We start from the raw sequence: 140578 nt of genomic DNA, 5'->3' as shown, positions 1-140578 counted from the left end.
TTCACGAAGCAGCTGAGGGACATTTCTGCAACTGCGCTGAAAACATGGGGGCAGGTGGGAGCAGCAGCTCAGTCACTGAACCCCCTTTTTGTGTGCAGAGGTAGGGGGGTCCCAGCCAGGTTCAATCTCTGACACCTCCAGTTTTTCTTAAGGTTCTCTCAAGAACTCATTCTGTTAGAAAAGGTCTCTCTCTCTCTCTCTCTCTCTCTCTCTCTGTGTGTGTGTGTGTGTGTGTCCGTCTCTGAGACCCTGGAGAGTTTCTGCCATTCCGCAATGTCCGTTCAGGATGGTTTGGACTACAACTCCCATCAGTCTCCGCCAGAACAGCTGGGCTCCCACCAATGCTGACATGACACAGCTGTGCTGATGGAGGTCATAATTCAAAACATCTGGAGGACATCAGACTGGGGAGGGGGAGGGAGGCTTGCTTATTCATCCATTTAGGTGCATTTAAACATTGCTAGTTTAAATACTAGAAAATTATCTGGTAATAAGACTGTGGCCCCTGCACACAGCATGAAACCACTGTAAACAGCCATGGCTTCCCCGCACAGAATCCTGGGAACTGTAGTTTGCTACGGGTGCTGAGAGTTGTTCTCCCAGAGCTGCGATTCCTGGAGTTCCCTGGGAAGAGGGATTGACTGTTAAGCCACTCTGGGAATAGTAGTTCTGGGAGGGGAACAGGAGTCTCCTAACAGTTCTCAGCACCCTTAACAAACTACGGCCCAGGAATCTTGGGCAAAGCCATGGTTGTTTAAAGCAGTGATGCATTGTGCAGATGAGCCTGGGAGACAAGACCCCTTTTCAGGCATGATGAGTCATCCTGTTAGATAAGAGCAAGTGATTGGAAGAGCAGGCCATGCTCACTGGTCCCACCCCTGCTGTCATCATCATCAACAACAACAACAACTTTATTGCACTAGCCAAAGGCCATGGCTTCATTCACAAAGGGAACAAAGAGAGAAGCAACAATAATCATAAAAAATAAAAACATCAGGCACTGCAGATACAATGAACCACAATCACTTCTCCCAAAAATTATTTGTTGCATACGATAGAATAGCAAGGGGTTCTCAGGTAGAATGTGCCAGCTTAAATGTCCCAATCACCTTTGCAATTGACCGCTATTTTATCTACAGTGGTGCCTCGCAAGACAAAAAGAATCTGTTCCGCGAGTCTTTTCGTCTTGCGGTTTTTTCGTCTTGCGAAGCAAGCCCATTAGCGGATTAGCGCTATTAGCGCTATTGACAGTTTAAGGGCTAAAAACGGCTTTTTAAGGCTTAAGGGATTAGCGGTTTTGCTGCTAAAAAGCTTTTAGCAGCTTAGCGCTTCAGAAAAGGGGGTTTTGGAGCGAAAAAAAAATCACAAGAATTTTCATCAATTTTCGTCTTGTGAAGCAAGCCCATAGGGAAATTCGTCTTGCGAAGCGCCTCTGCAAACGGAAAACCCTTTCGTCTTGTGGGTTTTCCGTCTTGCGAGGCATTCGTCTTGCGGGGCACCACTGTAGTTCTTTTCTCCTGATCTTTTTAGCTGCCAACGCATATAGTGCTACTTTATGTTACGAAGTCATCAGTATCACTCAGCAGGCATTTCACCCTTTCCACCCTGTTCGAATGCTTTCCATTCGTGAGCAGGGGTTTTATATATCGGTCTCTTGGTTCTATGTATAGCGGGCATTGCAATAAATAGTGGTACAGGTCTTCCACGCAAGGTTGCCCACACAGACAAAGTCTTTCCTTGTCCTGTACTTTGCCATACCTACCATCCACCACCGCCGAGGGCATCAATTGGAATCGTAATTCTGTAAAAGCGATTCTTAGTACGGCAAGTGGGTGTTCTGTCAAATAACTAGCTTGGATGTGCTCTGTTTTGATAAGTGGGAACCATGGTGAACGTTTGCTAGAGGCAATCATAGTTAAATCCCTTTCTGCACCGGACCCGAAGAGACAATCTCTTAAGTGCCTCTTATCCATCTTCATGATCACCTGGAGATCTTGTAATGGATATTGGGTCAAGAGGCGTTGGATGCCATCCTTCCAACATTTGGTCTGCTCCAATTCTGTGTGGGCCATAAGTGGGGAATCTCTCCTCCAAGAGAGATTGAAGTCTTTCCACATAGTTTAAACACAGATAGTCAGTTCTAGCCCGTATTGTTGTCACGTCCGCTTCACTTTCCTGAGGAATTTGTTCTGCACTATTTCTAAGGCTTTGTTATCATTTGGATCCATGCCCCGTATCGCTACTCCATGAAGCATCTAGGAGACCACTTTACTGGCAAAGATTTTCAACACAGTTTCTAGTAACTGGCCACCCATCGTAAAATAGGATTTCATTAATGACCCCTGCTGTCATGTCAGCCCTCCACCATCTACAGGTGTGGAAGGTCTGGAGCAGGGAGCCAACTCTGGACAATTAGGGTCACCCCACAATTGGGAACCCTGCACAATCTGGGTTCTAGATGGCACCGGGAGCCACCACACAGCCCCAGGCTCCCTGTGGAAGCACCCAGGGGCCCCCATGGGTGGAAAGGGTGGGGTTGGATGATCAGAGCATGGCTAAGGGTTTGGAGCAAGTGAGGAGAATGCCCCCCCTTCCCCTCATGTGATCATAGATCGTAGAGCTGGAAGGGATCTCCAAGGGTCATCTAGTCCAGCCCCCTTTTCAATCACAGCTTAAGAATCACTGACAGATGGCTATCCAACCTCTCTTTAAAAAAACAAAACAATGAAGGAGAATCTACCAAATTCTGAGGGAACCCTAAGTGCAGGAGAGGATAGAGTGCCTGAAAAGGTTGATTGTTGTAGTCATATGAACCACTCCTTGCCTATGCAAATATACAAATTAGTGTGACTGGCATTTACATTTCCCCTTGGCTGACCTGAGCAGGAGCCAAGCCGGAACAAGCTCAATTGCCCTGAAACCAGAAGGTTTTCCTCGTTGTGCTATCAGATAAGGACTCAATAGTTACAATTAAACACGCTGAAGCGCTAAAGAGCTTTTTGGGACAGTGTTAAACAAAGTCAAGTTGCTTCCAGACCAAGTATATGCTGAGCATTCCTCTTTATTTGTCTGCAGGGAGCTTGGATGACACGTCAAAACGAGGCTTTCCCCAGACTTCCCAAGGCATTTGCAAAATTTGCAAAAGGTCTAATCTTTTGGGGAAGCAGGGTGGTAGACAGGGCAAGGAAAGCAAACCAACTATAACAGTGCGACATGAATTTGCCAGTACCATAATCAGTGTGGAGTAGTGGTTAGAGTGTCAGACCAGGACCTGGGAGACCAGGGTTCAAATCCCTACTCAGCCATGAAGGTCACTGGGTGACCTTGGGCCAGTCACTGCCTCCCAGCCTAAACTACTGTATTTTTCGCTATATAAGACGCACCAGACCATAAGACGCACCTAGTTTTTGGAGGAGGAAAACAATAAAAACATATTCTGAATCTCAGAAGCCAGAACAGCAAGAGGGATCTCTGCGCAGTGAAAGCAGCAATCCCTCTTGCTGTTCTGGCTTCTGGGATAGCTGCACAGCCTGCATTCGCTCCATAAGATGCACAAACATTTCCCCTTACTTTTTAGGAGGGGAAAAGTGCGTCATATATAGCGAAAAATACAGTACCTCACAGCGTTGTTGTGGAGATTAAATGAGGAAGAGGAGAATCATGTACCCCACCTTGAGCTTGTTGGAGAAAAGGTGGGATATAAATGCAAAGAATGCAATGCAATAATTCTGTTATACAAGTCTATGGTGCAACTGCAGTTTGAATGCTGTGTACAAGCTCTGGTCGCCTCAGCTCTGAAGGGATATTGGAAAAGGTTGAGAAAGGGCTGGGAAAATGATCAAGGGGATGGAGTGGCTCACGTATGAAGAGAGGTTGCAGCATTTATGACTTTTTAGCCTAGGGAAAAGGTGAGTACATGATGGAAGTTTCCAAGATGACGCATGCAGGCATGGCATGGAGGAAGTGGACAGAGAAAAGTTTTCTTCCCCCGCTCTCCTAACACTGGAACTTGTGGACACCCAGTGAAGCTGAAGGTTGGAAGCTTCTTCACACAGCACAGAGTTAAACTATGGAACTCAAGAAGAAGAAGAAGAAGAAGAAGAAGAAGAAGAAGAAGAAGAAGAAGAAGAAGAGTTTGGATTTGATATCCCGCCTTTCACTCCCCTTCAGGAGTCTCAAAGCGGCTAACAATCTCCTTTCCCTTCCTCCCCCACAACAAACCCTCTGTGAGGTGAGTGGGGCTGAGAGACTTCAAAGAAGTGTGACTGGCCCAAGGTCACCCAGCAGCTGCATGTGGAGGAGCGGAGACGCGAACCCGGTTCCCCAGATTAAGTGACTACTGCTCTTAACCACTATACCACACTGGCTCACTGAGACAGGAGGCACCAACATGGCTTTAAAAGAGGATTAGACAAATTCATGGAGGAAAGGGCTATTGATGGCTACTGGCAACACGGGCTAGTAGCGGGTGCATGCCTCTGAATACCAGTTGGTGGTAATCTCCAGTGAGTAGGGTGCTGTTGTCCTCCTGTCCTGCTTGCAGGCTTCCCATAGGCACTGTGAGATCAGAATCCTGGACTAGATGGACCACTGGCCGGAGCCAGCAGGCTTGTCTTATGTTCAGTAAGGGATTGAACCCCATCCGAAAATCACAACAACTCAAAGGCATCCTCTGGTCCTGCTTGCAGAGTTCCCCGAGGCATTTAGTTGGCCACTGTGAGAACCTAATGCTGGATTAGATCAGCCTTTGGCCTGATCCAGGAGCCAGGCTTTTCTCCTGTTCTTATTGTCCCTGTAATTCAGTGAAACAAATCCCCCAAAGAACTGGATTTGCTCTAGTGGCTATTAGTCAGTTACTAGATGGAACTTCCCTGCAGGAAGCAGTCTACCTCTGAGTAGTAGATGCTGGTAACAAAGAACAGAGGAAGCCTGCCAGTTTTTTCCTTGGTAGCAGCTCCTCATTACTGACCAGCAGGGTTGGTAACAAGATCATAGAATTATAGCTGGAAGGGACCACAAGGCTCATCTAGTCCAGTGCAGGAATCACTGCTGAACTATATGTTCTTAAGTGCAAATAGCCCAAAATAGGTCACGCAGCAGTGGTGTTGTGGATGCCTATTCTCTGTGCGTATAAGTTTCTGTTCACAGCAGTTCTCATTCCACAGAGAAGGCCTAGGAATTGGCTTCTATATCTGCAACTGCTTCCAGAGTTTAAGAGAGGAGGAAGGAGAACACTTTTGCTTTGCCTCTTCTGCCAGCAGAAGGTGGAAACTCAATTTTAAAAATCTGTCTAATTCCAAAGTTTATATGCTACTCACTAACAAAAGGCAGTCTCGAGTAAGTTGCTTGACTGCCCCTTCCAATTGCCCATCTTTTGATAAGCATGTCAAAAGGCTTCACAAACCTTATCTCTGTCATTTTACAACATCTAGGCAATAAGGAAGGCCAATACTATTATCTCTGTCTTACTAAAAGGAGTAGATAATTCTGAGTCCACAGCTCACTGCTGCAGCACCTGCCTTGCATGGGAAGGAACCCATCTCTGCCTGGGACTGGACTAATGATCCAACTAAGCATAAGGCAGTAATAGAGATGCTCGTTATCTGGGGCTGCCCTTGAAAACTTTCTGGAAGCTGCAGCCGGCTGCCAGGCTGTTGAAGGGGGCAGCAAGGTGAGGCCGTGTGTCCCTGCTCCCGAAAGCACTGCAGGGCCTGGGACCTTTAAGGTGCTGGCACTAGTGCATAAAACCCTAAAGAATTTGGGGCCCAAGTACTTAAAAGATGGTCTCTCCCATTACTGATTAGCCCTTAAGAAGCATAGAGTCATGGTGTTTTCAAGTTGGAAGGGGCCCCAAGAGTCATCTAGTCCAACCCCCTTCAGTGCAGGAATCACAGCTAAAGAATCCCTGAGATGAGGCCACCCAAATTCTGTTTAAAAACCTCCAGCAAAGGAGTGTTCACCACCTTTCTCCTCGCTGTGGTTGTATCAAGGGGAATTATTTGGGGGTGGGGCTGTAGTGGAGACCTGCAGCAGGGCTTCTCTGCAACAGCACTCCAATTTTGGGACACAAACCCCCCCCCCATGAAGTGCATCTGTTCACTATGTCACTAGCACTTAGATGTAGCCTGAAAGCGGAAGACACAAGATATACCCACTCTGGAAGAATGGCAGATGAAGGTGATGGACTATATGGAACTGGCAAAAATGACCGGCAGAATCTGAGACCAGGGAGAAGAGCTGGTGGAAAAAGACTGGAAGACATTTAAAGACTATTTACAGAAATATTATAAAATCAATGAATGTTAGAATGATGTTGGACTGAGGTTAAAGGGTTATTAGTAATAATGTGATGAAGGAGTATGGAAAAACGGAAGGTTAAAAAGATGATAAATTAAAGGTATAATATACTAAGATAAAGATAAAGATAAAGATAAGATAGAGGGAAGGGATTTGCTGACTAAACAATTGAACTGGAGTACAGAGAGGGGAGGTGTGGGGAAGTCTGGGAAACAAGCAAATGTAAGAAATACTATGAAAATTGAATTGTTTTTATTTGCTTTTTATTTTTGTATTTTTCTTTTTCTTTTTTTATGTGAAAATCTTAATAAAAATATTATTAAAAAAAATAGATGTAGCCTGAAAGCTTCCCTGTTGACCCCTGTGTCCAGTCCTGGGGGCGGGGGCGGGGTACTTTTAGCAGTTTGGAAACTGATGTGTATATGTGTATATATATATGAGTTTTTGTTTGTTTTGCATTTTGGTAATGTTTTTAATTATGTTGTATGATGCTGTATGTCTGCTCTGGGCTCTTTCAGGATCAGAATCAAGCTTGAATAAGGCACATTTTAATAGCTGAGCCAGCTGACTGGGCTCTGAAATAGACATAACTAGAACAATGAAGGCTATGAATGTGTTGTTGTTGTTGCTTTTTAACTGTGCCCCTACATTCACTTAGGTAATTCTATAGATGGTTCTTCTTTTGCAGATGTGTCAGATCAGCCTTGCCCAGCCTGGGACTCTCCAGACGTTTTGAACTACAACTCCCATCTCACCACTACAGTGTGCTGGCTAAGGGCCTTTGTTGGCTGCATTGCTCTTCCCATCCGTACCTAACATGCACACACATGCACAGCTGTGTCGCATACGCACCCTTGGCCAAGCCTTGATCTGCCATTCCGATTCTCTTGCCATCTCATGGGCATGTGGCAGGGGGGAGTGGGAAGGGGGGGTGTGCCTGACCCACGTGTGTGGACATGTGGCTGGTTCCCTAACTGGGTGCCCTCTAAAGCAGATCATCAGCTCTGGATCTCACATGACAGCTTATGCAGAGTCTCTCTCTCTCTCTCTCTCTCTCTCTCCTGGCTTAACCATCAGCAGAAGCAGACGGGGGGGGGGGGGGAGCAATGCCAACAGAAGAAAGAGAGAGCAAGCAGAAGCAGTGATGCTGCCTGGGTTTCTTGGCAACACCCCAGCTGAGTCCATTTGCCTTTCATTCACTCTGCTAAGTACGTGATCCCAGGCACACACACACACAAGCCTGGCGGCTTCCTCCTTGTGCTGCAACGGAATGGGCAGCGAAAAGAAAAGAGGTTTAAAGCAGCGGTGATGATGCACTGTTAATTCAGCCAGACGGAGGCTCTATAGACTGCCACCACTGCAAGCAGCAGGAACAGCAACACAGAAAATAAGGCTTTGTCCCAAAACGACCTCCCATAGAGGGCACAAGCATCAGACCAGCTGGGTAGCCTGTGGGTCTCAGCAGCTGAAGTGGCGCCGCTGAACCTCTGTGGCTATAGGGGCCTGCAAGGACCAGAGAGGCCCCTGGAGAAGGATATGGCGGTTATATGAAACAGTGTTCGGGACTTTTTAGTGTAGACAAAAAAGGCTAAGAGGCAACATAATAGAGGTGTATAAAATTCTGCATGGCCCGGAGAAAGTGGATAGGGAAAAGTGTTGCTCCCTGTATCTTAACACTAGAACTGGTGGTAATCCAATGATGCAGAATGCTGCAAGACTCAGGATGGATAAAAGGAAAGACTTCTTCCTGCAGCGCAGAATTAACCTAAGGAACTCACTTCTACAGGAGGCAGTGACAGCCACTTTTAAAGATGGCTTTGAAAGAGAGTTGGGCAAATTCACAGAGGAGAGAGGGCTCTTGATGGCTCCTAGCCCCAGTGGCTCTGTTCCGCCTGCACAATACTTCTAAGCATCAGTTGCTGGAAACGGCAGGAGAGGAGAGTGCTCTTGTGCACCAATCCTGCTTGTGTGTTTCCTACATGCACGTAGCTGGCCACGGTGAGAACAAGATGCTGGACGAGATGGGCCATTGGCTGATCCAGAAGGATCTTCTATGTTCTTATGGACTAGAGTAGGGCAGGGAAGTCAAGTCAAGTCAAGTCACCTCTATTGGCATCACGTAAGAACATTCAGAATACATTCAGAATAGATAGGCCAGTGCAATCTCATTGCCACCCCAACGGCACAGTCACCCGCCAAAGGGCAGAAGAGGCAAGCAGGGAAGTTAAACTATGCACTCAGTGGCATAGCGGGGGCCCCAGGGGGGGCTGTAGGCCTGGGTGCAGAACCTTGGGGAGCCACAAACCAGGCACCCCCTGCATGCGCCTGACATGCAACCGCCCAAAGAGCGCAGAGGGTGCCTTTCACCCTCCATGCTCCCCCCACTCCTGCCTGCCTGAAGAGTACCCTCTGTGCCCTGCCCCCACCCAGTGGCAGCAGCAGCATGGCCTGGGGTAACATGCTCCGGCTCCGCATGGGGGAGCGCATGCATGCGCCCGCCCCTGACGCCTGCAGACAGCGCTACTTCTCTGTATGCTCTGTGTGGAATACAGTCGTTCCTTGGGAGTTGAACAGAATCCATTCCAGAAGTTTGTTCAACTTCCAAAATGTTCAAAAACCAAAGTGCCGCTTCTTATTGGCTTCAGGAACCTCCTGCAGCCAATCGGAAGCCGTGGAAGCCCCGTTGAACATTTGGCTTCTAAAAATAGTTTGCAAACCGGAACAGTCACTTTCAGGGTTGCGACATTCAGGAGCCAAAATGTTCGGTGACCAAGCTGTTTGACTTCCAAGGTACGACTGTACTTTATTTTACCCTTCCTGAATCTTCCAATATCCAGCTTCACTAGATGTCCATGAGTTCTAGTGTTAAGAGAGAGGGAGAAAAGTTTTTATCTACTTTTTCCAAGCCATGGAAGTGTCCTTCCCAGATGGCATCCTTGGCCAGTTTTAAGCATGGATGCCTGAGGAGCGCAGGTCCCAGAATGACCACCTGCAGGCTGCTGGACCACAACTCTAAAACAACATGATAGTTTATGGGCATTTTAAACAGAACATTTGGACCTGGCAACCTCTTAACTAAACTTTTTATTGCAATTTAATCACTTTGTGGTAGTATATCAGCCAGTTTATCATAATCACTTTACGGGTGAGTGGAAGTCCTAATCTAATCAGCAAATGGGAAAAATTATGGCAACCTGTAATAAATGCAATAAATATTACTAATAAAATAATAACCTGAGCTTAGGATAAGCTTTGATTTTCCCTTTCAGAAGAAAAATGTTTGGAAGTCAAGGAAAGGAAGCTTGTGCAAGTCCAAGAGAAGCAACAGGGGCTCCCTTAAGCCTGGGTGGGCCAGGCGGTGTCTCCCTGGAGGGGCGGCTTAGAGCACTTCCAGGACACAAGGGCCTCTGTGCATCATCTGCCCAAACGGGACATGCCTAAAATGCTCCCCATTTTCCAGGCTGTACATGGAGGAATTGAGGCAACATTGGTAAGCTCATGCATTCTTAGCTGAGGTGAGATGAGAGATGAGCATTTGAAATGGGGGGGGGGGGACTAGGGCGGTTTTGGGTACCCTTTGAAAGAAGCAGAATAGCATCATCTGCCCCAACTTGAGGATTAGTGGCATGCAGACTGGGAACTCCTCTGTTGTACTTAAACTAAGGTTACCAGACATCCCCATTTCCCAGGGACAGCCCCCGGATTTGCAAACCAGTCCCCATACAAAATCCATTGAAGTAGAAAAGTGTCGCCGGATTCATTGACAATCTGGTAACTTTAATTTAACCAGCTCTCCAAGAAAAAGAAAAGATGGCCACCAAGATCAAGCAGCCTTGAAGAACACTTGCAATTCCAGGGAAGGGTGGCCTCTGGCAAGGCAAGTTTCGTCAAGCAGATGAGAGAGGGAAAAAGCAGCGGGAAGGCAGCTAAGCCCCGTGCCTGCCTGGCCACTGCCTGCTCCACAGTCTGCCTCCCGGCATGGCCTCATTTAGATCATGTCAGGGAAATGTGAGTTACACAAGGCACATGATGCTGTCTCAGAGCAACTGGAAAAGACGTCACAATGGAGGACCACCTACTTGAAGAACATAAGCAGCTCCTGCTGGATCAAGCTCTTCTATATCTCCTTTAGAAGACATCTGAAGGAAGCCCTGTCTAGGGAAGCTTTTTAATGTTTTATTATGGTTTTTATATATGTTGGAGTCCCAGAGTCCCATGGACTGCAAGAAAATCAAACTTATCCATTCTTAGGGAAATCAGCCCTGAGTGCTCACTGGAAGGACAGATCCTGAAGCTGAGGCTCCAAGACTTTGGCCACCTCGTGAGAAGAGAAGACTCCCTGGAAAAGACCCTGATGTTGGGAAAGATGGAGGGCACAAGGAGAAGGGGACGACAGAGGACAAGATGGTGGGACAGTGTTCTTGAAGCTACTAACATGAGTTTGACCAAACTGTGGGAGGCAGTGGAAGACAGGAGTGCCTGGCGTGCTCTGGTCCAGGGGGTCACGAAGAGGCGGACACAACTAAATGACTAAGCAACAACAACTTATATGCTGGAAGCCACCCAGAGTGGCTGGGGCAACCCAGTCAGGTGGGTGGGGTACAATATTATTACTATTATTATTATGAGGCCTGGCCAATGGCCCACCCAGCCCAGCATCCTGTTCTCACAGTGGCCATCCATATGCCTGTGGGAAGCCTGCAAACAGGACCCAAGCACAAGAGCAGCCTTCACCAGTTTCCAGCAACTGGTATTCAGAAGAATTCAGAAGCACTGCTCCTTCCAGCTGTGGAGGCAGAGCAGAGCCATCCTGGCTAGGAGCCATTGACAGCCCTGTCCTCCATGAATTTGACTAATCTTTTTTGGGGAAATGATATACAATGAATTGAAAAGGATGTTTAAAATAACCATTGTAAAAAATACCAGAAGCTTTTCTTTGGGGAATTATAAGGACAGAACTACCTAAATTGTACATAATTTTTTTATGTATGTGACTGCAGCAGCAAGAATGCTACTCATCCCAAAATGGAAAGAAGCAGAAGTCCCAGTAAAGGAAAAATGGATACAAAAACTTACAGAATGTACAGACACTTACTGGAAGAATAAGAAATCAAGATAACAAACTCTTTATAAAAGAATGGAAATGGTTTATTGAATATTTACAGATAAATTGCAAACAGATAAAAACATTGGCAGGATTATGGTAATAACCAGCAGTTTCATAAGAGTGTATATTTAAAGTAGATAATTAAATGAGCAAATTTAATGAATTTGGATATGCCGAAGATATTAATAAGGAACCGCAGAAAGAGGGAGAAGGAAGTCAAACTTTGCAATGTTAAAATGATTGTTAAACTAATGAAATGTATAAATTTGAAAACCTTTTTCAAAAATCTTCTTTTAGAGCCATCCAGGTTGGTGCCCCCCCGCGCCTCCTGTGGGAGGGAGTTCCATAGTTTAACAATGTGCTGCAGAAAGAAACCCTTTCTTTTAACTGTCCTGAATCTTCCACCATTCAGCTTTGTTGGATATCCACGAGTTCTAATGTTATGATGGAGAAAACCTTTCCTCTATCCACAATCTCCCTGCCATGCATTATTTTACCAACTTCTATCATTACTTGCCTTTTCTCTAAACTAAAAAGTCCCAAATGCTGCAACTGTTCCTCACAGGGGTGTTGCTCCACCTTCCAGATTATTTTGGTTGCCCTTTCCTGAAACTTTTCCAACTCTGCAATATCATTTTTGGAGTGAGGTGACTGTAATTGTGCACAATATTCCAGATGCAGTTGAGCCATGGAGTTGTATAAAGGCATCATGAGATCAGCAGGTTTATTTTTGATTCATTTATGGTCCTGATCCAGATGGAAGTGGAAAGTCCAAGCACAGCACCCTGGGTGGGTGGGGAGCAGCCAAAGAAGGAGGTCTGCTTCTGCAATGTTTGGGAAGAACAGGAAAAAGAGATGCAGGTGCCAAGCACACACACACCTTCCTCTGGGAAATTTTTGGTTTTTGTCACCTGTGTCACAAGAGTCCCTTTCTTGCTTCTGTTTGCTGCTTATGCCCCACAAACATGATGCACCAGGCAGTGCTGGCCCTACCATTAGGCAGACTGCGGCAGCCACCTCAGGCGGCAGATGCTGCAGAGTGGCCAGCAATGGGGAGGCATTTGAGCATATGGCCCTGATCTAGCCAGCATCTCTTGGGTGTAGCAGAGGATGCTGCCCCCTGTATGGCGTTGATGTGAGGAGCAACCTGGTTGGCTTCTGCACACTGAATGGGGAGATTGGGAATCTCTTGTCCTTTGCCACAGGCAGCAAAATGTATTGGGCTGGTCCTGGCACTGGGGGCCCACAGGCAACCTTCAGCTCAGTGCCCCAAAATCCAACTATTCTGGACAACAACCATACAAGAAATAAATAAAATAACCAAGCAAGTATTAGAAATCACCCAAGAATTGACCTTACTAAACATCTTCCAAGACAATAATGCCCACTTACACCACAAAGAACTCATAACCCACCTACTTTCAGCAGCCAGAAGCATCATAGCCAGACACTGGAGAGACCTGTCAGGAGTAAACATGGACCAATGATACCAAATAGTATGGGAAACAGCCTTATTAGAAAAATTAACCAATAAACTGAAACTGACACGGGGACAAATAGAAGAAGGCACCTTCACCCTGGTATGGCTCCCCTTTATCACGTACACAGCCCAACAAGACAACGACAAAAACCCACCAACAGCATACAAATCAATATGGCTAAACTGATCCAAAACACCCACCCACCCCACTCACACATGAAAACAAAGACCACCACAGCCAACCACAAATAAACAACCACACCCTGGGCCAACCCCAACCTCTCTCACCACCAAAGGAACACAAGTGAACAGCAAAGAACCTGCACAAGCAACGCTGACACCAAACCCCACATATAGTAAGTAAAATAGTTACACTGTCGCCCGACCCCACCCCCACCCATCTTTCCACCCCCTCCACCTCTTCCCCCTTTTCTTCCCAATGTCTCAACAAATGAAACTGATTTGTAAAAATGTTATATGGGGGGGGGGATATGAGAGAGACATTGCAAACACTTTTGTAAATCAGGAGAATCTTTAATAAAAAAATTGTGCTTCATGGGTAGACGAAGTGTAACCTGAGAGGTCATGGGGGCTGGGTTAAATGACCCTTTGGGTCCCCTCTAACACCACAGTTCTATGATTCTATATATACTTGCAAAATAAGGACACAGGCGAACCTGATAATGCCCTCTAAGGTTCGATATCCCTTCCTAGGGATTCTCAAGTGCAACATGTTCCAAAAGGCTGGTGCTATTTTATCTATTTGTTGAAGAGATTTGTATTCCTCCCTGCACAGGCTTCTCAAGGCAGCTTATGAGAATCCACAACAGCAGTAAAACAAATGCCAGTGCCAAAGTCAGCTTGGCGATTCCAACTCCAAACCCCAAGATGCAAAGCCCTAGCCTTGGATTCCAGGAGAAAGCAGGTCATTTCAGGGCAAGGTTGACCCCAGGGAAGAAGGGGAAGGGACGAAGCAGAGGAGCCAGTGGTTCTCAGCCCCGTCCGGCACCAAGAGCAAGAATGTCCGCTAAGGAAGCCTGGAGGCTTGCAAGCATCACAGGCACTTTCTGTCACAAAGCAGCCTGTCTCCAAAATGTTAAGACCTCCGCTTCCAAGAAACTTTCTAAAACAGAGGTTTTCTATTCTGGTTTTTATCTGCACTGGCTTAGAAAAAGAAGTGCTTATTTTTATTTTGTTTTATTCTTGATATTGTTATTGTTAAATTACTTTTCCAGGTTTTATGGGAAACGATTCATAAATGAATAATAAAATAACTAATGGGGAGGCTCCATCACCATCAACCAGAAAGTGACAAATGACCCTCCCACCTGGCTGTTTGGCTGGATTTTGCTTCCCAGCTAAAAACCTCCCCACAAAATGAGCCTCAAATTGCAGCAAACATCCAAGTACTTCCATTGCCTCTTTTCACAGCTGGCAACCCAGGGTTGGATGGCATGCAAAAGAAGCCTTGTGCTCCTTGTGGCCAGATGTGCTGCTTAAAAAAAAAAACTTTTTAAACTCCCCCCAAAGTGCATTTTCCAAGTGCAATCAGAGCAAAATTTGCATAATGGACAGCGTGCATAGTATGCAAATTAGGCTCCCGGGATTTGGGCAACCACCATTAGGCAACCCTCTGTATAAAAGATGTCAAGGCAATTATTTCCATTCTCTTTTTTTCCAACCTGCTCGATGCAAATCGTAAACGCTCTAGAAAGGTGGCACATACTTCTTGGAAATGATTTCATAATAGGAAGGGGTGTGCTAATCATGTAATGCAAGAGCAAACTTGCCCTCAGCTTGCTAGCAATGCTGCAGCAGCACCTGTGTTCTGAACTGTTGCCCAGCCTTGCCAAAAGGTGTCAATCACTGGATAATGACGGAAGGCCAGGTGGAGCTTCCTGCTGGATCTAATCACATCCTATTCCTGCTTCTCACCTCAAGCTTTGACTGGGCAATTTGGGAATTCTGGGGTGCGGTAACCATGGACTTCCCTGTGCTCTTTCTCCACCTCCAGTCAAGACACTTGAGCAACTGAATGTCTTGTACAAATCAGTCAAGCTCACAAGGAAATCTGCGCATTGCGACACTGACCTGCTTTCTGAAATAGGACAATGTTATCTGTGATGTATCACAAAGTTCTGTCAAATAGTTTTGTGGCGCCTTTAAGAAACAACTTTGTGCGGTGGGGATGTCCTTGAAGACAGTCAAGAGGTATGAATGGTGCAAAATGGTCAATGAGAGACAGTGTGGTGTAGTGGTTAGAGTGTCGGAAGAGGGCCTGGGAGACTTCAAATCCCCACTCAGGATAAAGCTCACTCGGCCACCTAGGGCCAGTTGCTGCTTCTCGGCCCAGCCTACCTCACAGGGTTGTTGTGAGAATTAAATGTGCCTCCTTGAGCTCCTTGGAGAAAAATAGTGGGATATAATTGCAATGAATATAGGGACGCGGGTGGCGCTGTGGGTAAAACCTCAGTGCCTAGGACTTGCCGATCACATGGTCAGCGGTTCGAATCCCCGCGGCGGGGTGAGCTCCTGTCGTTCGGACCCAGCGCCGGCCAACCTAGCAGTTTGAAAGCACCTCCGGGCGCAAGTAGATAAATAGGGACCGCTTACCAGCGGGAAGGTAAACGGCGTTCCGTGTCCTGCGCTGGCTCGCCAGATGCAGCTTGACACGCTGGCTACGTGACCCGGAAGTGTCTCCGGACAGCGCTGGCCCCCGGCCTCTTAAGTGAGATGGGCACACAACCCTAGAGTCGGACACGACTGGCCCGTACGGGCAGGGGTACCTTTACCTTTACCTTAATGGCAATGAATAAAATAAATAAATAAATAAATAAATAAAACTATTGACAGGCCAAACAGCACTAGAACAGCAGTCCTTAAACACTTGCAATGGTTGCCAGTTTGTCACTGGGCTCAATGCAAAGCTTTCACCTTGAACCCACGGTATCCTGCCTTGCCCTGCCTGCACTCTGAGGTCAACCAGGAAGGTCCCATTAGTGGAACTACCTTGGAGTGAGCTTTAGAGCTCTGGGACTTGCAAGAGACCCTTCTTGGCAATAGGCTTGGAACATCCCCACACCTCGCCTGGAGCTTTGGCTGGCACCTTCTTCTCCTTCTCTCAGGCCTATGGCTAATAACAGCATTTAAGGCTGCTTGGCATGCTCCCCCCCCCTCACAGAGTTACAGTTTCCAGCTGTGGTATGCAGTGAATTTTTTTGTAGGGGAATATTAGGGCCAGAGGTGCCAGTTTAGGAGATTGTGGATAAGGAAGTGAAAATATTGCATTGCGTGTGGGCTCTTTAAATTAAAAAAAAATCAGTTTTGATACACTTTTGACAGCTGACTTTTTCAAAGTGTAGAAGTTCCTTTGCGTCAGGGTATAATTCCTCCAGGCCCACAGAAAAGACTCTACGTGCTTTCCAGAAGTAAGTTCTCATGAGCAGAAGCCACTGAAATGAATGGGAGCTGTGCAAGATTCAGATCTCATGACTCCGGCTCCAAATCTTCCTGGCTTCCGAGATTTCACAACACTGCAACTTTTCTTTCATAGTAATAATAGGAAGGAACTTCTGTGGTTTAGAAAACCCAACCAGGACATTAGGGGTGCTGGACTCCGTGCTCGATACTGTCACACAATAGGTGACATGTTGCAATCTCCAGAATGGTTGGATATTCCCAGAGAGCCTTTATCCCAGGTTGGTCCTTCCCAGCGAGAACTGGAGGCTTATGACACCTTTATATCATTATATTATGTGTCTATTCATAATAGCAGGGATGGGCAACCTTTTTCTGTCAAGGGTTACATTCCTTTGTCTTCATTCCCTGTTTGGGGTCATGTTCCAGTTGTGGGTCAGGCCAGAGTCAAAACATAGGCGAGGCACCCTTTTTCTTGCTCCCTTTCCTCTATTCTCTCCCTCCCTCTCCTTTGGTCTCACTCTGCCACTCTTCCTCTGACCCAGTCCTCCCCCCTGCCCATGCCTCTCTGTCACTTAGGCTGAGAAACATTTGCAGCCCCTTTTCCTTCCCCATTTCCCCCACTAACTCAGTTTTAACTACAACCTCTCCCTGCTCCTTCGGACAACTTGTAGGTAGCTCTTCCTGAAAATTTGAAGAGTGTGACATTCTAGCTGCTGGAAAGAGCTGTTACAAATGGATTCTCTCTTATCAGATCCCAGTTGATGCAAAAGCCAAAGGCCAGCATGTGGAACCTTTGTGGCTGATGAGCCAGATCCTTATCACTCCCTGCTCTACCTTGGGCAGGTGGGCGGGGCCACCCAACTGTCATTAATATGATGCCATATGTCTGCAGGTGATTGATTGGCAGGTGGCTGTCCAACCCCTACTTTAAAACCTCCAAGGAAGGAGAGTCCGCTACCTCCCGAGGGAGACTGTTCCACTGTCAAACAGCTCTTACTGTCAGAAAGGTTCCCCCTGATGTTTAGTCGGAATCATAGAACTAGAGAGTTGGAAGGGCCCAAAATGTCATCTAGTCCAAACCCCTGCAATGCAGGAGTTTTCAATTTCACAGCACTTTCTCCAGTGGACAGTGGCGTAGCGTGGGGGGTGCAGGGGGTGCCGGCCGCACCGGGCGCAACATCTGGGGGGGCGCTCGCACTCGCAGCTCTCTGCTCCTACCTGGCTCCACGGGTTAGGGGTCGCAAATTACTTGCCTTGCCCCGGGTGCTGACAACCCACACTATGCCACTGCCAGTGGAGACAGGTCACACAAGGTCTAAATGGGAAGAAGCCACCAATTTGCAAACCATTTGCAGCCGGCCCCTGACTCACGTCTAACTCTATCACATCCCTATTGGGCAATCTGTTCTGACTAGCTGGTCAAAGTAACATTCTCCCTCCCCTTTCTCACTGAGCAAGATAAAAATGAATTGAATAATCTAGCAAATTACACTCTACAATCTTACATAATGATGATCCAGGAAGTCAATCCGATTGCAAGCACTCTGGGGGTGGGGAGGGAGAGAGAGAGCGCCTGGCTTGATCTGCTCAACTCGTGAAGCAGCAATTTCACTGCGAGTGATGTGAGTTTTGTGTATTAACTGCTTCGCTGTCCCAGATACCCAAAGATGGAATCAAATTCTAGCTCATTCATGGACCGACTGACTCAGTCAAGATAACGCTGTGCAGTTTCCACTCCCCACCTTTAGAATAGCAGCAAAAGACACCTGGCACAGACCTGGTTCACATTTTAAGGCGAATGCCCATTTTGACAACCAAATCTTACAGAAACTCTGTGGTTAATAAAAACCAAAGGCAGCCTTGTGTGAATGAGCCTAATGCAAGCAGTCAAGTTTCTTGCAAGCCTGGCTCTGCCAGCTGGGTGCATCAGCTCACTGCCTGTCGGGGGACGCCAGGACACGTGCCCCAGCTGATGACCTCAGGGTGCTCCAGGCAGCACGAGGAGCTGCATGCTGAAAACAAAGGCCAGAGAGGCTCGCTTTCCTGCTGGCACAGCATGGCTGTAGTTTGACTTTGCCCCAATTAGAACCTTCCGCTTAGACACGCGTCTCAAGGGCAAGAAAAACATGCATCCAGCAAAGGAAGGGAAAGGGAATTAATTGGTCACTCTGCAAGAAGAGGGAAAGGAAGGAGATGATCCAGGAGCCTGGGCTGGTGGTGTGAAGATTTCCCCATCATCACCTGATGCAGAAGATCCCCAAGTGCCGTTTTTGCTGCGATGCATTGTCAGAAGCTGGAGTCAGGAGTAGGTCAGCGGTGTCTGTGAAGTTGGCTCTTTATTCAAAGAAACCAAAACAGTGCAGGCTTAGTGATCACAGCCACTCTTCCCAGTAGATATTGCCCCAATAAGGAAGCAGTGAGGACTGAAGGTCTCCACCTTCCCACAGTTCTCTTAAGTTTCATCCTCCCCCCCCCCCCCAGTCCTTCCCAAGCAATCTGAGGCTCCATCGGCTTGTCTGTTTTTGCTCCTCCCTCTTCGTATCTCGTCTGGTTCTGGGAGAACAGGGGAGAGAAGAGCTGGTCACAACAGGAGGGGGAGACAGCCTGCATTATCTCTGCCTCCTGCCTCTGATTCTGGACTGCTCTCTGCCACAGCCTCTTCCTGCTCACTACACCCTGTTGCCTCTTCAAATTTTGACAGCGCTTCTCCCTCTGACCACTTATCATCATCCCACCACCAGTCTCCTGGCTCTGAGCCTTCTTCCCCAGGGGGTAACCTTGGGGGTTCCCTGGCTGGTGCCTCCCACCACTCCTCCGCATCCAGCTAGTCCATGACATGCATCAGCAAAAAGCCAGAGAAGGGGAGATGATGGGCTGGTGGAGAGGACCATTCAGCCTGGAGTTGCCAGCTGGAATCCCTGCCCAGGTCTTCTCCTTGCCCTGGTTGCACTGATAATGCACAGGCAGCCTAAGAACATCAGAAGAGCTCTTCTGGATCAGGCCAATGGCCCATCTAGTCCAGCATCCTGTTCTCATTCTTCATGGCCGCTGCACACTGGGTTGACATCGTCATTGAGCTATCCACATGACCTCAAGGTCTCATTCCAGATCTGTCATGGCCAATTCAGACTTCATGAGCATATCTCATAGAATTGTAGAGTTGGAAGGGACCCTGAGGATTATATTTGTTGTCAGCCTGTTGTTCCCACCGTGGGGAAGGGCCACAGCTTAGTGGCAGAGCATCTACTCTGCATGCAGAAGCTCCCAGGTTCATTCCCTGACATGGGCTGGGAGAGAACCCTGCCTGAAACCCTGGAGAAGCTGCAGACAATCACTGCAGACAATGCTGACCTAAATGGATCAATGGCTGGACTTAGTGTAAGTCCTATGTGCCGTGTGCAAGATCCAGTTGTTGTTTTTAATACTCTGCTTTTCCAAGGACGCCTTGTGAGGCACAAGAGGACGGCAGCATCAAGGGAGACTTGCCTGTGTGAAGGAGCCACTGTAGCTCACAGAAGGTACCTTCATGTCACCTCACAACCCACTGAACACAATCCTTTCCAAGGACACCTACTCACATGTTCCAGTTATACCAGCCCAGATCGCACATGTATGAGCTCTTCACTTGAACATCAGCAGCTGAGTACGTGGACCACAGAAAACATTGGAGATGAAATTTTAGTGTCACACAGGGAGACACGGCTGAAATTTGAGAAACCAAAGCATCTCTGACCAGCCACATAGATGTCTTATGACCGGCTGCACCTTTTTGCATGTACTGCTAAGCCCATCCTGGGCTTTGGGTTTATTTTGTTTTATCGCCTGATTGTCCTGTTTGTCTCATGTTGAATCACATTTTGTTAGTTTTGGTGCAGTTTCTGTTCTACCCTCCTAGTTTTGTAACATCTGCAGACTCAATGAGGGCTCTACCCCTTGATCAGTGGATCATCTCACAATCCTGCAGCTCCACACAGAAGCCAGGTTCAAGACTGCAGCACCATAAGAACCTCACCACACAAAACTTTTTACTCTTTAGGAAGTTTGAGGAAGCTGCCTTATACTGAGTCAGATCATGGGGTCCATCTAGATCAGTACAGTGGTACCTCGGGTTAAGAACTTAATTTGTTCCGGAGGTCCATTCTTAACCTGAAACTGTTCTTAACCTGAAGCACCACTTTAGCTAATGGGGCTTCCTGCTGCTGCTGCTGTGCCGCCGGAGCACGATTTCTGTTCTTATCCTGAAGCAAAGTTCTTAACCTGAAGCACTGTTTCCGGGTTAGCGGAGTCTGTAACCTGAAGCGTATGTAACCTGAAGGATATGTAACCCGAGGTACCACTGTACTGTCTACACTGACTGGCAGCAGCTGTCCAGGATTTCGGGTGGGAGTCTCTCTCAGTCCTGCCTGGATTGAGCCTGGGACCTTCTGCTTGCAAGGTTTTGGAGGCAGGATGGGATGGCTAAGTGAGACAATTATTTACGTTTGTTTGAAGCTTCTCTAGCCTGTCCTGGTTCTGCCACTGCTTGCATCCAAGGCAGCTTCAGAAATCATGTATATATTGTTTTAAATAGGCCATTTCCTTTGTCTTTCTCTGCCTCAACTGCAGCTGCTAATTTTTAGTGCTCAGTTTTGCAAAACAACAACAACCTGGAAAAATCCCTTGACATTCTAGAGTGTTTACTATCTCTTGACATTCCAGAGTGATTAATTCAGTCCCCTCTGGTTTTCCAGTCCTCACTGACTTCTTCAAGAGCTTCAAGAGCAACATTCCTCTAGGTGCCTCCAATAGGATATTGTTTCCTTTGCCTATTTACATTTCTTCAGCAGTGAGCCAAGAGAGCCGCTTGCTCTGCTCCTGCTTTGTTCAACCAAGCAGCCCTTCCACTTTCCTCCAGGGATCAAAGGAAAATATAGCCGCAAAATGTGTTGCAATCCATGGGGGGCAGGGGGGAGAGAGTAGCAACTGGGGATTCTTTAGCTGTAGTTCCTGCATTGCAGGGGGTTGGACTACATGACCCTTTGGGTACCTTCCAACTCTACGATTCTGAGATTCAAGATGCAGCTGCAAAATGCATTTATAGGCAACCATCCAATGAACCTGCTGGGGAAATGATGCGGGATGCTGGTGGTGGCGACTCGTGGACAGCGGGGAGTGGGGGGGAGGGGGCTTGAAAAGGAGTGGACAAATGCCTGCGGAAGATTACTAGCTCAAGAGTATCTGCCATGACAGCAAAGTGCAGCCTTTCCCAACCAGCTGCCCTCTGGATGTTCTGAAGTAGTGCAACTCCCATCAGCCGCAGCATCTCACAGCCCCGCTGACTGGGGCTGGTGGGAGATGTAAAATACCCAGAGGGCAACAGGCTGAGGAAGTCCGGCTAAGTGAAACCACCACAGCCAGCAGCAGTCTATCTCTGAGTACCAGTTGCTGGAGGGCAAATGGCAGGAGGGGCAGCCGTTGTCCCCATGCCCTTTGCCTGGGCTTTCCAGCAGCGCCTGGCTGACCCTCGGAAGCAAAAGGCTGGATCTGGTAGACACACCTTGATGTGATTTTCTTGCAATGGGAACCAGAAATCCTTCACTCCTGCAGTTTCAACATGACAGCAAGTGGATTCGTATTGGCAAATCTGTAGGAGACGGTTTTATCCATGGCTGTGGGCAAGAATGGCAAAATGGGGGCGCCATCTCTCTCCCAAAGGAAACATTCAGCATAATACATAATACTTTCCCGCCATATGTTGAACTTATTTTCTCCCTCCCTTAATTAATGGTAACCAAGAAACTACTTCCGGAACGATGTCCCTGAAGTAGAAGAACTAGTAATTAAGCCTGGAAAACATGAGATGGATGTGATGAGAAGTTGGTGATTATTTATTTATTTATTTATTTATTTATGTGTAGCCGTTTCCATACGACTTAAAGCAATTTACAGACATAACATACAAACAGCTGAAATAGCTTTAAAGAGAACATGAAATAACTGAGGGGTTTGAAAACAATACAAAATGTGCACCGAAGGCTGAGAAGAGACATTTTAATTTAACTGGATAAAAATGTCTTCCTTGGTTTCTGTAAAGTCCTGATAGTGTGTGCTTGGCATATCTCAGCAGGGGATGCTGTTCCACAAAAGAGGGGCCATCACATTGAAAGCCCTGCTCTGCATTCCTGTGGAGAAGGCAGAGATCGTTTGGGGGTTTTAAGCAGAAATTCTTCTGCAGAAAACAGTGGCCTCTTAGGTATAATTTTTATTTTTATTATTTATTGAATTTATATACCACCCTATACCTGGAGGTCTCAGGTATAGAAAGAATAACACGGTGAACATACTGATATATACATTTATATGTAGCCCATAAACAAAGAGATATAAAAGAAGAGAGTGCAAAAGGATATTGGTAGGAGAATCTACTTTTTCAGCCTCTATTAAGAAAGTGTCAAGAAGTTTGTGTAGGCAAAATCAGCCTTGAGCCAAACTGAGTGAAAGCAGACACTGAATTCTTCCAATTTAGGTATGCTTTTCCTCTGAGAATGTAACTTAATTTCTGAGCATGGGTAAAGCTTCTATATAAGCCTGTGCAACTGATAGTCCTGTGGACTCCCCAACAGCTGCTGTTATTCTGACCAAATAAAAAGCTGTTTTAAACATTGCAACTGGAGTGGGTAATTGAAGAAAATCCACAACAGCGTTTTCTCAAGCGATGCCAGCAGAAGGACCTTAGCTCATCAGGTTTGCATGAAGCAGTGGTGTAATGGGGAGGGCAGGGGGCAGTGGCCCCAGGTGCAAAATTACGAGACGGGCGCAACCAGGCTCCCTGCTGAGCTCCTGCTGCCTTCTGAAGCTGTGGGGAGGCAAGCCACACCTGGGCTGGGCCTTTGCGCTTTGGGGCTGGGGCGGTGCCTTCTTCTCCTCAGACACCCACATGTACGAGGGCTCACCCGGTCTGCGAGGTGGCAAGGATGGAAGTGGAGGGGTCTGGGGAGTGCTGGGCGCAGTGGCTGAGGCCCAGGCCAGGGAGGAGATTGCTTCTGTGGAGGGGGAGGGCAGCAGCACCACCCCCTCCAAGGAGGGAGGAAGAGGAAGGCGGAAAAGCGCCCAAGGGAGGAAGCCCCCTCCCAGTGCATGTCTCCCCCCAGCTGCCCTATCCACCAGGGAGCACAACACTTGTCCCGCCCCGGGTACTGCAACCCATGCTATGCCACTGGCATGCAGAAAGCCCCAGGTTCAATCGTAGGACTCAGAATGCCCTCTGCCTGAGACTCTGAGAAACTGCTGCCAGTCAGTGTAGACAATACTGAACTAGTTGGTCCAATTGTCTGACAGACTATATAAATCAGCTTCCAGTAGGGAAGAGTCCAGCTAGGAGTGCCCAGTGTCACAAGAACAGGACACTCCTCTGCTAACCTGCCTCCGTCCTCTCCAGACTCCAGTCCCACCCACCCACCCCCCGGACTAGTGGCCTTCTCCGTGCCCCAACTCCATCTCCCCCACCCCTGCTAGGAGCCTCCCCAGGGTCACCCAGGTCCAACTCCCTGAGCTCCTCAGGATCTGACCACCCTCATCATGACATCTCCTTGGGAACTGCGGCACCTGCCCATTTCTTTCTTTTCTTTAACAAGATATGAAGGGCGGACTTTGGTGACCTTTTGGGCAAAAAAAGGAAAGCTGATATTCAAAGAATGCCTGACCACCACCGCCATCTCAAAGCTCTTGGATAATGTTTTCACTTAAATGGCCCAGAGGAGGCTGAGTAGACCCTAATCTTTGCCCTTTACTTAATTCTTATCTAGAAGATAAGGCTCACCATTTTATGGCTGTACCCAGCACTTGACACAAACATAATTTCTTTGAAGGAGGAAACCCAAGGACAAGTAGGGGGGGGGCATTAAATCTTTGCTCTACCACAGGGGTCTGCAACCCGCGGCTCCGGAGCCGCATGTGGCTCTTTTACACCTTTGCCGCGGCTCCGGGGCGGATACTAGCGAGGGAAGGAGGTGCATTGTGCGCCCCGACACTCCCCACTGTGGCGGGCGCTGTACTGGCTGTGACGTCGCATGGGGGCGGTTCGTGCGTTAGTCACGCACCGTCCCGACGTCACCTTCCCGCCCGCTGTCAGATCGCGGCTCCGGAGATATATTTGTTTTAAATGTCGCAATGGTTTTGCGGCTCCCAGTTTTTTTTTCCTTCGGAAATGGGTCCAAGTGGCTCTTTTTGTCTTGAAGGTTGCAGACCCCTGCTCTACCATAACATCTGACAATGTGACCACCCACGTTCTATCTGTCGGGAAGAGCACCTGCTGTTCAGAACTGGCCACTACCCCACTGCAGTGGGCCAAGAGAGGGGAGGCCCTTTCCGGTTAAATATTAGGCAAGGAAGAACCAATGGAAGACCTCCTTCTGTCTTCAAAGCCTTTTAAATACAGTGGTATCTCGGGTTATGAACTTAATCCGTTCCGGAGGTCTGTTCTTAACCCGAAACCATTCTTAACCTGAGGTACCACTTTAGCTAATGGGGCCTCCCACTGCTGCTGCACAATTTCAGTTCTCATCCTGGGGCACAGTTCTCAACCCGAGGTACTACTTCCGGGATAGTGGAGTTTGTAATCCAAAGTGTTTGTAACCCGAGGTACCACTGTAGAGATGCCTATCCCAGGTTGCTTCTCTATCAGACTCGAGATTGTTTTTATAGGTTCTATTAACCATAGAATTGCAGAGTTGGAAGGTTCCCCAAAGGGTCATCGAGTGGAACCCTCTGCAGTGCAAGAACCAGGGATGAAGCCAGGAATTGGGGCGGGGGAGGGGCAGGAAACCCTCCTGTCACCATCCTCTGCCTGGCTCTCTCTAGCAGATTCGGAATGAAATGTCTCAACAACACTTGTTTTAAATTACTTTCTTTTGACTCCAATTGCTCAGAAAAATCTGTCAAAATCTTTCATAATTGGAAGACCAGGAAATTAAATAAAAAACTAAAACCAGGCAGTACCTTTCATGCAGTTAATGAGTATATTTTGCAAAATTACGAAGAATATGTCATTTCCCATCTTATTTTTAAAAAATCTAACCTAAAGGGTTGGGGGGGGGGGATTTGCTGAAAACCTTTCCAGCATTTCCTTCTCAAATTCCTCCTCTTTTCCAGTGCAGTTTTTCTGCACACACTCAGTAAGCAGAGCTCATGAAGATGCTCCCCTGTCATCATCAACCTTAGCCAGGTCTTCACTCTCCACAAGGCACTGAGTGACTGCTCTTCGGTACAAGTGTCGCATGGCTGAGCAAGAGAGACGAGCAGAGCCTTTTTCGTGGCAGGGGAAAAGATTTTCACCTCTTTTACTAGGTCTGCTATGTTCCTTATGATCATTCCTAAGTGACATCTGTCCCTATTGGAATTCATGTTGCCATTAATCACTTTGAGATGTTTCGTGGAAAGCAATTCATAACTTTTTAAAATGTATTTATTCCATTTATATCGCACGTCTCCCCTGGGAGCGCAAGGTCTCCCCTCTTCATTTTGTCCTCACAACGACCCTGTGAGGTAGGTTCAGCTGAGAGACGGTGCCTGGCCCCATCCCCTGAGCTTCAAGGCCCTGTGGAGATAAGTGAAGTCAATAAAAAAGTCCAGGCTGCAGCAGCAGCGGGGTTTGGGCGAAGCAGCAGGCTCCCCGCTTTCCCACTCCAAAGGATTGTAACTGTGTGAACTGCACACCTGAACTGAGCTAATATTTCTCCCTGTGCTGGGAAAATGTTCGCCCGCTGTTTTCTGGAGCTTGACCCTCTCTTAAAGGCGCAGGACAGGCTTCCTTCGAATCAGCTGGCAGGCCTGGCCAGGCACAATTGCCCTGCCCACAGTCCAATGCTAGGAGTGTGCCCAATGCTGGGCACACTCTGAGACAGAACAGGTTTCTCGTCCTTATAGGCTTAGAAGCGACGAGGCTTTTGTGCGGGGTGGGGCACAAATCCCCCTGCAGGACCATGTGCAGCGCAGAAAGGACCCCGTCAGCATCCGCTGCGCCCCCCCAGGGGGAAGAGGCGCGTGCAGGTCGGCATGGCTGAGAGATGCGATGAGCTGAGAGAATCGGCGAGGCGCGTTTGCCCAGAGATGTCCTACTCCGGCTGAAACAAAGGCAGTTATATAAGCCCTTGCAACAGTTAAGCACACTCCTAGCATGGGCAATGCGCTGCTGCCCCCTAAGGTGAAATCTGCTCAAAATGCAGCTGCTGCTGCAGCAGCAGCAGGCAGAAACCTGGCTGGGTCCACGATGTGGGGAGGCGCCTCAGAAGGACCCGGCAGGTGCCTCTTCTGCCGCTCTTGCTCAGGGAGAATCTCCGGGGGGGGGGCGTGCTTTCCCGGCCACCGAAACAGCATGCTGGGGCGCTCTCCCACTGCCCCTGGCAAAGGGCTCAGTGGGGGTGCAGCAGGCTGCCATTCAGCCAGCTAACCCTCCCAGTTGCCATCACCTCCACAGAGGGACAGGTCAGACTTTGCCCACCTAGTGCCCCCCCCAGATGTTGGGCTACAACATCTGGGGCTGACAGAAGTTGCAGCTGATTTTGAGGCAGCTCAGTGCATTCTAGCTCAGCTCACATCTATGGGTCGCAACAAAGGCTATATTGCGCCCCAGCAAGAGAAGCAACAAGAGGGGGCAAGGCCGGTGGGGGGCAAAGCTAGAAGTCTCCTGGGCCTTTAACAGAGAAAGCCTCAGGTGTGGTTATTCCCAACACAGGTTTTCAGTGATTTGGAAGCCTTCATTAGGGAAAGCAGGCAATCACCTGAGATATTCTGGACTGGGCTGAGGAAAAGAGGGAGCCAGGGGGCCTGCTGGTCTCTTCAAGTTTGTAAGTACAGGGTCCACTTCAGGGTTTCCGAATGCCTAGCAGTAGTGGTAAAGTACTTGTCAACTTCTCTTGAAGTGTGTAATAATAATAATAATAGTATTTTATTATTTGTACCCTGCCCATCAGGCTGGGTTTCCCCAGCCACTCTGCAGGCTAAGACTTCAGCAGCAGAGAAAGGAGGTGTTATAGTGTTTAGCCCTGGTAGTTAGAGAGAGACTGGCCCCATCTATGTGTTTATGTATTCTGTACCCTTTATTAAGCTCTTGCAAGAATGTGCAATTGTAATGAAAATTATTTAAAATGGAGCAACACCACAGGCCAGCCAAAGATTAAGATTGATAGAGAAGACCTTCCTGCAACTCTTGGGGGGGGGGGGTTAAGAGTGCCTTCCCAGTAGGACTCCCTCTCAAGAGGGGTGTGGGGTACTTTTTCTTTACAGCTTCCATTGGCTGCTCAAACTGCACCTTTTGAAAACTAAAGAATTGTAGTTTGGTGTTCTCCCTGTAATGTGTAGTTTGGAATTACTGTTTTTAGGGCTAGAATGTGGAATTTTGTTTAACTGTTTCAACTATATCGTATACCTGGGACTTTTCTGGGGTAGGGAAGGTATCAGTACAAGAAGAAACCAGCAGAGAAGCAGGCTGGATGTAAAAATCTGGGAAACTGAGAAAGTCTGTGGCACTGATGGGACACCCAAGTAGTAGTTTTCCTTCCTTCCTTCCTTCCTTCCTTCCTTATGATGGAACTCATGGGCATCTAGTGATGCTGATGGTTGGAAGATGCAGGACAGATAAAAGGAAGTCTTCCTTCACTCAGTGCACGGTTAAACTATGGAACAGGCACCCACAAGAGACAGTGATGGCCACCAACCTAAATGGCTTTAAAAGAAGATTAGTCAAATTCATGGAGGAGAGCTATTGATGGCTGCCAGCCACGATGTCTATGCTGTGCCTCCACAGTTCCTGTTGTTGACAGAAATGCTTCTGAACAACAGTGGAAGCCACAGGAGGGGAGGGTGGTCTTGCATTCAAATCCTGCCTGCTGGTTTCCCACAAGCATCTGGTGGGAAAGTCTTTATCAGGTGAAGCTGAGGGGCCACCACTGAGAAGCCTCATTCTGTGGTAGAAGTCGTGCAGGTGGGCAATCTAAGGGGAGACCCTCTTTGTAGATGGTGTTGCTTCACGTCTTTCAAACACCAGGGTGCCAATTCTGTGTGGCCCAAGCAGCACTATTGCCACTTGTCATGGCTAGGGCATGTTGAATTTTTCGACTTTCAAATCCTCAGAATGAGGGGTGCTAAAATGTTGGAACATGACTTGAGAACTCAAAAGATATTTTGATTAAATTAATATAATTTAGTTTTGCTTAGTAAATGAGTAAAATTACATAGAAATGATTAAAAATGATTGCAAATTATTTGCAGCTATATTCTATATTAATTTTATTTATTATTATTATTTAGTATTACCTGACATTTTCAGAATGTAAAATTATAATTATAATTCTTAGGTTTTCTGAAAGCAGTTGATGTGCTTCTTCATCAAACGTAGACTTACCAAGCTAAATGTTGCCCAATCACAAAAATTATAGCAGATTTGGATTCCTCACACCCCAAAGCATATTTTTAAGACCACACCTCATGCAGTTTGGAGACCCTGCACAATGAGGTCTGTTGAAGATCTTCATATGTGGGAAAGTGGTCCAAAGCTTTAAAGGTCAAGGCTACACTTTGCATAGAGCCCAGAAATGAACTGGGATCTGATGCAGTTGGCATAGTGTTGGTGCCATAGACTCATAATGCCCGGCCCCAACTTGACACCCTTGCAGGTGTCCTTTGGCCTAAAGTTCAGTTTCTGAACCATCTTAAAGAGCAGCCCCATGTACCCCACATTACAGCAGTCTAGCCAGAGTATGAATGACTGATGCCAGGCTACCTCTGTCCAGCTGGCATTAAAAGGAATTGGTTGCACATGGGCAATCTGTGCCGCCAGGAACATAGGTCAGTGGTTCCCAAAATGGATGATGCCGCCCCCTGGGGAGGATTACCGGGGGGGGGGGGGCGGTGATGCTAAGAGGCAAGGGGGCAGTGTGGGGGCGCTGGAGGTGTAAATGACTATGAGCCTTTGAAAAGCTGGTATTGTTGGGTCATGTTCATCACTTTTCTTGAATTAATTAAACTAAACAGTTTTAATTGGATTTTGAATAAATGTGCAATTAATTGTTACTCCTTTGAATGTTACTATGCTAATATCTTCCTTAGTGGGTCAGGAAAACCACTGTTCTTAATAATGCTTTTTATAGAGTATGGTGCACTGGGGGTGAGTCTGTGGAACCAAGGGGGCAGGGGCCCCCAGAGGTTTGAGAACTCCTGACATAAATGGTCCCAGGATGGACACACACACCAGATTCCAAACATGGGTGTGCAGCCCTGCCGATGAAACCTCAACGGGCAGTTTCCTCCCTATATGTTTGGAAGGGATTAGTTGGTGCCCTGTGTGAGCTCAATATATCAGTAAGTTTCCAACCAGTGTGCTGTGGCACCCTGGGGCGCCTTGAATGATGGCCAGGGGTGCCGTGGGCAACACTGGCCTCTGTCCCTCTTTCCTTCCCTCGCTCCTCTGATTCCCTCTTGCGTCTCTGCCTCCCAAAGGCTTGCAAAACTGTTCGTTGCAGCAGCCCTGGCTACAAGCTCCCCAGGTGAATGGTGACTCTGGGGCTGGCCAGGGGGTGCTTCCCAGGCCCCTGTGGGGCAGTGTGAGGAGGCACCTCTCTTTTGGATGGGGGTGGGAGTGGGGCGTGGGGAGCTGCTAAGAGGCCAAGGGGTGGCAGCAGCGACTGCCTCTCTCAAGGAGAGGAGGCGGAGGGAGCACTCCACAAGGGAAGGTGTTTGAAAAAGGGTGAGATGCTGCCAGCTCGGCAGGCATGGGGTGACATAACTGGGCTCCTGAGCCCCACAGGGGAGCTGCAGAAAGAATGTACTTGGTTAAGGGAGCCGTGGACCCAAAAACTTGAAAACCTCTGCACTGTATAAATACTGGAGGGTTGAGCAGCAGTCTGCTAGTGACACCTTCTGGAGCTTGCCATTCACTGCAGAAACAGGACCACTGAAAGGACCCTGCAGCCAAGTCAGAGCTCGTCCAGACTTCCTTTGGTGCCACCTTTCTAGGCTCAGGTCCAGCCTTTAAAGCTCCACGTTTGAGCATTCGGGGGGGGGGGTTGTCCCTGCACTTTGACCACTCAAACCTGTGTTTTTCTGCTGAATCAGAGCAAACGGCAATCAGGTTTTCCGTGGATTTCCATTAACTCAATTTAGGTGGTGAAATTCAGATTTTCCTGTGGAAAGCGCTGCCGCAACAACAGCAAAACTGCTTGGACATGAGGCTTTAAAGCCTGGACAGCACAGCGCAAAAGGAAGTCTGGATGAGCCCCCAGACTCTTATCCTGGAAGACACCAGGAGATCCATCTGGTCAGACCAGCCTCTGGCGCTGGTCAGCACTCAGGGGTCAGCAATGAGATGCATTTTAAATAAAAGGACACATTCTACTCATGTAAAAACACGCTGATTCCTGGACCGTCTGCATGCAGGATTTAGAAGGCGATTGGGCTGGATCCGGCCCTTGGGCCTTAGTTTGCCTACCCATGGACTAGCTGAATCCCTCTCCTAACACTCATCATCCCTGGAGCCTAATTGCAATGGGCGAAGATCTGCTTTCCTGGGCCTGCTGCAACCCTCACCAACCACAGCCAGCACAATGGGGGGGGGGGAGAACCCGCCCCCTCTGCCTAGTCTTTCCCCCTCCATTCTGACTGTTCATAGGCTTTCTTCTTCCTCTTCTGTCTGTCTTCTTCAGAGCAGAAAAATAATATGCAGCAGAGGTGTGGGTGTGGGACACCTACACATGTAAACATGGATGATTTATCTTTATTACTCTGCACTTGTTGGTTTGAACTGGTTTGGATTTAAACACTTGTTGAACTCATTAGCAAAAACAGAGCTAAGGGTTTTTTTTAAATAGCTTTAGTTGAGCTAAGTTCATTTTAATTAACTGAGAGAAGAGATAAGGCCAATCATTTCGTGCAGCTAACAAATACATTGGTTAGATGCCTCAGTGATGAAATTAAAAATGTTGGAGTGAATAAAGCAGCCTTATCTGACAAGTTGACGATAAGGGAAAGATGCATTTAAGAATTTATAATGTGTGCTATATTGCTTAGAGTGTAGGACTAGGGCCTGGGAGACCAAGATTCAAATCATCGGTAAGCAGCTCACTGGGTGACTTTGGGCCAGTCACTGCCTCTAGGCCCAACCTACCTCACAGGGTTGTTGTGAGGATTAAAGGAGGAGGGGGTGAAACATGTATATGCCACCTTGAGCTTCTTGGAGAAAAACATGGAATATAAATGCAATAAATGAATATATATATAAACAATATAGCTGGTCGCTAGGGGTGGAAGGGTCAAGTTTGGTTCTGTCAGAGTCTCTTTTTTCCAATCTTAAATTTGGTTCTCCACATTTCTGCAATTTCAGAGTTATCCCCCCCCCCCCACCGAAAAATAGCCCCCTGAAACTTCATCAGCATTTCAGTGCAAATTTGTCCTAGTCAGCACATGTTTGTATGCAGCTTTGCATACAAACTAATGCACATTTTTTTAAAAAGAAAATTTCCCCCTAATATATTCACATTTGGTTTGTTCTGACAAATATATTTGTATGCAGACTTTCCCCTAAATGTTTTCATAAATGTTTTTTTGGCTGGAGAACTGCATTGCAAAATGTGGAAAAGTGCAAATTCCAAAAGTTAGCTGTGTTTTGGTCCTCTTTTTTAAAAGTGTGGATTTAAACATTAAGTGCTGCAACTTTCTCCTCCATCCCAGGCTGGTCCCCCCTCCCTGAAATGTGGCAAGGTGGGTTTTACCTGCAGCTGGTGTCTCTCTTGCCATGACCAGGCTGCTCCTGATGCTCATCAGCTCTGCTTTGTCATATCCAGGGAGTGAGGATGGCGATGCAAGAAACCCGGCAGCTGCCTCAGCTTGCCCCGGCACCTTCCGCTATGATCCTGGGTGAGATGCTGAATGATCACTTTGGCCCCATGCCTGTCAAGGCCCCCATCACCCGAATGAGGAAGAAGTCCTCTGGTGTCTACCTTCCCACGGTGAACCAGGATCAGGTCCTGGGAAGGAGGCAAGCAGCGAACGCTAAAGAGAGAGAGAGGGTAAGCAGACACAGAGACTGAGGTTTGAGAGTGAGCCCTGTTGAACACACAGTAGAACTTAATTCCAAGGAGCTGTCCACTGTATGAAGCCACAAGAGTTTCTGACCTCCTAGTTACAGAATAATAGGATAGTAGAGTTGTGCCATCTAGTCCAGGCTCCTGCAATGCAAGAATCCTGCCCAAAGCTGTCCCCAGGTGGGCTCAAACCACCAACCTTCTGGTTAACACCGACCCATTGCACCACCGGCAGGAATCTCACCTAAAGCATCCATGACAGGTGGCCATCCAACCTCTGCTTAAAAACCACCAATGAAGGAGAGTCCACCGACCTTCCAAGGAGGTCCATTCCACTGTCAAAGAGCCTCAGAAAATTCTTCCTAACGTTTTGCCAGAATCTCCTTCCTTGCCATTTGAATCCATTGGTTCAGTCCTACTCTCTGGAGGAGGAAACAGGCTTGCCCCTCAGATATTTGAAGATGGCTCTCATAAATGAAAACACCTGCCAGTTTTATAGGGGCTGAATGAACTGGTGGAAGGAGGAGCCTGGGGAAGTGGGTGGGGGTTGACTCTGAAGGGAAACACCTGCCAGCTGACAGCCTTCCCAATCTGGCCTTCCAGAAGTCTTGGACTACAACTTCTATCAGCACCAGCCAGCCTGGTCATATGATGCTGCGGCTGATGGAAACATGTCAGTTCTGGCTGGGGCTCATGGGAGTTGTATTCCCAGACACCAGGAAAGCAGCCGGATGGGGGAAGGCTGTCCAGAACATTATGCTAAGAAAATCCTGGTCATGACAAGCATAAGGACATCTGCTAATGATTGCAAAATACTTCCTGCTCTCTAGTCTTTTCTTTAGTTTTGTTCAAGCAATTGGTGGGGTAACAATGTGAAACACACTTTATCCTCCGAGGTGGTCAAAGGCTGAGTCAGAGTTGGATGTGAATGTGCTGGTACAAGCAAATGCTAACGTTGACAAGTAAATGAGTGCAAAAACAGGTCATTTACTGATGGGTTTTTGGAGATGTGCAGGTGAATTTCAGGAATTATTGGATCCTGGGGGCAGATTTTCAATATTTACATGGTAAAAGCCATTCTTTAGTGTTAAATTGTGGAAATGAGGATGACATTGGGCTCAAAATGTGCCAGGAAATGAGGGAAGTGCCCAAATTTTCTGACTTTTCCCACTAGCCTCACCAAAGATTAAGAACTGCCGGTAAATGTCAACATTTGCCATACCCCAAATAGATGGTCATTGAAGCCTTGCAAGCTGTATGGAGTGGTCATTGCATTTTACAAGTTGATTCTTTAGGGCTTGGTAGGGAAAGAGATGCTCTTTTTCTGTACCCAGATGGCCATTCCTCAGTTGCCACCAGCCAACGCTTCCTGGAATATTTTTTCTTCTGGGGGAAGGACTGTTTCCTTCTGCCAATTCCTCCAGGAAAGCTGTCTTAGAGAGCATTCTTATCAGAAAATCAGCCATTGCTAACTGTTTACTCTAGATAGCTTGGGTATACTTTGAGGAGGTTAGTTCGGCAACCTGGTTGCATCAGACTTTGGCAGAAGGCAAATGGCAATAGTTTCTTGGGAGTTGAAGGGAGGCTGAAAGAGGCTCATAATGTCACACTCATTCCACTTCTGTCTCTGGCAGGTATTTGTGTTGTGTCAAAAATTAAAGACAAAACCAAGGCAAAATCTATTTAATTAAAGACAAAAACAGGGGGGGGGGGTGCGCGCACGCACAAAGAGTTGTTTTAAACTGTGTTTTAATTGTTGTAACTGTTCTGTGGCCTTAGAGTGAATAGCAGGTAATTAGAATAATAGAATTGTAGAGTTGGAGGGGATTCCAAGGGTCATCTAGTCCAGCCCCCCCTGCAATGCAGGAATCACAGCTAAATAATCCTAGACAGGTGGCCATCCAACCTCTATTTAAAAACATCAAATGGAGGCACCACCTTCCACTCTCAAACAGCTCTTACCACCAGAAAGTTATTCCTAATAATAACCATAGTAATGTGAAGTGATGCCTCTCCCAAACCACTTTCATCTCCCTTAAAAACTCTGCTGTCTTAAGTGTTGTTTGACACCCCCAAACCTGCAGCAATTACAGCAACAGCAACAGGATTATTAAGCATATGGCAAAACTGGAGTTTGAATCTCTGTCCCTCTGCCCTCAGGCCAAATCTTGAAAGTAAACAGGGGTGTCGATTGGGGGCCTCCAGATGCTTTTCAGGCTCCATCTCTCATCACCCCTGACGGTTGGCCAAGTTGGGTTGGTGCTGATGGAAGTCAGTCCAGCATCTGGAGAGCCACAGGTTAGCCACCCCAATATCATGTCCAATTAGCAGGCAGCCAAAGTGAAGAAAATGAGCCATAATTTGGTTTCACGAACAGGTTAGTAAAAAGGCACATCTGGAAGGACAGGTGATGGGAGGGAGGGGGAGCTCTTCCCAACTGCTCATCACAGGATGAGTGCAAAGGAAGGAAAAGTTTCTCCGGCTTGAAGGGCTCAGGAGACACTAATCTCTCGGCTTTAATTGCTTGCTTTTTAAAAAAAACAACCCCACACACAGATAAAGAACTTGAACAGTTGCTTTTCCAAGCTCAAAGCTCTCGTGCCACTGATTCCGAAGGACCGGAAGCCCAGCAAAGTTGATATGCTTAAAGCCACTGCTGAATACATTCGCCTGTTGCGCTCAGTTTTGGAAGAAACTGGAGGGTGTGAGGTAGGAGCAAAACTAACTTTGCAACCCCCCCACCCTTCCCGAACTTCCTGTGATCCTCATTTGAGGCCCTTCTTCGAGGGTCTGGAGGGTGGCAACACGAGAATACGCCTTTTCTGCATGTGACTCCCCATTTGTGGAATGCTCTCCCCAGGGAGACTCACCTGGCACCATCATTTTATATCTTTAGGCGCCAAGCGAAAACTCTTCCCTGTAACCCAGGCCTTTGGCCTTTAACTATCTGTGGCCTTTTAGAAATGGGTGAGGACGTTTCTTTCCCCCCCCCCCTTGGTTTTAATGTATCTGTGTGGGGTGGGCAGGTTTCCTTGGGCCAGGTAAAGCAACAAAGAACCCTGCCACACGGTGCGGTCTGCTGAAGAACCTCCTGAGTTTGTTGCAAAACCCTGTGCTGTGCATCCCCTGGAATGCACCTGTGGAGCTTGGGCCCTGCTCACTGGGACACCTGTGGCACGTGAACAGCAGCTGCTTCCAAGCGGGTTACTGCTACACTGTCCTTCCCTGGAAAGCTACAAGCAGAATTGCAACTGACTTCCCCCAATGTGGGGGGATTGATTTGGGGTGGTGGAGGGTACACATCACACTACCTTTTGCCTAAATAAGTGGGTAGGGAAGGTATCTCTCCCCCCCCCCCATCATTAATTTTTCCTTGAAATAAATAATTGAATTTGCACTAAAGCACTTATGAGGCAGTAGCAAACTTTAGCCATACCTGGAATTGTACAGCGAATACATTACATTCACTGTGTTTATTATTCATCTATTTAATACTTTAATATCCCACCTGAGTTCAAAGTGACAGAGATGGTTCTCATTTAATCCCTACCAGAAGCCAGTTAATGCTCTGCCCATGAAATCATGCCGGCTCTTTCCCAAGCACCCCTTTCTTTGCAATTTTTCGTATGTATGTGGTCATCCAAGCTGTCTCACTGCTGATCTGTTTTCCTTTCTGCTTCCACAAGCTGAAAGATCCAGCGGCTCCTGGTCCTTCTGGGCCCTCTTCAGTGCCAGCACCGCTAGAAAAGTGCTCACCAGCCAGTCCCAAGCCCCAGAGACCCAACAACTGCATCAAGATGGAAAATGGGATGGAAGTGGTGTGGGCAAGCCCAGTGGTGCAGAGCCCCATGTGGGCCTGGGAGGAAACACTTATTCCTACCTATGTGGGGATTTTGGAACTTCACACAACCGGATAGCAGGTAAGGTTTTCTCCAGGGCTTGGTTTTACCTTTTACCTTTTCAGTGGTTCCCAAAGTTCGGGATGCCGCCCTCTGTGGGGCTGTGGGATTTGGGGGGGGGGCACTAAGAGGCAAGGGGGCAGCAGGGGGCGCTGGAGATGTAAATAACTTTGAAAGGCTAGTACTGCTGGATCAATTGCACAAATTTTGTGGAACTGGCTAAGCTAAACGGTTTTAATTGGATTTTGAATAAATGTGCAATTAATTGTTACTGTTTCGACTTTTTTTGCGTTCAGCGCCTGCTAAAAACATTCTTCTTTAGGCAAACCTACCCAGATGCTTATAAATGCCAATGTGAATTTTAATCGGTTTTTGTATTTTAAGTTTTTGTATGCTTTAAAGTATTGTAATTTTTTCTTGGTTTTATCATTTTTTCCTTTTTGTAAACTGCTTTGAGGTTTGTTTGGTTGGTTGGTTGGTTGGTTGGTTGGTTTTTTGTTTGTTTGTTTGTTTTTACAAGCAAGTGGTGTATAAGTTTCATGAAATAAAACAAACAAATAAATAAGATAAATAGTAGCTCATGCCCTTACCCGGGTAATACTATGCCCCCCCCCCCGAGGCAGTAGTGCCCAATTTGGAAACAACTGGTTTAAGATTATACATTTTATGTTGCTATTTTATTACTATCCTTTACCTCCTGTTTTCATTTCATTCCAGTTTAATCCTTATCCTATTCTGCATGCTGCCTTCAGGATGCGGAATGGAAAATCGAGAGTGCAGGACTGGAATCAATCAGCAAAGATGCAGATGCACTTCCACACCTGCAAACAATTTGTCTTTCAGAGCCTCCTTTGGTGCAGATGGAGGATCAGCTCTTCAAGACGCAGCACTTACAGAAAGGAACCCAAACCTTTCTTGGGTTCTTGTTTGATGAGTTTTCATTTGTTATGTTTAAAATTAAATTAAATCTGCCACAATTATGACTCATGCTTTGCATCTTTGCAGTCTAGTCTTTGGACCAAAATTCGTTGTGGGGAGCAAAGAGCTTCACAGGGTAACTGAAAGCTTCCCCTAAATATGGGAGGGTGTTCTCAGTGGAACAGAGAAGCCAAAGCAGGGGGTTTTGTTTGTTTTTTGCTCCATGGACCTGATCCTTATTAGGAACAGCCTGGTGAGCTATTTGACAGCGGAACACACAGAAGGCAGTGGAGGTTTCTGAACCTCACTGGAAGTTTTTAAACAGATGTTGGATGACTGTTGTCTTCAGCTGAGATTCCTGCGTTGCAGGAGGTTCAACTAGATGACCCTTTGGGTCCCTTCCAATTGGGTCTACAATTCTATGATTCTAAGGTATGTACGTATGGCAATTTAAAGTGGATCCAATGAACCCCAGCCAGAGGTGTGTGTGTGTGTTTGCATCATCCTCATCTAAATGGCAGCCCATACTTTCTTTCCCATTTAGTTTACCTTTTCCTCGTTCTGCAGATGATGCGATAAGGGGAAATCGTGTTCCTGGGGCAAGCAGATTGGGTGGCCAGGTTTGGGGGGGGGGCTTTATGTGTGTTGGGAAGTTTTGCTGTGCGCCGTCTAGCTCCATGCCCTTCTCTTCCATTTTTGCATCACCTGAGCACAACCAAACCATTTTGTTTCCATCAGCCCCCAAAGAAAGTATGCGCCATGCTTACTCCTGGCACGTGCAGAGAAAGGCACATTTGCTGTAATTTATTTTTACTCTTAAAACAGCTGTTTTGTACAGAACTGCTCTTGTGCAAAACTGCAGTGGTCAAAAAGAAAAATGGCCTTTGCAGAAAAAGTGGGGAAAGAAAAGCAGTCTCCATGTTTTGTGTCCCTGGGTTGTGTATGCTTAGAATCAGGGAATTGTAGAGTTGGAAGAGACCCAAAGGGCCATTAGTCTAACCCCTTATGGGTGTGTGTGAAACGTACTGTTTATGCCCGTCTCCGCAGCAGCTGTTTGCACCAACATGGTGGCGGTGCTGCTTCTGCAGGAGCTCTCAATGTCAGCGGCTGCGAGGCACTTGGCAGGGAGAGAAGCAGCAGCCGTGGCCTCCACCAGTGGCTTCGGACCCAGGTCACTGAACACTTGCACATGGCGGCTGGCACAGGACCAAGCTCAAGACACGCAACTCATCACAGCTGATGAAAAATTGGACATTTCACCTTTAACAGGTGTACCAGAGGAGCATATCAAAACCGGAGAAGTTCACATTTTTGTTCCGGCCCGTGATGCCATACAAGCTGGTGTTAACAATACAAAAAATATGGAAGATAGAATTTGACACAAGGGAGTGCTGGGAAAAGAAGAAGAAGAAGAGTTTGGATTTGATATCCCGTCTTTCACTCCCTTTAAGGAGTCTCAAAGCGGCTAACATTCTCCTTTCCCTTCCTCCCCCACAACACCCTGTGAGGTGAGTGGGGCTGAGAGACTTCAAGGAAGTGTGACTGGCCCAAGGTCACCCAGCAGCTGCATGTGGAGGAGCGGAGACGCGAACCCGGTTCCCCAGATTACAAGACTACCACTCTCAACCACTACACCACACTGGCCCACTGATGGGCTGGGCATCTTCCACGGATCCTCTGTCCAATGTGTTAATGACCTTTTTACGAAAGAAGCTGCTATAGCCTTTGCTGGGGGGGGGGGGATGGCTGGAGCTATGATGTTCAAGAGCAGAGGATTCCAAAACCTAAATCCAAGTCTTATAGTGCAAACTTTTCTTGGAACAAAAGACCAAAGGTGTCCACAAAATAGGTTGGCATTGGCTGTCTCTGCGTCTGACTGTGAATAAAGTCAGCTGTGCTGTATTTATAGTCCATGTATAATACATCTCTTAAGCTCCGATCTGGGCCAGGGGGAGATTGGAGATGTGGAGGCCTTTAGCCTCAAAGGGACTTTGGAGCATGTCCTGAAACTTTTTTTGGACTTCAGTCCTGAATATGGAGCATGGGCAGACTTGTTGAGAATATTCCTTGAATTGTCAAGACGGAAACCCTTCGGGACCTACTCTTCGGAACCAAAGGAAGGAAACCAAGAACAAGCTCAGTAGAAGATAAAGGAAAGTGTAAGCATAATTTTGAAGAAGATCTGCAGAAGGGACAGGGAGAAGAGTTAAGAGCCTCCAGGTTGATGAGTCATATAGAACTGATAGAAAGAACTGACAGAATCTGAGACCAGGGAGAAGAGACTGTGGAAGAAGATTGAAAATATATATATATATAAATTTATTTAGAGAAATATTGTATAATTAATGAATGTTAGGAAATGGTGGAATGAAATTACATGACTTTAGTAGAAATATGATAAGGAATTAAGTATAAATAAATTTTAAGATTTTGATGGTAAGATAAGGTTAAAATAAACTAAGATAACTAAATGATAGAAAGCAGTGAAAGACGGAAAGGATTTGCTGATTTAATTAATAATTGGAATACAAAAATGGGAGGTGTGAGGAGGTCAAGGAAATAAGTTAATGAAAGATAAGGATAAAGATTGGAGGTGTTTTTAATTGCTTTTGTGTTTTTTGCGTTCTGATGTATTGTGCTTTTGTTTTTGCTTTTTTATTATGTAATTTTGTATTCTTCTTTTTTCTTTTCTTTTTTCTTTTTTGTGTAACTTCTAAATGTTTAATAAATATTATTTTTTAAAAAAATACATCTCTTAATCTCCTAATAAATTTGACCTTTAAAATTTTTTTTAAAAGTACTGTTTATGTTATTCTCCGGGCCACACTGTGGCTTTCTGTGTTGGGGGGGGGGCAGGGAAAGGGTCTGGAGATCAGAGACTCCCCTGCCTTGCCCTGTCATTCTTTGCCCTGGAGAAGGCTATCTAGGGTGAGCTGTTGGCTCTGAACTTGGCAGGGCTGGTGCGTCATATGAACATCATTTTAAATGCTGCACTGTGCAAAATCAGTAAATTGAAAAACGTGATTTCAAAAATGAAATTTAAAATTGTCTGTTTTCCCTTCCATGAAACATGCGTGAAGTTTTGGCATTGGTAAAAGTTTGTTGTTGCAATACTCTGTGAACAAAACCATTTAAGAGAAAGGGGGGAAACCAGGTGTGCCTGCACAGGTAAACTAATCCTTGCATACCTGTCCATAAAGGACGTCTAGTTCATGTAACTTCCAGAGGGCAAAGAAGTACTAACTGAGGGTGGGGGTGGGGGGGACAGACAACAACACATAGCATGGAGGCATCCCATCAAGCGCCACACACTAGTGTGGGAACATCAAGGCGGATTTCAATGGAAAGTCCTCAGAAGCAGAGAAATCAGAACTATGTGACACAGTTGTGCATTAGCCCCCTGGAGTGCGCACAGCCTCACACCCATACAGCAACAAGGGACACAACACACAGTGGGATAACAGACTGTCACAATTTGCATGTGGGATTCCATCACATACCAGCAAATTCAGGTTGCCCAATTAGCGCAGAGTTTTTTTGCCATTTTTTTCTGCTTCTTCCCCCTGCCCCAAAACTGTTTAAGGTCAAAAGCGATGGGGGAAACGCCTTTCTGCATATTACCTGTCCTGTAAGTGCAATAACCAGCAGTTGGTGCTTCTAGGAGGCTGGAGAAGAGACTCACCATCATTGTCTTCTCCGACAATTTGCCTTTTGCTGCTGTATCGGCCTCCTCTGGAGAAAGGATATGGGAGCCAGCTGAACCGCATTTAAGCCAGGCTCCTTGGAGAGCGGCAAGACCAGAAACTTCATCGTTGGTTAACTCTTGTTTTGCTCTGTGGTTATGTACTTAAGCCTGGATGATTTGGGGGTTTTGGGGGTGTGGGTGTAACGTTGAATTTATTCCGTGATTGCCAAATGGTTGATTTTTGTGATTTCTAAAATCACTGACTTGCTCTGTATTTTGATTATTTGCATTTCTGGTGCTCTGCATTGTGATGTTTTGCATGTTTGCTGTAAGCCGCTCTGGGCGCAGCTCATTGTGGAAAAGCGGCATCCATCCCCACAGCAGAAAAACCCCGAATGAATGCTCAATAGTCAGTGTCGTATAACCTCCCCGCGAACTCTAAGCGTACAATCCAGTTACTTACTTCCATCAAGGATCTCATCGGGCTGGGCGAGATCGTTTCACAAAAACGTGACCCCTGATCGGCAGAGGTGATCCTTGCCTCTTCGCTCTCCCGCAGCCCCGCGTCCGAGGCTCCCGTCTCGCGGGCCACAGAGTGGCGCCCTGCTCCTCCCGCGCCAGCGCCAGATGCGCGCTACATTTCAAAGGCAGCATCTTCCCACATGCGCAACGAGGTCTGTTGGTCGCCGCCGCCGCAGCGCACCGACTCAGACCGTTGGGTCCCTCGACCCCGCGCTGCCTACACGGACTGGCAGCGACGGCTCTCCGGGATCTTGGACGGGCGTTTCTCTCCCCGCCCTACCTGGGGAGCTTCGGGGTGCCAAGCAGGTGCCCTTCCCCTGTCGACTCCTGAGCAGCAGCCTATTCCTACTCCTAAGTAACGCCATTAAAACAAGTGCCGCGCAGCCAAATAAAGCCCCTCCTAAGGGAGGCCAGCTCCATCGCCGGTTTCTTCTTCTTCCTCCAGCCCCTTAAAGGAGAGGGGCGCATCCTTCCGGCCCACCCATCGGGGTCCCCCCACCCGGCTGGGGGGGGGGCTCCTGGTGGCAACGGCCCATTGCGTCACCGCTCCTCCCTGCAGCAGAAGAGGAGGCAGCGCGGCGGCTCGGTGGCCGAGGGACGCGGCGCCTCTGGCTGTGCGCGCAGCCGTCCGGAGGGGGGCGCTCGGGGCGCGGAGGGGAGCCGCCCTTTTGTCATCATCCGAAGCGGACGGGGCGAGGCGGGCAGGTTGCCTCCGGCGCCCGGTCCCTGGGTCTCGGGTCCCTTTTGGATGCTGCTGCTGCCGCCGCCGCCGCCTCCTCCCCCTGCCCGGCATCTTCCCCACCTCCCTGGGCGGATCTCTTTCTCCGCGGCGCGCAGAGCAGCGAAGGCGCCCAAGGAGACCGGGAGGAGGAGGCGCGAGGCGCGGCGAGGGACAGATCCGGAGATCGCAGGATGGGCTCCTCCGGTGGGCTCCTTTGACTGGAAGGAGGAGAAGGGACCGCGCTGCCGGGGAGGAAAGCCAATAACCGCCCCTGCAAGGAAGATGCGCTAAACGGGTAAGGAGGAGGAGGCAAACCTTTCGGATTTCATCCGCACCTTCGACGAGTCGGCTTTCCACTTTATTGTCTCTGCTTCTGTTGTTGTTGGTTTTTTAAAGAAATAGGTAAAACCTATTTGGCGTTGAATGTTTTGCACCAGTGAATCTGTGGGTCGAACGGTGCCCCCCACCTCACCCCATCTTGCAGCAAAAAGGAAAAACCCAATGTGCTGGCGTTTCTGCTGCTGCTGTTTTTCGTGGGCTGCTTGCTCCCTTCGCCAGCACGCGAGTGAATTCCGAAGAGCCCAGGCGGCGTTTCTTGAGCTGGAAGCGGAATATAGGTGGGGATGGGGGTGGAGGTTACTCTCTTGCACGGTTTGCATAAACCAGATTGGCCTGTTTTTGCAACAATTTTAAACCGACCGTGGCCAAAAGCCCTGTATGCTACAACACAGGAGCAGCCCATTGGACAGATTTGGCTGCTGGTTATCTTAAAGTGCGTGTGTGTGTGTGTGTGTGTGTGTGTACACAGGTGTATTATGGATACATTGATCCCTAAAAATGAAAACCTTCTGATCTGGCTTTACATGCCATGGAGATTCTCTGGTGTTTGATCTCTGGGGATTCCTCTGGTTTCCTAGGCAGCGGGTTCACACATAGATACTTGGCAACAGAGGTGGGTCTTAGCTCTGCACTTTGAAGTGACTGGAAAATGCTGGGAAGTGTCCCTGTGGCGGCTGATTCTCTGGGCCGGATCCAGGGTCCTCTTTGTGTCTGTGAGCTTCTCTTCCTCCACCTTGTGTGTGGTTAGGAAGGAGGGCGGGAGGGAGGACTCCTGAGCCACACTTAACCTGGGCTTGGCCTCGTCCCTGCTGAATATTCATCTCTTCCTTTTGTTTTCTCACTGTCAAAGCAAGCTCCTCATCGTGAGGGCTGCTGCAGCCATGGCTCACCCAGTCTCCTCTTCCAGGAGGTCTCATGAGTCACAGCCCCTGCGAAATAATCGGAACATGCTCAGTAGGTCTAAAGAGGAGAGAGTGTGTTGCAGCCCTGAGCTTCACTTTGAAAACAATCCTACTTCCCTTTCCAACTACCAGGTCTGTGGTTGCTCTAGGCGCTGCTGTTTGTCAACCAGGGCCATCCGTATTTTTATTTATTTATGCATTTATATCCCAACTTTTTCATCCAAAGTGCTCAAGGTGGCATATGTCGTTCTCCCCCTCCTCATTTAATCCCCACAACAACCCTGTGGGGCAGTGACTGGCCCCCAAGGTCACCCAGTGAGTAGGGATTTGAACCCTGGCCTCCCAAGTCTTAGTCTGACACTCGAACCACCAAGCTTCACTGGCTCTTGTCCGTGCTCAAACGACAGAATTCTGTGATGAGACCCCGTGGTTCCTCTTTCTGAATGCTTTGAGGTGGGGACATCCTTTCACCCCCTCCCTGTTTTCACGAGAATCTTTCCAACCTCTTTCAACCTCTGTGGCTTTGGGCCTGGAGGACGAGGAGTGTCTGCTTTGTTGACTCAAGCGACGATCTGCTGGTGGACCATGAATTACAGGGGAGCAGAGCGGGGTCCGGCTGTCCTCCTTAGCCACGGTTTTCAGAAGGTTGTGGGAGCAGCATGGTTTCACTCCAGTAGGAATGAGACACAGATTGGGGCCCACGGATTGCAAGAACGATACCCTATTCTTTCTCATCTTCCCTGTAATTTGAGCATTGATCCTTCTCTTGGTAGTTCACAGAACAACAGAAGCAAAATGGTAGGAAAGGGGAAGCCTCTGCCCCAAAGAGCTTACAAGCTAAGTACTGGGGCTAATGGGAGTTGCAGTCAAAAACGTCTGGTGGGCATGATGAGACATCAATAATGTAAAGCACTCATCCTGGCTGCCTGCCCAAAGAATCCTGGGAGCTAAGAGTGGTTAGGCGACACTTAGCAAACCATGCTTCCCAGGTTACTTTATGGGGGAAGCCATTTCTCTTAGGGCAAATTCACAACATGCATTTAAAGCACAGGACTTCTTGGACTGGGCGATATGTCGCTATATCATCCGATTTTCGGTGTCTGCTTCTGTGCAGACACGATTTCCGGTGCCGCAGAAACGAGTCCGCGCACTGCGCTGTGCCGGTTTAGTGCAGCATGCGGGGACTCGCTGAGCGGCTCATGGGCCAGTTAAATGACCCCCCCATGGGCTGCTTGTGGGCCATGGGCCTTAGGTTGCGGACCCCTGGTTTATGCTATGCAAATATAATGATGCAGGAAAAACCATGAAGCCACCAGTGCTTCTACATAGCTCCATCCTTATTTCAGACATCGCTGAAAACCAGATATGACTTCCCACAAAGTATCCTGGGAACTGTAGTTTGTTAAGAATGCTGGGAATTGTATGTTTATGAGGGGGGACTACAGTTCCCAGTGTTATTTGGGGGAAGTCATGTGCTTTAAATCTATGTTGGGGATGCTTTAAATCTAGGCTGTGGCTTTGACCAAAGTCTGCTAAATACCTCTTCAAGCATGTCAATGTTTTATCAGGCTAAATTACTGTGGGTGGGCCTGATTTCCTTCACAGGATGAAGGGAGTTAACCCTTTTCCTGCCTACTACCATCCCCCTTCTCCAGCTCTGTTTGTGGCAGGAGGGAAGCCTCTGCTGGTGTCAATGGGCTCACTCTGCCTCGACTAAGAGCAGCATTCGGGAGAAAGTGCTCCGTGCGGGTGTGGGATCAGAGGAAAGTGTCTACTGCCTCTCCCTGCATGCTGCAGACCCAACCCAAACATACAGTGGTACCTCTGGTTGTGAACTTAATTTGTTCCGGAGGTCTGTTCTTAACCTGAAACCGTTCTTAACCTGAGGTACCACTTTAGCTAATGGGGCCTCCCGCTGCCACCGCACCACCGCTGCACAATTTCTGTTCTCATCCTGAGGTAAAGTTCTTAACCTGAGGTACTACGTCTGGGTTAACGGAGTCTGTAACCCGAAGTGTTTGTAACCCAAGGTGTTTATAACCCGAGGTACCACTGTCGTGGGTTTGGAGTGGGAGCAAGGCACCTACAGCTGTTGCTTATAGTTGTAAAAAGAGACCCTGCCCTTGAACCATTAAGCATCATGTCACGTTTAGCTGCAAATTCTGACAGCGCAGGCAACTGTGAGTCAAAGGTAACCTGCAATGGAATGGGAGCCAATGCCATTGCATGCACTATCCCTGCGCCTGTCTGTCTCTGTTAGGCATGAGGACTAAAGGGTATGGGCAGCAACCCAGCGAGAAACGTTGGGTAGCTGGGTCTCTGGGTTTGACCTCAAGTGCCAGGTATGGGGAAGAGGGGGTAGAACATTGCATCACGCAAGGATGGCCATCCTGACTTGGCCCCAGACACACTGACCAGATGCTTGGAAGCTGTGGCTGGATGGCTGCGTAGACAGAGGTCCTTCGAAGACAGAGGTCCTCTGGCTGGGACAGGACGACATGGGGTTGGGGAGCCAACTCCCATCTCTTGCGGGGGCTCAATTAGTGCCACCAACTTCTGTCAAGAGCTTGGGTGTAAACTTCGACGCCTCCCTTTCCATAGAGGCGCAGGTTGCAGCCACAGCAAAGGTGGCATTTTTCCATCTCTGCGGTATCAAGTAGTTGGTCCCTTACCTTTCTCGCCCTGATCTGGCCACAGTGATCCATGCGACGGTCACCTCCAGGCTTGATTATTGTAACTCACTCTAAGCAGGGCTGCTCTTGAAGCTGACTCAGAAACTCCAGCGGGTGCAGAATGCAGCGGCGAGGCTCCTTACAGGGTCCTTGCCGCGGGATCACATTCACTGACTCCCGGTGGAGTACAGGGTCAGGTTTAAGGTGCTGGTTTTGACCTTTAAAGCCCTATGCGGCCTAGGACCCTCGTACCTACGGGACTGCCTCTCCTGGTATGCCCTACAGAGGACCTTAAGGTCCACAAATAACAACACTTTGGAGGTCCCAAGCCACAAGGTGGTTAGATTGGTTTCAACTAGGGCCAGGGCCTTTTCAGCACTGGCCCCGACATGGTGGAACACTCTGTCACAAGAGCCTAGGGCCCTGCGGGACTTGACATCTTTCTGCAGGGCCTGCAAGACAGAGCTGTTCTGCCTGGCCTTCGGTTTGGACTGAGTCTGACCTCAGTTTCCCTCCCCTTATGGTCTTGATTTATGGGCTACTATTAAAATGAGGCTGCATTTTAAATTGTATTTTAACCCGTATTTTAGTAAACTTATTTTTGTTTGTTTGCTTGTTTTATTGTAATTTTATTAGTGTTAGCCACCCTGAGCCCGGTTATGGCTAGGGAGGGTGGGGTATAAATTATTATTATTATTATTATTATTATTATTATTCATCCCTACTTTCTTAGTCAGAGGTGGATTTAGGGAAGCGCGGCCAGTTCGGTCGCACTGAGTGCGGATCCTCAGGGGCGCTGCAACTATGATGTGGAATGGAAGGCAAGAGGTGGGATGGTGCCAAATTTTAGTGTTGTACCACTGACTTCGTCTTCTTCTACTTGGTTTAATATTTCTCTTGAAATGGGCAAGAGCAGCCTACCCAATCTGGTGCCCTTCAGATATTTCTGGACCACAATTCCCATCATCCTGTGCAATGCTGGGGCTGATGGAAGCATGACAGTGCCGGCTGGAGCTGATGGGAGTTGCGGTCCAAGACATCGGGGTCGGGGCAGGTTAGTTCCATTTTGCATCAGGTGGTTGCTTAGACCATTTCCTCCTTTTATCTCCTTCCCCTTGTCACTTCTCCCTGAATAAATTGTGTGCCCGTCTTTGGAAGCTCTTCCTAATTGCAGACACATCTCCTTGCTCTTGTAGGCTTTATGTTCCAACGCTCTACGTGGCTTAGAAAAAGCTACATCTCTGTTTCCATGGTTATGTTTGGTGTTAAATTCTGCCTCATCCAAGGATGCAGCAGACCGTTTCCAGAATTCTTGGATATTCCCTCTTGCTGCTGCTTTTGAGGCGAGGTTTCTATTTCTATCAGATGCAGTTGCACAAGTGTTATGGTCAAATAACAATAAGAGAACAAACTAGAGGTGGATGAACCCTCCGAGGCTCTACTCAGAATGGATTGGGATTGAAGGGGGAATCCCCGGGGGTGGGGGATGACCCCAAATCAATGCAATGATTTGGAAAGGTGCCATCGAGCCACCTCTTCCTTCCTCGGAGGTTCAGGGTTAGCGATGGCAGCCATGAAAGGCTATTTTTAATTCCTTGTTCCTTCCTTCCCTTCTTCAGTCTAGAGCCACCTGAATACTAGCTCCATGTAAAAATAAACTTGAAATTAGCATTCTTTTCTGGGTGACTATTCCCAGGGAGCACATCTATTTATGTATTCAGCTTTCAAGGCATGCTAAAATTAGGATGTGAACAGTTTTCAACACCTTTGCATTACTCCTTAGGCTATAGGCCTAGTCACTACATACTAGGGAGTCAGCCTCATTTAGCTCAGTTGGACATTAATATAAATCAGCCTGCATATGAGTGCATTGCTGGTGGCCCTGTTTGTGCTTATCATGCAACCATTGTTTACTGTGACAAGGACAGGCCATAGTAAGTCTCAGGCTTGCATAGTCCTGCTTCCCTTTCCTCTTACTTGGGCTTCTGTTTTAGGTTAAGCATCATTAGGAACCCTAAACAATGGTTTATCATAACTGTGGTTTGTCAAAACAAGCCAGCTTCTTAGATTATGGTTGAAAAACAGCTTGTTTTAACAAGGCATATCTTAGGTTAACCCAAAATCTGTCAGGTTCAGGCAAAATGGCAAACTGTGGTTAATCTAAAACAGAAGGCTGACCAGAGCAAGAGGGGGCAGCAGGGAGGCCTCAAGTCTGAGTCTCACTGCAGCTTGTCCACAGAAAACTAAACTATGGTTTAGCAACTACCTTTAGTGGGGGGAGCCTTTTATAGATTTATAATATTTATATCCCACCTGGGCCTCCTGGAAGCTGTCAGCATGCAACAGTGGCCACATCCCGGGAACGGCTTCGACTGGCTGGCTAAACCAGGTGAGGGTAGCTGATGGGTCTCAAACCCCCCGCTAAGTTAAGGGCTTCCCCTGCATGCAAAGTCAGGCTCTGGCAGATTGAGTGGACGAGACCAAGAGTGGGTCCCATGGTCAGGAAGGCAGTGTCTGCATGTGCTGTAGAGGGAAGTGAGGGGCAGGTGGGGCTTGTCCACCTGAGAAGGCAGCCAATCTAGGAGGAGGAGGACTCTGATCCTAAATGTGCACCTCCTTGCAGGACATCTTTGGAAGAAGAAAAGGCTAAGGAGTAAACCCTGCACAAAGGGTTTTCTCAAGACAAACGGATGCCCAAATATTTAAATTTTGTGCATTGAATATGTTTTTTAAAATAAATATAAGGCAAAGCATTCTAAATCTAATCTATATAACTTATGCTTGTTGTGCATTATTGTGCTTTTATGTGATCCTTAGATGAAGTTTAAACCACTGCGCCGCTTGGGCTTGCCGATCGGAAGGTCGACGGTTCGAATCCCTGCGACGGGGTGAGCTCCCGCTGCTCTGTCCCTGCTCCTGCCAACCTAGCAGTTCGAAAGCACACAGTGCAAGTAGATAAATAGGTACCACTCCAGTGCGAAGGAAAACAGAGTTTCCGTGCGCTGCTCTGGTTCGTCAGAAGTGGCTTAGTCATGCTGGCCACATGACCCGGAAAAACTGTCTGTGGAAGCAGACAAACACCGGCTCCCTTGGCCTGTAAAGCAAGATGAGCGCCGCAACCCCAGAGTTGTTCATGACTGGACTTAACTGTCAGGGGTACCTTTACCTTTACCTTAGATAAAGTGCAGTATAGAAATGTAATTTATTAATTAATTAATTTTCTCCATTGATTTAGGGTGGCAGAAAATTTCCCAGTTCAATATTTGCCAGAAAACCCACCATCCCTGGCTGGCAGCTATTTGCCGCTAAGGCCACTGAGTTCCTCTGGTGCTCTCAGGCTCCAGCATCCTTTCCCAACAGGGTGCTCTCTCTCATCTGCCCCAGCATTGTATGGTCATGCTGGCTGGGGCAGCTGGGAGCCCAAAACACCCAGAGGGCACCAGCTTGGTTGGCGGAGGCTGGGCAACAGTTTCCCTTCTCACCATTTCCAAGGTGGTGATATGGCGTGTGAATGCTCAGGGTGGCTGTTTCCTCTGCCTGCAAGCCGGCACCGCCAGATACTCCATGCAACAGGACCCACGGCAAGCTTCTCCACCCCCACCCCCCTCTGATTCACCATCTGCATTACGGAGCCATGTATTGTTTTGTGCCTTGCTAGATGTTACTGGAGAGGCAAGAGGTTGCCGCGATCGGTGGAAGTCTGCCCATGGCTGCTGGAGTATCGATTTACATTCTGAGATGAGCTTGATTTATTAAACTGCAGGCAAATGCATCAAAAGTTGAGGTTTCTTTTTACTTGAGTCAAAAATGGTGCTGTCATTAGGGTCAAAACGCCCAAACGGGTGGCTGTGTTGGTAACCTGAAAGTGGGTAGGAAAGAGACTGGCTTTTTTTTATTTCTGTGGTTCATCCCAAAAAGAGATACTGGAGCAGTAGGGCCTGTTGTCAACTTCCAAAAATGAGGGGTGCTAAAAAGTTGTAACATGACTTGGGAATTCAAAATATATTTTGGTTAAATAAATATAATTTGGTTTTGCTTGGTAAGTAGAATGTGTATAAAATTGCACAGAAAACATTAAAAGTGTGTGCGGTTATATCATATATTATTTATTTATTTATTTATTTATTTAGCATTATGTGACACTTTCAGAAGGTACAATTATACGTCTTTGGTATTCCAAAATCGGTTTGTGACTTTATCAAACATAGACTTAACAAGCTAAATGTTGTCCAGTCACCAAAATAATAGCAGATTTGAATTCCTCACACCTAAAAACATATTTTTAAGATCCCTCACTAAATAAATTTGCAAAAATTGCTTCACCCTCTAACATGGCATGCCCTACTGGAGCAGCCATTGCCCCAGACTTTCTCAGTGGGAAAGATCATAGAATCATAGAGTTGGAAGAGACCACACGGGCCATCGAGTCCAACCGCCTGCCAAGCAGGAAACACCATCAGAGCACTCCTGACATATGGTTGTCAAGCCTCTGCTTAAAGACCTCCAAAGAAGGAGACTCCACCACACTCCTTGGCAGCAAATTCCACTGTCAAACAGCTCTTACTGTCAGGAAGTTCTTCCTAATGTTTAGGTGGAATCTTCTTTCTTGTAGTTTGGATCCATTGCTCCGTGTCCGCTTCTCTGGAGCAGCAGAAAACAACCTTTCTCCCTCCTCTATGTGACATCCTTTTATATATTTGAACATGGCTATCCTATCACCCCTTAACCTCCTCTTCTCCAGGCTAAACATGCCCAGCTCCCTTAGCCGTTCCTCATAAGGCATCGTTTCCAGGCCTTTGACCATTTTGGTTGCCCAAAATGGGAAACAGAAGACTGATTCGCTCAGCTTCAGCGAAAGACCAGCTCCACCAAGCACCTCCTACCCCTGAATTTTGCTGCTGGTCATTTTAAGAACTGTTTAAAGATTGGCCCCTGAGTTTGATTTCCCCTCTTCCTTCCCTGTCACTATTCCTTTGTGTGCCTGTTTCTTTTAGATTGCAAGCCTGTGGACAGGGACCGTCTTGTTTTGATTGCTCCTATTTAAGCCACTCTGGAATTGACTGAAGAGCAGGGTACAAATGCTCTAAATAAATAATACTATAGGCAGCAGTAAGAATAAATCAGTTCAGTTTGCATTTTAATTCCTAATTCACCCTTTCTGAACCAATAAGCAATCCGGAACACTGTTAATCCTTAAAAATCTGCATTTTTCTTTATTTTTGTGATGTGATTCTTCAGTGCAAAATGCTACTATTATTAGTGAAAGTATCTTACAAAACTAGACTGCATTACGATAAAGGGCTTGCAGGAAAATGTGATTGCATGCAAAAATGCTCCTAGAAACGCAAGCGGGCTTTCGTCCTGACTTTTTGCAAAGAAAAATGTGCAAATGGGCAAGTGGAACTTAGGGCTGGGGGAAAATGAGAGACTGAGAAAGAACTGAAATGGACAGATTCACCCATCCGTAGCTGCCAGGCATCCGATATGCTCTAAGACAAGACAGGAAGCTCCACTAATAGCAGAATGCGTAGAGAGGAAATGTGGGCCGCCTTCCGTGCATGATGGAGGGGACATCAGTCTTTGTTTCAGTTAATCTGGTAGCTGTCGTGGATGCGAAAACTCTGTTCGGGAATTTGCTCCGAGCCAAATCCACCGAGAAGCCTTTCTCTCTCTACTCCCGCATGATGTTTCATTGTGAAGGCACTCCTAGCACCATATCCCAGAATGCCTCCCAGCCCCAGGCAGAAGTGTCAATTATTCCTCTCGCGTTGGCTTCTGCTGCACAAAATCAGCAGCAGAGTTGCAAGAGAGCTTTCGCTCAGAGTTGCAAGGTGCACAGAGGTTTGCTCAGCCTCTTGGAGCTGAGCTCTGCCAGGTTGAGCCTGCCATCCATGCTGACCTTGACAACCTTGGCTATGACAGAGTCCTGTCGTCTCACTGCTTTCCCTTGGGGGAATCTGTTCAGAGCTCAGAGCAAACAGCAATTTGGGTTTCCTCCGGATTAGCTTTAGCTTTTGCTCCAGTTTATTTCTAAAGAGTGGTTTTCCCTTGGAAAGGAGCAGGACAAAGGGAAAAGGGCTCAGACCAGTGCTTTCCAGGCACGGTAGAAGCGGAAGTGTGGATGAGCCCTCAGAGATTGAAGGAACCAGGAAGCATTGCCTGATGGATCCTGCTCAGGTTGTCTTGCCTGACCCTGGAGGCATGTGGCCTCTTTGCTTGGTCCTTGCCTATCCTGGCCAGTTAAAACAGCAAGATTGGGACTGTGTGTGGACCTCTGAGGCGGTTAATCCATCTCTGAGGGAAGGAGTTGTTCCTGACAGCCTGAAGAGGCCACTAGGAAAGCTGCACCTTTAACAAGTCAAACTTGGTCTATCAGTACCCTTGCGCTAATTTTCCAATTTTGGACAGGGCATTGTTGTGGGCTGTGGCCTTCCAATGCCAGACAGTCTTGGGTGATGCTGATGGTTTAGATCTGTCTTAGTCTGATTTCAGGAAAGGCTTTGGGATGGAAAAGGCATCCTGGTGGGTGACTTATGATGGGAAATGGGCCATGGAGATGCTGCTCTCTCAGTGCTCCTGAAGCTCTTGGTGGCTTTTCGTACGACTGACTGTGGATTGTCTATCAGAGTTTGGCTTAAGGGATAGTGTTTTGAGAAAATGCAGATTAAAAGAGGGAAGGCAGTGATTTGGAGGAGAACACCATGTGGAAAATGGAGAATGAATGGAAGTGCAGGAAGCTCACTATCCATGTTGAACAACACCATAGATGAGTTGGCTAAGTTTGTTGTCTTAAATCACTGTCATTTGGAATTTATTATTCCTGTTGTGGTTCTTAATGGTGTCAGCCGCTTCACCGAAGAGCTGGATATCCTATGTAGTCTGATAGGGAACCTGTTCTCTTATGCCAGCAAAATGGCACTGTCTACTCAGAGAAGTGGAAGGGAACACACCCGAAACCAGCCCAACGACGACTGAGCATGCTCAGCTACCATGCAATGCTAGCTGGCTGTGTGTGTGTAAAAAGAAGGGGGCATCCTGGAAGAAGGCACAGCTGGCTAAGTGGCTGGAATGTTTCTGACTACATCTCCCATCAGCCCCAGCTTCAAACAGCCTTGCAGGCGGAGGCTGGTGGGAGTTGCTGTCTAAACTGCCTGGAGGGCACCAGACTGGGGGAGGCGGACTTATATTCCATAATAAATTAGCTGCTCTTTAAGGTGCTGCGGCAAGACTCTTTGCTGTTCTGAACTGAATCACATGCATTTGGAACTTCTGACATTTTGATTTCATATGATTTTTTAAAAATGGGTTCAAGTAAGTGTCTGTGAATTGGGCATGAACTCTGTCCCCTCCCCCCAACACAAACACACACACATGAGCAGAGGGCACAATGGTTCTCTGCAAGGTGACTTGGCTGCCCGCACTCAGGGGCAGTTTGAAATGACAGGTCAACTATCAATACTGCATTTCTCGCAAGCCATGTTCTCCCAAAACAGCCTCGTCTCCTGGCCCTTAAAATATCATGTCTGCCTTCACCCTAAAACAGCAAAACCTTTCCTGGAAAAAAGGACCATCTCTTTCCTTTCTGGCACCAAATGGATTTCTCCCCTCAAAGACAGGCTCCATAGTCCTCATTTAATTTTTATTTATTTTTTTATCAATCAGGAGAGAACAAGAGAAAAGAGGCCTCCTGTTTTGGAAGATGAGAAGCCTTGTTCCCTCCCAATGAACCAACATTAGCAGTTAAGTGGATTAATATGGCTCTTTTGGCTGGTTTATGCCACATTAGACCCGGGGATGGAGATAATTCATTCTGTTTCAGGCCAGCTCCTGGCAATTCTTTGATGGGGCAATATTTTTGTGTGGAAAATCACAGCAGGGAGGGTTTTTAAGTGACCAGGCCATGACTCCTCCACTTCCCTATCGATCCCCGCTGGCTTCCTCTCTCTCCCATCTGTTTGATTAGGTCACAAAATACATATCGATTTTTCTTCCTCTTTTATGTAACTGACATTTGAGAGATGATTCACAGCTCCACCAGAAAACTGTTGCATCCAAGGGCCAGAGACAAGGTGTGGCCAAGATGCTTGGACGCCAGAAATGGGACCCTCCCCTCCAGCTGACTGGCTGTTGCAGAAAGGGTGCTACTGGGCAGTGCTTTGGTTGGTTGGTTGGTTGGTTGGTTGGTTGGTTGCATTTATATCCCACCTTTTTCTCCAAGGAGCTTAAGGCGGTATATACGGTACATGGTTCTCCCTCCTCTCATTTAATCCTCACAACAACCCTGTGAAGTAGGTTAGGCCAAAAGGCACTGCACTGCATCATGGCTCACTGAGAATTTGAATCTTGGTCTCCCAGTTCCTAGTCCAACACTCCAACCAGTATAGCGCACTGGCTCTTTATTATAAATTCTTAAATGCACCTTTCCCTTATTGCCAGCTTGTCAGGTCAGGCTGCTTATCTGACTGCCTTCAAGATAACAAGGCAGTCTTCTTCACCTTGTACACTCCAGATGCATTTTTGTATATTATTTCCACCAATGTATGCATTTATGGACACTTTTCCCCTAGTCCAGGGGTGCCCAAACTTTTTCCAGAGAGGGCCAAATTTGATGAAGTGAACATGCGTGAGGGCCAACCTTTTTTTACGATTTTACTCCAAAGTTGTTGAGCTTTTTCTAGGAGTTCTAGGAGTGAACTTGTTGAGCTTTTAGGATTTCACATCAATACATAAACTGCCACGGGGGCTGGATAAAACCATAAAACCAGTCGGGTGGCCCCCAAAATGGACTCTGGACACGTCTGCCCTAGCATGTGGACTTTTATACACATTACTTGGTTGGAGAACTGAAACACAAGATTCAGAGGAAGGCTGTGGTTTGGTTTGCGTATTGCTCTGGGATGTGTGGAAAGGGGGGTCGTTTTGCCTTTTAAGTGTGAAGTTAATTAAATCTGAAGTTATGAACTGTCAAGTTAATTTAAGTAGCCATGATTCCGACATTGCAGGGGGTTGGACTACATGAGCCTTGGGGTCCCTTCCAGATCCATGATTCTATGGCTGCAACTCCCAGCCAGAGCCAACACAGTAGTATGAATCCTGGGACTGATGGGAATTTTAATCCAAAGCATCTAGAACTCCCTTCGCCTTCAGCATCTGGAAAGTGTCCCCCCCCCCCCAAGATATTCAAAGGTTTGAGAGGAAGAATGGTGTCCTGCCGCCTCTTTTTTTTAATGGCATTTCACCTCTCTGATTACATTAAAAGCTGCTTCTTTCAAATCAGTGGGATAATTCCATTTGGCCCCATCCATCACAGTGTGCTTAATAGAGCCCAGCCCAGTTCATTTGCTCAGAATTATAGGCATATTCATGCTTAACCTTTCGGCCCGCTCTTTGCAGGCACAGCTCTGCACTTTAAAGCTTCATGTTTGAGCACCCTTTTTTTTTTATCCAGAGCTGTCTCCCCAAAAACTTGCTCTTTAAAGCTCAGTCAGAGCAAACAGCTATTTTGTTGTTCCGCATATTGCCTTTTGCTCTGATTCAGCTTTCAAGAGCGGGTATTTAGTGTAGCAGCTTGACCCGAGACATGTTTACTTGGAAGTGAATCTTACAGTGGGACTTACTCTGAAGTAAGAAAGCATAGGGTGCATCTTTCACTGCTTGAACTAGCGGCTAAGACTTCACCAGCTCAGCAATGAAGAACCTGGAAAAATCTGCATTTGTCTTTGTGGTATAATAACTTATAAACTTTGTACACATAAATCGTGTGTTGGGTGTATGTGTGAAGGATCCAGAACACGGTTACATCATCCAGGGGGACTTTATTCAGCTTCAAACTCCTGATAAAGGGATGGGAGCAAACCAGACAGGTGTGCTTGTTTGTTTCCTTCAGGTCTAAAGTCACAGCGCACAGCAATTGCTAAGCATCCTGTGCTGGTCCAAAGAGCAAAAACTGTTCTCCAAGACACCCCTGGTTCAAATGTCTCCTCGCCAATCAACTCTCCCTGGCTTGACTGTATGCAAGGAGATATCTAATGGCTTCAGAGTGCCATCTGCTCTGAGGGAAGGATGAGCTATTTGACCTTCCTTACAAGAACTTATTCACGTGAAGTGGTCTGAGGAGACTAAATGCCAAGAGTGGTGTAGTGCTTAGCCTGTTGGGCAAAGAGTGGGGAATCCAAGGTTCAAATTCTGTTCATTGGGGTGGGTGCACCAATCACTATCACTCATCCTAACATACCTCACAGGGTTGTTGTGAGGATAAAATGGGAGGTGGTAGGACCATGCATGTGTGTGCCCACCCACCCCATCCTTGCAGGAATAGTAGAACATGAATGCATAATATTATTATTAAGCAGCTTCCCCCTGTTTCCCCCTCCATGCTGTGCTGCCACCCAGTCTGAGTCAGCAGTGGCTAGCTGGGGATCAAGCACGCAGCTGGCATGACTCAGCTAAGATGCCGTAGATGCAAATGCCACATTGACGAAGCAGCACAGCCAACCGTTTAACCTTCTCCTGAGATGTTCTCGTGCTTTTAAATGCAGCTCTGGCATTTCAATGCCTTGGCATTTTCCCAATGGATGGTTCCATCAGTCATGGCTGGCATGTTGCTCAGCTCAGGACAAAAGCCTCCCACCCAGTGGAAAAGGAGATTGACAAGATGGAAGGTGTGCAGAGCAAGGCAACCAAGAGGATGAAAGGTCTGAGAACCAAGCCTTAGGGACAGTTGAGGGATGTTTAGCCTAGAGAAGAGAAGACTGAGAGGTGGAAAAGAACTTTCTGGTAGCAAGAGCCATTTGACAATGGAACAGACTGTGTCAGAAGGTAGTGGGCTGTCCTTCATTGAAGGTTTTTAAACAACAGTTTGCAGTCCCTGCTTCTTCCAACCTAGCAGTTCAAAAGCACAAAATGCAAGTAGATAAATAGGTACCACTCTGGCAGGAAGATAAACAGTGTTTCTGTGCACTGCTCTGGTTCGCCAAAAGCGACTTAGTCATGCTGGCCCCATGACCCGGAAGCTGTACGCCGGCTCCCTCTGCCAGTAAAGTGAGATGAGCGCCGCAACCCCAGAGTCATCCTCGACTAGACCTAACAGCCCTTTACCTTTTTTGCAGTGGTGGACCTTGAGGTCTCAAATTTCAGTGGTGTCATGTGCCATGACAACATTTGGCGCACCCCCCTCCCTGCCTCTCACCTTCCTTTCTACATTATAGTTGCAGAGCCCCTGAAGTTCTGCACCCAGTGCGACCAAACTGGTCACAGTCCCCTAAATCTGCCTCAGAGTTTGGATGTCCTCTACCATGGATTCCTTATCTCTACAATTTTATTATTCTATTTGCAGAGCCTGGCTACACATTAAATGCCTGATTCTTCTACATCTGTGTCTTCTTCGGTTGTTCATCTGCTATGTTGAATTTGGTTTCTTGCAAAATGCCGCTGATCCAGTGGGAGAGATCTCTTTAGAGTCAGACTAATGGTAGCACTTCCTGCGCTTGGCTGGACCTGCTGAGCCGAAGCTGTCGGCCTCCTGCTGGTACCAGGACCAGAGTTGGCATTTGCCACTGGGCAACTCTCTGGCTAGCATGCAATCTGTAAGTCAAGCCAAATGGTCAATGGCTATGGGGGGCCTGACCAGCCTGACAACAGCCAGCCCTTAGTTAAAGGCCAAGTTCCCATATTTATCCAGTAATTTTCCTATCCAGTTTCTCTCTCTCTCTCTCTCTCTCTCTCTCTCTCTCTGTGTGTGTGTGTGTGTGTGTGTGTGTGTGGTACTGGGTCAAACCACTGGGTTAAACTCCTAGCCCAGTGCTGACTTTGCTGCAGATCTGCAGGGACCTCAGGTGTGGCTCATTCCTACTGCTGCTAACAGCAGATCATTTAACAGCAGATGACCAAGACTAAAGATGGGGCCTGCTTCCCACAGACCAGGTCTTCAGCTACCACATTCCTCCTCCCCCACCTCCATTGATGAATCTGGTCTCTTATCAGCTATTTTCAGTTTGCTTTGCCATTTTTATCAAGGCAACGATGTGAGTGTGGGGCTTTTGCTACTCATCCTCAGAGGAACCAGGTCAGCATCCAGTAAAGTGGTACCCCCTGGAACTGAGAAATTGGTTGCCATGGTAACCCCTAAGAGTCTAGCAGGCCTGAGAGTGCTACGGTGCGGAAGGCAAGTCCACAGAGATGGGCAGTTGGCGAAGAGAGAGTGAGAGTCCGTTAGGAGAGTTGAAGAGTAGGTTAAGTCATGGCAAGCCTGAGAAATAAGCTCTTGCCTGCATCCCCCTGATGGTAGGCATCTCTCAAGGGCCAGTGGGCTAATTGTGCAGCCACAGGGCCAGGACTGGTTGTGTGGGTCCTCCCCAGAGAATTAGGCCTCCTCCTACAACCTGCAAAGGGCACTGAAATCCTAAGTGTGAGCCTGAGGATCTGCATAGGCCATCAGACAAACTCCTTTCCCTTCTGTGGGGTCTGCCTCCCTCCCACCCCTCCCTTTAGTGCTACTGTTCCACATTTAAGGTTGTGGCAAGGATGCCAGCGAGATAACGTACCTACGCTGATGCAATGCCAAAGCAGAGGAGCAGATGGGGCCCCATTGGGGTGAGTGTCAGGCGCATCGTAGAGCCACAAAGCAATAATGCGGGGAGTACTATTCGAACTGGCATGCTCATAGTTTCCTCCAGCCAACACTGGATCTCTTCCGTTTTTCTTTCCAGCTGAGGTCTGTCCACCAGCAGCAGTTTTCCGTGGGTGCATGCAGTTGTGCACTAATCACACAAGAATTCAATTTAAATGTCTTTTTGCTGTTCTTGATCGTAACTATGTAAAGCCATGTTTAATATTCTGGCAGTCCCATCAGGAAGAAAGCTACAAAGAAAATGCCTAGGTGCTGCATTGCGACCAAGTCAAGGCAAATTGGAGCCCCGAGGTCTGGGGCAAAATTTGGAGGAGGGGGATATTCAGAATTATCCCTCTGGGTCGGCTCACAGGGGCCGAACTGCTACAGAACTGCTACAAAGGGCATAATCCCTGATCTGAATTAACGAGACCCCAGTTTCACTTGCTGTCCTGAACAGTCAATCTCAATCTTTTAAAAAGTACATAAATCAAAGGCTTTGACTTTTCATCAGCTCTTAAGCCAAATTTCCCATTGAGACCAATTAAAAGTGCAGGGCTCTATTCTCAGTGGGTGCAAGATATTACCATATAATTAAAGTCAGCTGAGGTACTGAGGCTTGCACTAGACAAAGGTCAGTTTCTGGAAGGATGGGCAGAGTTCTAAGGAAAGCAAGCAGCCAGTTTAATAATATATATAATAATATTGCTCTAGCCTACTTTCTGCTCTTCTTCAACTTTGTCTCCGCTATCCATTTAGGCTAGTTCCCCCAGCTTGGTGCTGGGTGAGGCTGATGGGAACTGTACTTCAAAACTAGCATGGTAAAGGCTGTATATACCCAGCCTGCTTTGTCTCATGTCCATTAGCCACCCTGCCTCTTGACCATCCTCCTTGACCCTCTCCAGTCCCTGCCCCATAGCGAAGCTTTGCCCAGACAGGTAAACAAATGCCTTGTGCCCATGGGCACAAGGGAGCTCAGGTTCCTGGCTTGGAAAACACATTTTTTGTTGTTGGTGTTTTTGAAAAGTGAGTGGGCCCAGGGAGCATAGCTAACCCGGACACGAAATCTTTTGCTCCATGAACTCTTGGACAGAATCAACCTTCCTCATGTGATTCAGCTATAGAATTGGTGTTTATGTTTCCATGCACCTTATTTAAGGAATGTTACGCGGCTCTTTGAAAAGCAAAGGAAGTGTGTTGATGTCATATTTTATCCCAACTGAGCAAGAAGGCCTCGTATCATCTGACAGACCCTGATCTGAGAATATGGCCCCCAGCCCACAGAAAACCTCATTCAATGGGGTGCAAGATGGGAAGAACAGCCTCAAAGGGGGACTAGCAGGGGACTAGTCAACCGATTTCAAACATTTAAAAAGGAACTGACTGCACAGTGGGAAGAAACCTTGAAACCTTTGGTGGAAATAAATGCAGAGTTTGACTCCTGCCTTGATGCTTTGGCAACTTCCACTTTGAAAGCTCTGGATGTCAGCCTGGCCAAACGCAGAAGAAATTCAGCTCTTGAGAAGGGAAAAACAAAAGAATTAAATCAAAACTGGAGGAACTCAAAAATTGCAGCCAAAACCTGTGGTTTTTTGGTTTTGCAGAAGGAGCAGACGAATATGCTACATCAATTAAAGAATTTGTTGTGGATTGGCTGTGTGCCACGTTTCCTGGCCTTGAAATTGTGGCTGAAAATAATTAAATAGACATTAATAATACCATGATTGTATTATTATATGTAAATCAACATTATTATTAATTTGAAAATAGAAGGTCTAAATTATTATCCAATCTAATAAAAAGAATACAGAAAAAGATTTTGCTCAGTGAAATAAAAAGGAGAAGCACAGAATTTGGAAATTATGTTAGGGATTTATGTACATTGCATCCCATGAATCCTGACACTTTTCAAATATTTATCTAACTTGGTTTTTTACATGGATGTATTGTGTAAGTCAGAGATTGTTGTTCAGATTTGAGAAGGTGTGTGTGTGTGTGTGTGTGTGTGTGTGTGTGTGTGTGTGTGTGTTTCACCTCTTTTCTTGTTAACAAAAATTTCAATTAAAAAAAATTTTTTTTTTTTTTAAAGTGAGGTGGCACTACTACACAAACATCCATTTTCATGCCCACAATGAAACGTCTGGCGAGTGGGAAAGTACTCACAGCACAAATTTGCCCCTGTTTGTATGGATGGGAAATACTGAGGTAGACTTGGGAGCCATAAAATTGAAAGCACTCACGTGTGGACAAAGGTCCACGAATGCCTACATGGAAACAGCAAGCCATGTGCACATTTTTGTCCATGTGTGGACGCAGCTTGAGTGATGCATTAAACCCTTTCAGGCAGGTGTCTAATGTGGAATTGGTGCCCCCAACAGGGGTTGTTGTTTTTTGCACCGTGCACATGATGTCATCAGCATCAAAATGCCAGCTCATATCTGCCTCCCCCCCCCCCCAAGGTTCAATCTAGTTTTGAGCATTGCTGAGAAAATCCTGTAAGTTTTTAAAGAAGGTGTTTCCAACCAGCTGCTTGTGATACGCCAGCGACCCATTTCCAGTATTACATCCCCATTTGGAAGCATCCCTGGTGTGTAAGCAGCCTTACTTTCAGGAAAATGTGCATAGCATTGCAGCCTTAGATTTCCATAGGACACAAATCACTGGGAAACTGGAATATGACAGTCCTACTTCAGAGAGCCCCCTGAGCAGCCCTTTCTTGCTCTGGTTCCTTATCTCCTCTGCTTTTCTTCTCAAAGCCTTCCATCGCTTTGCATCTGGGCTCCCTGACCCTTAGCCTTCTTGTGTCCCAGCACCTCTTCCCAGTACTCAACTTGCCTGCTGTGTGAGGTTTGGAATCTCACCCAAAGTGATAAGTCCCCTTTCCATTGCAGGAACTGGATTCCAAATCATTACATTCCTTGTGCAGCCATGCATCCTAGCCGGGAGGCTCCAAGCAGAAGTTAATGTAGATTGAAAAATATTTCAAATCTGGATTCAACAAACACCCCTCATTCTTAGCTCTCCAGATTGGGTTCGCTGCAGTGTCGTTGTTGGGCGGGGCGTGCTAGCCAGGGGGTTTTTTTTCGCCCAGGTGAAGTCTCCAGAGCAGAGCCACTGAGGCTCCCAGCCAGTGTGTGTGTACAGAGATTGGGGTGGGGGGGTGGGGACTGGGACTGGGTTTTTGACCTGGGTAAAATAAAGCCTAGTATCGCCCCTGGTTTACTGGTTCCAGTTGTCAGGCTCAGCAAAATAGAAAGATCCATTCTCTCGAGGCATTTATCCAACTCTGCGTCCCTCCTCATCTCTCTCTTTCAGAAAGCTTTTAGTCTGCTGTGTATTAAATTTTGCATAATGGGGGTGGGGGGGTGGAACTGATTGGATTTGTGAATAGCCCCCAGGACAAAAGGAGGAATAAACATATAGAGACTTGAATCTGGAGTGCTTTGGAAGACAGATCTTCAGCAGCCCAAGTGCTCAGCTACATACAGCCCCAAAAAGTTGCTCCTTGTATTGAGTTACACCTTCAGGCTTTCATTAAACGTATGTACAAATTCTGTCACCCTGCATTTTGTGGTGCGATGAGATACGGGAAAAGGACCTGTAAGAAATGGCCTTGTGTAGGGTGCTCTTTGACTGCCTGATTAAAACATGCCCCATCTGACAGCTTCTCTGGCACTCAGCCAGGGGGCTTTGGGGGGGGGTCTCTCCTGATTTGCATAAAAGGGAGGAGAGCTGCAGCTGTTGCCCTGATCTCTTTCTGTATCTCTTTCCCTCCTTCATTAAAGTCTTGCTGACCAAGATAAATGGATCTTGGTCAGCTGAAATCATCATCAGCGGAGGCTGCCCTGCTGGTTTTTAACCTTAACAAACGAGAGTGAAGCTAGACAATAATAAAACAGACAAGATATTATACTTGTTGAGCAGTTCCTCCTAGTGTCTTACTTGTCATGAACAATCTCTTGCCATTGTTATAAAATTATTGCTTGAGAGGAAATACATGGAAAATAACCCAAGTATCCCGTCCGCAGGACTGGTGTTGTCATGCACGCAGCAGAGGTGTTTAGGGAAAGGGAAAGAGCCATATGGTGTGCTTTGGAGGATCCTACTTCCACCACACAGACCCTGGCCTTCCCATTCACATATTATGATATTTCAGGACACACCGGCCAAGGATGTCACCACAAACCATCATGATGGATGGCTGGCTCCATCTAGTTTCTTCCCTCAAAGCGGCTGGCCTTCATGAGCCAAAAATCACAACCCAAAATCCTCTGTAACATTGTGAAATGCCTTGAGGTGCCTCTCTGACTGCACCCTACTTCCTCAAGGGCCCCTACAACCCTACAAACTGCCTGTGGGTTTGCACTCCCTGGCCCTGATTGGAGTAACTGTGCCCCTAAAGGACCAGTTGCACAGCCTGGGGGTCATTTTGGGCTTCATGGAGGCTCAGGTCAACTCTGTCCAGGGCAGCTGTTCACCAGCTCCATCTGGTGCAATGTCTGAGACCCTACCTGACTGCACACTGTCTCACCAGAGTTGTACATGCTCCAGTTACCTCTTGATTAAACTACTGCAGTGCACACTACGTGGGGCTACTTTTGAAGGTGACTCGGAAACTACAATTAATCCAGCATGCAACTGCTAGACTGGTGACTGGGAGCAACTGCCAGGACCATATAACACTGGTCCTACGGGATCTACATTGGCTCCCAGTACATTTCTGAGCACAATTCAAAGTGTTGGTGCTGGCCGTTAAAGCCCTAAACACCGAGATCCAACTCTGCGGGCCTTCTGGCAGTTCCCTCATTGCAAGAAGTGAAATTACAGGGAACCAGACAGAGGGCCTTCTCGGTAGTTGCACCCACCCTGTGGAATGCCCTCCTGTTAAATGTCAAAGAGTTAACCGACTAAATGACTTTTTGTAGACATCTGGAGGCAGCCCTGTTTCAGGAAGCTTTTAATGTTTGATACTCCCCGCCTGCCACCCCCCCCTACGCCCCCGTAGTTTGTTGGAAGCTGCCAAGTCTATCTGGAGTAACCCATTCAGGTGGGCAGGGTATAAGAAATAAATATTATCACCACCATCCTTTGGTGCTTGCCTAATTTGTCAAACTTACAGAACTGCCTATGTGTTCAGAGACAGTTCCGCCCAGTGGCATAGAGCAGCCTTCACCAGCCTGGTGTGGTCCAGATGTTTTGGACTACAACTCACCAGCGCTGGTCTTTTGTAAAAGTAATAAGGAGTAAACTGGGCATAAATCTATGGGTGTTAGTGTGAAACTTGGATGCAGCTTAACGTGTGGGATTCTGTCCCCAGGAAGAAAATGTACCTTTTGTATCTAAATAAATAAAGGCTATAAAAAAAGAAGTGCCATTCTTGCTCTGCAGTATCTCTGGAGATTGGCTGTTGCAGCCATGGGCAGCCAGCCCTCTGCCTGCCGCCTCCTGCAGGTCCAAGTGGCTGTTTAAATGCCAAGATCAACATGAGGAGGAAAAGCCGGGCTGATGTGTCAAACAGTAATGTTGCCTCTGAAGGCATGAAGCCCACAGACCTTGCTTTGTGTTTCAAGACCTCCCAGTATGACAAGCGGCTCTCCCAATTGAATTGTTCCTCCCACACATTACCCTTTTGTTAACAGGGTTGGTGCAACGATGGCCTTCGCTTCAGAATATGAGAGAGGAGGAGGAGGAGGAGGCAAGTTCCTGGGGGCTGTTTTTTAACAACATGTACAGGCAGAAAGCTGAAAGTGGCCTCTCTGCAGAGATGTGCTGCTCAAGAGGTTGGATCTGCTTCCTGGTGAAATGTTAGAGCTGGAATAAGAATCACTCCCCCCAATTCTCCTCTGCAAATTTAGATGTTGAATATTTACTGAATATTCCCTGACTATTTCACATCTGAGGACAGAAAGTGGTGGAAATCTGAGTGGAGGGTTTAGGAACTGTCCAAAGTACCTGACTAATCAGGGGCCAAGCTGCATGTTCGTGTTACTTCCAAAATCATTCATCTTTCATTGTCAGTATGCAAAAGTGCCCACAAAAATACAAAAGCATCCTCATACCAGCTATGTAAACAGAGAATAGGAAAACGGAGCCAGTCTTCCTAATTTTTTATCTGGATACAGTTCTTCCCCCTCCCAGATATTGGAAGGTGATGGGAATGAAGCATAGGTGCGTGCAGAAGGGGGAAAGAAGGGGCACTCCGTAATACCATCTTAAGCACAAAAGCATGAAGCCCTGTCCCAAAAGCCTGCAAGAATAGTTCAGCTCTAGGGATTGCTTTGCACCTCTTCCAAGCCAGTCCTAACCCAGCGGCACAAATGCAGCTTCTAGTAATCCCCTGTGCCAAATGGCAACGTTTTCCAGTGCAACTGTTGGCGTTGGCTACTCATTAAATCAGCCTCCCCCAGTCTTGTGCCCGCTGGATTCTTTGGAGCACAACTTCCATCAGCCCCAACCAGCATGGCCAATGGCGAGGGATGGTGGAAGTTGCAGCCCAAAACATCTGGAGGACACAAAGCTGGGAAATCTATCAGCTGCCTGTTGACATTCATTTGCAGTAAACACCTGATGTAGGCAAGTCCTGAACCTCTGGCACTGTGGATGGCATGAACATAAGAGCCTGCTGGATCAGGTCAATGGCCCATCTAGTCCAGCAGCCTGTTCTCACAGGGGCCACCCGGAAGCCTCAGTGGGAAACCTGCAAGCAGGATCCAAGCACAAGAGCCCTCTCCCCTCTTGTGGTTTCCAGCAACTGGTATTCAGAAGCATGGCTGCTTCCAACTGGGCGCAGAGTAGAGCCATCATGGCTAGTAGCCATCAGTGGTCTTCTTCTCCTCCATGAACTTGTCTAATTCTCTTTTAAAGTCATCCAGGTTGGTGGACATCACTGCCTCCTGTGGGGGCTCCATAATTTAGCTATGCACTGCATGATGAAGATTGACACATGAAGAGGCAGAAATAATCCTTTTGCAACTTATCTTTTTATGCCACCGTTTCCTTCCCCTCCATTTCTTTCTGTTCACTAAGGAAAGACAGATTGGTTGAGACTTCTGGATGAATTTTTAATAACTGTCTGGTGCGCTGCGCACAGTAAACACGCCGTTCCTGCCTTCCAAATATAGAATTCACTCTGCACCAGTGGGAACTAATAGCATCAGATTTTCTTCTTCTCTCTGAAATAGCTCTTGCTATTGATCGGTATGCAGGTGTTGCGCCCTGCCTGTATCGCGATCTGCCACCTAGTCACCACCTGTGTCTCGGCCCCCATAAAAACCATGCCGTCCCCTGACCTTCTCTTCGCTTCCCATCTCTCGTTCCAAGAAGAGGGCTGCTCTGGTGCTGTTCCAGAGAAGCTTGCCGGAAGAGGTGCTGTCTCCCTTGTGGTCGCAACTGTGCTTGTTTTGCTTAAGACTGGAGATGCCTTAGCTGATGAGGAGCTTAAGGTTGCAGCACAGATGCTGTGTTTCCATCTCATGACTCCCATTGGCAGGCAGGAAGGGCGATGATGGAAAGGCTCCCAGGAAGACAGAACTGGCAAGGAAGATCGAGGATGCAGATGAGACTAACAGCCCCAGTCAAAGGCAGAGATGTTGTTTCTCACCTGTGCAGACAAAAGCCCGGTGTGCAGCTGAGTGCCACAATCCTGAGGCCACGGTTGCTGTACCAGGAGGCAGAGTGGGGCAGGTAGGTGATTTTGGGTATCAGTAACAAGCAGAATGGGAGCCAAATCTAGTTGCTTGGGGCACAATTCACCAGGAAGTCTCTCTGGGTGTATTTGTATTTATAACTGTCACAGTGGCTAACATTATAAAACAGTAACATGCAAAATAATAGCAAGCAATGGCAGAGACAACATGTCAAAAAGCAAAAATAATAATGCCAGGGAGATAATGTCACAGCACTGCAAGTCAGTTGTATCCTGTTTTGTCGGGACTGGAGAAGTGATAGGGATTGCCAGGGCAAGGCAGATCAGGACCTCAGGCACTTCTCAGTGGGCCCTGCTGGCTGATTTTATTTTATTTTTATTGCATTTATATCTCACCGTTTTTCTCCAAGGTTGCTCAAGGTGGCATACCTGGTTCTACCTTCCTCCATTATAATTCTCACAACAGCCCTGCAAGGTGGGCTCGGCTGAGAGGCAGTGACTGGCCCAAGGTGACCCAGTGAGCCTCATGGCCAAGCAGAGATTTGAACCTGGTCTTCCAAGTCCTAGTCCAACACTCTAAGCCACAAAACCACACTAATGGGTGGGGGGCACTGGTTGCTTAAGCACCATGCAGGTAAAGCACCCTTGCTCACCCCCAAGAACTCTGGGAACTGTAGTTTGTTAAGGGTGCTGGGAATTGCAGTTCAGTGAGGGGTAAGCTACAGTTCCCAGGATTCTTGGGCAGGGCTAGCTTTACATGTGTAACCAGAGTCAATTAAAGGCTTTTAAGAAAGTTGGCAGGCTCTTCTCTTCCAGTGGTTCCATCCCCTTGGAAGAGATATAAGCGTTCCTTGAAGGGAACCGTAGCCAGTTCTGTAGCCACACAAGCTCCTTCATGGCTGTGAAACAGGAGAAGCTGCAGGGGAGTCATCGTGTGTGAGAATCACGTCTTCAAGCCAGAGCTGTAGAGAAGGGGTTGCTGAGGGCTCCCCCTTTGCCTGGGGGTGACTGGGGCATTGCCCGGGTCTGACACCTCAGGCCAGCCCCCAATACCCACACTGGCACATCACATGCACACCAGGGAACACCCAGGCACACAGCGTATAATGTTGATGTCTGCCTGCCACTCCCTGAGGAAACTGAGGCACATCGAGGCCCAGGCTCTTTAGGAAAAGGCAGAGCTGGGGAGACAGATCTACTGCTCCCCCCTCAATGGATGTGTCAGTTTGCCCTGAGAAAATTGTCACTATAGATCAGCGTTTCCCGAAATTTCTCAGGCCGCTGCCTCCTTGGTTCTACAGACTCATCCCCAGAGCCCGCTAGCCTAGCCAAAGCATTAATCCAAATAGCACAGCCCACTAAGGAAGGCAACAACACAATAAAATAGCAACCATTCATTGCACATTTATTCAAAATTCAATTAAAACTATTTGGTTTAATTAACTCAACAAAATTGATGAACGTGGTCCAGTGAGAACAGCTTTTCAAAGTCTGATAGTCATTTACATCTCCAGTGGCCCCCACCCCCACCTTTCCTCTTAGCACCCTCCTAGTACCTAGTACCACCCACTTTGGGTACCACTATTGTGTGGGACCCCTTCATGGATCACTGCCTTGCCATGGCGAAGGTGCCTGAAGAACTCAGAGAAGCTATTCCCAGCAGTGATGTATGGAAGTGAGAGCTGGACCATAAAGAAGGCTGATTGCCGAAGAATTGATGCTTTTGATTTATGGTGCTGGAGGAGACTCTTGAGAGTCCCATGGACTGCAAGAAGATCAAACCTATCCATTCTTAAGGAAATCAGCCCTGAGTGCTCACTGGAAGGACAGATCATGAAGCTGAGGCTCCAGTACTTTGGCCACCTCATGAGAAGAGAAGACTCCCTGGAAAAGACCCTGATATTGGGAAAGATGGAGGGCACAAGGAGAAGGGGATGGCAGAGGAGACGAGATGGTTGGACAGTGTTCTCGAAGCTACCAGCATGAGTCTGACCAAACTGCAGGAGGCAGTGGAGGACAGAAGTGCCTGGCATGCTCTGGTCCATGGGGTCACGAAGAGTCGGACACGACTAAACGACTAAACAACAACAATTGTGTGGGAAGGGTGCTGGGGGCATGGAATGGGCAATGAACTTGGGGAGGCGTTCCCTTGCTTCCATCTCTCCTCTTTGTCTTCAAGGCGCACCGATGCATTCTGAGGAAGCCCTGCCACGTTGTGTGTCAGACAGCATCTCAGCCTGCCCTTTGCCCAGCTGGGCTGTCAGTTTACCGTGGGACAGATGGGAGGTGCTGATCATATCCCACAGCTGATCTGCCAGTGACCCTGTTTCCTTGTTTCATGGCCTCCACAAGAAATGGAGCTTTCATCCCTTCAGATTTGTTGTCGTAGCATATCTGGATATTTTAGATGCGTTCTGTCATCATGTTGTAAATTAGCTATTTTCGTTCCCTTCCACTTTGTCACCTTGCTAGACTGGGAGGTTTTGAAGAAGACCATCGCAATCCAGCCAGAACAGACTGGGATTGTCATCTTTGCATTTCTTTTGTGATCCTGAACCTCTTCGTTTTCTCTGCCCTGATTGCTCTCATCATGTGACCTGCACAATGGCTTTGTTTTGCTGTTTGAAGTGCCACTTAAGAGCGCTAAGCTTATCCATAACAGACCAAGGAGGGACAATAACTATTAGATTAAATTGAATCAAATTGAAATAATCAGAAGAGTGGGGGGTGGGAATCCCTGGTTGTTCTGTAAATGCAAAGGCAAAATTTCACAAAGAGCGAAAGGAAAAGGGCAGGCGTGAACTGGCAAGGGAGCCCAGCAGAGTTGCAGCTTCACGCTTTGAATTCAGAAGATCCCAGATTTTGTCCACGGGATCTCCAGTTAGATGGAGCTGATATGGAATCAGTTGCACTGGTTGTCGGGGCATTTCCAGGCCCATTTCAAGGTGCTCTTTATTGCTAGGTTTATTACTCCTTTTCACTTTCGCAAAAAATCTGTTTTATGGTATGGTTACCAGTGTTTTTGGTTTTGTTTTGTTTTGAAGCTGAGTAGCAACAGGGAGTCAGTAGTGGGGATGGTATGGCCAAAGACCCTGGGCCCAAGCACACATGCATGTTGTATAAATGTGCAAAGCCCTTCTTTCGCACCCTGTGAAACATAAATGCGCCGACCCGTGACTCCCAAGCCTTCCCCGATCTCCTGCCCCCTTCCCCTTAGTTTTGACAGATTGGGGGAGGCTCGGGAGTCACAGGTGGGCAGCTGTTGCCCAGGAGGGACACCAGGCTCACGGTTTCTCTGCCAGGCAAGGTGCAAAGCTCTTCTTTCGCACCCTGTGAAACATAAATGCGCAGAGTTTTTAAAAAACTGGGCAACTGCCACCAACCCACAACTCCTGAGCCTCCCCCATCAGTCAAAACAAAGGGGGAAGGGGGCAGGAGATGCTGTGGCGCCCACCATTTTTCCTCACCAGAAGTCCTGATATGATGTGTTGCGCACAAGACACATCATATGGGGACTAACTGCGAGGAGAATTGCAGGTTCCATGGCAGCGAGCAACTCCTGAAGCCAGCCAGAGCCAACTGTGCTACCAGGCTGGCTCCGGGCTGCTGAGGCTGCCGCTGCCATGTTTCCTGGGGACAGATTTGCAAATCTGAGGACATTCCAGGGACGGAAATTTGTCCGGGGACAGATTTGCAAATCCAGGGGCTGCCCCAGGAACCGGGGACATCTGGTAACCCTATTTTATGGCCTTGTCAGTTTCCCGTTTGTGGAAGCTATGAGACTGAGCAGTAAGGATCCATTTAAGCCAGATCTCTGCCCCCCAAACCGTTTCTGACTGCTAAGGAGTCAGACCTGCAAGAAGAAAGAAAAATCTGCTCCTGATTATAGCCCAGAGTGACTCTTGTCAATGAATAATCTCAACACACCCTAAAACAGTTCAACGTGGGAACGTCAGGAGCACCTTGGAAAGCCATAGCAGAAAGAAATACAAAATGCCTTGGTATTTTTTTTTTTTTTTTTTTTGCCCGCTTTGAATTGTTAATGGCCCAAATGCCTTCAGAGACCTTTTAATATTCTGCCGCCTGAAAAATAATCCCTCTGTACATTATGGCACTGCAAGGGAGGAGTCTGAGGATGTGATTTGAGGGTGTCAAATCTCTGGAAAGAGTCAGGCAACAGCTGATGTGGCAGAGAGAACAAGAAGGAGATAGGAAAATAAGGCTTAAAAGAGGCTAACAACAGCAAAACACTTACATAAAAGTGGAAAAATAAAGATTCCCCCCCATCTCTCTCTCTCTCTTTTATTAACGCTATCACGATTCATTGCCAAAACTATTAGACACCCTTGTTTCTACAAAATAGAAAGGGGAAAAAGAAAGTGACATTTGATGGGGGAAGGGACTATAGATAGATAGATGATAGATAGATAGATAGATAGATAGATAGATAGATAGTGTTGTGAATAAATAAAAATGAAAAAATATTTAGATTTTATCATGAAGATAGTTTGCCAGTTATTCCTTGCCAATCAGTTATGGTGGGGGAGTGGGGAATCTTTATTTTTCTACTTTTATGTAATACAGTGTTTTACATAATGTAGTAAGCGGCTGAAAATCAGTACTGATGACCTCCGAGTGAAGTAACCAAAGGAGAGGGGTTTTTTAAGGGATTCTTGGGATATCATCACCTGTACTTATTTTTGTATAATGATCAGTGTTTCTGTCGAGAAAGGCATTATTTTCCCAACTCCAAAAGATATACAGTGGTACCTCAGTTTAAGAACAGTCCTGTTTACGTACAATTCGGTTTAAGAACTCCACAAAACCGGAAATAGTGTCTTGGTGTGAGAATTTTACCTTGGTCTAAGAATGGAATCTGAATGGTGGAAGGGCACCAGTGGCAGGAGGCCTCAGAAGGGAAAGCGCGCCTCGGTTTAAGAACCATTTTGGTTTAAGAACGGACTTCCGGAATGGATTAAGTTCATAAACCAAGGTACCACTGTATATTAAATCCTCCTTAATTCTGTTACACCTAAAAGAAGTTAATTATTAAGGAACTCGGGACCAGGCCTGTTTTGCACTAGCAGCATCTCTCTTTCTCTGTGTGCCTAGTGCAGTGTTTGCACTTTGGCAGGAGTGTCTTTTAAGGTGTGAAGGAAATAGAGCTGGGTGTGTGGAGCAAGCAGTTTGTTCCACTGGCAGGTAATCTTTACAAACAAGCTGGGAGCCGTCAAGGTGTTGAGAGATGGATTTTGGATACCAACAAAGGGCAGACAGTGTGGGAGACAGATCCGACCCACAGGGCACAATCCATGGGGAGCTGGAATGAGAAGACCTGTTTGCTTTCCAGAGGTGTGGGGATGAGGGTGCCACGCAAGAAATATTCCTGGCTGATTCCTGATTGCTAACCACAATTAAGTTTTCTGCAGGGGGGGGTTGCATTTGAAGCTCAAACGTCCCCCCCTGAGGATGGGGCAGCCTTGCTTCGTGTTGTTTTCCTTAGAGTGTAGCAGGACCGTTTTGCAGCAGCACCTGCAGGCTGCTGTGTGTGGCTTTTTGATTGCTCTTGTCTATTGATCTGGGTAGCATCTATCTAGTCTCTTTGCCTCCTCGCCTTGTGTCTTTCAGAGGGAGTGTCTGGCAGATCATTTTACAAATCCCCTGGTGAAATCGGGCCATTTTTATTAACCTCCGAAATGCTGAACCCTTTGTTGTTCAACAACTTCCCTCCTTCTGTGCATTTCTGCAACATTCCAAGCTAAGAGTCTCGTCTGTTGCTGCTCCCACTGTTTGCCTCTCCCCCCACCCAGCGCCAGCATTTGCCCTCACCCTCAAAGGGGACTGGAAAGGGTTGCTGTCCTGGCCGCTTCACAAGGACAGCTTTTCTTACCCTGCCAAACTAAGGTGCAGTTGATGCTCTACACTTTCCTTTGACCAACCCAGGACCTGTATCCCTCCAGCTGCTGTTGAACTCCAACTCCCATCAGCCCCAGGTAGCATGACCAATGGAAAGCGGTGATGGGAGCTGGAGTACAGGAACTCCTGGAGGACCAGCCTAGCAGTTCCTTTGTTAAGGTGATGGCTTTGGCTGGCCAGAAGTACTGCTGGGGGTGGGAGAGGGGTGGTATCTCTGTGGAGGACACATCATGCTCCATCTTTAGTCCCCAGCATGCACTAAGTTCTCACAAGTGCCTCCTGGAAGGGGTCAGCAAGCGGCACTGGCCGTATCCCAGGAACGGCTTTGACAGGCCAGCTAAACCAGGTGAGGGGAGTTGATGGGTCTCAAACCCTCAGTGAGTTAGGGACTTGCCCTGCATGTGGCGACAGACTCCAGCTGATTGAGTTGATGAGACCAAGAGTGGGTCCAACAGTCAAGAAGGCAGTGTAGAGGGAAGTGAGGGGCAAATGGGGCTCATCCACCTGGGAAGGTAGTCCATCTAGCAGAAGGAAAACTCTGATACCAAACCTCCACTGCCTTGCAGGACATCTTCAGGAGATGAAAAGGCTAAGGAGTAAACCCTGCCCAAATCTGGAGTGGAGTCCCTAAGGCAGTTGGAAGGCACCTTGTATGCCTCCATCTGGCAACTCCTGCAGCCAAGCTGGTGCCAAACGTCTTGCTCTGCTTTCCTTTGGACCCGATCAGTGAGGCCAAGAGGGGAGTCTTGTCATCTGAGCGCCCATATACACTGGCCAGGCTTGTGCCCTGGGGAGATCACTTCAGTGCTGCTGACACAGTGGTTTGATTTCACCCTCAGAGGCACACTCCATTGTCTCTTGAGACAGACGGGTGCCAATTCTGCCATTTGTATGGGCAAAGAGAAAAATGGGTGGGCCTTTTCTCATCTCACCTGGCTGGATGCCACCTCAGTCTCGGATGGAGAGCAATAGGCGATGCTAGGCTGTGTGAGAGTATTGGCTGATGCTGGAATCTGGATACACAGAGGCTTCTCTTGATCTGTGCTGGACCTGTGCTGACTCTGGGGCTTCCCTGGGAACAGAATGAGGAAACAAGATCTATGAGTGCGCTAATGCTGTGAGCCCCTCCATCCTATGCTCAGGTCGTATGGCTGTGTAAATAAAACCATATATCCTAAAGACACCACAGTCTCCACTGACCTTCATGCTAAGGAAACCAAACCCTGGGTAAGTGCAGGAACTCCTAGAACCTCTCGCTGCTCAGTGATTGGTGTGCATGCAACAAAATTTTGAACCAAGTTGTAGCTTATCTCAGAGGAGGAAGGAGGTTGCTTTCCCTGACCCTGTAATAGCATGAGGTTTTCAGGGGCAAGCAGATTGCATTGACACACCAAAGAGGTGCGCCCTGTGTAGAGGCCCACTCTGGCTGAGCATGCAGCAATGGTTGTGCATGGAAAGAGACGCATGATTGATGCTGAATTTAATTGCCTTTATTGGTTCGTCTCTCCTGTTTGGCAATTCCATTAATCCACTTTGAGGCCCAGCTCAACTGGTCACATCAACTTCAAAAAGGCTACCAATGTTTGGTGCCAAGAATCCTGTCCCTCCAGAGAGGTCAAGCAGCGGGGGGGGGGGGGGGCAGAGGGCCAAAAGAGATTGCTAAATTCACAAGGGAAGGGGAGAGAAGAGGGGTGCCATAAAAAATGCCTTAAAAATAGATACGGAAAACCAAAAAAGATGCTTGGAACATTGTATGTTTAGGAAGTTTAGAGCTTCCTCATGCTGCCATGATCTCCTTTTCCTGAGTCTTAAGATGTGCATTTCTTATGCATTGTCATTAATGAGAAACGGATGTAGGTGCAATTTTGCAAATAGCAAGTTGTTCTCAGCATGAGTAGCAAAAAGGAGGGTTTCTTTAATCCCCCAAGAAACTCTGAGCTCCCTGAATTTTATTTTGCAACTCCCCCATTTTTTATTTCCTTCCTTTTGACAAGCTTTCACATTTTCTTACATTACAACGGCAGCTATAACAAAACAGGCTGCTGGAGAGGATTCTAGAATTCCTTATGAAGTGTGTGTATGTTTCTTTGCATGTGTAGATGCCATCCTGTTATGGAACGGCATCTGTGGAGTTGTTGGTGGGGCAGTCCAATAGGGCAGAAAATGAAAGCATGCAGATAACTGAGCCCTATCATTTGCTAAGAGAATCCCAGGATGAGAATCCCAGATTGCAGGGCCCCCGGCTAACCCAGAGGGCCGCCCACTCCCACCTTCCCGAGGGTCTCTGCTTTGCAGACAGAATTTCCGACTCCAGCCGAGGGAAGGAGAAGCTCAGAGAGTCTTCCCGGCTCTTGTTGTTTCCTCGCCGTTTGCCTTCCACCCCCCACTCCCAAGGGACTCTTCTCCTGTAAAAACTCCAGCTCTTCCCCCAATGGGCAACTCTGCAGCACTGTGTAAGACAATCTGGCTGCCGCCCGCTGCCTGGCACAATGAGATTGCCAAAGCACCATATGCCAGAGCTGGCTCATACGCCAACGTGCCCTGTGGCCCCAGGCTGCTCCCAGCCCTCCTTGCCTGAATGCGCTGCTGTCACACACCCTTCTGGGCTGTGGAAGCCTTTTCGTGATCTGCCTGATTGTCTTCCGTTCACATCTGCCATCTGCGGATTCCTCCTGGGTTTTCAAGCGACGCGCGGAGAGAGACTCCTCCTCATCTGGGATCCTTGACAATGGGCCCTTTGTGTCTGGGAGTGGAGGCACATGGTTGCCATGGGCAGAACTGGGCAGCCTAGCCATGTTCAAGCTGCCTGGGGTGACAGATATTTAAAAGCTGGGGAGAGCAGCAGCCTGGGTAGCAATGAATTTCTCCTTCCCAGACAGAGCCCCCAAGAGACAGCAGAGGAAGGATGAAGGGGTGTTGGGCCAAAGCCATGGGGGGGGGTGTTAGGGCCAGACTGGGTGCTTAGCTCCAGGCCTGGTGGGGTGCTGTTCCTTCCAGAGTCCTGGAGGCCAGATGCTGAATCCAGAGCTGGCATCACAGGTTGGTAAGGTGGGGCACCTGCTGAGCTGCCACTGCCAAGAGCTGCCCATTTCTCCTCTTCCCCATGGCCGCCTGCTTCTTACCTCTCTCAAATTCAACATGTCAGCACCTCCCACCATGCCTCAACCCTACCTTTGGGGCTGCAATTCCACCTCTCTCCCCCCAAATGGGGAAGGTGGAAGCAATGCTGGGGAAATGTGGAGGATTCCAGGATTACGGCTGCATTGTGTGGAAACTTGTCGCAGTCGGTGCTTGGTGCAGCGTTGAGCGGGAGGTGGCCTCATGTCAAGTCCAAGAAAGTTCCACCCCCACCCTGGCATCTGTCCTGGATCTGGCTGCTCTCCTCTTTGTCCTTGCTTCCTCTCCGCATGTGACAGTCCCACAGCTCCCCTTGCCTCTGCCTCCCCTTCACCCAGCCTGGGTCGCTTGGTCCCCCTTTGTGCTGTGACATCCTGCATCACCCCCGTGGTCTCCTCCCCACGTCTACCCTGGAGAGTTGTGGCAACCCTTGGGGCTTGTCTCTTTCCCCCTTAAATAGGGCACTACTATTAAGGCGGTTTCCATCTGAGTCAGCCATAGGTGTAGGGATCACCTGCCCTGAGCTTCCAACCCCATCTTAGCCTGGCCAGCCACAGCTGTGAGCATTTCCTTAGGCGTTCCCCACCTGCGCTTCCAGGCTGCTGACCAGGTGCACAGTGGCTCATTCCTTCTCCTAACAATGTTCTTAATTCCCTCCTTGCCCACCCACAGACTCAGGAGACAGTGGAGGTAGGGAGAGGGGCGTTTGGGCTCCCTCCTTGCTTTGAACAGGCTCCTCTGGTGAAGTAAGTCTTGCACCAGGGCCCTGCTTATGCCTCAGCTCCTGCTGTTGCCCTCATCTGGGTCCCTCATGTCTGCCTCATCCTGGCAACGTGGCGCAAGGCAATCCTCACCCTTGCTGTCATTTTCCATTTTGGATAGTGCCAGTCTCCTGCTGCTGCCTTTGATGGCACCCTCATCCTTGCCCTCTGCATATGGCCAGTCATGGAGCACAGGCTGATCACCATGATGAAGCACGGTTAAACATGACTTAACAGGATATAGCAACTGCACACTCATCCAGAAGCAGCTGGAGGCTGAGCGAGTTACAGTCAGGGCTACATGTTCCTGAAGCTTGCCATCAGCATAAATCAAGCCAATTTACATATTTTTCCTTGCATTGTGGCCCTGCTAGTCATTGGGCAGAGAATGGAGCCCAGTGGTGATGAGATTTAGCCTCCGCTTAGCTTTGCAGCTTTGGAAGCTAGTATCCTACTCATGGTCTAAGCACTAAACTTGTAGCCATTTGCAAGCCTTTCAGATTATTATATACTGTTAAGCCCTTTAAGGCTGCAAAGGTGTCAGGAGAGGGCAAGTCCCACAGGGGACACAGGCCTTCCTTCTCCTCATGCATTGGAACAGTACAGTCAGAGGTGGCCTTTGACACCGCCAGTCTCCAAACCTTGCCGGAGGGAGATGGGGTCCAGTCTGAGTTCATAAGGCAGTCATGTGAGGACAAGCTTTGAACTAGTGACCATCCTGCGGTGCGGACTAAGAGCTGTTTGCAGGACAGAGAGGCTGGCAGGCAGCCAGCTAAAAGCAATCTGGGTTGACAAGAATGTGCAAGCGCAGCTTTGTGTCAAGGGCGACACAAAAGATGGGTTTTGCAGACACAATTCCTCCTGCCGGCCCCTATTGTGGAAACATTTCTAGCAGTTCTGCTTGCTCAAATGCTGGGGGATTTTATTTATTTATTTGTTTATTTTGCAAGCATGCAATAACCTTGCATGAAAGTTAGATGATGGCTAAACCATGTGAGCAGACCTGCCCAAGGCATTTTTTTTTACTTCTCTGATATCATATGTCATGTATATAACCCCTTTTCCATAGTGCCCCTTCCCATCACAACTGGGACCTGGCTGAAAGGCAGGAAAACCTTTCCAGCTTCCCTCCTCTCTTAATCCTACTCAGATCTTTATTTTTAAGTACTGGTGCATCTGGGTTACCAGGCAACAGTAACATGGCACTGCCTTGGAAGAGTAAGAGGCGAAAAGGAAGTGGTTGTTCTGCAAAGTTCGACAGAAGTCTCCCTCCAAACAGAAGCGGACACTGGAGAGGAATGGAAAGCAAAAGTGTTGTCTGAATTCAGGATCCCCCCATCTAATGTGCCGGTCTGGGGAGTGACATGAGCACCCAGGCTGGGGGGTTCAAAGCAGGGTGCAAAAGCACACGGCAGAGTCATAACTTTTCATTATACGTGCCTCTTACTTTTAAATTCTCAATAGCCTCTTCCATGTGTGTTTTTCAAATCTCGACATTTGTGACTGCAGGAGGTTGGGCTATGTGGCCCTTGGGATCCCTCCCAACTCGACAATTCTGTGATTACCCACAAATGCATTGCACTCCCCAACACTGCGGCTGTGTGCACAGTGACTTGTTTGTCACACAAAAATGTAATTTTTTGACTCAGTCCAGCATTGTTCATGCTCATCCTCAGCGTGCTGTTCTCCATCCAGGTTGAGTCTAGATCCTGCCATCCACAATGCTGGGTTTGGTGAGTTGATAGGCAATAGAAAATCCTCCCTTTGATGAGGCTATCCTTGCTTTTTCCATTTGCCCCAGGTGAATAGAGAAGGAAGTGGGGGTTGTGATCTTGGTTTATGCTCACCCACAACATCATTGGGTGGAGGTAGAGACACCCCCCACCCATTGCCCAAACCACCTACACCTGTCTTCCTCTGTTTTCAAATGGATGTGCTGCAGGGTAATGCAGAATCGAGCTGAGCTCTTATATTAAAAATGAAACCAGTTTCTCAGGAAGCAGTCTTCAGGGGCAAGAATAATGTGCAATATATCTGGATTGTGAACAAACTACGTGGGAAAAACAAGCACTCTGCCTCCATTGATTCTAGAAAGGAGTGTTGTGTGACCACAGTGTGTGTTGGGTTTTTGGTCCATACATCAATGCTAACAGGCAGCATGTGTTCACACACATGCAAACCCAGAGGCCCAAGGAATGAAATTCTGCTCCATAGTCCTGTCTGGCAGGGGATGTGCTACATAAGGCCTTGTCAGCACACGACACTGTTGCTCAGGGTCTTGCACTGGCTGCCAGTTTGCTTCTGGGCAAAGTTTGTAGTGTTACTATTAGTGTGGAGAGAGAGAGTGTATATTAGTTTAATAGCTTGGGACCAGTTTACCTGTGAGATTGCCTTGCCCATATACGCCCACCTGACAGCTTCGATTGGCGGGACTGGCTCTGTTACAGGTGTCACATAAGACCCCTTCCGCATTTGTATGGAACCAATCTTTTAGTGCAGCAGCAGTAGCAGCTACACTCTGGAACTCCCTGCCTCTTGACAGCAGTCAGGCTCCTTCGCTGAACTCTTCTCAGCACTTGCTAAAACCTTCTTGGTCAGACAAACCTACCCAGACATTTGGAAAGTTCATACAGGTTTCGATCTGTTTTTAGTTTACTGTTATGTCAACTTTTCGAATGTCTTGCATTTTTGCTGTTAATTCTTCATATTTTGTACATTGATTTTCAGTGCATAAACACAGTAAAGTCTTCTTACTAACAATGTTTTTGGTTTTTTTTACAGTCAAGCAGTGTATAAATTTTCTGAAATAAATAAGTAAAACACACCTTTCCTGTTTGCAGCCCTGTTTGTCAGGGGCTGGCCATACCATGAGACCAAGGGAAGCAGACCCTCTCAGCTGGCAGATTAGGGATGCCATGAGGGATGGCAGAAGGGAAGGGAGCAAGTCTGACCTAGTGCACACAAGGGAACAGCATATCCTCCTAGCAGCCTTCACGAACATGGGGGGGGGGGCGTGATTGTGCTGGATGCTCTGCTGGGAGGGAGAATCATATGTGGCACCAAACACTTAGGCTGGTCCAGCTGCTTGTAAGTAGTGCAATAAGAGCATTAAAGGTAAAGGGACCCCTGACCATTAGGTCCAGTCGTGGCGGACTCTGGGGTTGCAGTGCTTATCTCGCTTTATTGGCCGAGGGAGCCGGTGTACAGCTTCTGGATCATGTGGCCAGCATGACTAAGGCGCTTCTGGCGAACCAGAGCAGCACACGGAAACACCGTTTACCTTCCCACCGGAGCGGTACCTATTTATCTACTTGTACCTTGACATGCATTCAAACTGCTAGGTTGGCAGGAGCAGGGACCGAACAATGGGAGCTCACCCCATCGCAGGGATTCGAACCACCTACCTTCTGATCGGCAAGTCCTAGGCTCTGTGGTTTAACCCACAGTGCCACCCGCAATAAGAACATTACAACCATGCAAATAACGTTCTCTTCCTCCCTGACCACATATACTTTGAATAAGTAATTTGTGGCTTTTTGTTAGACTTGGTCCCCTGGAGAAGATTCTTCCTCGCCACAGGCGACCAGATGAGTAACGGTTTCAGGTCTCTCTAGGTTTTCTGCCTACTCTTCTTGCTGGAAGTAAGAGACTCACGTGCTTTTGCCTTCAAGCCACATGCCATCTGGGCTCCTTGGTTGTAATTAAACGTTTTTAGCAATAATGAACAGAGAAGATTTGCTGCAATGTGTAATTTACGCCGGGGCTTTCTGTCAGCCTGATAAAGCTGCAGTTGTTTGTGACTCAGCCTGCAGCTCCCCCCACACACACACACACATCCTGCCCACTTCCCCCTGTGATCCTAGAAGTATATAAACCCCCTCAAGCATTGTCAAGAGGTGCGTTCTGACATTAAAGTGCTGGGTTCTGGGAAAGGAGGCTTGGGCAATTTCTTTACATTGCTGTGCTGATATTAGAGCTGGAAGGTGTGCGGAGGAGGGTGACCAAGATGATGAAGGGTCTGAAAACCAAGCCTTGGGTGGGAGCTGGGTATGGTTAGCCTGGGCTCATCAATCAGGTTTCCTGTGGGTGGACCTCTGTTCCAATTCAGCGGTAAACAGTGGGTTTTCTCGGGGAAAGAGGCGGGACAAAGGGAAAACCTCTTGGACTTGTGCCTGGAAGTCACGGACCAATGGAAGAAGTTGTGGGACAAAGGGAAGTGTGGATGACATAATAGCCACCTTCAAATATCCGAAGGGCTGTGCCACATGGAAGACAGAACAAGCCTGCTTTTTGCTGCTCCAGAGGGTAGGATTCAAATGACACGGAAGGAGATTCCAACTAAACACGAGGAAGAACTTTCTGAGGGCAAGGGCTGTATGGCAGTTGGAAGGTGATGGGCTCTCCTTCACTGGAGGTTTTTAAACAGAGGTTGGATGGCCATCTGTCAGGGATTGTTCAACTGTGATTCCTGCATTGCAGACATTTGGACTAGATGTCCCTTCCAGCTCTGCACTTCTGTGGTTCTGGGATTTTAGAGAGATAGGATGCAATTGGCCTTTCCATCTTTGTTTGTGCAGGCCCCCAACGTAGACTAGAACATCCAAAATGAGCAGCGAGACCATCCCTGAGGAGGTCTCCTCCCTCCCCACCCAAAGCCAGCATTACTTCGACCGGTTTGCAGAAGATGACCCTGAGTACCTGCGCATCAGGAACATGGCTGCCGACCTGCGCCAAGACTTCAACCTGATGGAGCAGAAGAAAAGGGTCACCATGATTCTGCAAAGCCCTGTGAGTATCTCCCACCTCAATGGTGCAAGCCAGATTTGACAGGGCGGGGGGACATTGTGCAGCAAGGCAAGAGCCATTCCCCTCAGGAACAGCAGAGCTCAGCTTGAGCCGGTGAGCATGTCTGACCTTGAGGCAGGGCTACAGGCAAGGCCAGATTTAGGTTTGATGATGCCCTAAGCTACTGAAGGTATTGGGGCCCTTTGTATGTCCAGCTGTCCCTTGTCAACAACAAATTGTTGCTGGTTTTTGTGTTGAATATATGCTATATGGTAGGGTAATTTATGGACTTAATAGGATCTAAAGCCATTTGCACATAACAAAATATGTATTTTATCAAAGTAATTTTTTACATTCTTTTGTTCAAACTTTCCTCCTGTGCTTGATTCAGGACCTGTGCATATTTGGGTCTACTAGCTGATCTCCTGGCTGATTTGCAGTTGATCAATAAAGGTTTCTGACTCCTGGCAATAGGAAAGCCCCACCACCACCACACACACACACACAGCTATGGAAACCAATAAATGTTACAATTCCACTTCTCATTTCCCCAAATTATGTGGGTACCTTAAAGATTAACAATGATCCCAGCACTGTGAAGTTAATTAACAGCTGCAGTGGGATAGAAAGCCATTACTGTGATTGAATCCAGAGTCCTTCAGTGGTTCAGGGATGATTCATCCCATTGCACCATTTGAGGTGAAACAGGAAATGCTACGCTGCCCTGCCGGCAAAGCATCCCTTACCTAGCTGAGCAGAGGTTGGTTCTGGCGAGATCTTGCGGGACGTGGGTGAGATCTCGCAAGATCTTGCCCAAAAAACAGTGGCAATGCTGGCGCTACTTCTCATGCCCTGCAGTGGTCTTACAATGAAGTCTCCCTTTATTGTAAGAATGGCCACTTTTGGATCAGCCAGAGAGTCTTCCTGGGCAGATGAAAGGGTCTCTCTCTGGTTCCTGAACATCCAAATGAATGAAGTGGTCATTCTTGAGCAAATGAATGTCAGAGTTTGACGGGTACAGAGGAGGAGGAGGAGGACTCAGAGCTGCTGCAGCCTGGATCATTCAGGGTCTCTGTGGGTTTCCCCCACCCCAGTCTTTCAGGGAGGAGCTGGAGAGCCTCATCCAGGAGCAAATGAAGAAAGGAAACAACTCCAATATCTGGGCCCTCCGGCAGATTGCAGACTTCATGGCCAGCACTGCCCCTTCCGTCTTCCCGCCTTCGCCCTTGAGTAAGTTGGCATCCCTTGTATGAATGGCTCTGGTGCCAAAGCACCTTCTCCGTCTCCTGAGCCCCTTTCCTCCTCCCTCCTTCCCTCCCTCCTCTCGCCTACAAATCTGCCTGTGCCTCACATCAACACAAGCCTCCTGGCCACCACACAGGTGTCATTCACACCATTACATCTGAAGGAATGTCATACCACTTTTTAAACTCGTACAGCTTCCCCCAAAGAATATATATGGTGCTGAGCATTGTGAAGAGACTCCTATTCCCCTCCCAGAACTACAATGCCTAGAGCGGTCTAATAATCAGCCCCTCTCCACGGAGAACGGAAGCTCTGGGAGGGGAATAGGGAAGGGGTCTCCTAAGAACGCTCAGCACCTTTAACAAACTACAGCTCCGTGAAGTTTTTTGGGGGAAGCTGTGACTGTTTAAAGTGGTGTCACAGTGGTTTAAATGTATGGTGTGAATGCGGCCCCAGTGACTCCAGCAAGGCCTGACTGTGCTCAGCTTTTTGCTCCACACTGTACCCTGGCCTGGCCTTCTCATGCCCCCCCCCCCGCACTTTTCAACCTTGTTTTGAATTTGGCAGACCCATGCATTGCTCTCAGCATTCACTTCTGCAGAACCCCCACCCACCTGACACATGAGCCGCCAGCCCCAAAAGGGATCCAGCTCTTCGTTCTGCAGCTACCCCCACCCCAGCCACAATTCTGGACCACCTTCCTCTCTCTCCATCCTGTCCCTTGAGATACTTGATGGCCAGTGAGGGAGGGTCTTTCTCCTGAAATGGTAGGAGGAAGTGATGGTTTGGCCTGGCCAAATGGTTGTAAGGTCAGCTGATGGGCCAGAAGGTCAGGATTAAATCCTGCATTGGTTGCCCATGCCTGTTTCCAGCCAGGAACAGGTGCATGTAACCAAAGCAGCAGGCTTTACAGGTGAAACTCGGAAAATTAGAATATCGTGGAAAAGTTCATTTATTTCAGTAATTCAACTTAAAAGGTGAAACTAATATATGAGATAGACTCATGACATGCAAAGCAAGAGATGTCAAGCCTTTATTTGTTATAATTGTGATGATCATGGCGTATAGCTGATGAAAACCCCAAATTAACAATCTCAGAAAATTAGAATATTAAATGAAATCAGCAAAACAAGGAGTGCAAATAGAGCAATATTGGACCTCTGAGAAGTAGAAGCATGCATATACTCAGTACTTGGTTTGGGCCCCTTTTGCATCAATTACTGCCTCAATACGGCGTGGCATGGATGCTCTCAGCCTGTGGCACTGCTGAGGTGTTATGAAAGGCGAGGATGCTTCAATAGCAGCCTTCAGCTCTTCTGCATTGCTCAGTCTCATGTCTCTCATCTTTCTCTTGGCAATGCCCCATAGATTCTCTATGGGGTTCAGGTCAGGCGAGTTTGCTGGCCATTCAAGCACAGTAATCCCATGGGCATTGAGCCAGGTTTTGGTACTTTGGGCAGTGTGGGCAGGTGCCAAAGTCCTGCTGGAAAATGAAGTCAGCATCCCCATGAAGCTCATCTGCGGAAGGAAGCATGAAGTGCTCCAAAATCTCCTGGTAGATGGCTGTGTTGACCCTGGACTTAATGAAGCACAGTGGACCAACACCAGCTGATGACATGGCTCCCCAAATCAACACAGACTGTGGAAACTTCACACTGGATTTCAAGCATCTGGTATTGTGTGCCTCCCCATTCTTCCTCCAAACTCTGGGTCCTTGGTTTCCAAATGAGATGCAAAAGCTGCTCTCATCCATGCCACGCCGCGCTGAGGCAGTAATTTTCTGAGATTGTTAATTTGGGGTTTTCATCAGCTGTACACCATGATCATCACAATTATAACAAATAAAGGCTTGACATATCTCGCTTTGCATGTCATGAGTCTATCTCATATAATAGTTTCACCTTTTAAGTTGAATTACTGAAATAAATGAACTTTTCCACAATATTCTAATTTTCCGAATTTACACCTGTAACTCCCTGCCCGCCAGCTGACCAGTGGGGTGGGGGTGGGGTTCAGCCCAGCTCAGTTTGACCAGATTCCATGCAAACGCTTTCCTGATTCAGAAAGTCACTTGCATCAAGTCCCCGGCTAAATTGAAGTGTTCCCCCTCCATTTTAGCAGGGCATCTGATGTCAACCCCTTCAAGACAGATAAAGGAAAGTCCTCCTTCACACAGCACAGAGTTAAACTATGGAACTCACTGCCACTGGAGGCAGTGATGGCCACCAACTTGCATGGCTTTAAAAGAGGCCAGGGCAAAGCCATATCGCTATGAGCCACAATGATCGCTATGACAATGGCTCTGCTCTGCTTTCATGGCCAGAGGCAGCAATGGGAGAACAGGATGCTGGACTAGATGGGCCATTGGCCTGACCCAGCAGGCTCTTCATATGTTCTTCCAGATTCATAATCGTTTGCTAAAGCCAGGAGGGGGTCTTCATTTCAGCAGTACCTTAAAGGGTGCTTTGAAGTCCTGATTTCAGAACTTCAAGGCACCTTGATGTCATTGTGACATCAAGCAATTTCCCACCCACCTGTCAAATTTGGTCTGCAAGGCCTATCTGGATAAGAATGTGTCCTGTGGCGTCAAATAGGTTCCCCACCTCTGTTTCAAATAGAAAATTAAATCATCCACAAGGAATGGAGGAAAGTGAGAGGCAATGTGCTTTTCCAGAGCCATGGGTGGAGCATGCAAATGGACCATCTCACCCAGGTCCTGTGATGCCTTGACTGTGTTTGTTTAACCAGCTGACCCCTCCTGTGCGCTTTCTCTCCCGCAGACCTCTCCACGGTGACCCCCATCAATGACCTCCAGGGCATTGACTCGACGTCCTTCGCCAAAGGGGAGAGGCTCATGCGCTGCAAAGTCAGCAGCGTCTACCGGCTGCTGGACCTCTATGGCTGGGCGCAGCTCAGCAGCACCTGCGTCACGGTGAGGGGTCCCTTCCCTGCCACCCACCACCCACTTTGCTCAGGGGCTCCCTCAGTGGCTAGGAAACAAGACGCCTTGAAATCTCCTTTTTCTTGGTCAATACCCACTTTATCCCCTTTGGCTCAAGGCAACGGTGCGCCAGTTTGTTTCCAGACCCAAGAAGGTCCTTGCAATGATATTGTTGTGTGTTTGGTGGGGTCAGTTTGGATGATGCCCTGAGTCCCTTCTAATTCTTGGGCTCCTGTACCCAGTGAGGGTTAACATCTAACAGGTGGTTGCCAAACTGGTCAGATAAGTTTCTTTTTAAGACAGTGACCTTAACTGTCCCAAAAGAACGAGCTAGGGTGTAAAAGCTACAGCTAAGTGGCGAGGTGGCCCTCCAGGCTAAGCTGCCTCTTTCCTCCACCCCCACCCCCCACCTAGCTTCTAGGTAAGAAAACAATAGCCAGAGTGTGTGTGAAAGGGCTGAGCTGGAAGCAGGCTGGAAGCTGGAGACACAGGGACCAGCTTGCTCTGTGCTGGATCCAAAGCCGTGACTAATAGAGAAGCAAGATCTGTTGGGGTGTCAATGCTGTGAGCCCCTCCATATCTTATGCTCAGGTTGTAGATGTTTGTAAATGAAACCATACACCCTAAAGACACCACAGTCTCTGCTGACCTTCATTCCAAGGAACGTAAGTGCCTGGAACCCCCGGAGTCAGTCTTTCAACACTCAAAGATTGTGGTAATGTGTAACAGTATTTAAAGCCCTGAGTGGCTTAGGCCCCAAATACCTGAAAGGTGGTCTCCATCTCTGCTGACCCGCTTGGATGTTCCGCCCGGCAAATGGCAGCTCAGGAGAGGACTTCCCCTGCGGTAGCCACTAAACTGTGGACCTCCCTCCCCACAGAGGTGTTCTACCATCTTCATTGTATAGGTTTCACCGGATACTGACACCCTTTGCAGTTTGGGTGTGTTTTGTTTTGTTTTTTGTTTTGTGGGACCCACCTCTTTGGTATAATTTACACTGTTCTGAGCTGACCTGAACAGTTTTACTTGTTTTTCTACCTGTAATTGTTTTATCTGTTTTTATAACGGTAAATTATATTGTCATAAGCCATCCTGGGATCTTATAGTAAGAAATGGCAGAAATAATAAACAATGTCTTAAAGGTGGATGAAGACTCAGGGGGAAATAATGAAATGAATGGAAGAGCCTTCTGACCTTACCGTATTTTTCGCTCTATAAGACGCACCAGACCACAAGACACACCTAGTTTTTGGAGAAGGAAAACAAGAAAAAAAATATTCTGAATCTCAGAAGCCAGAACAGCAAGCGGGATTGCTGCGCAGCGAAAGCAGCGATCCCTCTTGCTGTTCTGGCTTCTGGGATAGCTGCGCAGCCTGCATTCGCTCCATAAGACGCACACACATTTCCCCTTACTTTTTAGGAGGGGAAAAGTGAGTCTTATAGAGCAAAAAATACGGTAATTTCCCTAGGGAAGAAGGAGGCACAGGAGCCCAAGGAAATGAAGACTTGAGCTCACCATTCTCTTCTTATCTTCCTTTCACAGCTGAGAGTCAGCAAAGAACAGGACCACTTCCTGATTTGCCCTGTGGGCCTTTCCTGTCCTGAAGTTACAGCTTCTAGCCTGGTGAGCACACAAGACCTCTCTTCCTCTCTCCATTTCCACAACTGGCTAACTTGAGGGTTTGAGCATCTTCACGCTTAAGACATTATTAATAAATAAGTACAACATCTCCCTTGACAACACATCATGAGAGGCATGGGGCGGAGTCTTCACCCCCAGTTCCCTTGGCATCATGGAGGGCAAATGACTTGGTCAGCTGATAGGAATTGGAGACTAAAATACCTGGAGGCTGGAGGAGGCTAGTGTAAGCCTTATAAAACCCAAGGAATCACCATCATATTTTGCTGTCTGATGTGCAAAGGATTGCTGGGGCCGGGTGTGGGTTGAGAGGGGGTAAAATGAAAAAGTGCAGAATTCTGATAAAGGGCACACCCTGGGTCTGAATTAAAATGGTAAGTACCTGTCACTCTTGTGACTGAAAATATTTCTTCTTAGAATGGATAAGGTTAAGAATTGTCTGTCCTTGGGGGGGGGGGGGGATTCCAGTCCTCTGTATTTCTGCAAAGTTACTGCCTTGAGCTTTCCTCTGCCCAGCCAGGTGACACTCGCAGATCAATGACTCACACAAAGATACAGCAAGCAGAGCATCTGACGGCAGAGACTTCTGCCGCATCTCTAGACCTGAGTGGAGGTCTGCAAGTCTAGAAGAGTAACTTATGCAGAGGTGGAAGAGTCAGCCTCCAACGAGGTTGAGAAGCTCCACTGTGTCTCTGCATGAGGTGCAGTTGGATCACTCATTCACAGTGGGTATTATTGGAAGCTCGCAAAACCAGAGCAGGGACTTATGCAGAGATGCAGCAGGCAGACTTGTAGCTGGATTGCCATGAGCCATTGTCAAAAATGTATTTCTCATGGCACATGTCAACCTAGCTTGCCACCTGGTTTGGGAAAGACTGCGTCCCCTACCCCCTCTATCCCCAAAAGGAAGCTGCCATCCAGGCGTCACCTTTAGGGTGCAATTCAGCCCCCTACCGTCTCACTCATCTGTGCTTCCACCTTTTCTTTTGCACTGCAGGTTAAAGTGAACATCCTGGGAGAAGTGGTGGAGGCAGGCAGCACCAGCTTCCCAGTGGATATCCGTAGGTTCAGCCTGCACTCTGCCATCTATGCAGCCAGACCAGACGTGAGATGCATCATCCATCTGCACACGCCAGCCACTGCTGCAGTAAGGAACGCTGTCCATTCGTCTTGCTGACAGAGCAACGGGAAACAGCAGACAGAGCCTCCTGCCCAGACATTTGGGCTGGCTCCGAGGCTGATTTATAGAAGAGCATTAAGCTTGGAACAGCTTGGCCTCTCCATCCCTCCTTGTGCACTGCAGAGACTCTGGGGGACTCTGAATGGGAGAAGGTCTTAGGAATAGTCAGGGGGACCCCAGTTTCACAGTATCCAGGATGCCCAACACTGAACCCAACAGTGCTATCTGGAAGGCATCATGTAAACCAGGGCATCTTTTGAGTTTATTCAAATAAGAACATCAGAAGCGCCTGCGGGATCAGACCAAAAGCCCATCTAGTCCAGCATCTTGTCCTCGCAGGGGCCAACCAGACACCACTGCGAAAGCATCAAGCAGGATTCAAACTCAAGAGCGCTCTCTCCTCCTGTGGTTTCCAGCGACTGCCTCCATCTGTGGAGGCAGAGCCCAGCCACCATGGCTCGTAGCCACCAATAGTCCTCTACTCCTCCATGAACTTGTCCCATCCTCTTTTAAAGGCCTCCAAGTCATCACTGCCTCCTGTGGGGGGCTCTGAGTTTTAGGGGGAATCCTCGCCAGCAATACAGAGGTGACAGGAGAAGAGAAATGAGATGTTTAGAGGAAACCACAAAGCAGCAAATGAGACAGGGAAGAGGAACAGAACCCTGCACCTGGTTCTATGGCCAGGAATCAGGCAGGGCCCAGTCAAAGTCTAGGCTCTGTCAAGATCAGGACCTTGGACAGCTTCTGAGTCAGCTATGGGGGCTGTAGTCTCTGCAAAGAGCTATAGCCTGCTGAAGAAGCCTTAAGTAGATTGGCTGGTAGATTCCACCTCCCTGAAGGAGCTGGATGGATATAGGACTCTTGCACTGTTTTGCAGTCATTGGGAAGACTGCAGGGGACTGTGTCCTCTGGCCAGGAGGTCGCCAAATAAAGCCCGGGTGTTTCTCCCTCTGAGAAAGTAGCCTGACTCCGTTGCAAGACTCCCAGGTTGTGGCTCATAACGCCCAGAGGGGATGTTGGTGAAAGGTGTTGGAAGGTGTTAAGGCAGGCATGTCCAAAGTCTGTTTCCATGGCCTAATTTGGCCCACCAGTCGGTTTATTTCCTGGGGTAAAATAATAATAATAATAAAAAGCTCAACAGCTTTGGGGTAAAATCGTAAACAACTTTGGTCGGCCCTCATGCATGTTCACTTCATCAAATCTGGCCCTCTTTGAAAAAAGCTTGGGCACTCCTGTGTTAAGGGAAGGGACAGAAAATGGCTAGATTCCAGGCTTGTGGATGGGTGGGAGGAGAGCAGAAACTCATGACTCCTATGCAACCACCAACAAGGCTCGCAACAACTTCCTAAGCATCTGGGTGGGCTTGTCTAAACAAAAAACTGTTTTAGAAGGTGCCCAAAAGAGTACAGTGAAGGCTGATGTCAATAGGCAGGGAGTTCCAAAGTCTCGGTGCTGCCACACTAAAAGATGGCGTCCTTAGAGATGTGGAAGGGGTATTATGTGGCCCCTGTAACAGTGCCAGTTCCATTCAAAGCAGTCGAGCGGGCACAGGCGGGGTAAGGCCATCTCACATATAGAACAGGTCCCAAGTTGTTAAGGGCTTTATATGCTAATAGTCACACCTAGAACCTGGCCTGGTAGCAAACTGCCAACCAGTGCAGATCTATGAACACAGGTGTTGTATGCTGACAAGGCCTCAATCCTGTCAGCGATCATGCTGCAGCATTGCACATTAACTGAAACTTCCGTATCAAGTACAAGGGAAGCCCCACATAGAGTGCATTGCAGTAATCCAGCCTTGAAGTAACCAATGAATTACTGTGCCCAGGCTTTCCCAGTCCAGGAATGGCCACAACTGTTGGAGCAACTGCAGTTGGTAAAAGGCACTTTTTGCCACCGGGGGCTTTTGCCTGGCTGGAAGGGGCCCTTGCACTAGGATACCTCTCGCTTGCCTGGAAGGGGGGGATGGAGAAATCTCTGACTCTAGCATGCCTGGGATGTGACCTACGGTGCAAAGGTCAGGCCCACCTCTGTTGCCCATCCAAGGCACAGTGTAGATGTGTCGATGGAAAGACAAGGGATGGCTCTACCTGCTCATCTTTGCCTCTCTGTCTCTGCTCTCTCTTCCTTCCCAGGTGTCTGCCATGAAGCACGGCCTCTTGCCCATTTCCCACGATGCACTGCTGGCAGGGAACATGGTGTACTTTGACTTCAACGGGGAGATGGAGGAAGAAGCGGACAGAATCGAGTTGCAGAAGTGTCTAGGACCCACCTGCAAGGTGAGGGTTGAGAGGTAGCATTCAGGCTTCCACGTCCTCTGGCACTGTGGAGCATCAAACAGCCCTTAGGGGTTGTCCACACTGCTTGTTTGTGCCCAGAAATCCCAGGTGCAAGAGGGTTTCTGCTTGCCCCATGCATTCCAGGCAGGGGTCCAAGTGGTTTTCTGTCTGTTTGCCTCACGACTTTCCCCAGGAAAACCTACTCTTTAACACGGAACCAGAGGAAGCGTCAATTCACAGAAAACCTGACTGATGTTTGCTCTGATTCAATGGTAAAGTGCCAGTTTCCCTGGTGGGGGGACAGCGGGACGGTGGGGCATGCGGAACTGTGGAGGAGCTGGCATTTGGAATCTAGACCTCTGAAGTAGGGTTTAGCCAGACTTTTTGAAATCCTTGGGCAAGAGGCAGTGTGAAAAATTATACAGAATTGAGAAGCACCTATGGCTTTCCCCATTTTCACTGACCCTTTCTCCTTCCTTCTCTTGGCAGGTTCTAGTGTTGCGGAATCATGGTGTGGTGGCCTTGGGAGACACGGTGGAAGAAGCCTTCTACAAGATCTTCCATTTGCAGGCTGCCTGTGAAGTGCAGGTGAGCAGCAGAGCACACCCACCCACACCCTTCTTTTAGTCACCAGGCACGTTTTATCTAATCATATAATTATAGAGTTGGAAGGGACTCAAAGGGTCATCTACTCCAACTGCTGGACAGCATTAAAGGTAAAGGTAAAGGGACCCCTTACAGCATTAGAGACACCATTATTATTTCAATTTGTGTGCCATAGATTCTGGCGTATTAGGCGATTGGGCGTATTAGACGACCCCCCCCCCCAAAATTGGCAGCTTCAATTTGGGGGTTCGTCTTATAAGCCCAGTCGCCTAATACACTGGGCAGCTCTGTGCCAGGAGAAAGCCACATGGCGCGGAGCAGAGCCTGCCGCTGCTGCTGCTGCTGCTGCTGCTTCCGAAGCAGCAGTGGACGGGCTCCGCTCCGCGCCGCCCATACCTGGCATATAAGACGACCCCTGACTTTTTGACCTCTTTTCTGGGGTTAAGAAGTTGTCTTATACGCCGGAATCTACTGTATGTCCTTTCCCCACGTAAGCATGTCCAAAGCAGCCACAGTAACACCACAGGAGCAAAAATGCACATCAGGACATCCTCACTCTAGTCAGTCTATTGCCAGTTCATTTAAGTTCACAAGGTGGCAACCAACCCAGATAATTCATTCTGAGAATACTCATGTGACAATGGTTTATTTCCAATGTTAGCCACATTCCAAGTAGACCCCATTGAATTAGTGGACATAACTGATGTAGTTTCCTTCATTCCTGTGCACCTACTCTGAGTAGTTCTTAGCTGGCTACAACCAAGTAGCATCTTAGTAGCTTCAGCTGAAATAATTAAATTTTTAGGCACAGGGAAATGATGTTTTTCTCCTGCAGAAGTTGTGGTATGGAAGGAACATTGTGTACCTAACATGCTGCAGAGTGAAATTTGGCAGAGTATGGTGGTTCCTGGCAGCTGTGAAGTCCCCAGTGAAAATCACGCTTCTGTTCTGAGCTCTCTGGGGCGCTTTAGGAAAGCCCGCTTTTCTCAAGCTCAGCTTCGCATTTGCAGCTTGGGGATGGTAAGAGCCTCTGAAGAGGGAAAGTGCTGGTTGAACATTGTCCTTCCCCAGCCTGGTGCCCCCAGGCATTTTGGAGTACAAATCCCACCAGCCCCAACATTACAGGGCCCTGTCACCTAGCCTACCTCACAGGGTTGTTGTGATGATAAAATGAGGAGGGGGAGAACTACGTCTGCCGCTCTGAGCTCCTTCAGGGAAAGGTGGGGTATAAATGTAACAAATAAATAAATTATCAATTAAGCCAAGAGGGGCACTATTTCCACTGCAGGGGGGGGGGTGAAGTTTAACCCTCCATGCTCCAGTCATGATCCTAAAGAAAATCGCTACCCCGCTCTATGCTGATGAATCTCAGAAGAAAGGGAAAACTCCCCCTCCCTTCCTCCAAGCTGGTTCCTGCTAAGATCTGCAAAAAATTAAAAAAGTTGCACCCATTTTCTTGCTTTGCATAATTTAATAATAATAATAATAATAACATTTTATTTATATCCCACCCTACCCAGCCGAAGCCGGGCTCAGAGCGGCTAACAACAGTAAAATAATACAGCATTCTAAAATCAATTCATTATAAAAATCAGTTCAAATCAAATTGATGGCAACCATTCGGCTAGGGTTCTGTGAAGAATTACCAAAGGAAGGGGCCAGGCTGTGCCTTGGCCAAAGACCTGGTGGAACAGCTCTGTCTTGCAGGCCCTGTGGAAAGATGTCAAGTCCCGCAGGGCCCTGGTCTCTTGTGACAGAGCGTTCCACCAGATCGGGGCCACCACCGAAAAAGCCCTGGCTCTGGTTGAGGCCAGCCTAACCTCCCTGTGGCCCGGGATCTCCAAGATGTTTTTATTGGAAGACTGTAAGGTCCGCCGTGGGACATACCAGAAGAGGCAGTCCCATAGGTACGAGGGTCCTAGGCCGTATAGGGCTTTAAAGGTTAAAACCAGCACCTTAAACCTGATCCTGTACTCCACCGGGAGCCAGTGCAGCTGGTATAGCACCGGGTGAATGTGATCCCGCAGTGAGGACCCCGTAAGGAGTCTCGCCGCGGCATTCTGCACCCACTGGAGTTTCTGGGTCAGTCTCAAGGGTAGCCCCACGTAGAGCAAGTCACAATAATCCAGTCAGGAGGTGACCGTCGCGTGGATCACAGTGGCTAATTCAGGGCGAGAGAGGTAAGGAGCCAACTGCTTAGCTTGGCAGAGATGAAAAAATGCCGCCTTTGTTTTAGCTGCAATCTGCGCCTCCATGGAAAGGGTGGTGTCAAAGATTACACCCAAACTCTTAACGGACAGTGCTGGCACTAATTGCACCCCCGCAAGAGATGGGAGTTGCCCCCCCCCCAATCCCATATCGTCCCTTCACAGCCAAAGGACCTCTGTCTTCGAAGGATTTAACTTCAACCGGCTCCCATGAAACCATCCAGCCACAGCTTCTAAACATCTGGTCAGTGTGACTGGGGCCGAGTCAGGATGGCCATCCATCAACAGATAGAGTTGGGTGTCATCAGCATACTGATGGCAGCCCAGCCCAAAACTCCGGACAAGCTGGGTGAGGGGGCGCAGAAAGATATTGAAAAGCATCACGGAGAGTATTGCACCTGATTTATTTGGTAATGTTTACTTTTTTGCATAGGCAGAAAGTTAAAGAATAGAACGTCAAGCTTCATACTCCATAAATTATTCAATTGTATTATTATTTACACAGGTGGGCTTCATCAGCTATTTCCTCTTCTGGGGCTGTAAAAATGTTATCCCCAAAAGGCAACAGTCTTACCCGGCCCTCTTCTCCGTCTTTCTGGCTCTGCCCACCCTTGTCAGGAACTAATCAGCTCTGCAACCCCAGGCAGGGTGGGGGTGGGGGGAGGCAGGTTGGACTTCCTGCAATTCCCGCCTTTGATGCTCAGTGCCATTGTCTGCCCCTCTGAGCATCAGCCTACTTCTTCAGCTGGAAAAAACTAGGTCAGCCATGTGCCAAGGCCCAGCGCATGAGCGCCGTCTGCAGGTGGAAGGGTGGCAATGCATGGGCTCCTTCCACACTTCCTTGATGACCAAAGGATGCTACTGTTTTGCCCCCCCCCCCTCCCCGCACCCTTGGGTTCCTGCTGGGGCTGCAACAAATTGGCTCCCAACTGGTTCTCCCCGGCACTTTTTGATCTCTGAATTATTCTCCAGATATTCTCTCGGCGCTCAGATATTTTGCTTGGACACCACATGTGGATAAATGGCCTCTCTTGTGGTTTGCATCTTTCCAGATCTCAGCCTTGTCCAGTGCCGGCGGAGCAGAGAATCTGATAGTCCTGGAGCGAGAGAAGCACCGGCCCCATGACGTTGGCTCTGTCCGATGGGCCGGCAGCACCTTTGGACCCATGCAGAAGAGCCGGCTGGGAGAGCACGAGTTTGAGGCTCTGATGAGGATGCTCGACAACCTGGTGCGTTTGCAAGCGCAGATGCCACAGCGCCCATTTTCCAGGACATGTGTCCCATCCTCACTTTCTCTGTCTAGTGCAGTGGAGCCTCTTCCCACCTGAGGGATGCGTTTCCTTCTGGGGAACCTTCTGGGACCCACATGCCAGCGGTGGGTGGGGCCAGAGGCAAAAATTGATGCAGATGTTACCTTGGCGATCACTCGGAGTCGAGTAAGATGGTCTCCCATAAACACGGTTTTAACAATGAGTCCGTAAGCAGGCTGGCTTTGACACCCCCAGACTCCAGGGCAAAAGCACCCCAGGAGAGGGCAAAGCAAAGAAGGCACAGCAGGGGGTGTGGTGGGGAGAAACCCAAGGGCCACATAGAGTGACTTGAGGGCCACTGAGGTTCCCCACCCTGTTGTCTAACAATGGATGGTTACCATTTTATAACTGCAAGCTGCCAGATCCCATTAATTAACCCATAAACCAGAACTGCTATCAACTGAATCTTGGTAGATGTTACTGATAGGAAGTGTGGTAATCTCTAAGTAAAAATACAAATGTTTTTCATGCATGCCAACAGCCACCAGGACCAGAAACTTGGGGTGGGTTTGGGGGATTGAAAATCCTGCTCTACATCAGCAGGTAGTTTCTGTGCAGAAGGCAAGTGGCCTCGCAGCTTCAGCTTTTGCCTCTGTGTCAGCATGCAGGGGAGCCTTCAGGGAAGCATCTTTGTCCTTCCTAGGGCTACCGGACCGGCTACGCCTACCGCTATCCATTTGTCCAGGAGAAGACCAAGCACAAGAGTGAGGTGGAGATCCCAGCCACGGTCACAGCCTTTGTGTTTGAGGAGGACGCAGCCCCCATCTCAACTCTCCGGCAGCATGCCCAGAAGCAGCAGAAGGAGAAGACCCGCTGGCTGAACACACCGAACACTTATCTGCGGGTGAATGTGGCCGAGGAAAGCCAAGGCAGCGCCAGCAGAACCAAAACCACCGTAAGGAGATCACCATGCACTGCCTCTTATCCCTGCGAAATGCTCCACATAAGGGAAGTGGCCACCATTTTCCATGCTGAAAGAAAGGCAGGGCCCTCTTCCCCCATCCAATTGGCTACAGCAGAAATTTAGGGGACAGTTGGTTGGTTGGCATCTGTCTCAGGAGACAGTGGAGGAGTGCACCTTTGGAGTGTTACAGCACAGTTTAACTGTGCTGGGTGAAAAAGGACTTTCTTTTCTCTGTTCTGAATTCAGCTTCAGTAATGTTATGACAGAAGGATAAAAACTTGCTTTCTATCCATGCACTATTTTATAAACTTCTGTCATACTCACCTTTTCCCTACACTAAAAAGTCCCCAATACTGCAACTTTTCTTCCCAGGGGAATCAGTCAACCCCCTTGATAATTTTGGCTGCCCTTTTCTGAGTCCCATTATTTGTGTGACAAACATCTTTTTTTAAAAAAAATATTAATATTTTATTAGGTTTTTACAGAAAAAATATAACAAAACAGAACTAAAAACAAGCAACATAAAACAGAAAAAAACAGAAACAACAACATGAAGCAAAAAACATCAAAAAAGAAAAACATTAATAAAAACAATTTCATCTTTATAATATTTATTTCGTTTACTTATTTCTCGACTTCCCCAACCCTCCCATCACTGTATTCCAAATCAGATATTTAATCAGCAAATCCCTGCCCTCTGTCTTAATTAATCCTTATCTTAATTTTCATATCTTAATATAGCTTGATCTCCATAAAATCTTAAAATATTAGATCTTTTAATTTTACGACTTTTATACTAATAACCTTTTTGCTTCAATCTGATGTCATTTTAACATTCATTTATCTTATAATATTTCCGTAGGTAATCTTTAAATTTCTTCCAGTCTTCCTCCTTTGTGTGACAAACTTCTGTCCTCTTGCGCTGAGGCTACTCCTCCAGGTCCGTCCGTTCCCCCACCCCCAGAAGCAGCCACTGGCTGGTATAGGAGGATGAAATGTATTCACTGTGGGGGAGAGTTTAAAGATTCGAAAAGTTGTTTTAATTCAGTCAGGCCATTTAACTCATTTCAAGAAAATTTCTGCCTTGGACTATTCAGAAAATCAGAGGACATACGTTTCTGTTTTCAGTGACAATCAGGAAATAGGTAATAAGAGTTGTGACCTTCAATAGTGGCAGATTATACAGTTCATGAGGACTAGTCACATGACAGCAGGGCCCACACAGTGAGGTGAGCGAGAGAAGATGGGGGTCACAATGATCTGAAAAGCTCTTCTTGCTGAATTAGGAACCTGAATGTCTGTAGCTTTACATATCTGGGCTCTTTCTCAGTGTGGATGCAAAAGCTGACTCATCAGTTTGAATTCAGAAGCCCCAAATCCCATCCTGCCTCTCAGCTTTGCAGATCATTTGCGGAGTTGGAAGGGACCCCAAGGATCATCCAGTCCAACCCCTTGCAGTGCCAGAATCCCAGCTAAGGAATCCCTCTGTGCCCTCTCCCCACCCTTAAGAGACCTCCCTTTGCCCTTACAATTTGCCCTTGACTTTTCATGCTGCCCAGTGGATGAAAGCAGACGAGGTGGAGAAAACCAGCAGTGGAACACCGATCCGAATTGAAAACCCAAACCAATTTGTGCCTCTCTACACAGACCCACAAGAAGTTCTGGAAATGAGGAATAAGGTACAGCCGCCCCCTTCCCATTTGCTCTTTGGACATTTTCCATCTCTGTTGGTACCGTCTCCGTTGCTATGGCATCCCCAAAATAATCCTGGGAATTGTGTATTGGGGAAGAATCCCCACAGCCTCTCTCCCTAGCAGAAATACAATGGGGAGAGCTGGTGTAATGCAGTGTAGAGTCACAGAATTGTAGGGTTGGAAGTCACCTAGTCCAACCCCCTGCAATGCGCTGGACTAGGTCAGAACTCCAGCCAGGTATCCCATTAGTGCTGGTAACAGAGTGCCTGGTCCTGATCCACAGCCCCTGATGGCACCAAGAAACTTTGCGTGTTGCTTTCTCTTCTTCAGGGGCATTGCTTCAATCCCAAAAACTTTCTCCTCTTTTCCTTCATTTTCACTTGCAGATTAGAGAACAAAACCGCCAGGACGTGAAATCAGCCGGACCCCAGTCCCAGTTGCTCGCCAGCGTGATAGCAGAGAAAAGCAGGAGCCCGGTACTTGTCATTCAGGGAGCCTCCCGGTGTAAAAACCCGCAGGGACTGTCCTGGAATAGAATCATAGCATCACTGAATTGTAAAGTTGGGAGGATCATCTAGCCACCCCCCCCCCCAATGGCTGTCGACTGGAGGGGTCTGGCTCCAGTGCCATAAGCGTCATTGGGATGGAGACCCCAAATCAGGCACCATTTCTCTACCACATTGATCTCACCAGGCTGTTATGAGAACAGGCATATTTTACTTATTTATTCTATAGACATCTGGGGGGCGGGGATTCAACGTAGCGCTAAGCAGATCGCTCTGTTTGTGCAAGCATTCCTGCTTGCCTGATGCAACTATCTGTCCTCTTCCCCACCACCACCTCCCTGCAGTTCTGGGGTGTCTCCGGACCCCCAAAGAGCCAATTGTGTGTGCATGGAGGAGGATAGCAGGAGGAAGTCCAGTTGCACTAGAGGAAGTCCTTCATGGGCTCCTTGGCTGAATCCCAGCGCTTAGACCGCTTAAGCTCATTTCAAACAATAGAGGGGTGGGGCTTTCCTGATCTCACCGGGAATTAAATTTCACCCTCAAGAATTTAGCACTGAAAAGTGTAGGAATGGATTTAGGCAGTAGGAGAGGATCCTTGCTCACGTTTATGAGATCAGCAGAGTACCATCCTTTGCAGCATTTAACTTGCAAGCTAAGACGAGGTTGATTTAACTTTCTACAGACAAGAATCCAGGATGCTTTAAGGCAGATGGGATTTTCCCTGGTATTACTGCTTTTCTCTCCCTTAAAAATGACCATCACACACATTGTTTTGAGAAGAAGTGAAAGTAGTATTTGCTTACCTAAGCTGGGTCTTGAAGCAGCAGTTTACAGTAGCAAAATGAAGGCAGGTTTATAACTACTAAGTTACAAAAGCACAAAATCTAAGTTCAAAATGTTGTCTGAGTAGTCAGCTTGGAGGCATGAGGAAATGTACAGGGACCTCAAACCCCCCCATATTTACCTTGTTCTTGTCTCCCAATGCAGTCTACAGAGAGTCACTTGGCAGACGGAGAAATGAAGGATGTATCCCACAACGAGGTTCCTCTGGAGCCAGAGCCGCCAAACCCTTTCAGTCAGCTGACAGACCAGGAGCTGGAGGAGTACAAGAAGGAAGTGGAAAGAAAGAAACTGGGTCTCGATGGTAAATATCATGGTTCAGGAGCACAGGGGCTGGTTGCTGCTGAGAACTAGAAACTTGAGTGGGCTGAAAGACCACAGCTTCCTTTGGTATTAGCAACTAACGACGCTTGATAAAAAAAGGGGCCACCTAAACACTCTGGGGAGATTAAGGCTGTGTCATCAGCTGAGAGAGACAAGAAAGAAGCATTAGTTGGGAAGGATGGGATATGGATGGTTCCAAGGAATTTGTAGGTGGTGTGCTAGAGCCACAGGGATGGGGGAGAATTTTATTTTTTCCACATTTATTTTTTACCACGTGAGTTGTTTATTACTACAGAATCCCATCTCACAGACATAGCACCACAGACTTGGAGGGGACCCAGAGATGACATCCAAACCAACCCCTCCCCATCCTATAACAGGACTCTCCTGCTCACAGTCCAAAGTCCACTGCCTTGCTCTGACCCTGGAGAGAGAGAATTATGTATTATAATTCCTATCCTATGATATAATCATCACAGAGTGAAAAATAGTTCATCCCTAGGGCAGTGGCTTCCAACTCTTTTCAGGGCCACCGCTCCCTTGGTTCTGTAAACTCATCCCCTAGTGGCAGGAAGTTCCACAGGACTGGACTCAGTTACTTGCTGTTGTCAAAGGAGCCTTACCAACGCCAGGAACTACCATCAATGCTCCTGCAGTGACTGAGCTGGGATCCAGGGCCTCGGGTGATCCCTGTGATACCCTGGACCTAAGATGTACAGGGACCTCAAACCCAGCTTGGTAGTAGGTGAGCCGCCTGAAATGTTGCCTTGGCTGCACAGAATTTTGGGCCCCTGTGCTGATGACCACAGCCCCCAGCAAGTTGTGATGCCTCCCTTTGAACTCCCTGTCCTGGGGGATTGAAAGACCTCCTTCTCCTTGCAAAGGAGCAAGGAGGACACCTGGCAGTCTCCTTCAGCTCTGTGTCCGAAACAGTTTAGAAACAGTGAGATGGGGGGATTTGCTCCATCCTTGTGGACATCCAGGCATCCTGAGATATGCTTTATTCCATTGTATTCTCATCTCCTCCCAGGTGAGAAAGACACAAGCCTGGAGGAAGAGGTGACGGCCCCTTTGGAGTCGACTGCAGACCCCACAGTCCAGAGCCCAGCCAAGCCTCCGTTAAAAAGCCCGCCCAAGACTTCAGAAGGTAAGGGAAGCCTTTGCAGCGCTCTGAGAATCAAGCACCTGCTTCTTCACACCATGAAAGGTTAGGCTTTGGAACTCACAGCAACAAGATGAGCTGGTGGCCACTGGATTAGATGCTTTTAATAGGATTGGAGAAATAGGGGTGGCTAAAAACACTGAAAGGCAGGAGCAGCCAGGCTAGCTCATCCCACAAAAACTGCTTAGAACAGTACCTGTACCTTTTCCTTCATACCTGAGTCTAGGAGATATGAGACTTGCTTCTTTTTTGTTTCTTTATAATGGAATTTCAGCCGGGGGTCCCTGCTAACTGGGCCTGGTACATCTGTTTCCTCTGCACTCATTTCTGGCAAATGCTTGGGTGAACAAGAGAGTCTTAAAAGATTCCCAGAGGATGTCCTATTGAGGGGTGGGGTGCAACTCCTGAAGGCTGGGCGGCACAGCGGAAAAGGTCCACCCCCTGGTGCCTGGTGCCTGATAACAAGATGTGCAGCAGCTAGCTAATTCTAGCAGCTACTGGCAGAGGGAGAATGAAGGCCTGCCTTCCCTCCTGGCCCTGCTCTGGTGGACCCTCCTTCCTTGGGTGGCCACCTGCCAGGGACTCTTTCGCTATAATTCCTGCATGGCAGGGGGTTGGACTAGATGACCCCTGGGGAACCTTCCACTCTACAATTCTGTGATGCGATGAAATCTTACCCTCCCCAGGATGTGATGCCCCGCCCTATTCAAGGGTGTAGTGGAAGTGTGGCTCTGATCCAAGAGGGGCATGCTTTCTTGTGGCTATGGGGGGGTGTGTGGTGTTGTTGCTTCCCCCCTCCCCTGCATTGTCTCATTTGTGCCTCGTTGTGTTTGGTGTGCTTGTCTCCACACTGTCTCCTTTCTCTTTCCATGTGTTGCTCTCATCAAAGGAGTTCCCTCTGATTCTGAATACTTGTCACTTTAGTAAGTATAGAGAGGCTGTTTTCTCAATTTTCAGCTGCTCCCCGGGGGAGGGACAGGGTCCTCAATCTAGCTTCCATTTCAGCATCTCAGGGCTGAAGAGTTTGGATTTGATATCCCACCTTTCACTCCCCTTCAGGAGTCTCAAAGCGGCTAACATTCTCCTTTCCCTTCCTCCCCCCCAACAAACACTCTGTGAGGTGAGTGGGGCTGAGAGACTTCAGAGAAGTGTGACTGGCCCAAGGTCACCCAGCAGCTGCAGGTGGAGGAGCGGAGATGCGAACCCGGTTCCCCAGATTACGAGTCCACTGCTCTCAACCACTACACCACACTGGCTGAGCAACCCTTTCATTTTTGGAGCTGCAAACGTGTGCAAAACATGGACTCAGTTGCATGATGCTAAGACGGCCCACAGGGCAGTGGCAGGCCATCTGCTTTGCAAGCAGAGTTTCAGGATCCGTCCCCAAAAGCTCCAGTTAAACAGGGTCTTGGCTAAGCATGGTTAGGAAAAGCCTCCGCCAGAATCTCTGTCTAGAGAGGGGCAGCCAAACTGCTGGCTGGGGTTCCCTTTAAATTTCTTTTAACTCATTTCAAAACAGCTGCTCTGGTTGCCAGTTCGTTCCTGGACCCCATTTAAGCTGCTTACATTAGTGTTTAAAGCCCTAAATGTCTCAGACCCCAAATAACTGAAAGACAACTTCCTTCTCTACAGTCCCCCTTGGGTGCTATGATAGGCAGAGGGGGGCCTCCTGGTAGCTTGTCTGCCCTCGGAGGCTTGGTGGCCCAGGAGGAGAGGGCTTTCTTTGTGGTGGCCCCCAGAGGTGTGTCTGGCACTATCATTTAACAGTTGCCCGAGAATGTTGAAGATGCACCTCTTTATTCTGGCTTCTGACACTTGAGGTGTAAGTTTTTAGGACCCACCATTGCTTTGTGATTGTAAGTTGTTTGGAACAGTTTTTAATATTAAGGTTTCAGTATTGTAACCCACCCTGGGACCTTAGAGTGAGCAATGGGTAAATAATAATAATAGCAATAATATAGCAGGGATGGGGGACCTGTGGCAACCATCGTTGTAGTTTGGCCTCTTTTATTGCATCCTGATGAATGTGACGGGAGGATTTGAATTGCCTCTTGAGCAGCCTCTCTGAATTGCCCCCGGCTCCGTTTCTGATTCCACTCAGGGGAAGGGAAGGAGGCTTTAATAGAGGACTGCAGGCTACATTTGTACTGGGGAGATGTACAGTGGTGCCTCGCAAGATGAAATTAATTCGTTCTGCGAGTTTTTTCGTTCTGCGAGTTTTTTCGTCTTGCGAAGCACCAATGTGCATTGACGGTTTCCCGTAGGAATGCATTGGCGGTTTAAAAAAAAAAGGCGCAAGACGTTTCGTCCTGCAAAGCAAGCCCATAGGGAAATCCGTCTTGCGAAGCAACTCAGAAAACGAAAAACTCTTTCGTCTTGCGAGTTTTTCGTCTTCCGAGGCATTTGTCTTGCGGGGCACCACTGTAATAAATTTGTACTGAACAGAACTGAATGTTGGACTTTGTTGCAGCTCTCATCATTGTTAAGACTTTTCCTTATGGGTTGATGGAGCAGGCCCACCCTGGAGCAGTATAGAAACCTCTCTATGGTTGGGGGGGGGGGCTTCCCTACATCATATGCGGTCTGCTGATTAGCAAAGTTTTCTTTGCAATACATTGTATTTTTGTGGCATATTGCAAAAATATTTAGTGTAACATGTAGTACAGAATATGTACAAGAACTGGTGTAGCATAAGAGATCCAGGAACAGACCAGGAAGCCCCTTCTTCTCCACCCCCATCGTTCAGCCCGGACACTGAGGTTCAGCGCCAAGGGCCTTCTGGCGGTTCCCTCACTGTGAGAAGCGAAGTTACAGGGAACCAGGCACAGGGCCTTCTCAGTAGTGGTGCCCACCCTGTGGAACGCCCTCCCATCAGATGTCAAAGAAATAAACAACTATATGGCAGCCCTGTTTAGGGAAGTTTGTAATGACTGATGTATTTTTAATCTTTTGCTGGAAGCTGCCCAGGGTGGCTGGGAAAACCCAGCCAGATGGGCAGGGTAGAAGTATTAGTATTAGTATTAGTAGTATTATATTCAAATCTCACATGCGCTGGGAACTTTCTAGGTTCCTTTAGTGCTTGCCACCATCCCTAAGCCTGAACCCCATGCCATCTGCAATATACCTAACCCCTACCTGTGGGGTTGTTGTAAGGGTTATAGATAATGTACACCTATAGATTGCACTTGGAACACTTTCAAGCTCTGTTTAACACCTATATGCTATTAAACATCTGTAGGAAAGAACTAGAGGGCTTAATCTGAAGAGGCTGTATGGGCTGCACGAAGGCCAATAAGCTGAGGAAGGATCTTGGTAAGGTGGAAGCTGTGTGGGTAAGGGTTCCTGGATCTGAGAAATCCCTAGATGGCCTGTTCCGAACCAGGCAGCCTTCCCCCGAAAGGAACAGATGTGCAGCTTGGACCGCAGCTCACTGGGCAAGCAGAAGACCCCAGGTTCAGTCCTCAATGGCAGCTCCTGATAGGGCTGGGAGAGACTCCTGCTTGAAATCCTGGACAGCTGCTGCTAGCCAGTGCAGGCAACAGTGAGCTTGATGGGCCAGCAGTTTGACTCAGTATAAGGCACGTTCCTGTCTTCCTCTGTTCCTAGATTCCAAACTGTCGACAGAGACTCACGTGGCCTCCGCGGCTAGGAGTCCCTACGCCCAGCCCTAGCAGGCCCTCCTACCGCCCTGTGGAGACTAGCCTACCCATGCCGCTTGGATTACTGCTGTGCGCTCCCTTGAAAAGTGGGGCAGAATCCTGCTGCGTGTACAGTAGGGTCTTACCACACTGATCATGAAAGCATTGCAGTGTCTGCAGCAGGACCAGTTCAAGATGGCGGCACTTGGACCCAGCTGCTTGAAGAAGCGCCTCTTCTCTCTGCAGCCCCGGCCAGCCCCAGGCTTTTGCAGTCTGCAGGAGAGGCTCTTCTCAGTGGCAGCACTCCAAGTCTGGAACTCCCCATCCCAATGTTCATTCAGGCATCCGCTCAGGCAGGCCTTTGGAGCAGGCACCATTTGGATAAGGACATGATGGTTCTTGCTGTACAAAGTATTTCAATAGTTATTTATGTGCTCATTACATTTATAGCCCACCTTTTCTTCCAAGCAGCTCAAGGTGGTGTGTGTGGTTCTCCATCTCCCTGTTTCATACTCACAACAACCCTGTGGGGTAGGTTAGGCTGAGGGGGTAGTGATTGGCCCAAGGTCGTGCCCAGTGAGCTTCATGGCTGAGCTGGGATTCGAACCCGGTTCTCCCAGGTCAGATTCCAACACTAACCATTGCACCACCGCTGCCTCTCCAAAGGAAAGGCAGTCATTATGCATTGTAGTTCTAACTTTTGCTAATGTTACAGTTTTATTGTTAGCCATTCTTAACAATAAAAAAGTTATTTATTTATTTTAATACAGTAGTAGTAGTAGTAGTAATTAATAATAATAATTGCATTTTGGTAAGGAAGTAATATTAGTTACTGGCATTTGTTTTCTTGAATGCACCTTATTTATTCTCTCCATCCCCTCACTCCCAATCGTATTGTCACCCACCTGTTCTAGCCCTTTATTGTTTCACACACACCCCTGTGCCCCTTTCTGCAGAACAACCCTGTGAGGTAGATCAGGATGAGAGACAGGCACTGGCCCCAAGGTCACCCATGAGTCTCCTGGCTGAGCAGGTCTCTCCCGTCTATGTCTTGCACTTGAGCTACTTGTTTTGCATCACTCCTGGTGCAATCCAAAGATGACGCCGGTTGAATCTTCAGCTCTCATTTCTTGTTTCTTTTGGAAAGGTGGGAAGAAGGCGGACGGTGGCCAGGAGCCTGCCGAAGCTGACCAGAAGGCGGACGACCCAGGCACGGTGGTGGTGAACGGCAAGGACGATGATCAAAACATAGAGGACCTGCTCAGCAAAGGAATGAGCCAGATGACCACCAACGCAGACACCGACGCCCCTAAGGACAAAACAGAGACGGTCACCAGTGGACCTGTGTCACCCGAGGGCTCCCCATCCAAGTCTCCTTCAAAGAAGAAAAAGAAATTCCGGGCCCCGTCCTTTCTGAAAAAGAGCAAAAAGAAAGAGAAGACAGAGTCTTGAGGTCCTCTCCTGGATGCTTCTCCCTGCTCTTCTTCCTCCTCCTCCTCCTCTTCTTCTTCCTCCTCCTTTCTCCTCCTTTTCTTCTTCCTCTTGCCTTCCGCTACTCCCTCTGCTCTTGCCACCACAGGGAAAACTCCTCCTTACAGTGGCATCTCTTTGGACGGCGAAAAAGAGAGGCTGAGGACCCCGGAATGTTTTCCCCCCATGGGATTTGCTTGGGAAGGTGAGGAAATGCTTTCTGAGGATTTGTGAGACAACCCTCCTCCCAGCCACGAATCCAAGGATATAACCAAGATAGTCTGTCCTTTTAAATGCTCCCTTTGGGGCGGAGAGGTGCTTGTCACTCAATGCCAGCCACTTCACAGCGCAAACGTCCCAAGCCACGTCAGGCCCATGCGTGGAAGTTTCCCATGGACTGCTTTCTAGTGCACAGCGGGTCACTTTCAGAAATAATGGTGTGCACTGGGGAGAGTGCTGATCCCTTGCTGAAGCAGGGAACCTGCGGAACGGGAGGTGGGACTGGTTTTTTGGTTGCTTGATCCTATTGCCGCTATTAATCTCTGACGGAAATTGCTCTGGACTTTGAAGCAGACAAGCTGTTTCGGCTGCCGAGAAGCCCTTGGAGAAGGGTGTGGGATTTCTTGGGCAAGGATCTGACCCAGGAGCCAGCTGAGCACCAGGGACCTCCTTTCCGTACGAACGAGTGACACTAAATGCCTTTGGGGAAGGTGGGCGTTTTAATATAAGGACTTGCTCCCCCTGCACCAGCGGATTGCCCTGCAGGTGGAACAAGGTTGGGCAGGTACCATTAGGCTGGCAAAGGGGAAGAGAACAGAGCTGACCCCTGGGGCACAATCCACCAAGAAGCTCTTCCTCATTGGAAGTCGCTGTGAGGTGTACAAGAGGATGGTGAGTCTCTTGCACATCTCATATTCTTTTTGATGGGGCTTGTGCAGGAGAACTTCTCAATGTACTGGGGGTACCCTGTGGATTTTCTGCCCCAGGCTTCAAAATGAGCAGGGGGCTGGTCCCCGGTTCACAATCCAGGCTAACAAATGGAATCATTTCCCTTGTTTTGAGGACTGTCTACTGGTTCTGGATTGAAACCCGCTTAGATTTATGGGCTGCATTATCCCCCGTGCTTTGCATGCACATGATCCTGGGATCAATTTGAGGTGTCTCGGGTGAGAAAAGGACACCAGGTCACAGGACCAAAGGAGGTCTCTCACCTGATGAAGCCTCTGAGATCTGTTGCCAGTTGGAGTGGCTGAAGCTTGGCGAGGTGGATCAGGGACCTGGCTTGATCTAAGGGAGCTTCTTGTCCTCAGATGGTCAGCTGTGGCCACCCAGCAGCTCCATCAGATCTAGAGAGGCCTCTCTGTTGCAGCAGCTGGTAAAATGCTGATGCCCTAGAGGGAAATAAATCAGATTCCCCCAAGTTCCACCTGCACTACATTAAGGAAAATATGTATTATGATAACTCCATTTCAGCCACGTAAGTGCTAGTTTGGTTGTCTGGACTATCAAGACAGCCACAAACACTGCCGATAATGTCACTTGTGTAATCACAACGGATAATACGATGGAAAGCTTACAAAAATACTATTTTCTCACTTACTGCACTATTAAGGGATTTTATCACGCTTGAGGTGTTTTCACAAGTGATTGTAAAATTTGCTGCAGCTGTAAATTGCTTTTGAGAGCCACTTGGATGGGGGTGCAGGTTCTGCACAGAAATGGCCTGCCTCTGCTCTCTCTACTGCATTCACATTTAGAAGTGATCTGAGCATCACTCGCGATGCTTGGCTGGGACACAGATACAGATTTCCAACGGAAGTTAATTAGAGCTGTTAGTGTTTTCCTTTGTTTGGCCTGATCCGGGGGGGGGGGCAGTGGCTGGGGACCCACCAAAGAGGTCTGCTGCAATCTTTGTTCCTCCCAGGCAGGGTTGGGGACAGCCAGGTGTAGTCTGGCTACAGTTTCCATCATTCCTGCCCATTAGCCATGCTGGTTGGGGCTGATGGGAGTTGTGGTCCAAGACATCTGGATGCTCATGGCAGTTTCACCTCATCTGGCAGTTTCACCTCATCTGAAAATGAAGCTGCTGCTTCTGCTGGAGTGACCAGGACTGAGAAAAGTGGGGGGCTGAGCCGTGTTTAACACTTTCCCTGCCAGTTCCCTGTTCCAATCCGAGCCTCCACTCTGGTAGTTGAACATTGTTCTTTGCTCTGCATTTTGAGACTCAGCAAGAAGAAGAAACATTTGCGGGGTGATTTAAGAAAGGTGAAAACGTTAGGTGGATATGTGAAGCCACTTCTCTTATTGCCCCACCAGAAGTAGGTTTTTCTAAAGTTAAGAAAAGAACAGTTAGGATTAGGTTACACACAAGTGTGATCCTTCACTAGCGCTGGGGCCAAACTAAGCACGACACCATTGCACAATTAGCAAAAGTGTGAATGGTGGGGTTATTTTGTGGGTGGGGTTTTTTCTGTGGGTGTTGCTGGGGTGCTGTGGGTGGGGGGAACAATCCAGATCAGGATTCTTGGGGGTGTTGCAGGAGACTTTAACACTTCAACCCCTGCTATTTCCCGCTCCAGAACAAATTTGTGTGTTCTAGCACTAGAGATGGGGGAAGAAATATGATTCACTTTGCATTGAAAGGCAACACTGCCAATTCACACTTCCCAAAACAATATACAAATTGAAGAACAACTATCCTCCAAATTTTGCATTGCAGTTTTCTTAGAAAGTGGTGTGTACAGTAATGCATCTACAGAGGTAAAGATGTGCATACTGTACCTATGCATAGACTAGTAAAAATAATATACAAATATGTGTTGTGTTTGAAGAAAATATGCTTTGCTAAAATTTGTTATTAGGCAAAATGGCATACAGAAATGTGCGTGTTAGAGGAAATTCGCACTAAAATGCTAATGAATTTCCAGCAGGACTTAAAAAATACATTGCAAACTGATGTGGAAATGTGAAGAACTGGATTTAAGATTGGAATAACAGAGAGAAACTGAAATTGACAAGAGTCCCCTATGCATTACCTCTGCCACTGGCCAGTTAGGGAGACTTAAGCAATGGCCTTTTGCTCTCGTGTGAACATGCCCATGCAAAGAATCACAAGGGTAATGCAAATCTATTTGGGCACAATCTACCTGCATGTTCTCCTGCACAAGACACACTGAAATGGGCGAGAGCTGCTCACATGGAGTAGATCAGGTCTCTGTGTCACAATACCCAGAAAGCAATACCTTCATAAAGGAACCACCTCCTATCTGAGCCAGAGAAGTTGCTTCTTTTATCCCATTTGTTAGAAAGTGGGGAGTGTGTGTCCACACAGGGAGCTCCGCTGGTGCATACAAGTACATTTTGAGAGTAAAATAACCAACCCCATTTCCATAGTTGTCAACCTTCCCTTTTTATGCGGAAAATTCCCTTATTCCAGCGCCGCTTCCCGCTGCTATCCCGGATTATTAGATATCCCGTAGACTGTTCCCGGGACAGGTGAGGCTGCTGATCCCTTATTTTCAAATCTGAAAGTTGACAGCTATGCATTTCTTCTTTTAAACTCACTGAAGGAGAGATTTCACTCTTCTTGTACCTCAAAAATTATACTGGTGCTTTGCATAGAGAAATTCATTTCTCTTGTAATAAGGACCAAATCCTCCCCTTTTCCTCAACAGACGAAAGGGAATGAATATTTTAGAACTCAGTCATTTTTATAAAGAATAAGTGACTGGAGATGTCCTGCTGTTTTGAAACTACTACAACAAAAGGCTTCTCTGGTTCTGGTGCTTCCACAGACCAGCTAATAACATCAAACAATGTTCATTATACACAAACGTTGCTTAAATGGTAGGTTGAATGGGCGGTTTATGCAGGAGATCCCTTTGGGAAGGGTTGGGGCCATGTCTCCTCCTTCCTGGCAAGCCCTCCAATTTCTGGGCAACTCACTGGTCCTGCCTGCTGCAGCCTCGATTTCATTTGCCAGGTGTGCATGTCAAAATCATGAAAACGGAAGGTGGCGGAATTACCTGATTGGCCTGAGCTGATAAGTTTGCTATAGCCATTCAATGCAAACAAATGCAAAGTGTGGGGAGGAGCCGCAGCTTAGTGGCCAAACATCTGCCTTGCAAGCAGAAGATCCCAGGTTCAATCCCTGGCATCTTCAGGACTGGGAGAAAGTTCTGCCTGAAACCCTAGAGAGCAGCTGCCAATCAGTGTAGACAATATTGAGCTATATGGAATCTGTATAGGGCAGCTTCCTATGTAAGCCACAACCAATGCTCTCATATATATCACTCAATGTAATCTTGAATTTATTCATTGCTATATTTGTATCCCAGACCTTTAAACCTCACTGAGAATCTTCCTTCTCCCAGCACTGAAATGGCACCTCCAAAGACCAAGTCGCCAGCTCAGGCAGTGAGTCTGCTCGATTTCACCCAGGGGGTTGGAACAGATGACCTATTGGGTCCCTTCCAATTCTACAATTCTATGATTCCAGGCAGTGCAATTTTTCTAGAAAAGGAGGTGCTGGAAGCAATGGTGCCCACCTGAGAGGTGCCAGAACTGAGTTCTGGTGAGTTCCAGCTGGGGGGGAGCCCTGATTCTAGGTGTGTAGTCAGAATCAGGCGGACTGAGGCCACGCAATGCAAACCAAGGTCCACATTCTCTCCAGGAAAGGCAGTTGCTGTGAAACAGAGCAGATCTGGTCAGGAAAATAATATTTAGGAGCAGAAGCAGACCACCATATAAGCGCTACACTTTACAAGTTTCCACATGATGTGTGAGGAAGGGGTGGTGGCGACACTGTGTTTGCAGAATGTTGTCAGTGGAGATGTGGGCAGCGTATCATTGCTGAGAGGGGCTCAGGGGCTCATGAATGCTAAGGAAAGATGCTTGGGGGCTCATATTTTCCCAGAGAGATTCAGTTGGGGGTCATGCCAGCTACCCTGGAAGGAAACTGCTCTTTTGATTCCAAAGGGCAAAACAACTCTGTTGGCAAGGACACAAAGAATCCTGTTGCTCTCTAAGGACTGCTACATTTGCTGCGCCAACAGCTTTCATTGGGACAGAGCCCACTTCGTCAGATGCCTGACACACTCCCTTCAGTATACAGAGGCATGGGCAGAGGAAAGAAAAGCAAGGCTTGCCAAGCACATGGGGAACCATTGCTAAGTGGGGAGGTCATGGCATTCTGCGGTTGCTGCCAGAGGAACTTTCTCTTTTGTTCCCCTCTTCCCCAAGTCTTTAAAGGGGTATAGGGAGAAAAGGGTGGAGCTTTATTTCCCTGCTGTTGAGTACGTGGAGGTAGGCTGGTTAAAGAGAGGGGCTGAGCAGAGGCAGGGCTTCAAGGAGACCACAGGAAGGCTAGAAAATAACTGCTGAAGCCTTGCAGAGGACACAGTGAGGCCAGAAAGGGTGGCTCATTACTCTGGCCAGGTCTCACGAGTTATTCAGCATTCCCCAGCTGGGAATGCTCCAAATGTTTTGGACTACAGTTCCCAGTCAGAACAAGTGTGCTGGCTGGAGCTGGTGGGAGTTGCGGTCTAAAATATCTGGAGACGTTTGAGTGAGCACCCCTCACAGCCAACTGGGATAGTTCAGCTGGTAGAACATGAGACTCTTAAGCTCAGGGCTGTGGCTTCAAGCCCCACACTGGGCAAAAGATTCCTGCATTGCAGGGGGTCGGACTAGAGGACCTTCGTGATCTCTTCCAACTCTACAAATCTATGATTTTGTGAACTGGAGGCTATTGTATCTGGAAAGCAAGAACCACTTGAAAGCCCAGTTTGCCAGCACATTTGGAAGCAGGCTCAGCCCATCCATCCTACAGCATTACCTTTATTCTTGTGAAGGGAATGCCCTGGATGCATTCGGGGTTTGCCCTGGGTACATTCCTGATGAAATGTGCCCCCATTTATTTGAGCATAGCAAGCTCTGAGTAATCAAAGATTATCAAGTCCCAATTCTTATTTTTTAAAATAATATTTAGAAGAGAAGTTAGCGGAGAACAGACTCCCACTCTCACTCTATAATTACACAATATTCACTTCGTTAATTATTCATTTCTAACTGTGCATCTGATCACAAGAGCACTTGTTCCATGTAAGCAGCAAGGCATAAGCAAATGCTGAATTATTATGAAGCAATCCTGTCATCATCACCATCCTTATGCAGCTGATCTGTGGGCATTCACTCCCTGAGGAGGAAAAGTGGTTTTCCTAGGGTGTAAAAGTAGCAGTTTTGTGATGGGTCGTATCTTTTCCCGCCCCTGCCCGGGTTTACAATGGAAGATTGGGAGACAATGGATATATTATGAGGGGTGCAGCTAGGCAGCTTTTGAAAGAACGGTATTTTGGCTCCTTCTTCCACTCCACCAAAGTTACTAGGAGAGCCTATTAATTGCCTTCTTTCAGCCTAGCCATAGTTACTGATTGCAGGGGCTGGACTAGAGGACCCTTACAGGCCCCTCCAACCTTTATGATTCTACGTGGGGGTCAACTTGTAGCCTGTTCCCAGAGAGGGGCTGCACCTCCCAGGCCTTCATTCCCCTCTAGATTTCAACCAGCAATCAACAACTCCTGAACTTGGTGCAGAGGTGGAAGAGTCAAGAAGGTGAGGCCAACTCTGTTGAGCTGCAAGACCTGCCCGCGGAGGAGGGAGTCTTTGAGGTGAGCCGCTCACCGGTTACTAAGGTCAGAAGCTAGCCCTGATTTGTCCCCCGTCAGCAGCCAGTGCATCCAGTTTAGGGATGGTGTATGCATGCTACTCTCATCTGCCCACCACACCCAGGATTCCTAGGATGCCAATACCACATTTCACAGCTGGAAAGTGTGGCTGCAAAATATACATAGCAGAATTTGGTCCCACGGCCATCTCAGGAGAGTTACACGTAGCGAGACTGAGTGTGTGGATATAGCACCGGTTTCGTGGAAGAGCAAGGGAAAGGAGCCAAGGCAGCAATAGGCGCCTCCCAATCGGTAAAGCCACAATTCCCACTCTGGGACTCCACAGTAACTCCTTGGGATTTTGCCCACTGCCACACACTGACATTAACAGCAGCCCTGATCACGGCTGGCCCAGGTCCTTGTCGATTGGCAGGGCAGGGGTCCACCAAGCCCAGCCCCAGTGCAATCCCCAACTCCCCTCCACACATAAAGATCTCCAAGCTGCCTCTCTCCCCACCAAAAAGGGATTGGGGCCAGGCCTGGCCCAGATTAGCCAGAAGCAGAGGTCACAATAACGCTCTGTGTTATCAGTCGGGCTGCAAAAACTTCAGTGTCTGTGTCTGACAATCGTTGCTTCAAAGTGCTATTTAATGTTGCCCTCTGTAAATAAAGCCCCCGTGTTTGGCCTTTGACTAATATTGTGAAGTCTGCCTTTGAGGTTCTGATGTAAATAATCTTTCTCTGGCAACTTAAGACTCTTCTCTTTATGCGTTATGACACAAAAGCCTCTACTTTTCTTTCTTTCTTTTCTGTACTTGCCACAACCATTGGGGCAGCTCAGACTGGCAATTTGGTTTGTTTTTCCTTTGCAATTTTATATCTTCCTTTTTGTATTGTACTTTGGTTTTTAAACCTTTGAATACTTGCTGTCTTCAAGAGAGTTTGACGAGTCAGCAGCTGACCCCTTCCCAACGGTGCCGCCTTCTGCTAATGCTGCATGTTCCTCCGTACAAATGATGGTAGATGCTCTTCTTCTTGACCTAATGGATAGTGCGGTATGAAAGCGACTGAGCTGAGTCAGGCGAGAGGCCTGGGCTGTCATTGGGTTGCCAAGCAAGATATGACTGCTAAATATCTGCATCTGAAACTCCTTAAACAGCTTTTGTCTCCTTTGATTGCTCTTAAAAATACACAAAAAAGCAAAAAACAGCAAATGCAAATAAACTTTCACCTGAACACTGAAAGCATTTTTGGAAATCTGTTTTTACTATGAACCAGCACATGTTATTGTTGTAAACAAAAATTGCCCTTTTTCCCTTATGGGGTATCCAAGAGCCCATATAGAGTCCTTACATAGGTTCCCTATTGGTAGGAGGAAATAACAGAGGGCTGTTGTGAGTTGTGTTGGGAGGAAGCGCCATGGAATGAACAAGGGAGGGAAGAAAGGCTCTGGGCAGTTTCCATGCCAACCAGGGATGCCAGGGGAGCTTCTCTTCCAGGTCGGGCTTGGTGCGGCTGGAGCTGCTGAGGCTGCGCAGGGCCTTCTCCTCCCTCCCCTTCCTCCTCCCTCCCGCATCAGCCTCGGACCACCTGCACCTGCACACCTGGGAGGGAAAATAGCCTTTTGCCTCTTCTCGCCACCCGTAGCTCAGAAGCCTTTTGGGAAACGCAGTCCTCCCTGTCATTCATTTCCGTTCTCTGGGGGGAAGAATAGAGGGCAGGCACTACGAGTCCCAGAAGGCAGTGGGCGAGCCGGCTCCAACCCCTCTTTCCTTTCTCCCCCGCGCGCCCGCTCCGAGGCCTCCCCATTGGCCGGCTCTTCCGACTCGGTATCTGGGCCAAGCCCGGGTCCTGTCAGCCAATGGGAGGCGAGAGTCGGGCGCGGGGGGCGTGGCAGGGCGGGGGGCCGTTGGCCGTTGCTTCGAGATCTCGGCTGTTGCCCCCGAGCCCGGGACCCGCGAAGCAGAGCCAGAGCCTCCTCGCCGCTCCCTCAGGGCTGGGGGGGGGGGGGGGAGACGGGTATTGCATGGCCCTGGAGGGGTCCTATGTATGATATTGGATGTCTCCATAGCCTCTCCCTTTCACCAGGGACCCCCGAGCCCGTCACCCCGCGAAGCAGAGCCTCTTTCGGCCCCAGAATGAGGCGTCCCACTCGCAACAGGAAAGACTGACGGTCCCTGCCCCCAAATGGTCCTCCTTCTGTATGGAGCTGGAAAGGGAGGCTCCGACCTCCAGGCTCCCAGAGGCCAAGTGAGGAGGTTCTGGGAGGCCTTGGGTTGCAGTTCTACAAAAGAAGGCCGCCCTGCACTGGTTAGAGCGTGGTGCTGATAATGCCAAGGTTGCAGGTTTGATCTTCGTAACGACCACCTGCATTTCAGGGGGTTGGTCAATAGGACCCCTAGGATCCCTTCTAATTCTGCAGTTCTATGATTCTAACATCTCTAAGGGGGGCTTAGAGACAGAGCCCGGTGGGCTAGGGACAAAGGTGAAAGCTGTTTCCTAGTTCTCCCTAAGCGGCCTTCGATACCATCAACCATGACATCCTTCTGGGCCGTCTAGAAGAGCTGGGGGCACTTTTATTCAGTGGTTCCGCTCCTTCCTCCGGGGCCACGTCCAGAAAGTGGCGTTGGGGGATGAGTGTTCAGACTCCTGGGCCCTCACTTGTGGGGTGCCTCAGAGTTCCGTCCTCTCCCCCATGCTTTTCAACATCTATTTGAAGCCGCTGAGAGATCATCAGGGGGTTTGGGCTGGGTGTTCATCAGTATGCAGGTGATACTGAGTTCTAAGGTAAAGGTAAAGGGACCCCTGACTGTTAGGTCCACTCATGGCCGACTCTGGGGTTGCGGCGCTCATCTCACTTTACTGGCCGAGGGATCCGGTGTACAGCTTCCAAGTCATGTGACCAGCATGACTAAGCCACTTCTGGCGAATCAGAGCAGCACACGGAAAAGGCGTTTACCTTCCCACCAGAGCAGTACCTATTTATCTACTTGTACTTTGAGGTGCTATCGAACTGCTAGGTTGGCAGGAGCTGGGACCAAGCAAGGGAAGCTCACCCCGTCATGGGGATTCAAACTGCTGACCGTCTGAATGGCAAGCCCTAGGCTCTGTGGTTAGACCACAGTTCTTTTTTAAATCAGAACCAGGGCAGTGAAGGTCTTGTGCAAGTGTCTGGAGGCAATTGGAGGATGGATGGCTGCTAACAGATTGAGGTTGAATCCTGACTAGACATAAGTACTGTACTTGGGGGACAGGGGGCGGGCTGGTGTGGAGGACTCCCTGATCCTGAATGGGCTAACTGTGCCCCTGAAGGACCAGGTGCGCAGCCTGGGAGTCATTTTGGACTCACAGCTGTCCATGGAGGCGCAGGTCAATTCCGTGTCCAGGGCAGCTGTCTACCAGCTCCATCTGGTACGCAGGCTGAGACCCTACCTGCCCGCAGACTGTCTCGCCAGAGTGGTGCATGCTCTGGTTATCTCCTGCTTCTACTACTGCAATGCACTCTACGTGGGGCTACCTTTGAAGGTGACTCAGAAACTGCAATTAATCCAGAATGCGGCAGCTAGACTGGTGACTGGGAGTGGCCGTCGAGACCACATAACACCGGTCTTGAAAGACCTACGTTTCCGAGCACAATTTAAAGTGTTGGTGCTGACCTTTAAAGCCCTAAACGGCCTCAGCCCTGTATACCTGAAGGAGCGTCTCCACCCTCATTGTTCAGCCTAGACACTAAGGTCCAACACCAGGGGCCTTCTGGCGATTCCCTCGCTGTGAGAAGTGAGGTTACAGGGAACCAGGTAGAGGGCCTTCTCAGTTGTGGCACCCGTCCTGTGGAACGCCCTCCCATCAGATGTCAAGGCAATAAGCAGCTTCCTTACTTAAACAAGGCATCTGAAGGCAGCCGTGTTTAGGGACGTTTTTAATGTTTAATGCTGTACAGTGGTACCTTAGGTTGCAGGTGCTTCAGGTTACGCATTTTCGGGTCGCGCACCACACCGAACCCGGAACTGCTGGAACGGGTTACTTCCGGGTTTCAGCACTCGCGCATGCGAAGTGCTAAATTGCGCTTTGCGCATGCACAGAAGAGCAGAGTTGCGACCTGCGCATGCACATACGCGGTGCTGGAGGTTGCGAATATGCCTCCTGCACGGATCACGTTCGCAAAACAAGGTTCCACTGTATTATGTTTTTAATATTTGGTTGGGAGCCGCCCAGAGTGGCTGGGGGAACCTAGCCAGATGGGTGGGGTATAAATAATAATAAATAATAATAATAATAATTGCTATGAAACTCACATGAAATAAATACATTCTTATCTGGTGCTGACCTTTACACGATGTAAGATAAAAGACTTATGGGAAATGATTTATAATGAATTAAAGAAAATGTTTAAAAATACATTTGTTAAAAAACCAGAAGCCTGCCTTTTAGGTTTAATACGGGTAGTGCCAAGAGAAAAGACTTTTTATGTATGCAATGGCGGTGGCAAGAATGTTATTAACCCAAAGATTGAAAGAAGCATTACCAACAAAGGAAGAATGGCAGACAAAATTAATGGACTATGCAGAAATGGCGAAACTGACGGGGAAGATCAGAAACCAAGATGACCAAATATTTGTAGAGTGTGGAGTAAATTTGTAGTTTATTTAAAAAACACAATTTAAACAGTTAAAATCATTGGCAGCATTATGACATTTATAATGTGATTGTGATAAATTAGGAATACATAATAGTTGGTAAAAGTGTAAGATGCAAAAAATTAATTTTTAAAATTTAAGAACCCATGGGAGGGAGGGAAGTCAGAAGGTTCAGAGTACCTTGTTATTGGATATATGTGTGAGAGATAAGATGTATAAAATTGGAAACTAATAAAAAATCATTAAAAAATATGTGTGTTGGTGCTGACCTTTAAAGCCCTAAACAGCCTCCGCCCAGTATGCCTGAAGAAGCATCTCCACCCCCATCATTCAGCCCAGACACTGAGGTCCAGCTCTGAGGGCTTCCTGGCAGTTCCCTCACTGCGAGAAGCGAAGTTATAGGGAACAAGGCTGAGGGCCTTCTTGGTAGTGGCACCCGCCCTATGGAACGCCCTACCATCAGATGTCAAGGAAACAAGCAACTATCTGACTTTTAGAAGGCACTGAAGGCAGCCCTGTTTAGGGAAGTTTTAAATGTCTGATGTTTTATTATAATTTTAATTTCACTCATTAATACTCAGTGGATTTTCCATGGTCAACATTTGGTGTTTGGAATCCATTATTATTGGAAATTGGACTTGGTCATATTAAAGTGGGGTTTTTTTTGCGGGGGGTGTTGTATGTTCACTAGGCATTCAGACACCTCTTTATTGTCAACAAATTTTCCATGGTGGTTTCTGACTAGGCAGAAACCAGATCCCTTTTGAGTTCCCCTTGGCAAGGCCTGCATCATACGAGGCCGGTGTAACATGGAGCAGGGACTTCTGGGTGGCTGCCCCTGTTCTGTTCTGCATTGCTAGGGGTTGGCCTTGTATGATGCAGGACTTGCCAAGGGAACCCGAAAGGGATCTGGTTTCTGCCTAGTCAGAAACCACCATGGAAAGTTTGCCAATATCTAAAGGTGTCCAAACGCTTAGTGAACATACAACACACACACACCCACACACCCAGCTTTCATATGAATGAGGAACTAGTGGCAACCAAGTCCAGTTTCCAATAATAATGTGGTGGAGGCAGGGATGGTGTCTCCAGTTCCCTGACATGCTGTGTGCTTCCCCACAATAGGAGGTTATCAAAGAGGAGCCGCTGGCATCGCTCTCAGTCTTACACCAAGCGATGGAAACCATAATCCACATGACGTAAGTACGGGGAGGTACTTCTAGTCTCCCTACAGCTTGTCACTGCCCCACCTATTCCTGGCACCTCCCTTGCCATACCCTGAAATTGTACCCATTCACCAGGCACTATTTCAGTCCTCTGCATCTCAGCGAGTAGGGGAAAAAAGAGAGGGGCAGCGCTTCCCCCAAAGCTGTAGTTTGTTAAGGGTGCTAATAGTTGATGGGAGACTCCACCCCCACCCCCTAATTCTCCTCCCAGAGCTCCTGGGAAAGGAGGATTGTCTGCTAAACCAATCCTGGGACTTAGCTACATTAGTCAAATTATGACGTTTTAAATGCATTTTAACCCTGTGGCACCAGAATGTGTTGCAGAGCTGAAATCGCAACTCGGTGATATACGTTATATGTAGGGCTGTCTCTGAAAACAGTCCAGACATTTCAGTTAGTGCAGAATTTGGCAGCAAGGTTGCTCAAGACGGTTTGAACATCTTACACTGATCCTGGCCTGACTGCACCAGCTGCCAATTAGTTTCTGGATCCAAGAGGAAGCCTCAGGTCCAGTTGCCTGAACTGGTGCAGCGCCAGCCCACCAGGGTTCAGCCAGGGACCAGCAGGGTAGATGATACAAATATTACAGACGTAAGCTCCGAGATTCAAAGAGCAAAGAGAGTTAACAAATATCTGAACTTGTTTCTGAGGTATTTGCTTCGCATCTACCATGGTGGTCACTGCCTGAACCTTGGTGGACTGGCACTGCACCAATTCAGGCAAGTCGAGCGGCTGGGCCTGAGTCTTGGCCTCCAAGTCCAGTTTCCAATAATACTGGATTGCAAACACCAAATGTTGACTATGGAAAATACACGGAGTATTCATGATAATGAAATTCCATTATTACCCCCCTCTCTGCTGTGTGTTTGTGTGCCTCCACCTCAATTTTATAAAATCCCTTCTCCTTTTAGAACTAGCTACTAGGCTAGATGAACAAGTAGCCTGCGCTGGCAGAAATAAGCTTCCTGTGTTTCTATAGGCAGCTAAATCTCAAAGCAGATTTATGGAGGATGCTGTAAACTAGATACTGCATTATATTTGAAATATAAAAGGAGACAAAGAATTGCATCAGGAAACATAGGCAGACAGAAATATATTTTCCTTCCAGAGGAAGGGTCATGGGAGGATCAAAGCCCTTAGAACAAATTCCAGGATTCTGTTCTTAGCTGCAGCAAAGGACGAATGAGAAACAGCAAGTTGCATACGTTTATTAACAATCATGTGGCGTGTTTTTCAGAAGATTTGTTGATGAAAAGAGCACTGCACAACAGCATCCCTAGCCCCAAGAAAATCCCGCCAAATGTTGGATGAAACCCAGTCAATTGCCCATATCCTAACAACATAAATGAAAGCTAAAAATCAACCTATGCAGCCCTATTTTGAGGGGAAAGAGTCTACAAGCAGAAAAAATATGCTGTAGAAAGGACATGTCTAATTCTGAACAAGGCTTGTTGACTCCAACAGCCCCCCTGAAGTCGAATACCTTCTACATAATGCAGCACAAGGACCAGCAGCCCTCCAGTGCTCTTGGAAGACTGACTTGCCAGCCCCACCAGAGAGATGCTGGGTCAAATCACAATCACCCTAAGGCATTCCAGTTGTAAAGTTGTTTATATCTCCTGCCCAGACAAATTGCAGGGAACTAGTAAGTGCTCACCCAAATGCTACGACATGGGTTCAAGCACTTTTCACCCACAGAAAGATTGCTGAGCAACAATATGAAATGTCCCCCTTGGTATGTATTCACCTAATAGCTAGAGATACAACAGCCAGCAGTTTGGCTAATTCCAAGAGAGGGCAGACAGAAGGTTTGGTCATGAGCCAATTGCCCAGGGCTATAAAAGAGACGTCTGACCAAGTTTCAACTGGTCTGCTTCTTTCTGTGTAGGTCTCCAAGAGAACGCAAGCTGTTCGCAAAAGAGATTCTCCTACTGCTCCTCCAAATCACTCATCCAGGGCGCAGTGTCTCAGCTGTGTCTCAGGAGGAGGAAGCTACAATGGCCAGACCCACCTTGTGCCAGGGTTCAGCTAATTCCCTGCCCCTCTTAAAGGCTTCAAACCAACAGCTATGGGACATGTCCCACTGGCCCCTTCCCAGAAAGGGTTTCCCAGCTAAGCATTAGCAAACAGCACAGGCCTCCAGACGAGTCCCTCAGCGCTTCACCCGCCGCTTCTCCAGCTCCTCCTGCACCCGCTGCCTCAGGGCCTCACGCATAGCTGGTTCCAGCTGGTTCTGAGCACTGACCTTCTCGGCTACCTCATCAGGGTCATTGTCCTATGGGAAAGAAGGAAAGGCCCCATTAAAATGGCAGGTTCAAAACATCTACATTACCATGTGCAGGGAATGGGAAACCACTAGGGAGATTTCCGAAAGCAAAACACTTTGCACTCCACCCCATGGCTGAAAAGCCTGTAAGCTACGGCTGCCGTATGTCCGGATTTTGCTGGACATTACCAGGATTTCAAAGGTGGAATTGATGTCTGGGGGGCGTTTCCGAAAGGTGGCACTTTGTCCTGGATCTTAAGCAAGTCAATCGAAAAATCACGTTTTTTTGGCATTCTAGGGTTTTCCTTAAAAAAAGGTCAGTAATTTTGGTGGTTTCACAAAAAGAAGCCCAACCATTTTGGGGTGTCCTCGTTTTATGTAAGCCAGCCAGCTTCCTAAGTACTGTTGATTTTGTAAGCTTTCCCAGGCAGCTTGTTTCTGCCATATACATCCACTTTCTATGGCTTTGAATCTTCTCTTCCATTGTTGTTTTTAACTGCTTTGGAACTATTTTTACCTGTTTTATTATATTTCATAAATCACCTTTGGATATGTGTGGAAGGTTATTAATACATAATAACTACAGGCATGCCTCCATTTACACAAGTTCTACTTGCGCACAACCGCACAGACACACAGTGCTGGGAAAGAAATAGAATCATACCAGAAAATGACGGAAGAGAGCTGGAGAGTCCTCATGACTCATGAGGAAACCCTCCTCAGACCTGAAGAAGACACTGTGGTGGAAGAAGCCCCAAACAGGCCTGGGGTGCAGAGGGGCTTTATTTAGGCTGCTCGGCTTCCCTGCCTAACAGCTGATGTGTGGGGTAGTGCAGCTGCTGCTGCAGTTTTCCCGCACATCCTTCAGCAAGCTCCAGAGCTTCAACTCTAGATATTTTTGTCTGGATTAGAGAGAACAGGGGAGAGGGAGGTGGAGAGCAGGGGAAAACAAGCATTTAAAGTCTTTATGGAGGGTTCTCCCTATGTTGTGCGATTTCACCTACATGCACGGGACCCGGAATGTAGCCCCATGTAAAAGGAGGGATGCCTGTACTCTTGAGTGGAATGAATGCATTTCCTGGGTGATTTGCAAACTTCTGTTTGAAGTGCACTATTTTGGCCTAACTTTGTCAAGCTTCTGCATGACAATCTATTTTTAGTAACTTGTAACTGTAGTTTACTTTCGTAAATGGAATTAACATAGTTACTGAACTTGTGTTACTTAAGTTATATTTTTTATTTTCATTTAAGAAAAGAAGAATAAAATGATGGTTCTACACAGCAGTTAATATATAACTATATTCCGCACAAAAATCCCACAATCTCAAAACCAAGATCTTAAGATGTACATATTTAGGCTCAGAAGCAAGTCCCTTTTGTTCCTTGAAAGTGTGCTTAAGGCTGTAGCTTTCAATTAGCAAAGTCTTTCCATGCAGTACCATTTAAAATAGGTCCTACTGGAATCAACCTTTAAATTATTAACTTCCCATTTCCTCCATTACTGAGACCCATCCTTTAAACAGAAATTTCATTTTTTCCCCCAGATAGGGCAATCCTTCAGTTTACTCTTTCTTTCATTCATTTTATTTTGTGTTTTAGCAGTAAAAATGCAATGAAATTATTAAGATAAAGAACAAAGGACTATGGATCTGGAGGAAGAGGCCAGGCAGCAGACATGATGGCAATGCAAAAGGAAACCCAGGTTTGCCCCAGCATGTCACCCAGTCACGTACCTGGTGTACAACAATGGAAGTGATCTTTCCACTGTCAGCCTCATATTCCAGGCAGAAGAGAGCTGGTCCAGAAGAGAGCTGGTCTGGTTCTGTACTGGAGCTGCTTTCACTGGATCCCTCATACTCCAGGCCAGATGTGGTTTCAGCTCTACCTGAAAAGCAAAGAGGAAATGGCAAGGGAGGCAGCTGTTTGCCTTGCTGTTTGGCATCCACATATAAAATGTGGTCCCAGGAAAAGGTATTCCCATCTTGGCCCCATCAGCAGAACCTTCAAAGGGCCCTGTTCTTTGAAGCACGGAGTATGGAGCCCTGACATCTCCCTTTGCCAGAGTAATTGTTGCAACAACAGAAACATGGGAAGATGGCTGGTTGTTTAACTCACTTCTCCGGCAGGGGTGATAGACCTGCTGATCTGGTTTCTTGGGCCTGGCTGGGGCTGGTGTATGCCTCTTCTTTACCTTTTCCTTAGCTTCCTTCATCTCCTTATCATAGTCGTCCCTGGAGAGGAAGGTGGGAAGACAACACAGTCTTTTCATAAGACACTTTCGAGGGTTGAAGAAATGCACAATTGATGGGAAGAAATCTCATGTGGTACTCCAGACCTGTCAAATAGTCCCGTCTCCTCACCAATAAATCCTTTAAAACAATTTCATTTAATATTTTTATTGCTAATATGTCAGCTTCATTTATACCCAACCCAAGTTTGGCCAAAACTTTGTTCCCTTTGAGCGCCATCCTGCAAACAGTTATAAAAGGAATTAACTTGTCAGTTGATACATTTTATTATTGCAATAATCGATTAAGGTTTTGCAAGATGAGCACCATCTTTCCCTCCACTGGCTATGAACACCCAAAAGAACCCTATAGGACACATGTTCAGAGACCAATCCAAGTGATTTCAATAAACTTACTCAGAGTCTCAGATAAATGTTTTCAGAAATGAAACCTACATTTTTGTTTTTACTATTTAATAGCTGTGTAATTCTCTGCATGTGTAGTTAGTAGTAAAGCCCACTGCATTCCACAGGACTTGCAACACAATCCTAACCATGTCTACTCAGAAGCAAGTACTACACAATTCAATGGGGTTTACTCCCAGGTAAGTGGGAGCAGGCTTGCTGCCTTATTCCCTCGGATTTCTAAGTAGGATTGCAGTGATAGTACTGGACTGGATTTTAGTCGTGCTTTTTGTATGCAGACAGTTCCATTGTTTTAGCAACAGCAAAAACTGCAAAAGAAGACCAATGACTTATATTCCATACATACCTAGAGAAATCAACATAGGTGAAAGATAAATATCTCACTTTGATTTTGAGAAAATACTGACCTACCTAACAGGGCTGGCATAAGTTATGGAAATACCACCTGGAAAACGCAATGATCACCAAAAATGGAATTATTCAAGGTGGTGTTATTTCTCACACACTGCAATAGTTAACAATAAAAAGAAGGGAGATGCAGCACAACCGAAGAAAGGTGTGGTCCTCATCGTACCCCACATCCCTGCGAGTGAGACCCGGAGACTGAACCCGAATCTCCTTCTTTGCCATGAACTCACCCAAAGAAACACTCCCGGTGGGACCATGACCTACTTTACGGGGTTGTGGGGAGTATTCAAACACGACCGGCCTCCCAAGCCAGGTCTCTTAGCCATGGCTTTCCTGCTGCTGCTGCCGCCGTTCCTTCGCCCCCCAAGAAGGGAGGGAGGGCGGCCGGCGGGAGCAGCAGCAAAGCCCTCCTGGAAGTGGGGCGGGCCTCGGCTCGGACACGCGGGTCCGGGGCTCCGCGCTCCCCACTCGGCCCAGGAGCTCCCGCGCCGGTACCTGGCGATCTGGTTGCGCCGGATGTGCCGCACGAAGCCGTGGCTCATGTCCAGGCGCCCTCCCGGCCGACAGCTGCCCCAGGCCGGGCTCTCCCGCGTCCCCGCCGCGTCCATCGAAGCCGGCCCGCCTCCCTCTCGGCCTCCGGAAGCCTCCGCCGCGCCGCCAGGCCCCCAGGGAGGCCTCCGCCAGGCCCGGCGCCGCCTTCTCCGCTGGGTGGCGCGGGCGGCGGGAGCGGGGAGGGAGGAGCCCCCGAGCCGGCCGGGCCGAGCCAGGAGCCCCCGGGCCAGCCCAGAAGCGCGGCAGGCCCTCGGGGCAGGGACCCGCCTCCAGCAGCCGCGAAGCCAGCGGGTCGCGAACTTTCCCCCTCTGGCCCGCACTTTCAGAACAGAAAGCTGCTTCTTGCGGCACAGCGAATTTTCTCAGGGGTAAGAAGTACAGCATCTTAAAAAGTCAACAAAGGTCCGTATAGTTAAAGCCATGGTTTTCCCAGTAGTGATGTATGGAAGTGAGAGCTGGACCATCAAGAAGGCTGATCGCCGAAGAATGGATGCTTTTGAATTATGGTGCTGGAGGAGACTCTTGAGAGTCCCATGGACTGCAAGAAGATCAAACCTCTCCATTCTTAAGGAAATCAGCCCTGAGTGCTCACTGGAAGGACAGATCCTGAAGCTGAGGCTCCAGTACTTTGGCCACCTCATGAGAAGAGAAGACTCCCTGGAAAAGACCCTGATGTTGGGAAAGATGGAGGGCACAAGGAGAATGGGACGACAGAGGACGAGATGGTTGGAGAGTGTTCTCGAAGCTACCAGCATGAGTTTGACTAAACTGCGGGAGGCAGTGGAAGACAGGAGGGCCTGGCGTGCTCTGGTCCAGGGGGTCACAAAGAGTCAGTCATGACTAAACGACTAAACAACAACAACAACAAAAATACATTGGATACAACAACTAGTGCTGCTTGATTGACAAAAGTATCCACTTGATGCTCTTGCTCCCATTTTCAAAAGATATCTCTACATATTGTGCAAATAATAATAATAATAATAATAATAATAATAATAATTGATACTTACTATACGCTACACCGAAATATTTAAATGTTTATTTGAAACTTCCACACTTCACATCCTCTCCTGCCTCCTCTAAAGCAGTGGTGTCAAAGCGGGTGGTGGGTTTACCTAGAGAGGGACATAGGCATAGCGAATTTAGCTGCCCCCCCCCTAAATCCATAAAAATGCATAGCTGAGGTTATGGCCCCCCGCAACAAAAAGCTTGCGCCCCCCCAATCCTGGATACGCCCCTGGGGGGTAGCGCTAAGGGGCAAAGGGACGCTGGAGGTATAAACGACAGCCAGGCTGTGAAAAGCTGGTAGCCCTGGATCGAGATCATCACTTTTGTCAAATTAAACGAAATAATTTTATTGGCTATTGAAGAAATGTGTGCAATTAATTGCAACTGTTTTTGAGTTTTGTCACGCTGTTATCTTCCTTAGGGGGTCGTGCAAGGAAACCGCTATTCTAAAAGATGCTTTTTACAGGGTAAGGCCCTGGGCGGGGAGTTGAGACAGTCAAGGGTTGAGGACGGTGGCCCGAAAAAAGTTTGGGAGCCACTGCTAGAAAGGGCCAGGCGCTGCAATTGGAACTAAAGCGGCTGACATCTAGACTAGTGCAAGCGCAGCAAAATGCTGCAGCGCGGAGAGCTCCTGTTCCGTCCCTGTAGCCATTAGTTTTGCCTTGCAAGCAAAAGCGCCAAAGGGCCTTTCATGCAACGCCTGCAAGTCTTAATTTATTATGACAACGTTAGCCCTCCGCTTTTGCTAGACTCCAGCAGATGCAGCTTTGAAAGACGAGCAGGCAACTTCTGGGAGGCTATTCATAAATATTTTTGTGAATAAAATAAACAAACAAATAAGAGCACTGGGTAATGCAGCCCACGATGCACTGCCAATTGCTGCTGGCCTTCCGCAACAGAGCAGATGTGGGCGCCCATCTCACTCCGGAGCAAGGCTGCCTCAAGCCACGCCCACCTGAGCAAACGCGCTTCCGATGCGCCTGCGCAGCAGCTCGGCAGAAGCTGCAGCAAAGGGCAATGAGTGCGCATGCGCAAAGGAATGGCGACGCGCGTCGCGGACGCTCTCTGAAGTGACGCACGTAAGACGTAGACGCGACCGTTGCCTCCACGTGACGGCAACAACGGCGCGCCGGAGGCTCCTCTGCGCGTGCGCCCGCGAAGGTCGCGCTTCCGCGGCGATGTCCGGGCGGGTGAAGCGGGAGCGGGATTCCCGCCCGCTGTCGGTGCGGAGCTCGCAGTCCAGCCGCGCCCCGCCAGAGCCGGGCGGGGAGGGCGGCGCGCCTCGGGGCCTGCGGGTGAAGCGGGAGCCCGCCGACGAGGAGCCCCGGGTCAAGCAGGAGCCCCTCGACGAGGAGGACGACGACGACGAGCCCACCGGTGGGTGCGGGGGGGGGGAGGAGCCGCCCGTCCATCAATCAACGCGCGCCAACCTGTGGAACTCACTGCCACATGATGTGCGCCGGTGGCCGTAGAGCAGCTGCTTTGCCTGCAGAACGCCCCATTCTCGACCCCCAGTTTTAAGGGTTTGGCGGAGGAAAGGGGGAGCTGCTTCTAGGGAGCTACTGCAGTCTGAGCAGGGAAGAGGTGGATGGACAGGTAGCCTGGGTGTGAGACAGCTTCCAACATTACTTGCTGGTATCTGGAGCCTCGCTGCACAGATGCACTTTACTTCAGAGTAGTGGACGTTTAAGGGCAGAAGGCATTTTTGCTCTGCTTGTGAGCTGCCTTTTTGGTTGTCCAACCAGCTGAAAATAGTGTGCTGGCAGCTCTCCAGGGTTCCACACACGGGTCTTTTCCAGATTAGGTAGAGATCGAATTGTCTCTGAGTTATGATCTCTCCCTGCAACCTAGCCACTCTATTGGTAAAATAGAAGCCGTAGTACAGTAGTTGCACATAGTTCTGGCTGACTGTGTGGCTTAATACAATACAGTTTGTAAACCACTCATAAATTAAAAATGTCAGTCGGTGCTGATGCCATGTCTGTAAATATCAAGTCTTTGGGTATTTCATAAGTTGCCACTTAGTCAATATGAATTGTTTTGCTGTCATTACTCCTTTATGTGACCCCTGTGTGGAGTTACAGTTTGTCAAGAGTCCCAGTTGATGAAACACTATGTATGCTTTTGAATTCTACACAACTCTTTATTTAATAGTGTGGACAGATAGAATCTTTAAGCTTACAGGTGAAAGTCGAAAAATTAGAATATCTGGAAAAGTTCATTTATTTCAGTAATTCAACTTAAAAGGTGAAACTAATATATGAGATAGACTCATGACATGCAAAGCAAGATATGTCAAGTCTTTATTTGTTATAATTGTGATGATTATGGTGTACAGCTGATGAAAACCCCAAACTAACAATCTCACAAAATTAGAATATTGTGAAAAGGTTCAGTAGCTATTCAATCCATAACACCTGCAATGGGTTCCTGAGCCTTTAAATGGTCTCTCAGTCTGGTTCAGTAGCAAGCACAATCATGGGGAAGGCTGCTGAGCTGACAGTTGTACAGAAAGCCATCACTGAGACCCTCCATAAGGAGGGAAAGCCTCAAAAGGTAATTGCAGAAGAAGTTGGATAGTCCCAAAGTGCTGTATCGAAGCACATTAACGGAAAGTTCTGTGGAAGGGAAAATGTGGAAGAAAAAGGTGCACAAGCAGCAGAGATGACCGCAGCCTGGAGAGGATTGTCAGGAAAAGACCATTCAAACTTTCACAAGGAGTGGACTGAGGCTGGAGTTAGTGCATCAAGAACCACCACACACGGACGGATCCTGGAGATGGGCTTCAAATGTTGTATTCCTCTTGTCAAGCCGCTCCTGAACAAGAAACAACGTCAGAAGCGTCTTACCTGGGCTAAAGAAAAAAAGAACTGGTCTGTTGCTCAGTGATCCCAAGTCCTCTTTTCTGATGAGAGCAACTTTTGCATCTCATTTGGAAACGAAGGACCCAGAGTTGGAGGAAGAACGGGAAGGCACACAATGCCAGATGCTTGAAGTCCTGTGTGAAGTTTCCACAGTCTGTGTTGATTTGGGGAGCCATGTCATCAGCTGGTGTTGGTCCACTGTGCTTCATTAAGTCCAGGGTCAACGCAGCCGCCTACCAGGAGATTTTGGAGCACTTCGTGCTTCCTTCCGCAGATGAGCTTCATGGGGATGCTGACTTCATTTTCCAGCAGGACTTTGGCACCTGCCCACACTGCTAAAAGTACCAAAACCTGGCTCAATGCCCATGGGATTACTGTGCTTGAATGGCCAGCAAACTCGCCTGACCTGAACCCCATAGAGAATCTATGGGGCATTGCCAAGAGAAAGATGAGAGACATGAGACTGAGCAATGCAGAAGAGCTGAAGGCTGCTATTGAAGCATCCTGGTCTTTCATAACAGCCCAGCAGTGCCACAGGCTGAGAGCATCCATGCCATGCCGCATTGAGGCAGTAATTGATGCAAAAGGGGCCCAAACCAAGTACTGAGTATATATGCATGCTTCTACTTCTCAGAGGTCCAATATTGCTCTATTTGCAATCCTTGTTTTGCTGATTTCATTTAATATTCAAATTTTGTGAGATTGGGGTTTTCATCAGTGGTACACCATAATCATCACAATTATAACAAATAAAGGCTTGACATCTCTCGCTTTGCATGTCATGAGTCTATCTCATATATTAGTTTCCCCTTTAAGTTGAATTACTGAAATAAATGAACTTTTCCACAATATTCTAATTCTTCAAGTTTCACCTGTATGTCAGGCTCTTCATCTGGTTAATGCCAAGCTAATGATCAATACTTGGCACAAGGGTTAATGACAACAATTGAAGTGGTTGATGCTTTCATTCTTAGATAGTTGCTGTCTTAAACACACACTACTGTGATCATGTATTCAGTATTAGGATGCTTATTGACAATTATTGAAAGTGCATCTTTATCCCACTGTAAGGGGTTAAATTGCATGAATAAAGGTCTAAACCCCCTTTTGTGCTATCTTAGATAAATTTGCACAGGGGATTCTAATACACTGGTTGTCTGTTGCTGTGGTGTGTTTTTATTCTGCTATTAGCTTCTTCTGTGTCACTTTGCTGCTGAAAAGGGTAACCAAGGAAGCTAATCAATACGAATAATTATTTGGCCAAGGACAAGTTCAATTTTCAGTAGTTGAAATTACTGCATATTTTAAAACTACTTCTGTATGCTTTTTATTCTTTCATGCTAAAGACTCCAGCATATCTCATATATATATATTCATTTAAATTTAAGTGTGTGTGTGTGTATCTATATCTATACATATATCTATAAGAATGTCAGTATAGCATGTTTCTTGTTTGGTCCTCTCTTTCAGTGAAATATGGTCGATTCGACCCAGAGGACCGACGGAGCAGGCACTGCCCATACTTGGACACCATAAACAAGTCAGTATCAAGATAAAGCAAAGCCGGGAGCAGTATATATTGTAGCAATGCACATGCAGAGATTTAAAACCATGCTGGTAGTGGTGAAAAATTCAAATAGGCAGTTTGCAACTTTAGCAAAGATGTAGAATTTCTTTAAATGTTCAAACTATGGGGAACAATTAGTAAACTAAACAAGACTTACTGAAATATATGTAATATTTACTTATTGGATCTAAATTGAGGTTGTTATGGGTTATGTACACCATGGTACAGAAACACTTTAGTCCATTGTATGTTTATACAAAGCAAAGGTGGCTTTTTGTCCACAAGAAAAACCTCCAAACTCAACAGCTGAGCAGTACCTTTATAGCCCAGGTTTTTTTGTGTAGTGTCATGTGGACCATGCTGGCTTCTTCCTGGATTAAGTTGAATAGTGTTTGATTGGGGTATCTGTCTGGTGGGATTAATTTACCAATGTTCTGCCACTGTAGGAGCGTTCTCGACTTTGACTTTGAGAAGCTGTGTTCAATCTCGCTCTCCCATATCAACGTTTATGCTTGTTTGGTGTGTGGGAAATATTTTCAGGGTAAGTATGCTTTGGCATTATATGCTTCCTTTACAGACAGAATACCAGTTCAGTACGACTACACTACCTCTGTGGCAAATGAACCTGGGACCAAACTAGCAGGAATAGTTGTAATGTGAAATAAAGACTTTGTGATCCATGCCTTGCATGACGTTACTGCTAAAGTGGCTCTTATGATCAAAGAGGTCTCACAAATGAAGCTGGGGTGATGGTGATCTATTGTAATCTTTTTACTATACTGCTAGAAGCCTGCGGTCGTGGAATAAATTGATCTGCTGAAATCAGCATTTGAAATGCATTTGAAATCTACCCTTGGTTGGTCCTTCAAGTTGGCTGATCACAATGCTGCAGTGGCAACGGAAGTCAGAGGTGGCAACAGTCCCATCAGGGTCTAGATGTCAGTCCTAGCAACTCTGTGCCTCTCTGGTGCATAATCCCCAGCCTTCCAAACCTCCTTTGGCTGCCCCTCTACAAATAGGTCTACTTTTCTCGTTTCCTCTTCACTTCTTCATCTCTGTCTCAACTATCCATTGCAGTCCAGGCCATTGACTGCCCTGGGCCATTTCCTTTAGCCACGCTTCCATTGCCCAGGCTCGCTGGTGCTCACTTTTCCCCTCACTTGCACAAAGTCCTCCAGCCTATTAAACATGATGCATCTTCTCTCAGTTCTTTGTTGCCTCGGCCCTTTTTCTGAAGCTTCATTTCCCAACCAGCTTGTTTCCGCTTTCTGAATCCTTGCTGCGCTCTTCCTTCATCTTCCTTGCCTTTGAACCTCCTCACTATTAATTTCCTTAAATCTGGACTTCTTTCAAGTCCACAGCCTACCTTTGGGAGGTTTTAAACCTAACCAAGCTGAAAACTTTCCCTTCCATGTGGATTTGAAGTTATTTAGTTCCCAAAACAGCTGGTCATTCTTTGTCACCAGCTAATTGTATCACTGTGGCTTTACTACCACAAGCACAGTATAATACAGATAACAAATAGCCATGGGTAGTTCTTAGGATTGCTCAGGGAAGTTCCGTTGCTAGAAGCCACTACTGCAATCCTGTCTTATTCACAGTTTGTTTGTTTCTTGCTTGCCTCCTGTCTTCTTTGCAGGTCGGGGCTTGAAATCCCATGCTTACATTCACAGTGTACAGTTCAGCCATCACGTCTTCCTCAACCTTCACACCTTGAAGTTCTATTGTCTTCCAGACAACTATGAAATCATTGACTCTTCACTTGAGGATATCACCGTATGTTGTCTTCCCTATGAAGGATGTGGGGGGTGGAAACAGTAGGCTCTTGCCAGACATTGTGACTCTGCCACATTGAGCTTCCGTGTGCTATTTCTGCTGCCACCAAGCCTCGTTTCAGAGGCAGTTTTTGTTGTGCCCCAGAAAGTTGTCTTTACCTGAGCATGTCTCACATATGTCTGGAATGGAACTTTAGAGATACGTATTTTTGTAGACTTTGTTTTAATCTAGTAAGAACTAAGTCTTAACTAATTCTTTTTTATTAAAAAGCCTTCATCTTAACATAAAGCTCAAGCCGGAATTTTCAGCAGCATATTCAGTCCTGTTTCTCTCCTCCCCCCCCCCTCCCCTCACAGTATGTCCTGAAGCCCACCTTCACCAAGCAACACATTTCCAACTTGGACAAGCAAGCCAAACTCTCTCGAGCCTATGATGGCACCACATACCTGCCGGGCATTGTGGGATTGAACAACATCAAAGCAAATGATTATGCTAATGCGATTCTCCAGGTACTGTGACATCTTTGAAATGGAGAAGAGGGTGATACTTCAGTGAAGGTTTGGGAGGTTTGATGGCCACACATTAGGGAAGGTTATAATAGTTGGGTTTTCTGCCTTGTCAGCGGGGAAGGGGGTCCCTTCCAAGCCTATAATTCTAAGTATTGAAAGTACACACAGTAGTCTTAGCCAGCTGTCAGAAATCTGTTCTGTTTTCCAAAAACTGCTTTAGTTCCACAAGTTTTCTTTTGAGAATGGAATCGTTTTTCACAACTCTCCTTTTTTCTTGGAAGCATTGAGTGGCTAGGAAATTCATCACTATAACGTCAGTGTAAACTTCTCCATGTAAAGGAATTTTGCTCCATTGTGTTGCTGGGATTTGCTTGTTGACCTGACCCCGGGTCAGAGACAAAATGCTGAGGCCAAAGAATATGCAGTATGGTTTGTGTGGTTGTTTACGTGTCTAACAGCCTGGTGAACCCAGACTATCTTCTTCCAGATACGTGAACATCTTATTTGCTTGTATCTGACCTGTTGGTGCTACCAGCTCAAATACAGACACTGAATTCAAGATAATGGGCAGGGTGGGTTTGGGCATAGAATTATAGAGTTGGAAGGGACCATGAGGAATCTTTTGCACTACATAGGGCTCTAACCCATGGCCCTGAGGTGAGGAGTCTCATTCACTACCAGCTGAGCATGTTCAGTTTGTGCCTGGCAATCATCGTTCATGCCTTCATAACAGTTACTTAGTGCTACTATTTTCTGATTGGTGCCTGGCAGGATTACAAAATTTAATGTTGGAGTTCCTATAATTCACACATTAAAATAATACAATGGGTGAAAGGGAATAATCCAGCCTTCCCCAACCTAAGCCTTTGAGATGTTTTGGACTATAACCCTGTATCAGCCCCAGTCAGCATGACACTCTTTCGGCCCACCATCATACAACACTGCTGGCTGGGGCTGTTGGGAGTTGTTGCCCAAGACATCTTGAGGGCATCATGCATGGGAAGACTGGAATACACAATGCTTAAAATTAAATAGAGCAAGGTGATGTGGTGGACTTGGGATGGCACTCTGATATTTGTATTGTATCTTAAATTAACTGAGTGGGTTACAAGATGTTAAGATTTTTAACCTGATAAGGTTTTGTGGTGGTAGAGGCTGTACTTTGACATAAGTGGAGTATTTTGTCCCTGATCTTTAACCTCTCCGTGCCTAGGCCCTGTCTAATGTCCCACCACTGCGGAATTATTTTTTGGAGGAGGAGAACTACAAGAATATCAAGCGCCCTCCAGGAGACATCATGTTTCTGCTGGTTCAGAGGTTTGGAGAGCTCATGAGGAAACTATGGAATCCTCGAAATTTCAAAGCTCACGTCTCCCCCCATGAAATGCTGCAGGCTGTGGTTCTCTGCAGCAAGAAGAACTTCCAGATCACCAAGCAAGGTGGGACATGGGGGGGGGGGGGGAGCTTATTGTGCTCTGCTGGTACTAAGAGATTAGAGGAACGCTGCGGTGGCCACCTTTATCAGATGTAGCTACTCTTAAATACAGTGGTACCTCGGGTTACAGACACTTCAGGTTACAGACTCTTCTAACCCAGAAATAGTACCTCAGGTTAAGAACTTTGCTTCAGGATGAAAACAGAAATTGTGCGGCGGCAGGGCGAGGCCCCATTAGCTAAAGTGGTACCTCAGCTTAAGAACAGACCTCCAGACCGAATTAAGTTCTTAACCAGAAGTACCACTGTAGTGGCAGGCAACTCTCTAGAGGGTTTCATTTATTTTAATGGATTTCCTCTTCCTCTTCCTCCAAGGAAGTTGCACAGTACCTGATAAGCATTTCTCATTATTTGCCCTCCCCACATTCTGAACGCTCCTTCTATGACCTCTGTCCATAGCTCTAGTGGTTTTCTCCAAACTGTTGTCTGCCTTTTCCACCTTCAGCTCAACTCAGCTGTTGCTCCACTTTGTCAACCTGCTTTTCACCCCTCTGTACCCCAGGCCCTTTCTCCATCCCACTCAGTATTTCCTTCCTCTTCTTGCATGGCTGGATGCCTCTGGAGAAGAACAGGAGTGTAAATAAATAACAAGAGGGGGAGGACTTGTAAATGCTGAGCGCCTTGGCCCCTTCTTTTGCTAGGACTGAAGCTCATGATTGCCCACCTCATAGGAAGGAGGTTGGCTTTTAACTGTAGAGCAGACTTCCCTGCCTCAGTGCCTTCCATTTGCTGGCTGGGCTGATGGGAGTTGTAGTCCAAAAGATCTGGTTACAGAAGGCTGCTGAAGAGGTGAGAGTCCTTGTGCGAAGCAGTGTGCTAGACTTACAGCCCTGCTCTACCTCGAACTGCCTTCAGAAGTTGCCACTTTTTCATGCTTTTCATCTCCATCTTTTCCCTTGTTGCAGGTGATGGGGTTGACTTTCTATCCTGGTTCCTGAATGCCTTGCATTCTGCTCTTGGGGGGACAAAGAAGAAGAAAAAGAGTAAGTAAAAGAGGTTGAGACCCCTGCAATAACCCGTGTGCTGTGTTTCAGATATACATACAGCCGCTCAAAATGCAGGAAAAGATACAACATCATTAAATATGTATGGAGTAGTACAGGTAGCCATTTGAAATCAGGCAGTCAAAACTAGATGACCTGGGTGATTTTTTTTTATTTCTTAAGTATTCACCTGAGCAAAGGGACTGTCAAGTAAGCTTCCCTTGGGAGTGAGTTCCAGAGGTGGGTGCAACAACCGAAAAGGACAATCTATTTACACCTTTCCACAGGTGGGACCAGTGGGAGGGTCCCTGAGTGCCTTACTACAAAGAAAGTTTACATGGAAAGATCACGTTATTGAGGAATCCTGGTCTTAAAGCATTGAGAGCTTTGAAATTAAAGCCAGCACCTTGAATTGGGGTTAGAAACAGACTATGAAGCTGATTGAAGACTGGCAAGATGCCTGGCATCTGCTCTGTCCCAGTTACTTCAGTGTACAGAAGTTCAGGCACTAGCTGTAGCTTCCAGACGGTCTTCAAGGGCAGTCCAACAAGCTGGGCTTTGCAGTAGTCCAAGTAGGACAATATCGTACAGTAATTGTGGCTAGGTTACCTCTGACTAGTAGAAACCATACCTGATGAACGTAAGCCCAGAGGAAGGGTCTTCCTTTGTCCAAGGCCATATGTGCTTCTAGTGATATGGCTGGATCCAGTACCCCTTCCCTAATTGGAAACCTGCTGTTCAAGGTGTCAAGTGCAACTCCAATCCAGAACAGGCTACACACCATCTTCCAAATCAGATGATCATTTCCCAGATTCTCAGGATTGAGCTTAAAGAAGTAGATGCTTACACTGATTTTGCACCCCAGTTCCATTGGTCGCCAGTTAATGAACTGGGATAAATGTGAAGGGCTGGCATTAACCTTTAATGTCTTTTTCATTGCATTCATTGCTTTTATCCCCCTTTTCCTTCCTGAGAGAACTGCAAAGCGACTAATGGCAAACAGAAGAAAATGGAACATAAACTATTAGAATAATTAGTATAACAAAGAAGCATATATATCAAACTTTGAGGAGGTTGGGCAAGAAGGGATGAAAAGCATTTTCCTTTACTTTGTTCTTTATGTCTGTAGCCATTGTGACAGACGTTTTCCAGGGCTCCATGCGGATATTCACCAAGAAATTGCCACACCCTGATCTGGTAAGTTCTTTATTGTATGGGTTAGATTCTTGATTACAAAAGGGAAAAGCACATGGGGTCGGGAAAACCTTGATGGTGAGAGGTGACTAATGCTTGCTGAGCCTATCACTGCAGGAAAGTGCATTGTAGAGTTTAAGTAGTGACACAAGCAGTCCTAAGTTTGTGTTTGACCATGTAGATCAGTGGGTTCCGAAGTGGGCAATACCATCTTTTGGGGAGAGTGGGGTTACCATCTAATGAAGAATAAATAATGAGGCTACATGGAGGCATAGGTATAGATGGCTATCAGACTTTGAATAGCTGGTATCACTGGATCAAGGTCATCAGTTTTGTTGAGTTGATTAAATTAAATAGGTTTAACTCAATTTTTAATAAATGTGCAATTAGTTGCCACTGTTTTGAATTGTCTTACAATCTTTCTTAGTGGGTTGTGCAAACTACTATTCTGAATAATGCTTTTAATAGTATAGGAGGCACTGGGGGATGAGTTTATGGAACTAAGGGGGTGGGGTCCCAAAAAGGTTTGGGAAACACCAGTGTAGGCAGTCAGTAAACACTTCTGTATATTTCAAAGTCTGGTGGCCTGAAGGTTCCTCACACTTTTCTTACTGGAGCCTTGCATCCAGCTGTGTCTGCCACAAGTCTTTTTCTCCTGCACTACCTGCTTTGTTTTTCTCATTCTCTGTGTCTCCCTCTCTCAGCCAGCAGAGGAGAAGGAGCAGCTGCTCCAGAATGACGAATACCAGGAGAAAATGGTGGAATCCACTTTCATGTATCTAACCCTGGACCTCCCCACGGCTCCCCTGTACAAGGATGAGAAGGAGCAACTCATCATTCCCCAAGTACCGCTTTTCAACATCCTGGCCAAGTTCAACGGAATTACAGAGAAGGTAACTATGCATTCTCCCCTCTCTGCTTCCACACCCACATCCCAGTCCCCGCAACAAGGAGGATCGGAGCTGGAAGCCACAATCCAGATTGACAGGTCTGTGGTGCTGACTTCAGGCATCACACCTTCCAAATGTTGGTATCGTGACACTCTCATTAATCAGTGGAGAAAAACGTGGCTTGAAAGGGGGAACATGAGACTGTGTAGGATGTAATAATAAGAAGAAGAAGAAGAAGAAGAAGAAGAAGTTTTTATTTATACCCTGCCCTCCCCAGCCAAGGCCGGGCTCAGAGCGGCTTACAAGCAATAATAAAAACAAGATGAATGATTACAACTTAAAAACAAAAGTAAAATACAACATTAAAATAATGGAACATTAAAATATTAAAATGTAGCCTCATTGCAGGAGGAGAAGGAAAAGAAAGAGAGGGAGGGAGGGAATCAAATTGGCTCCAAGCCAAAGGCCAGGCGGAACAACTCTGTCTTACAGGCCCTGCGGAAAGAAATCAGATCCTGCAGGGCCCTGGTCTCATGAGGCAGAGCGTTCCACCAGGCCGGAGCCAGAGTTGAAAAGGCCCTGGCTCTGGTTGAAGCCAGTCTAACTTCCTTAGGGCCTGGGACCACTAGGGTGTTGCTATTTATGGACCTTGAGGCTCTCCGTGGGGCATACCAGGAGAGGCGGTCCCGTAGGTACGAGGGTCCTAGGCCGTGAAGGGCTTTAAAGGTCAAAAGCAGCACCTTAAATCTGACCCTGTACTCCACCGGGAGCCAGTGCAGCTTGAAAAGCACTGGGTGAATATGCTCCCATGGCAGAGACCCCGTGAGGAGCCTCGCTGCAGCATTCTGTACCCGCTGGAGTTTCTGGGACAGCTTCAAGGGCAGCCCCGCGTAGAGCGAATTACAGTAGTAGATGCAATCAATAAAATAACAAGGGAAACAAAGGGCACTGGGGTGCAGAAGGGAGGAACAAGCTGACTTTTATTAGAACAAAAACCCGAGAAAGATCCCACAAAAAGGGAATGTTGAGGTTTTTGGTGAGAGAACTCTTGAGATTTGGATTCCCATTTGGGGGAAGGGCTCACTTGGGGCAGACTTTGCCAGCCATGTACCCTCCAGATATTTTGTACAGCTGTAAGAAGGGAGCCTGGGGTTGATGGAGTCATAGTCCAAAGCATTGGGAGGGGATGTCTAGAGTGGGGAAGGAGGGCCCTGGGCCAAGCGGGGATTATCAAGGGAAGCCCAGTGTTCTAGTTCTGTCTAGTTTACTTTTCTCTGACTTAAAAGTGGTTCTTTGGGTAGATGCAGGGCAATCATGCTAGTTGAAAAGAGATCCCAAAGTTGCAGAGTTCTGCACAGTGCAAGATTCCCTGAGAAAAGTATGTTTCCAAGCATTGTTTTTCTCTCCTTCAGGAATATAAAACCTATAAGGAGAACTTCCTAAAGCGCTTCCAGCTCACCAAGTTGCCTCCTTACCTCATCTTCTGCATCAAGAGGTTCACCAAAAACAATTTCTTTGTGGAGAAGAACCCCACCATTGTCAACTTCCCCATCACGTAGGTACTGCCTTTCTCTATGGGATGCGACCGTGACCTGTGTCCTGGTTTGTCTTCATGAACTTGAGGTGCTGTCTGATGCGAAGGCTCCCAGAGCTCCCTGCAGATATCAGTGTTGAGTTAGTCCCTGCTCTCAGACTTACACTCCAAAAGACAAAACACAGAAAGGAAAATGGCTTAGAAGGGAAAAAGAAAACTCAGGCACTTTTTCTTACAGTTCTTAAAATGACCAGTTGCCATTGTGTTGCTTTATACCAGGGGTCAGCAACCTTTTTCAGTCGTGGGCCAGTCCACCGTCCCTCAAAACATTTGGTGGGCAGGACTATATTTTGAAGAAAAAAATGAACTAATTCCTATGCCCCACAAAAACCCAGAGATGCATTTTAAATAAAAGCACACATTTGTAAAAACACGCTGATTCCCTGACCATCCACTGGCCGGATTGAGAAGGCAGTTGGGCGGCATCCAGCCCCCAGGCCTTAGGTTGCCTACCCCTGCTTTATACAAACCTAACCCAGCCTGATTCTCTTAGTGTTTTGGACTACAACGCTCATCAGCCCCAGCAAGCATGACCATGCTCCCATCAGCTCCAGCATTATATGGCCTTGCTTGCTGGGGCTGATGAGATTTGTAGTTGAAAACACCCGACAGCATCAAATTGCGGAAGGCCTCTATATTGAGGCAGATCATTAGTCAGTCTACAAAGCTCACTCCATTGGCTCTGGTGTGAGAGGTCGCCTCCATCAAGCACCTTTTTACCCCTGAACTGTGCCAGCAGCTGGCCATGTATGCCATGTTTTTTAGACTGTAAGCCTGTGGACAGGGACTGTCTTATTTTGATTGTATGTAAGCTGTTCTGGGAGCCTTTGGGGATGAAGAGCGAGGTACTAATGCTCTAAATAAATAATACCTGGAGATGCCAAGAATTTTAATTTCCACTTTTATTTCAAGTATTTGCACACCACTTTTCATCAAGCTGCTTTTCATCAAGCTGTTTGGCAGGGGCACTGACGTTCTCAGTGTAGTGGCAGTGGGGGGCATTACTGTCAGGAACCACCATTACTACCACCAAGTCAATAGCTTGTTTCTCTCCTTTCTGCAGCTGCCTATCAATTCAGAGGCCAGAGAGCCATTTGCTGGAAGTAGTGACAGAGGAAACCACTCGCTGGCAGCCCACTTTGGGGTGGGAGAGAGCAGCCTATATATCACCCTCTTAGCCCCTTCTTTAAAACTAGTTTAGGGCAATGGCTCTATATGTGATTGTACGTAGCTCGTGGCACAGACTTTGCCTCTTACTGTACACTTCTGAGTATCGCCTACAGCATTCTGAGCAAGGTCTCAGCAGGAGTGAGCCTTTCCCGCATTTCACTTTTGTTAGTCTCCTGGTTCTCACAATTTTGACCCATCCCATGCTGGCATCCAAATAATTGGACACTGGCTCTTGAAACTGTCAAGTAAAGGAGGTCGTACCTTCTCTCTGTTTCCTGTTTCTTTCAGCATACAAACCTATTTATTTGTTACTAACCCTTGGACGTTGCAAACTTTGAACCAGGCTATCAGACCTGAAGCAGAAGGCGCTCTATTTGGCAGGGGTCCACACATTTTGGCTTGCTTACTAGTCAAAGTGTGTAGCTGTCAACTGCCCCCTTCCAGTGGGCTTCTCCCATGCAAGTGTGACTTTTGCAGGATGCACTGCAGCAGCTCAAGTGGTGCCTCCCCACCACCACCACCACTCGAGCCCAGCAAGCAGGATTTCAGGGCTGAGCTTGTTGGGATGACCATTCAAGGCTGGCAGGCAACTTTCTGAACTGTATGGGCCTCTGCCTTTCAAAAGGGAGGCTGCAGGCACTCCTGTATCTTACAGTTTCTCACTTGCCTCCCTTCCTGCTGTAGGAATGTAGATCTCCGGGAATACCTGTCTGAGGAAGTGCAGGCTGTACATAAGAACACAACCTATGATCTCATCGCAAACATCGTGCATGATGGGAAACCAACAGAAGGGGCCTACCGGATACATGTATTGCACCATGTGAGTCTTGGGTCCATTGCACCATGTATTGCACCACGTGAGTCTTAGCTCAGACTTGGTCTTGTTGACTCCTGAGATTTTGAAAGTGGCATTCAAAATGCAGCTTTAACTTGGTCTGAGTTCCAGCAGCAAACTCTTTTGCCATTTGTTCTCCTTGCTAGCCTATCTCCTGATGTGGCTTTCCTTTCCTGGTGTTGCAGGGCACAGGCAAGTGGTATGAGCTGCAGGATTTGCAGGTGACAGACATTCTTCCCCAGATGATCACCCTCTCTGAGGCTTACATTCAGGTTAGTACTGGGTTTTGAAGGGAGCTCTGGTTTTGCTAGGTAGTGAAATCCCATGGAAACCGCCTGCTGTGCCTTTTGCCACTGTAAGGTCCCAGGGAGCCCTCGAGCACAAAAAGGCCCTGCAGGGTCCCAAGACAAGCAGCAATGAGGTGCCTGCTGGTGACATCTCCCTCTGTGTGCAAGCTTGCAGATTTTGCTGTTGGGGGTAAAGCATAAAACCTAAACAAGTGGGCTGGAATCAGTCTGGCTCTAACAGGAGTAATTTCTTTACATGGCATCAAAAAGAAGCCTGAGTGCATTTGCACAAGCAGCTGAAGTAGACAACAAAGTTTGGTTGCATGCAATCTCTGCTTACAATGCGTTTCGATTCTGTAGATCTGGAAAAGACGAGATAGCAAAGAGGAGACCAACCAGCAAGGGGCTTGAAAAGGGAAACGGAGAGCGCCAGAAGGATGCAGATGCAATCACAGCATCACCTCTACTGTGAAATGGAGACTGGTGTTTGGTGTTCGGTCAGTCAAGCTGGTGTTGTCTTTTAGAAGCCTCTCTCTTCCTGTTGCTGGCTCTGTTCATGTTTTCATTGGAGAAGAACTAGCAAGAAGACAGGGCAAGAGTGTATTTTCTTGACTTCTTTGGGCACAGCTAACTCTGCATCCCATTTCCTTCTCCAGCAAGTCTACCTAGTGCGGAAATCAATTTCAGGGGGCGACAGAAGAAGGCCTTTCCCTTGTGTTTTGTTCAAGGCTACTACTTCTGAGTCCTGTGTGCATTAAATGTGTATACTTGGTTTTCTAATATGGTATGCCTTTTCTCCAGAGCAAACTCTTTTGCTGAAAACTGGACTAGCATTCAGCAGAAATGGTCACATGATGAGCAAGTGCACTGATGGCTAAAGTGAGTGTGGCTGAAGGGCGAAAGGGCCATGTCCTCTTATTAACTTCATTTGCATCAGTGACATCCCTAGGCCATGTCCACTCTCTGTAAAAGGTAAAGGTAAAGGTACCCCTGCCCGTACGGGCCAGTCTTGACAGAGTCTAGGGTTGTGCGCCCATCTCACTTAAGAGGCCGGGGGCCAGCGCTGTCCGGAGACACTTCCGGGTCACGTGGCCAGCGTGACATCGTTGCTCTGGCGAGCCAGAGCCACACACGGAAACGCCGTTTACCTTCCCGCAAGCGGTCCCTATTTATCTACTTACCCCCAGGGGTGCTTTCGAACTGCTAG

The 140578-nt window shown here is 47.7% G+C and overlaps 3 protein-coding genes and 1 long non-coding RNA gene across 7 annotated transcripts; 3 read left to right on the top strand and 1 right to left on the bottom strand.

The window, feature by feature from the left end:
* Positions 1-32203: 32203 nt before the first annotated feature.
* On the top strand, positions 32204-37047 carry LOC310684017. The gene is made up of 3 exons (XR_014514656.1): positions 32204-32341; positions 36043-36276; positions 36973-37047. It is a non-coding gene; the product is annotated as an uncharacterized lncRNA (long non-coding RNA).
* A 4865-nt stretch (positions 37048-41912) lies between these two features.
* Positions 41913-105903, top strand: ADD2 (adducin 2). 3 transcript variants are annotated; one of them, XM_083453925.1, is made up of 15 exons: positions 41913-42396; positions 80638-80848; positions 81940-82075; positions 84871-85022; positions 86575-86655; positions 87668-87817; positions 89986-90129; positions 90619-90717; positions 93995-94171; positions 94896-95147; positions 96716-96835; positions 97237-97326; positions 98344-98500; positions 99551-99667; positions 100572-100662. In XM_083453925.1, exons 2-15 carry the CDS (start codon positions 80666-80668, stop codon positions 100604-100606), a joined length of 1893 nt encoding a protein of 630 aa, XP_083310051.1. In that variant the 5' UTR covers positions 41913-42396; positions 80638-80665; the 3' UTR covers positions 100607-100662. The 3 variants fall into 3 exon arrangements, with proteins under 3 accessions (XP_083310051.1, XP_083310050.1, XP_083310052.1); XM_083453924.1 differs by lacking the exon at positions 100572-100662 and adding an exon at positions 104468-105903 and having other exon boundaries at positions 41925-42396; XM_083453926.1 differs by lacking the exons at positions 41913-42396; positions 81940-82075; positions 100572-100662 and adding an exon at positions 104468-105903 and having other exon boundaries at positions 80740-80848.
* A 12607-nt stretch (positions 105904-118510) lies between these two features.
* LOC310684111 (UPF0561 protein C2orf68 homolog) lies at positions 118511-123530 on the bottom strand. The gene is made up of 4 exons (XM_083454570.1): positions 123141-123530; positions 121700-121815; positions 121318-121469; positions 118511-119593 (listed from the first exon to the last, which is right to left on the bottom strand). The coding sequence occupies exons 1-4, from the start codon at positions 123251-123253 to the stop codon at positions 119471-119473; spliced, it is 504 nt and encodes a 167-aa protein (XP_083310696.1). The 5' UTR covers positions 123254-123530; the 3' UTR covers positions 118511-119470.
* A 1738-nt stretch (positions 123531-125268) lies between these two features.
* On the top strand, positions 125269-140151 carry USP39 (ubiquitin specific peptidase 39). Of its 2 annotated transcripts, none has more exons than XM_083454041.1 (13): positions 125269-125585; positions 128543-128612; positions 129086-129180; positions 130279-130415; positions 130772-130924; positions 132138-132363; positions 133324-133401; positions 134531-134598; positions 135300-135488; positions 136898-137040; positions 138934-139069; positions 139270-139356; positions 139732-140151. In XM_083454041.1, the coding sequence occupies exons 1-13, from the start codon at positions 125387-125389 to the stop codon at positions 139780-139782; spliced, it is 1632 nt and encodes a 543-aa protein (XP_083310167.1). In that variant the 5' UTR covers positions 125269-125386; the 3' UTR covers positions 139783-140151. The 2 variants fall into 2 exon arrangements, 1 of the variants encoding a protein (XP_083310167.1); XR_014514505.1 differs by having other exon boundaries at positions 125302-125585; positions 136898-137571; positions 137667-139069.
* The last annotated feature ends 427 nt before the right edge of the window (positions 140152-140578 follow it).

Source organism: Podarcis tiliguerta (genome assembly GCF_965153285.1).
Source record: "Podarcis tiliguerta genome assembly, chromosome: 8".
Classification (NCBI taxonomy): domain Eukaryota; kingdom Metazoa; phylum Chordata; class Lepidosauria; order Squamata; family Lacertidae; genus Podarcis; species Podarcis tiliguerta.
Note: the sequence above shows the minus strand (reverse complement) of the source record. Positions and strands in the feature narration are given on the sequence as shown.

Bases quoted from the DNA above. Each gene is read 5' to 3' on its own strand.
- ADD2 (XM_083453924.1), top strand. From the start codon at position 80,666: ATGAGCAGCGAGACCATCCCTGAGGAGGTCTCCTCCCTCCCCACCCAA. The intron at 86,656-87,667 runs GTGAGCACACAA...TTTGCACTGCAG, and splicing joins AAGTTACAGCTTCTAGCCTG to GTTAAAGTGAACATCCTGGG. The intron at 95,148-96,715 runs GTAAGGAGATCA...CATGCTGCCCAG, and splicing joins CCAGCAGAACCAAAACCACC to TGGATGAAAGCAGACGAGGT.
- LOC310684111 (XM_083454570.1), bottom strand. From the start codon at position 123,253: ATGGACGCGGCGGGGACGCGGGAGAGCCCGGCCTGGGGCAGCTGTCGG. The intron at 121,470-121,699 runs GTGAGTTAAACA...TTTGCTTTTCAG, and splicing joins CTATCACCCCTGCCGGAGAA to GTAGAGCTGAAACCACATCT. The intron at 119,594-121,317 runs GTACGTGACTGG...TCTTTCCCATAG, and splicing joins CTTCCATTGTTGTACACCAG to GACAATGACCCTGATGAGGT.
- USP39 (XM_083454041.1), top strand. From the start codon at position 125,387: ATGTCCGGGCGGGTGAAGCGGGAGCGGGATTCCCGCCCGCTGTCGGTG. The intron at 130,925-132,137 runs GTACTGTGACAT...CTCCGTGCCTAG, and splicing joins ATGCTAATGCGATTCTCCAG to GCCCTGTCTAATGTCCCACC. The intron at 139,070-139,269 runs GTGAGTCTTGGG...CTGGTGTTGCAG, and splicing joins GGATACATGTATTGCACCAT to GGCACAGGCAAGTGGTATGA.